The following is a 144,179-nucleotide window of genomic DNA, read 5'->3' on the forward strand; positions in this document are numbered from 1 at the left end:
TCTTCACGCACATGCAGAAAAGTAAAGGACTTTTAAAACCCAGATTAAGAAAATGCTGGTGTTATTGTGAAAAAACAAAATAAACAGAGATAAAATCTGGAAGCCACAACAAGAAAGATAAAAAACGGCTCAAGAAATAAAAAAAATAAAAAAAAAAAGAAAAAAACAAAGAAAAAGAACGCACTTCAGATCAACATTATAATCAAAACTGTTTGAAGATCATGAGGTTTGCTGCCTACTGGCACTGGCCCTTTTATGAATCATCAAATGCAAAAGTTGAGAATTATTTTAAAAATTAAACAGCAAACCTATTTTTTTTCCTCTACTTTCATGCTGGGACACTTGGTTGTTTTTCAACATGATACTGCAACCGTAACGGTAGGCTGAAAACCTCCCTTACAGAGTGACTGGTTTTGATATGTATTAGTTACCATAAAACTATTCTCCTGTCAGCTCAAGAATTGTGTGTGCAGGTTACAAAATGAAATTCATTCATGAAATGTCCCTGTCACTCACTGATTTGGAGTTTCTCAAAGACATTACCTATGAAAACAAAAAGAAAGTAGATCTGTGCCAAGTTACTGTTTATTTCCATAGCAACTATATGCCAAAAAAAAGGTACGTATTGTCAATGTGAAACACTTGTCTTCTTAAAAAGTTAGAGTCATCATAAAAGAAAAGTGGAAGCAGCAACAGTGTTTGTCAACATAGCCAAAGTCTCCTAATGAAAAGTCTCCTACTTCATAGTATTCATGTACTGATCATAAGAATAGTCATTCAAAACTGTAAAGGCATCTAGTGAAGAATCTGATGGTGAACAACAGCAAACACATAGGCAAGGTTATAAAAGCAGGACAAGCATATGAAGATACTCTCCCAGAATACTCCCCAGCCTCTGGCAATATGTGCTAGATAATCATTTCCCAAGCCAGAGGTCTGTGTTTCATCTCAGCATTAAATAGGTTTTGGTGTTTTGTTGCGTTTTTGTTGTGTGTTTTTTTTTTCTTTTGTTTTAAATTTTCATTAATTTATCCAATCATTTTTTGAATCAATGTAAATTTTGTTACATAGAATATCCCCAGGCCTGGGTTCTAGAACTGAGCTGGTTTATGGTGATTTCCTTGGATGCTCCCTCTGATTTTAGAAGAGCAAAATGATCCTTATTAATCTCCATCCCACACATGATTTTATAGCTCTCTTTCATGTCTCCTCTGAGTCAATTTTTTTCATAGCTAGAGTCCTTGTATATCTGATTTTTTTGTACTGAACCTATTTCATACATATGACTGTCCTTGTACTCGACTATGCTCCTTTTTTTTTTTTTTTTATATATAGATAGTGATATGAGGGCTAAAAATGTCCACAGCATTCAAGATATTGTAGCCTAATATCGTTTTATGGGTTGTTTTCCCTTCTTTCCCTAGTAATTTGCTTCATATTGATTGTCATTTAGCATTGTGCTGATGTTCCTACAGAACTTGCTATTATAACTTCGGAATCTTTGTACTAGTTGATAATAGCTTTTTCAGAGTCTGTAACTGCATATATTAAATTAGGATTTATGTTGTGAACTCTTTTTATATTTTCATACATTCTCTTCCCCCACCCTGCCCCATTACTCAGCATCACAAGATGTTATAGCAACTCTTCACACTTTGCTAGCTTTTGCTTTTTCCACCAGGAAGAGTTCAGGACAGTCACTGAACTTTGTCACTTTATTTTCCACCCCTTTTCCATTAATTTGTGAATGTGATGAAGAGCAGGGCTCCTCAGATAAGTCCCTGTGGGACCATAGTAGTAAGCTCCCTCTAGTGAGAAAATTAACTACTTGTTGTTTTAATTGGTTGCATATCCACATCAGCACTGTCTATCAAATCCCAGTCTTAATTTCTTTAAGACCTTTTGGTGAATGATTTTGTCAAATGCCTTTCAGGAACCCAAGGAGACCATATAGATTCATAGATTCATAGGTTGGTCCAGGCTGGAAGGGACCTCCAAAGGTCATCTAGTCTGACCTTCCCGCAGTCAGCAGGGACACCCCCAACTAGACCAGGTTGCCCAGGGCCTCGTCGAGCTTCACCTTGAATATCTCAAGGGAAGGGGCCTCAACCACCTCCCTGGGCAACCTGTTCCAGTGCTCCATCACCCTCATAGTAAAGAACTTTTTCCTAATATCCAATCTAAATCTCCCCTTCTCCAACTTAAAACCATTGCCCCTCGTCCTGTCACTGCAGGCCTTTGTAAACAGACCCTCCCCAGCCTTCCTGTAGGCCCCCCTCAGGTACTAGAAGGCCACTATTAGGTCTCCCCAGAGCCTCCTCTTCTCCAGGCTGAACAACCCCAGCTCCCTCAGCCTGTCCTCGTAGCAGAGGTGCTCCAACCCCCTGATCATTTTCGTGGCCCTCCTCTGGACCCTCTCTATCAGGTCCATGTCCTTCTTATATTGAGGGCTCCAGACCTGCACACAGTACTCCAGGTGAGGTCTCACCAGAGCAGCGTAAAGTGGCAGAATCACTTCTCTGGATCTGCTGGCAACACATCTCTTGATGCAGCCCAGGATATGATTGGCCTTCTGGGCTGCAAGTGCACACTGCCTGCTCATGTCCAGCTTCTCATCCATCAGCACCCCCAAGTCCCTTTCCTCAGGGCTGCTTTCTAATACCTCATCCCCCAGTCTGTATTTATACTGAGGATTGTTTCGGTGCAGATGCAGAACCCTGCACTTGCTTTTGTTGAACCTCATGAGGTTCATCTGGGCCCACCTCTCCAGCCTGTCCAGGTCCCTCTGAATGACATCACATCCCTCTGGTGTATCGACAAGACCACACAGCTTGGTGTCATCTGCAAACTTGCTGATGGTGCTCTCAATCCCTCTGTCTATGTCATTGATAAAAATGTTAAACAGTACCGGTCCCAGCATGGACCCTTGAGGGACACCACTTGTCACTGCTCTCCATCTGGACTTCAAGTCATTGAGTACCACCCTCTGGGTGCGACCATCCAGCCAATTCCTTATCCACTGAACAGTCCACCCATATCAGCTGTATCTCCCATATCAGCATGCTTGTTCTTTCCTTCAGAGAACTCTGACAGATTTATGAGGAATGAATTCCTTTTACAAAACCATGAAGAATCTTGCCCGACATAATACTTGTCTATATATCCAATAATTCTGCTATTAATGTCCAATGCTCGTCTGTAATCTTCTAAAACGCCTGCAACTCCTCTCAATAAGAGGCATCATCATTTGCTACATTTCCATTCCTCTGGTATCTAGGTTATTGGTTGTAGGTGAGAGATGAGTGGCTGTACACTACAACTAGTAGTTCAGCTATTTCATATTTGCATCTCTTTAGAGCTCTCAGGTGAAAAATGTGGTACTGCTGGTGACTCTCTGTTAACTCCATGGTGACACTCTGTTAACTCCATGCAGTGGCCACTTAGGGCAACCTGTCTTTTCATGGGTTTACCATTGCCAAGGCGCAGTCCTCCAAAACCGTTTGAGGTTCAGGACATTCTGAAGTCGTTCTTCATTCCTATGAAGGTAACTGAAATGAGAGTTATGAAAAGGCCAGGAGAAAAAAAAAACATAACAACCTGTCTCTGGACACCATGCTCCTTTCAAAGGCTGGACATTTAAAACCTTCTTATTTAACCTCCCAATGGCATTCCTTGAAAAGCTCTGTGGATTAGCAGAAGAGAAAAGCAACAGCCTGTGTTTACAACAGCCTCTTTTCCTGTTCACTTGTGTTTCTTTTTCTGTCTACGCTCTCCTGGTTCAAAAGGAATGAACAAACAAAAGATCATGGTGCATAGGCATGTTTTTTTTAAGTAGGATGAGCCTTCATGAAATAAAAGTTTCTGTAACAAAGGCTTTTAGACACTGGGGCTTTTTATATATTGCTCACATATAATTTAGTAATGAGTAGTTACCGATGTAGTTAGACAGTTGTGGACCCAATTATCCAATTACTGCAACTGACTGCACAAACAGAGTAATTGTACAGCGAATGTGCTCATGTACTTTGCATTCATGCTTTTGTAAGCCTGACATTACCCTTTCAGTGCTGTGCCAGAGTGGGAATGGTTCACCCTGTTTATTATCACCTTTGTCCTCAGAGAAGTTTTAGCACGTATTTTGGGGAGAAAATGTTCTGGGTTTTCACAAAAAGCAGCTAACGGTAGAACTATGGTGAGATATCGGGCAAGTAGGAGCATTAATTCTCTCAAATTCAGATGACGTTGAAGTTAAATTTGCTGGCTTCTCTGAGCTTCCTATTCTCAGTTGTCTTTTGTGATAAGATAATTCTATTCCTTATAGATGCTGAAAAGTCATAGCAGCCTCATCATCCAGAAATTTGCATGCAACTGAAATAAATCTACAGTGAAAACCGAATTTTCTCCTTTGTCTTAGTGGAAAATTAGAGTTTAGTGCATGCCACAAAACACAAACCCAGATCTAACTCACAGCAAATTTCAGCACTCTTCATGTTATTCCTCTTGACACTTGAGGTTGGCTTGAGAAGACAGAGGTGCATTTGTCAAGTCTGTGCCTGTGCAACAGCAGTATAAAGAATTAGGCACGTTCTTCTTCAAGACTCAAGTTCATGTGCAAAGCTAAATAATAAGAGTAGATCATATGGGCAGTTGCAAATGAATCCAATCAAAATTTCTTGCCAAGCAGGAGTGGGGTACATATTCTTCCCCAAACTGAAGCAATGTGTTTCCCTTTACGCTTATATTTCTGACTGAATTGTTGTGTAGGAAGTATAATGGCTTGGGACAATTACTGAGTAAAATGGCACTGCGGGAAAGAAGATATTCTTTGTGGGATGTAGCAAAGGTAAAATCACAGATTGTTCTAAATTGCTTGTATAGAACGCACCTTATAAGCATAAAATATTTAAGAGTATTTTTGCCTTGATACAGCAACATTCTTGTAGTGTTAATCTTTTCCCCGTTAATCTCCTGGAATACCACAGTGTATAGCTCTCTTCCATTTGTCCCTTATCCTAAAAAGTCGTTGATCAAACTCCAAGACCATGTTTATCTTGCTGGAGGCAATTAGTTAAGACCAGCTGTCAAAGCCACAGCCGGTTCCTAGCACACGTGTGTGTAGCTTGTCAGCATGTACAAGTAACAGCATATGCCTTCCAGAAGATAATGATACTGATCTTAAACTGGAATCGGGTTTTGTTTGGTAGAATAACACATGGAGAACCAGATTACACCACAACCAAATACTACAAAATTTCAATAAATGATTCAACTTCAGGCCTATTTTTGGTTTCGTAGACTGTTAGCACAGCAGCTGCTTTTAATATAAGCTCCAGTTTAACTACATCCTCCCAGTACTTAGAGGTTTGAATACTCCTTTTGAATTTAGTCCCATCTCTATTTTTAAAAGCCCATTTATCAGATAAGTGCAGCTGAAAGACCAAGAAACCTCTAGGCTTTGAATGGATGGATTAGATTAAAGTGTTGGGCATAAGAAATGAAGATTTTATTCAATTATACAACTTCCTCTGCACATCAGTGTTGTCAACACTTTGTCATATTTAGAATCTGTTTAGCTGCAATATTATTAGAAACACTAGTTAAGTGTTACTTATGAAAGAAAAACAAAATAATGTTACCAATTTATGAGCCAGAAATGCCTACCTCCTACTGAATGAGAACTGACAAATAATAAAGAGTTCTTTGAAATCTATAAAAAGACTTCTGTAGCTAAGTATGTTCTACATGAAATCTCTGTAATTCCCAAGAAATTTGAAATGTAAAATCAATAAAGAACAAATGAAGACTAAGCTCACATCAATTGCTAAGTACAGGTCAGGGATGGGAATATTCCGTTCCAGGAGTGGCTTATCAGGATTGAGAAACTATGTATTTGGGTCGCGATACATTCCTAAGGATGAGCTGCGTTTCCTGGCACTCCCAAACATGCTGCTTTCCCCCGAGAGGCTGCGATGGGCCCAGAAGGGAACCGCAAAGGCCAGAGGCTTTTCTATGCAAGTGCCTTTAGGAAGAGAAAGTGTTATCAGGCCTGACAAGGCTGAAGTAGCTTATTGGGAAACTGAGACAACCATCTGCTGAAAGGGAAGTTCAAACCCAATGTGGTGATCTCTTCTGAAACTGGGAAGTAGAAAAAAAGCAGCAACAAACTGCTGAAGCGTGAGCCATTGGTAACTGCACTTGCCTTGCAACAAACAGGGAGCTTATTAAGAGCAGACGAGTTAATGTCTTGGAAAGAAGCAAGGCAAGGAAGGCTTTCCCTTTTCTGAAGCGTAGGTGTCTCAAGCTGGATTTGGATGCGTGGATATGCTCTCTGCCTGTGCATAATTTTCACTTGTAACTTTGACGTTTAAGCCAATGCACAGCTCCTGAGCAGCAGCAGAGTTTGGATTTTTTTTAGTTGCTTTTGAATTGCTGAGTTCTAGACTATGGAGGTGATAGCCTCTCTAATAAAGGGTGACCCTTTCTTTAGAGACAGGAAATGGAGTTGGAAGCTGACAAGAGGGGCAATTTTGCAACTCACTATCTCCACACTAAATCTTCAAAACTATTGGAGGAAAAGATGGGAGATTGTAGCAATCCCTCTCCTTTTTGGATAGAACTCTGTGAAGTGCAAGCCAGAGGAGAATATGGACAAAAGAAGAAATGGGAGATGGGAAAGGAAAACGTTGAGCAGATTTTGAAAATTATCCAAGTAATCTCTTAAATGAAAGTAATCCTTGATTATGAATACAGGGGCTGCAAGTAGTGGGCCTTTTGGGTAGAAAATTCTTCTTACTAATCAGAAAGAGAAACTCTGTGCAAGCAATCTAAAGGGAGAATAATGGTATTAGTCACTCCTCATGCTCTGAGATTAACTCCTTTCAAAACACTGATTACAGCTCTAAGTACAGCCCCAAACTGGAATTTAGAATCAGATGAGAAAGTGGGATATTAGCAGTTCAGTTTCACTTCCTAGCCATTCTCTTTCTACATAACCAAGAGCAGCTTTTACAAGCTGCTTGTAAAGTTCCACTGTATATAGTTATTCATGCTATATAGTGAATTTTCCCTATAAATCATATTATGCTTCAACCAATTTCACAGCTTACTGCCTAGGACTGAAAGTTGTGCAGTGTATGGCAGCCCAACAAACAGCCCTGACTACTGCAGACCTCTGTAAAATGTCACTCTGTTTAGCTTTTAAATCTCATGAGGCACGTGCATGGAGAGTTCAGGCTGAAAACATCATTTTGAGTGTGGGTCTTTCTTGCCTTCTCTTCTGTGTTTGGTCTCTCAGTGTATACAGAACCAATGGAAGGAGACAAAGACAGTTCTTTCATCAAGGACAGGGTGCATGGGAATAACAAAGCTTGATCAGGCACTTTCATGTGTCACTCTCGGACACCCTTAGCTATTGTCCAGGGCACACCAGCTTTCAGCTGTGAATACCTGAGGTCAGTGATAACTGAGCAATAAATTAGGTTGTGAGAAGATGCTGATGCCCTGACAAAGACACTTGGAGAGAATAACACAGAAGACCCATTTGGGGAAGAAGACAGGAGGAAGAAAGCAGGAGCAAAGAAGATTTTCAGGCAGTAGACACCCTTTTGTCAGAGGATGCCTAGTCTGATGGGTTTTTTTAATTATAGTCCATGAATTTAAGCACAATAACCCTGAAGTAGAAAACTTCCATGGATCCTTATTTAACAGACCTGCATGTTCTCTAGCTCCTCAAGGAAGTAGGTTGAAGAGTTGATTCCTGCCTGGTTTTCACCTCCAAACAACTGGAGGTTGCACTTCACAGGTGCCTGGAGCTATTTTCAGGCTCCTAGGAAGATGACTTTGTCTCAGAAAAGCTTCTCCTCTTCTCTCTTTGCCTTTTCTCCTTTGTGCCTCAATATGCATGGTGAATCACGGCATCCCTAGGCACAACTCGGAGAAGGGACATGTTTGTCCAGCAGAATTCACATAACTTTAAGTATACACTTAATCTCTTGCCCAAATAAAAGCTTTAACCACTGCTTAGCTGATATCCTGCCAAATGGAGTCCATAAGAACAGATAACAGATTATGAAACTGTGTGGTCAGACTAACAAAGGAAGTGCTCACCCTGTGCTGAATCTGAAGGAAGCAGGTTGAAAGTTTGTTAACATGGATGATGCTGGTAGAAAAGATCCTAATATAATTTTAGGCTTAAAAAATTAGGAGACTAAAACTCTGTAGTCACTACAATTCATTATAGGTATTCAGAATGTACATCTGGTAACCCAGGTGAAAGGGAATTCATCTCAGTATATACATTGACACTGTATCACCTGTATGTTTATTAAAAGCACATATATTTAAAGAACATGTAAATTTCCAAAGCACAGCAAAACAGAAAATAGTAGTATAGTAGTATTGAGGTTATGCATTCAGTCTTCAATGAGTCCCTTTCACCATTTCTTAACTGGTAGTATAACATTTCTCTCTATTTCTCTATTTCTTCCAGTGTATCAAGACATTTATTTTATATCCTCACCTAGCCCAAAGCCAGTCATTTTTCCTTTAATTGTTCCTCAAAGCAGTTATTAGTGTGTCAATAGATGTCCAAATATTAATATCAAACAGAAAGTTAAAAAGGGAACAAGCATCATTGCTTCTTTTATAATGTCTCCTTTTTCCTCTTTTTAAATTATAACTTCACTATTCACCTCCTAAATTAAATGTATTTCTTTGAAATATATGTAGCTGAATTAGGGTCCAGTTCAGTTCCTGTTCAAACTAATTAGCAGAATTCCCAATGACGCAATGAAAGGGAAAATGAAACTTAGTTGTATTGCTCAGTCCCAGCCTTAGCTTCCTTTTTTCTCTTCCTTCTTAGATTCACTGAGATGGGGCTTATCTGACTGCACTGTCTGTCTGCCCACCTTCATTTTTGAGCCCACTGGCTAAATCTACCTTAACTTGAGTTACTGATCTCCAAGGGATTATATTTCTACGAATTCTGGGAAGATAGCAGAGAAGAGACAGCCAAATCAGTTGCCCCTCTAGGAGAAAGGTGACAGTGTGAGATGAGTAGTTACTCTCCCTGTTTTGCCAGTCTCCGCTCCCTCTTGCTAAGGCAGGGAAGCTTCTTGGGAAGCACGGGTAGAAAGTTGGTAGCCAGGTATTAAAGAACACAGAGAAAGATGAGCCAGGATGACTGTGATAGGAGTCTTAGACAGATCAGATGCCAGACTGTGGAAATTGAGATTCACAATTGACAACTCAAACTGAATGGTCCGTAGTTTTTTGTGTTTTTTTTTTTTCTTGGGGGGGGCGGGGAGGAGGAGGAGGAAGGGAGTAATTTTGATCATGACTCGCAGTCCTTGTGCATATCTAAGTTTTGAAGAGAAATCCAACTGAGTCAAATGAGCATTTGGCTGAGCTAAAATAGAGTAGAAACTTTGGGACTCGGCACACCGGTGTTAAGAGCTCACTTCCTCACAGCATTTCCTCCCCAGATGTCAAATGAGTATTTCACCAGAATACCAGCTTATCTCACCCAGAACAGCTGTAAAAGCTCATATGAAGTCCAGCTTCTAAAAGTACCATTTCACCTGATGTTGGATTTTCTCCTCTTTCCTCAGTGATAAGTTCAGCAAAACTTTCATTTCTGTTTCAGAAATAGGATACACCAAATCCCGGGTCTTAAAAATGAGGGCTGCTGTATGTAATGTCTTATAAACATAAAAGTAGGACAAGAAATATGAAAATCAAATCTCATGGCCCACACTCTGTTGTGGGACTTTCTTTCATTATAATAGCCAGTGCAGCTAATGTAGCTCAGCTACAGCTAAAATTGTTCACATGCATGTTCTGTTTTCTTTTCCCTTGCTATTTAAATAGCTCCCTTGCTATTTAAAAAACCTTGATTTAAAAATGTTTTCCCCATATACTGATCCCACAATCACATTGGCCAGGTTCTCCAGCAACTTCAGGTAAATCCTACCCAATCCGATGGTTTTGAATATATCCAACTTCTTTCAAGTCTTTAACTTGTTTGTCCCCTCGCCACTGAGCAAGAGCTGCCCTTCTCCATCCCAAATCAGGCCAGTACCAGAGCAGCCTTTGATTGTGAAGACTGAGGCAAAAACAGTCATCAAATACTTAAGCCTTTTTTGCTCCATTGTAACTAGGATTTCTTCCCCACCTGGAATAGGGCCCGTGCTTTTCCTGAACTTAGTTTCAAATTAGCATTCCCACAGACTCTGTCTGGTTCCTATCAGTGCACCTCGGCAGTCTCAGCTCCAGCTGGGCTTTGACCTTCCTGATTTTGACACTAAGTACCTAACACTGCTTTATACTGCCTGTCCTTGTTTCTACCTCTTCTCCACTCCCTTCTAGTGTGCTAGTTCAACGAGAAGCTCCCCATCTAGCCATGCAGACCTTCTTTTGAAATTCTCAGTTTTCCCACATCACAATATAGTTCATTGCTGAGCTCTCAGTAAGTTGCCTTTAGAAACCAGCCAGCTCACCTGAGCACCCTTCCCCTTCAAGGTAACTCCGCAGGGGATCATGCCAGGCAATCCTTCAACAAGCCTCTGTTTGCTCTCCAGAAGCCTAGGGCCCTTTGCTCACCTTCCAGCCTTCCTCCGGACCCCAACCTCCATCATCTTGTGGCTGCTGCAGCCAGGGCTGCCCTGTGTGATCAGAGCTTCCACCAGATCTTCCCTGCTTGTGAGCAGCAGGTTGAGTCAATCCTTGACCCTGTTCAGCTCATCTGGTATTTATTTCCACAAGGACCTGTCATCTATGCAGACCAGGAGCATCCCAGGTTTCCTGCCAGATCCTGTGTTGCCCTCCCAGCAGGCATGTGGGTGGTTGAACCCCCATCCCAAGGATGAGAGCCTGCAAGCAGGAGCCTACTGCTAGTTGGGAGCTTGTGCTAGCTCCCGAGGGGCAAGCACCTTTCTGCCATGGATAAGCATTACCTGTCCATACTGCCAGCAACGGCTGCTATTAAACTTCATAAGACTCTCCATGATAGTTTGCCATTGAAGAGGCTACCTGGTCTTCTATTTTTAGATCAGTGAGAGCCTTTCTATCATTACAGTGAGATTTAATACAATGAAAATGATACTTTTTAAAAACTCTGGACTTTCAACTATTTTCTGAAAATAACAGGAACATCAGCTCAAATTGCTCCTTATCAATTGCTGATATTGCTCCTTATCAGGCTGAGGCACTGGAACAGGTTGCCCAGGGAAGTTGTGGATGCCCTATCCCTGGAGGTGTTCAAGACCAGGCTGTACGGGGCTTTGAGCAACCTGCTCTAGTGGGACGTGTCCCTGCCCACGGCAGAGGGTTTGCAACTCGATGCTCTTTAAGATCCCTTCCAACCCGAACCATTCTATGATTCTATGTAACAGGAAGATGGTTTACATGCAACACAGCTTTCTAGTTTGTTTTCATTTCAAATTCTTTTCTGGCATGACACCCATATGTCTTACCCTACTCCAGTCAAATACTTCTTTTTTTTTAATTTTGATACATCATCTGGGTCTTGGGAGGGAATGCTGGCGGTTAAAAAAAAAGTTTTGTTTAGAATATTTTTTTTAGAGTTAAATAAGAAAATTACCATGTCTGCACTATGACACTTCTATTAAGCTTAGCTACACTGTGTTCAATCTGTGATTACAAAACCACTGTTTAGTAAATGTTGAGACTCATTTGAATGCATTTGTGGGGGCAGAGAAGAGTTTTCAGCATAGTGGTAATGGAGTCTTATGTCCCTGTCAACAATAGCATGTCTGAGAAATCTCACTCTGGGATAAAAATGGTATAATTATGGGGAAAAAAGATATATTGGCTTGGCACTGGCAGCAGTTTGTCAGGCTGGGTGGCTAAACCAGTACAGTCTGCATCAGTGAGACGTGGCCTTAACACTATGTTGCGCTCCATTAATGTTTCTGTAGCATCTGGAATCTTCAGTGCTGAAATTCAGGCCCAAAAATGAGGAACTTGATGAAAAAGTGGTTACCTTTTCGACTCTTCTAATCTGAAAGACTTCAAGACTACTTTTTCCACAGGGAAAAAAAAAAAAAAAAAAAAAGAAGACATCCTTGTACTAAGCCTGCAGAGCTGCTGAGTGCAGTACACACGTGTTTTGAGTAGTTTTAGTCTGGGGTCAAAAAATAAAGGCGGAGAGTGTTGGTTTTAATGTTAACATCTATATTCTTCCCTTTCTATACAATTCTTTTTGATCCCTGAGGATCACACTCCACAGATTTTTGCTATCAGAAATGCTAATTTTAGCATCAGAGATCCTAAAATGAGATCCCTCTTCCTGGGGATGAATAATACGCTGAAGTGAAGATGGTATGGAAGTGTCATTAGTTCTCAGAATTAACTATCATAGAAATTTAGAAATGGACAACTCCAATATATCCAGTTACAGTAATGGGGATTGGCCACCAGTAAGGTTTCAGAGCTCAGAAGTTGTGTGATACTTCGCTGTCTTGGTTGCAGTAGAGTGAAAGTCTCTAGTCTTTTGAGAATTTTGAGTTTTAAGGACCATGTAGAAATGAAAATACTTTTTCCCCAATGTCTTACTCCTTTGCTTTCAAGGCTCTAGGTGAACGGTATTTGCCATGCCTCCTCTGTAATGTAATCTCTGTTTACAAGGCGTTATTTTTTATTCCCTGCCTCACCCTAGCTGTCTTTATCTAATCAGGTTTGTACGTTGCCTAAATACATGAATGCTGCCAGTAGGAACTTGATTCTGGTATCTACAGGGTCGTATTATCTTCTAAATAATTACCCATCCTCTCAGAGCAAGCCACTAGTATTTCAATTTTAGTTTAGCTTTAGTTTCATCTGTTATCAGCACCAGCAATGTCTGTCCACATAGAAAGGTTAGAGACTGACCCAGGAGCAATGGACTGGATGGAATTTCCAGTGTATCGAGTTCTACCTATCTGCTAGTAGAGGCAAACAACCTGCATCTTCCTTTTTATAAACCAGCCCAATTCTATTTTGAAACTACATAGGTTCTGTCCTCTCTTATTTCCATTGCTTTAAACAACCAAAACTTTCTTGCTCTGATGGTTATAAACTATCCTAGCTTTCAATCCACATTTATTCATGGCCAATTTATTCTCATTCATTCCTGTGCCAGTATTGTTCTTTAGCCTAAGTGGCTCCCTCCCTTCCGGGTGTTTTACCTGTTTTGCATTCACTGAGAGTAACCATGACCTCTTTCAGCCTTTGCTTTTCTAAGTTGAGCAAGCTGTCTTCTCTAAAACGCTTTTCATTACCATCATCACTTCTCTGCACCTGTTCCTGTCTGAATTCCCTCTCCCTCAGTCACTGATGCTCAGAAGTGCATACAATACTCCAGATAAGGTTTTGGCAGAGTCACACACACCTGCATGAATATGTCTCATTTTTCCTAAAATTGCCTCAATTGACACATCTAAGCACTGCACTGCAATGAAGCTTCTCATTAGTGGCTCATAGACAGGTTCTGATCAGTTAATATACCCCAAAGCACTTTATGCCCTCCATCAGTCCCACCTGGTACTCCCACAACACTTTATCCAGGTTATTTCTTCAGGGAATGGTTTCATTCATATTTTAGCCACCTAAAGGACGGCCAGGGCCATCAACTTTAAAGTAGCTCTCTAAGGCAATTTAGGCAGATATGTTCCACTATGATTCATCCCATCTATCTCCAATAAATCTCTAGTACTAACGTGATGTCTAAAACCAAAGGTCACGCAGACTCTGGGGCACATGTGGGCCATATTCCCATGTAATTATCCAGCCCTTGCCTAGGACTTAGGGGCCATTTCTCTGTCTCATGTTAGCCACTTTAGTCCACTGCATCCCCAGTTCTCTCTGAGCTTACACCACCCCTGGCCAACCCAAACAACTGAAAACCAAAGCTCCCACACTGTCAATCAGACTCACTCACTCCATGTAAATACTGACCCCCTCAGCCTTGAATTACCCAACACTCAAGAGATACATGAGATAGGTTTTCACAGAAACTATTTAGACTAAGTTACTCCAGATATTAAGTTGTGATAGAAAAGGGTAACTGGAAGACAGCAATGGGGCTTGGAAGGGATATTAGGAAGAAAATAAGAATTAGACTACTGTTTACTTTCCTGGTCCTGGAACAAATGGATGGACAGACCTAGACCTGAGAGAGCTTAAAAGTTTGGTGAGCCACTCTGGGGAATCCCTGAGAGCACAGGCTATGGGACAGCTCAGGCTGTGGCTGCAGGTAGGGTAAGGGGAGCTGCTGAGGAGAACACTTTCTCTGAGATACCAACGAAGCAATAAATATACACTACCATGGCTTTTCTCACTTGGAAACTTTAGAGAGGAAAAGGTTTATAAGCATTTCTTTATGATCTGAGCACAGGCCTTTTCTTCCAGGATCATTTCTCAGACAGTTCCTTGAGTGTAGGCACAGGAAGGCCAAGCAGAGCTAGAGGAATGGTGGGGAAACGGCCTTTGATTACTCCTCTCTGCTCTTTCTCATTGTTTGAAATGAGCAAAGCCAGGACAGACATGGGACAAGCCCACGCTATCCATGGAAAATCTGTTGTCGCTATCTCGAAAGAAAATCACAGTTAGAAGTTAATTGACTGTTTTCCTGCATGAAAATCCCAGCCTTAGGAGCCCAGCAGTCATGTCTGATTTGACAAGGCAGGTGAACAAGATATCCATTCCAGGACCAGGAAGGCAGCCACTATGACTTTCTCTGAACCTACTTATCTGAGCAACTTTGTGGTTGTTGTAGTTTGCCCAGCTGGTGCTCCTCTGAGTTTTGCTCTCAGGCCCACTCACAGCTTCTGCCCTAACCACAACCCTCCTGCTCTTATCACTGCAAGTATTTGGGCACTCTGAAGCACTGAGAGTAATTTTTTAGTTTGTTTGGTTTGGAGGTTGGGGGTTTTTTTTAACATTTCAGCCCAAGGAGTGAAGGTTCACCATCACACGGCTAACTGCCCACCATTGTCAGCCAGCATACAGAGGCTTTCCATACAATACTCTGAAAGATGCACCATATTTAGGTGCAGCCACCTCTCTGCTTCTTCCTGTGAGGATCAGCTCTCACCTGATTTGGTGGGACCCTTCTTGCACCCCTCAGCTTTGAGGATGCAGTGAAGTCTGTCCAGACACCCAAGGCTGTCTCTAAGATGTGGTGGGCTGGAGGGCAGATGGGTATCTCCTGCCATGCCATCCAATGCCTGGCTGAGAGCAGAAAGGAGGGGCACTTTTGCTTTCTGGGAAAGAAGTGTTCAAAATCAGGGGCAGATTTGTGTGGCACCAAGCTGAAGGATTGCCACCAGGCCCTTAAAATGACTGGATAATTATTTCATACAACATTAACCTCATGCGAGAGAAGAGACTTCTGCCAGAAGAAGACTTCTCTCTTCCTCACATCTGCATTCCCCTAGTGACAGGGAATTTAGGATGGGGAGAAAGGTCTCTGTGTGTGTAAGTAGCAGCCCGAGTCACAGGCCCTGCTATTGGCTCCCCAGGGGTTTGGGAAGCTTGATAGGGGCTTGCCCACAAGTAACACAATCATTTGTTGTCCCACTTGAGAAAGTACTGTCTGAGTGCAGAAATCCTCCTCCAGATACAACGCTAATCTTGATTTCAAATGCCTAACGTCTTTCTTCACATTTTCAAGTTCATCTTCAGGCAGTGACCCAATATAAAACCACACATAAGCTACACGTATCCATCTTTCTATTGTTCACAGGCTTTAAAGACCATTGAAAATTAACAATTGTTGTGGTTTCGGCCGAATTTACCAAATCCGGACTGACAGATGGCCCTTTCCCCCCGCCCCCCCAAAAGAGAGAGAGAGGAGAGAAAGAGATAAGGAGATTCAGAAGTTTAGAATGAACTAAACTACTTTAACGAAGAATTAATATTAAAATAAAAATAAAGAAGAAAATAATGAAATAGATACAATATATACAAAACCATATCAAGCTCCCAGGATGACAGTCACGTCACCGGCAGGCACTGGGGAAGTCCCAGACTGGACTCAGTGATAGATGGGAACTGGATTCCAGCTCTGGAGTCAGGAACATACGGATCAGGATCAAAGGCAGATGGACAGACAGAGTCCTCTTCGGACGTCGGCCATCGCAGGAAGAGAGGCTGACCCTTTGATCCCTCAGCTTTTATACTGAGCATGGGGCAGATGGGATGGAATACCCCAGTTGGTCAGGTTTGGGTCACCTGTCCTGTCCGCTCCTCCCCACTGATGTGACCCCTCTACTTTTTTTCCGTTTCCGACCCTCTAACGGGACAAATAACGAAATGGGCTGACCTTGGTTGTTATAGCAATAAGTATAAGCAAGGGTATCTCTGCATACCATTCCTTGGCATGGAGCACAAACATTGGTCTTATCATTCTGAGAATGAGCAGTTTTCTCCACAATATGCCGTTAACTTCAGAGAGTTAGAAGAGGCCTAGCTAGGATGTAAAGTTACAGAACAGAAAATTGGTTCAGCTTTACTTCAAACCGGGACAACAGTGCATATCTCAATATAACAAAATTTTCAGTAATTGCCACATCCTACTTTACAATTTTCAGACATCAAAATGTGCTGCAGATGTGCTAGAAAAACAAATACTTCCAAACCTTAATAAACCCTACCTCTCCATCCTAGAGAAAGTTTTTTGAAAGTATGTTTTCTCGATGTCTCTGAAAAAAGGGTATTAGATATGTTTTACCAAACAATACAAACTCATAAAGCTGGGATAGCTCTGTATTTTTCATTCTGTCATAGTCCATGCATCCACCTGGCACTTATTACATCATAAGCGCTATAATAAGCATGTCGATGCATGCATCTATTTAATTTTGGCAAGTCCTTGATTGCAGCCTTTTGTACGGAGGCAGTTCCTGGTGCTTAAGAATCGCAGCTAGGAATTGTGATAGACAGTAAATCTAACTGATTTTGAATCGGGAACAATAGCTGTAATGAAGATTTGCATTTTTAAAGGCATGTAATTAACACCAGTGTCAGCTTCTTCCTCCAGCTAAAAAGTCAAGCTGAACTACCTTTTGCTGAACTTGGGTTGGGCTTTGTATTTCTTTTGCTTTGCTGACAAGTATAAAGCATGCAGATCAGCTGCTGCCCAGGTACTATTTTGAATATTGCTCATACAAATGGTTAACACATGAGAGAGAAGCAGGAGGACAAATCAGTAGACGTGCCAAGAAGCAATGGATGAAACAAATATATAGCTTATTTCAGAGCCTGATATGAGACATTACCACTAGAAAACTTGGGCTTTACTCTGTTTTGTAAGGCAAAATTACACAGTGCATAAGACAAAAATTTTCCTTCCATAGTTTCTTCTTTTTGGTGTGTTTTGTATGCACGTTTAGCTAATGCACACTGTATCAAATATAGAAATGGCTCAGGTGTCCTTTATGCTCCTCCAGCCTCTAGATGTAGAAATCATCCCTGTGAAGGCATGACACTCAATTCAGTTATTACAATTTTTTAAACATCACCAAATACAAAATAGAACAACATTATGGCAGACAAAGTACTAATGCCTGTGGTTTTGAACAACATAAAAACCATCTATCCATCAAGAAGGCTGAGTTCCTAATTCTTTTAATGTTGTTTACTTATTATTTCTATCATTTTTTCTTTTCCATATAGTGTTTCTTTAGCTGAAATCTCCTTCAACTTGTTTAGCAAGCTCAGTAACTGCCAGTAGTAACAGTGAAGAATGATTTACTTGAGCTTTCTCTGGGCCAGATCCTGAGGTTTCTATTTAAAGTTTATTTGGTTCTTCATCAGAAAAAACTTCCATGAGCTTTCAATTGCCTTTGCTTTTCGAAAGCCACAAGTATAAGCAGTTTTATAGGATGCAGAGCAGTTTATGTGAAGAGTTCACCAAACTGTATGCAGCATTAAAAAGCAAGGCTAATCATTAACCTTTTAGATGCCACTGTGGGATGGAAGATGAAGTCCCTCCTAGTCTTGTTTATGACACAGAGACCTTGAAGCATAGAAATTTTGGTCCTCTTATCTAAGATAGTCTTGCAAACTTTCCTCATCCTGCATTCATTCTATCCTGAATCTAGGAGGATTCCTAAAACAGGATTAAATTAGACTACCATAGTCTGCAGCATTAGGATGACAGTCTTCTCCACAGCAACCCAAAAAACCTACAGAGCCAGCACCTGATTCTGAGTACAGAGACAATGTCTTTTAAATGCAAGGTTTCATACCAGAAAGCTGTTTTGACAGCTCCCAAGTTGAAGGATGCTGTGCAGCAATCCTCTATGTCTAGTTGAACTTTGCCATTTTAAAATAAAAGTTTAAAAGTTAGATTGAGTTTTATTCCTGTAGGCATTTATTTGAGTTATGCCTATGGATTTGATGGGAAAAGAATTGCATTTGTTCTTTTAATGTACTAGTACATTATTTTCCCATGTACCTCCTATTTAAATGAAATGTTGCCATTAGTTTTCACAGTTTGTTTATAAGAAGATACATTCTCCAATTGAAATTAATCCCTGGGGGAAAAGTTAGAAAAGAGTATTATTGATGTTGCTGTGACATCAATTTCTAGAATTCCTTGGTTTTTCGCACAGAAACACACAGTTCTATCATTAAAATATGTGCACATGATTAAAAGTGTGACAAATAAAAAATGATTCATTGAGTCCATGAGAATTTAGAAATATGTCAGCATGTTTTTCTCCTGCATCCTAACAAAAGGGTAAAAAAACAGCAAGTAGCTCCAAACCTAAACTCTAGAAGTAGGAACTAAAAACAAACAAGCTAAAGGCAGAAGATAAGATTAGATCTGATATTAAATAACTTCTAAGGATTACAGAATAAATTGAAACTAAGGCAACGCTACTTAAACATCCTGAGGAAAACCACACGTCTGAAACAATCTGTATCTTTTTTCTTATTATTATTTCTTGTGAGTGTTCTTCCTTGATCTAAATATTTAGAGCCATTTGTTGCATTCAAATATGTTTTATCTTTTGATGATGGACACAACTCCACTTTGCTTAGGTGAGTCAGTGGCAGTCAAAGGTTTAAATCCCCAAAAGATGCAAAGTGGTTAAAAAAGCTAGAGCGCCTCTCATCTTCTGCCAGCAGAGGATCTGGCCCCTGGGTACTTAAACACAGAAGGAGAGCCCAAAAAAGTATGCTGTCACAAAAAGTATCTATTTGCTGCTACTTTGATGGTCCAAACTAAATGGCAACCTTTTTTTTTTATTATTATTATTATTATTATTTACAATTTTTTTTTAAAATATATCATGTAGACATCAAAAATATTCTTTGTGGGCAAGAGAAGTTCTGCCCAGCTTCACAGGCACACAGAAAACAAAGGTTAATGAAATGGACAAAAGTGGGTACATTTGCACAATGATTTTCCACAAGACTTCCTCACTTCAGCTTGCAGAGACATTAGGGGGCAGGCCAAGAAAGAAAAATAAAAGCATCTGAACAATGGATCTGCAGCCAAACCATCTTCTGCTGACACCACCAGTACTGCGTCAGCTGCTGAGGCTGAGGTTAAGGTGACAACTCAACCACCCCAGACAACCAACAGCTAGATGTATTTCAGACTCTTCATTTCCTTTTTTCTTCATGAATAGGAGTACCTGTACCAGCTATCAAGCAGGTGGATATTTAAAGCCCCAAAGTCACGGCCAAATAGATGAAATAAACATAAATACTTTACTTCAGACCTAACAAGTGAGTCAGCAGTCAGATTCTATTTCCCCTGCTGAAGTCAGAAAACAAATTAAGCTGACAGCGTGCCTCTAATGGTGATGACATCACTGAGAGTGGAATTATTTTCAGTCTCCACAGCACTGGTAAAGGAGAAGCATAAAAGAGAGAAAAGGAACCTTAACTTGTTCTCATGCCTACTCCTAATATATTTGCTTTGCACCCACTCACTCAAATTAGGTATTTTTTGTGATTGTCATTCCATGCTTAAAAGTATATATGCATTTTTCAAAGGCTTGTAACTGAATAAAACTTTTTCCTTTCTTTCTTTAGGGAGTACAAATATCTACGGTTTATAGTAATTTTAGCCTCGTATTAAGTGGGAACAAGTCCTCCAAATACTTTAGAATTGCATCTAAATAAAACAGGGAAGAGTTTAAACCATTTGCCAAAATGTTCAAAAGTGACCTTATATGGAGTCCATCAGTCCTTAGATGCACGACCTGTGAGCCCCAGAGGACAGTATAGAATGTGTCTCTACATCTGTAAAAATATCTCTCTCTCAAGTGCACTCCTTACTTTTAAAGTGGAGGTGGAAAAGCTTCTGCTTTTTGACGGTACAAAACCTGTGCTTTGAAGAGTTTTCTAACTTGGAAAAAATACACTTTCTGGGGCAGTGGCTGAGAGACACTATTAAGGTGGATACAAGAAGACTCAAGGGGATTTGGAGAAGAGGAGGGCTTTCTATGTGAGAAGCCTGAAGCACAAAGTGACATAAAATATGCATGAGTCTGAGAAGCAGCAGGAAAGGAGATGCAGAATGATACGGAACCATGAACAAGGTAAAGGATAAAATGGGAGAAGTGAAATAAGCCAGGACAGAGTTCTGCTGAGCCACGAAGCTAAACCTGAGTAAGAAGCAGAAAGAAGTGAAGGTGTAGAAATGTCAAGAGAGATGGGGGCAGTCTGGTTTTGTCGGTGAGTGACAAGACGCAAGGTGATGAGAACGTTGCAGCAACGGGACTGCAACTCCTGGCAGTGGCAACAGAGAGGAAATGCTGAATTGCAAATATGCAGCTCCTGAAGGCACATGATTTAATGAGAAGCTGATGACTTGACAAGGAGGATTAGAGAGGTTTCTTCTACAGCAAGCGGGAAGTTAGTAAGAGAAAGGGCTTAGGTGTGAAAAGGGGAAGCAAAGGTTTGGATGCACCACATGCAATGCGGAGGTAGTTAAAAATACAGATGACAGAGCAGGAAAGAGGAGATGTGGTAAGTGAGGAAATAGATGTACATGAGGTGGGTGAGCACCTCAGATCTGCTCAATGTATTGCAGGGAGAGCAGGTGACCTGCTTCTTCGGCCAAGTGCCAGCTTGGAGATGTGTAAGAAGGATGAAGAATACCCTGAAAGAAATACAAGAACAAAGTTAAGAGAACCACGTCTGTCTTCAGAAGATAAAACAGAGAAGAAACAACTTACAGAGGATTAAGAAGACTGAGAAAAGGCAGTCAAGAGCTGGCTGGAAGGAAATTAGTGACAGATTTCCTGCTTGTCTCCAAGGAAAAATAAACGCAGTGTGGAATGTAACCCTTTAAACAAGAGTATTGATGTGTCAGTAATGTAAAAGGGGTTTCTGTGGACTAAAGTGGACAAATTTTGTCATATAGATGGGTGGTGTTTTAGGGAGCTCATACAGGATCTCTTTGTCCTGAGAAACTATTAAACAAAAAAAAAAAAAAAAAAAATCTGTAGCAATGAAATTAATAATTAAAGAATCCTTGCAACAGACCAATTCAGCACTCTCTGGAGATGGCCATCTTATTGCAATTTACACTCTCTCTTAACCAACGTCATTAGTAGTGGTTCTAGAAAGCACAAAGGAATGAGACACTGAAATACTGCAGGAACACTGTCAACACTGATCAAAGCCCTCATCGTAGCTTTTGTTCAACTAGGGCAAGCAGCTCATTTGTGCGCAGCAGAGGAGCATTCATTCTGGTGAAGCAGGCAAAATAACGTCATTCCTTCCTGAAAATTGTGATTTTTAAAATAGCTCCTTTGAAGTCAGACAAAGTTTCAGTTTTGCTGAAAGTGAATCAGTAGAAGAGGACTATAATCCCGACAACTCATTTAATCCTTTCTACTGTCTGTGGTGATGTAATACCAAAGACTCTATTAACTTGTAGGCCCACTCATGAGCTGAAAATTTGCTTCTTACTGCAAACATTTAGCTGAAGCCATTGGAAATTTTATCTGGTTGTAATGGATTTAATGAGACAATGAATGGTTGGTTGTTTCCTCAATCTTGTATCAAGTGACTCTAAAAAAGAAAATATTGGCAGATTTCTACAATTGCTTAGAGCACCTCTATGGCTTATCACTGTTAACACATCAGCTTTTCCATTTTCCTGTGATTTACTAAATATTAACACAAAAATTCTTATATAGGATTAACTGGCTATTCATTTCCAAGATGTAACTGCTCCTTATATGCTCTTTAGAACTGTTTTGCTTTTTTCTCCTCCTTGCTTACGGAGCCATCTCCTATTCACAGCCTCCCCTTTCTGTTTCCTCCTCCATCTCATACTGCGTGGTGAAGAAACAAGGTGAGTCAACCATCAGTGCAAGTTCCTTTTTCACAGAAGTCACATATCAACAATATATAGGAGTGTGAATCCATCTGACATGAATTACAAGCGGTCCAGGGCTCATGGGAGGAATCCCCCAGCTGCACTGAACAGCAGACATCATACAGGGAGATGGGGAAAATACTACATACATGGAGCCCGTTGTACAACATGCACAATTATGGTCCCTTGTGATTTACATTTGATGATGCAACAAGCTTTACTGATCACTGGAGAACATCTATGGGAACGGTCACAAACCTGCCCCTCTCCCCTGAATGGCACTGCTTGGTTCTCAGCAAGGGAAAAGGCAAGGCACAAAAGTGAGATGCTGGTGGAAGAGCAAGTGAACTGCCTTCAGAGAACATACAGATCTTTCAAACCAGTAGAGGTAGCAAACTGTATTTTTAGGTCTCATCACTTCAACTGCAAGTATTTCAGAAAAGATCAGCAGACTGCTGGGAGTGAGGATCAGGTGTTGTCAAGCAGGATAAAGGACAGCTGTTAGCTCAGTCAGGAGAATCCTGTTGAGTGTAATTAAGGGTCAGGAAAGAGAAAGCAAAGCTTTCTAGATTTAAAAGGGATTCTTGGCTAAGACACACTTGATAATCTATAAAGTAAGATTGTTAGAGTGGGTGATTCAGTGGATAGCTTTCAAAGAGACCAAGGGATGGGGCAGGATATTGAAACTATTTAATTGGGAGAGCATAAAATCAGGAAATTGAGGTAGTAAGGCTAGACCCGCCCCCCAAACTAGATAAACTGGGCTTTGCTTGTCAGTAGACTCTTTAAATCTGACCTAATTTGATAACAATAATGGAAAGGCACATGACCCTTAAAATCCTAGGTCTGGGGGAGGAAACAGGTAGGGTACAATTGCTGTAGCCTCCTCTAGCTGTTTTATAGCAGTCACCTGTGAAGCTGACAAGTTTATTATTGCTATACTATCTTGTATAATGTAATATTCTACCTCTATCACCTTTATACCTTTTTTTTTCTTTTTTTTTTTTTTTTTTGTGAACTGCTAGCTTGTATCATATTTAACCCAGGAGAACCCCAACCCTTGGAAATGATCTTTGTTCATACTCTACTGTTTCCTTTTTGTCTCAAAATATCGCAATCTGAAATTCTGATCTGCTTCTCAATGTTCCACCGTAACAGGGTGACAACTTGTATTCAGTATTTGATAGCAGGTTTTCATGTAAGATTTCAAAGCTCAGAAAAAGGTTTCTTGTACTCTGCGGTGAACAGGATAAGCTTTGTCATTCAGAAGATAAATCTGAGCTATCTGTATGCACAGAAACACTAAAATGAGAACATATGTTGGAGACAGGTATGCTGTAATGAGACCATATTTTATTGAATTCCAGATTTCCACTCAGGATGTAGAAACCACAGGCACAATATTTCCTGCTAGTATAAGTGACCACAGATAAAACTCAGAGCAGTAATGCCATTGAGCCTGATCCATTATGCTTTACTCTTTAAGTGCAATTTTATGTAAACATACATCCATCCAGAAAGGCTAGTTTTAAGTGGCGAGTCAGACACCATATCTCTAATATACGTAGGATTTAGAAGTATTCTTATTGTCATTATCGTGTCTTCTACTACACTTGCAGGATCAGAACTTCAAAGAAGAGCCTGCCAGAGGAAATTGTAGGAAATGTTTGCATTCCTGTATGATTCCATCATCCAGGGGCCTGTAATGGTGAAAGCACCCTTCAGCAGATGTTTTTTGAAAGGTCAGGTTAAGTCTTAACACACAGTAGACATTCATTTCAGTTCTTCCCTTTTTAATTATTGATTATAACTCCCTTTAACCCTGGTTCATACAGCAAATCCTTCTGGTGTCTCTGCTATGACAACTCACACCAGCTGGAAACTTCTTGCAGCGCTTTGCCTCTCTCCCCCCTGGTCTTTGTCAACTTTCCAAACATCAATGAAACCATCCTTTCAATTTCCCAATGAGGTTAAGGAGATGTTCTTTATATTTGCAACTAAAGCACGGAGCAACCAGTTCTAATTAGCACTAAGGCTTTCTTAGCCTATTTTGGCAGGATGTATTTACACTTCTCCAATCAAGGCCTCTTCACACTTTTGAAAACATCATTAAGAAAGACTAAGTCTCCTTAGTTGAATCTCATCTATATTAAGTGACTTACTAAATTACACAATTGTCCTTTGTGATCTGCTAGGAATTGAATCCAGGTGTCTTGAGAATAAGAGACTCTCTGCAACTACTAGCTATACAAATAAGTTATATTGATTTTTTTTTAACTCCTTGGAGGTTTTTCCCATATAAATTTGGACAGTAACTTCTGTGTATTTTCCCGTGCATTAAATTCAAATTATACACCTCAGTGCTATGGCTGTACTACTTGAAACTGAATTTCACCCTTTTGGAATGCATTTACTTTTTCATATTCTATTCATTTTAATCCAGAAGATACTGCACTATAATTCACACCCAAAACACAACTATACCTTCTAGATGAATGTCGGACTGTGGTTTTTATTGCGATAAATAGTTAGCTTTGGTTTATTTCCCCCTTTTATTTGTATTTTAAAAATGCAAGTTCAAGTTCCCAAATATTATTCTGATAGTAACATTAGCAAACTAATCCTGTTTCATACTTGTTAATTCACTTTTTTACTAACTCTGCCACGAATTCTACCTTAATTGCAGAGTAAGTAGGTACTACTTCAAAGCTAGGCAAAGCATTAGATACCAATGACCACAACCAAGCTTCCCCAGTTTCTGCTACTCGCACATTAAGACACCTTCTGTGGGGAAAAATAGGTAAGTCCTATTAACTCATTGGCTCTCCTTCATTTTTGTGAGATTTGTTAGAAGTGAGGTCAAAAAATGGTGCAGCCTGTGAGGCCCATCTAATTCATATGATGACAGGTTAACAGGATTTTCCACAGCACTCGTTTCAGTGCCATATGCTACCCTTTTCCTAATGAATGTGATAAAATTTTCTGGTGCAATGCATGTAAAACATCTGTGTGGATGCAATACGATTGCAACCACTTCTGCAAAGGTGAGATCAACCGCCACAACCGAGTCTGGTGACACACAGTTATTAGTGGCGACTACAGTCAAGTAGCGATGGCTGTGCCTAGAGGCAAAGAGGTTAAAAGGAAAGGTCTGCTGCCACAGGTGAAAGCACGATCTTGCTTTGGCCCAAGACAAAAGGAATGAAAAACAGGAGCTGCTGTCTTGAGGCAAAATATGTTCAGCGTCTTACCTCTCACAGGGAGGACAATCCAACTCTGAGCTTAGCAGTCAGAATCCCCCGCATCTCCCAGAGATTAACTGATATGTTTCTCTTCCCCGTGGAGACAATTTCCAGATGATTTTCTTGCCCTGAAGTCTGTTCTTGCATAGTAGGTCTTATTAAAATCCTGATGCAGCTTTCTCCTTTATAAAATTTAAATGTGTAGCGCGATAATACTTAACCCCCTGAACAACGAAATGGAATATTTCTGCCTACCCCTACTTCAGTGCCTGAGAAAAGGTCAGATTCCTATTGTTTGCAGCCCTCTTGTATGCTAGTGCGTAAGATCTCTGCCCTTGTTTTTTCTGGATTTGTAGGACACATACAGAGATATACAAAAGATGACCAACATACAAAATTTAGAGACGCTAACTGAAATGTGACACCCACTCTCCTTCTAAAGAGAGGTTTTAATTCAAACAAGTAATTTAGAATAGGTATCTATGGCAGGAAAGGACTAGACAACTATGAGAGGAAAAGAGGAGATCATGGAATTTTGTATTTAGAGGAAAGAAGACTTATCATATAAAGATTGAACTATGTTAAATGCAAGCTTAGGTTTAGGGGGTTTTTCCTGTTGTGGCTGCCACCTTTCAGCTGCTCAGGTTCTTCTCCTTAATGGCACATCTTGGATGTACATACCTGACTGGGTAGTTGATGCAGGTACAAATGCATGAACTTTGATAATGTAAAGCGAATTAACCCTGTGAGGGAATAGAAACTGATGTTTCCAGAGGGATGGAAGGAAACATTCTTTTTATCATGGATTTCTACATGAACTCAAGGTTTTTTTAGAAGTCCTGATTCGTGTGTCAAACACATAAGTTACGACCACTGTGATTGTGAGTTTTCTATTCAACATTCCAGGAGCCAGTTTGAGACTGAAGTGACCTGGTGCTGATCAGACTACAAAAAAATTATTCCTTGCTATTAACATTATACTATTAAGCATAAAGGTTGACAAGGATTACTGAATTATCTTTTCTACTACCTTGTTCTAAATTTCATACCAATAACTGGCCAGAGTTTTGCAAATTGCCCCTGGTTGTGAGGAAGCAGTACCAACCTCTCCTCAACCTTTAACTCAAACTTTGATAGGATTGGTTGGTGGGGGTTTTTTTTGAGGACAACAGAAGACAAAAACAGTACAGTTAGTTGTGACATAGACCTATTCCCCAGTCTAACTCACCACGTGGCAGCACCAGCAATTGCACCACTTCAAAAGAGAGGCTGATGCAAGGGCCAGACTGAACAGCAGTGAGCAAGGGAGAGCTCAGCTGCTTCTCCTGGCAGTGGTGATGGCTTCAAGTGATCATTCAACTATGACCTTTTACTCCAGATATGGAAGTCTCTGAGGTACCAGCTGAAGTCTGATTCATTATGGATAACTGCCTATCCACTCCTTTATACCTCTTTGTAGATAGGGATTGATGCTTACATGAATATAAAGTGGGATCAAAAATACTACCAAGCAGAAGAAGTAGCCTGTGTTCATCACAGTACTGTGTGCATGCAAACACACACATTTTTAATTACTAGCACTCTTGCCATTCCTCCCACTCCCAAAAAAACTCCAAATATTTAAAGAATGTTAACTTTTACCAAGGACGGAACCAAGCATGTGACCTGTCTAAACCTAGAAACGCTTTGGGATAGCGGGGGCTGATGAAAATAAAATAGCCTTCTCAAACACAGTTCTGAAAAACTTGGCTTTGACAGCAAGATGTCTGACACCAGTACCCATCTTCAGTTGCTGGTCTAATGTTTCAAGGATTCTCCTGCATCAGCCAAGCCATCTGACGTTGCAAAAGGATGAGTGTTTATTACAGTGCTTAACATTTTAAGAGAACCACGTAAGACCGCATACATTTGTGGGTCTCAGTGTACGTTTAAATCAGGTGTTTGTGCACTACCTCACAGCTGAGGATAAAAAGTAAAATAAGGGCCATTCTCAAAACCTGTGGGGTTCTTTTGACAGCTTTATCTTCATGTCTCTTGGCCTGCAGAAGTATGACTTTCCTGCTTCGAGGCAACTCTTACTCACGCAGTCCAACCACTACTTAAATGGTATTGCTATAAAAACAAATTCCTGCATCTTAATTCCTTTCCCTCTTTGCCTAATGATATTCTGCGCAACACTCCGTCTTCCACCCCATCCTCACTCGCTCCCAACTTCTCCACCCGGTCTTCTGTTTATGTGAACAGACTTTTCCTCCTTCCCATTCCCCCCCAACCTCATCTGCCTGAGCAGCGGCAGCCCCAAGGTCTGGCCGACCTTCCCAACGTAATTTTAACAGCCCTCCCCGGTCCCTTAGGGCTGGCCGGACCGAACCCGAGCCCTCCCCGTCCCTTAGGGCTGGCCTGGCTGAACCCCGCAGCAGCAGCGCCGAGGGGGAACCCCCGCAACACACACACACACACACACACACGCACTTCGCGTAAAGAACCGCGCCTCGGCCGATTCAGCCCAGCCGGCCTGCCCGCCGCCGCCCTGCACAACACACCGAGGCCGGAAGGTACGAACAGGCCTCGCCCCCGGGAGCCCCCGCACCGGCCCGGCCGCACGCAATCACGGAGCGCTTCCCCCGCCCGCCGGCCAGGGGTGGTGGCATGGCCGCGCCTGCGACTGACCCGGTCCTGCCCGGGCTCCCGCCTCTCGCCCACAGCACAACTCGTCTGGCCCCGGCGGGCCGGCCCCTCCCGCCACCTGCGGGCGCCGAGGGCCGGGGCGGCGAAGGGCCCGCCCGGCGGTGGGGCGCGCAGGCGCCGTTGGCCAGGCAGGTAGGGGCCGAGCGCCATGTTGTGAGCGGAAGCCGGGCCCGAGCAGCGGGCCGGGGGGAGGGCGGAAGCGCGGCTCCGCCTGGCAGCGGGGAGGGGGCGGGACGGACGGACGGACGGACGGCGGCAGCAGCGGGCAGCAGTCGCCGCTGAAGCCGCCGCCGCTACTAGAGCCAGCCGGGGTATTCCGTGTTCTCCGGGAGGGCTCGTTACCTGCCTCGCCGCCCCCGCCTCGCCGCCGCCGGGGTGCGGGAAAGCGGAGCGCGGAGGCTGCGGGAGCCGGGCGGGGAAGATGCCCCTGGCGCAGCTGGCGGACCCTTGGCAGAAGATGGCTGTGGAGAGCACGGCCGAGAGCAGCACCGAGGTACGGGGAGGGCGGGGGGGGGGGGGTGGTGTGGAAAGTTGTGAGGAGGGGATGGAATCTGGGCTCCCGCCGCCGCTGCCGCTCAGGGGACGGACGGAGTTTCCCCTCGCGGGCGCTCTGGGCGGGCAGCGTCGCAACTGCGGGCGGGGGACCAGGGGACAGCGGCCCGGGCCGGGGGGGGACGGGGCGCTGCGGGGCGCGGAGCCCCCGGGCTGGTCGGTCGGGCAGCGGGGGGTGAGCCTTGGCGCTGCCGCTCGGCCGGCCCCTGCGCGCCGCTTCCTCTGCGGGGCAGTGACTCACGGCCGGGACCGGCCGGTGCTGCCCCGCACCGGGGCTTGGGGCGTGTTTCACGGGACCGGGCTGGCTCCCTCCCCTTCCGCCCCCCTTCTCCCCGGGAGGGAGTAACCTGCTTCTGCGGCGGCGGCCGACTCGGGCGCTTTTGTTCCAGCGCGGTGTCTGGTTACTGTCACGGAGAGTTTCCCTTCCCGGGGCGGCCCCGCCGCCTCCGCAAGCGCGGCCCAGGGCGGGGAGGTTGGGGGGGGGGGGGGGGGAGTTGGGGGGGCCGGGGCCTGCCCTCACCTTGCCCGGTGCCCTCGCCTTGCCGCTGCTCCCCCTGCGGCGGCCAAGGGCCGTCCCCGCCCGCCCGGGTGCCGCTGCCCCCTTATCTAAGCAGGATGGGGTTGTCTCCGCAGTTTCGCAAGCGTTTGGGAAACCGCAGGGACGTTTCGCATGGGTGAAGCTTTGTGCTTGGCGGCGCTGATGGGAACATCCCCGAGATGCCGCGCAGTGTGGTTTCCTGCTGTCGGTAGCGGGGAGTTCGCGTTGTGCTCCTGTCCTTGGTAGGCAGGACGCGTGTCAGCTCTCCTAGGCTGAGATAATGAGAGCAGCTGGAAATTGGATTCACCGAGGCCATAGATGGCTTCAGTTATTTTCTTCTTTTTTTTTTTTTTTTTTTTTTTTGTCCCCTACAGTGTACTACTTTGTTGGTTTGGATCTGTGTAAACACAACACCTACACAGTCAGTCGTGCTTGCTCCGTGAATCCCTAGTAGCCCACAATGCATGTGCTAGTTTGCGCCCAGGCTCCCATCTGAAAAGAAATAGCTTCCTCTGACAGTGCAGCTTCTACCTGAATCTGCTCCAGCTGATATGCAGCCAGGCTGCTTCAAGTGATGCTGATCTTGAACGGTATGGACTCGAGCCAGCTCACAACAATTAGTCGCAAGGTTAGGACTTAGTCCTCAGTGAGCGGACCAAAGAGAGAGAAACCAATGCAAAGTTTCTGCAGTATCAGAAGTATTTGTCCTTTTGATGTTTGCCTTGTCTTCCTTCTGCTTAAAGTGACTGCGTCTCTGGGGGTCAAAAGAATGTGCAGTTCTGATCTGACAGGCAGACCTGTCTTTTAAATTCTTGCCAGTTACTGTAGTTACTTTTAAATTCTTGCCAGTTATTCACTGACTTCTGAAGTGGTGCTCTTAGATGATTTATGTGTTTTTTTCTTAATGAGGAGTAACTACAATAGTAGTGTGATGCTTGGGGGCAGGGGAGAAGGTGGTAGGGGAGATGTTTCTGCAAGACCGCTTAGGCTAATGATTTAGAGAAAAGATCTTAACTGTTATTTTAGTCTTCTGTGCTCACTGCATGTAGTCTGTGTAACTTCAATAATGGTATATATGCTGGAAAAGCAGCAAAATAGGTTATTTGAAATGTGTGTATGTGCATAATCTTGCTACTTGTTTTAGTGTATTTCAGACATGACTTGTTTTTAAACTGCTGTCATGAACTTGTTGAAACAAGTGTATTTTGCCTCTTCTTAAAAAAATAGTTAAACACCTACATTGACACAAGTCTACAGCAGTTTATCACCAAACATTTTTCTAGGACCACTAACAAAACATGCAATGGCAATGAACTGACAGGCTTGCACTCTAAGGCCCCTAGTCTAGAATAAACACTCAGTTCTTGAAAAGACTAGACTGCATCTGTAAAAGCTTCTCAGATGGCCCTCAAAAGGAGAAAGGCAGACTTGGAAAGATTGCTTACCTGAAATGAGTCTTTAAGAAAAGATGTTTTAGTGAAAATAGATAAGTTTGGTCAAATACATAAACAAATGACCTAAATACATAACTTACGTTTTCAATTTGCATGAGTTGTGTTTATCTGTAGCATAGCAATATCTTAATTACGGACCCTATCCTGCGTGATTATCCTTGGGCAAAAATATTTTTTACATCCACCTGGAAATTCATTGTGATTTCAGTCATAGTTTGATAGCAATGATATTTTTAGCTGTAATACTGAGTGAGGTAGAGTTCCTGCTAACCTCTCAGATTTGTTGACACAGTTCTTGTAACACTGTGTTATCTGCATGGAATTATAAGTTATTGAGCTTTAGAACTCAGCTCGGACATTTTCCTTGTCCTAATAACTCTGTGAGGTTTTGTTGGTTTTTTGTTTTTTGTTTTTTTTTTTTTATTTCCCAGTGCAGTGCTGTATTTGGCTTTCTATTGGTACCACTGCAGAGGTGATTTGCTGTGATATGTGAGTAAATTCAGTAGGAAGAATAGAATTCCTTTAACTAGCTTTACTTTGGAAGACAGTATAGTTAACCATCAACAGCTGCTGTAACAGGACAGCAGATCTGTAGAACACGATACTTCTTAAGAAACAATGCAAACTTTTTTTTAAGGTAAAATAAGGATTTATAGTTTTTAGAGATCAGTTGCAGGACTTCTGTTTCTGCAGGTACAAATAGATCAGTGATCCACGTTGCATCTCTGACAGCTTTTTCAGTGTGTAAAGTTGTTACGCAAATTATATTAAAAATAGTGTATATAATACAGCGTGTGGGTTTTGTTTTATTTTTAAAGTTTCATGTTTTAAATTACAACACCTTTAAAGCCTGTGGAATGATGCTTTTATTGACTCAGGGTCTACTCCAGATTTATAACAAGCATAGGTTTGTTTTTCATGGCGAGAATGTGCCTGTTGAATTTCAAGTCATCTGCTTTCAAGCAAATGAAGTATTGATGATTTGAGTTTGTATTTGAATGCCTGATTAACTAGCCTGATTCTTTGATCTGTACGCCCAGCTATGCATATTAATATCGAATGAAGGAGAAGAAATACAGTTATGGCAGCCAAATTTTGGACACCAGTATGTTGAAAGAGCTGGCCATAAGAAGATCATAAGAAGATGCTTTTTGCTAGACTTTCTGGGAAGCATTTGTGCCATCTATCCTTAGGAGTTTTAATTTAGGTGCTGTAAATTGGCTGTGGATACAGTTCAGTTTTTTCTGCTGCTCTTCACAGGAGATTTATGATCACCTATTTAGGTATCTAAATGGATGGTGTGAATCCCCTTTCTCGGAATTCCTTTTTTTATGTTCTATATCCAGAATTATTTGAACCTCGCATGAGACAAGGGGTGCTAGCATTTAACAGTCATACTGATACTTTAAAGAATCTGGTATAATGTAATTTTTGCTTTGTAATTCCATTCTGATGTCAGTGTGACATTCTCTGTGTAAATGTATACTTCTGGTGTGGAATCTGAAATTTATCAGATGTCTTGCTGCCTGAAGCCAATAGCTGTGTCTCTTTACATTCTGTACTAGTCTGTGTAATCAGTGTTGTATTTATGCTCCACAGGAAAAAAGGCTATATGTATGGTCATTTATTGTATAGCCAACACAGGTAAGCAATTCAAAGCCAAAGCGGAATCACCTAAATGGACTTGTCTATGTGGATTTTGAAGACTAAGCATCATCTCTCCATTACAGGCAGAATTCTCTGTGGTGCTCTGCTATCCTTTCTAGTACATACCTGCAGTCAGTACAGTGCATTCTGAAGTCTGGGGTTTTTTGCAGATTTGTGGAGTGACATTTTCTTACACTTCAAAGTGGCAATTGGCAATTTAATTCTCATCTAAATAAGTAGTATACCCTGTATTCCCCAAACTACTGTGATAGATAGACAGATAGCAGATGTTATATATATGTAAATACCATCTTGAGAAACATATCATCTGCATGAAAGATGTTTAAGTGTGTGGAGTTTTTTTTCTTCACCTTTTTCAGATCCTTAATGGACAATTTTACCTGTACTGGTTTTTAGTTAACGCATTCCTACTACGTGACATAGTACTGATGTTCTGCTGTGAGCTGGGTGGGGTAGGAGGGGGCAGGTGCTTTACTCTGCTGAATTCAGTACCTTCCTGCAGTATTGTGTGTGCTCCACAGCTCTTGGTTTCCTCGTAGAAGGTGTTGAGTTTGGCTGTTCGAATTGTTCCATTAGGGGTTTTTATGTTATTGACAGGTCTTAGCTTGTAATTGTTTTGTTGTTATAGTGTATGTAATACTTCTCGCCCCAGCTGGGACATCTAACACAAAGTAGATGTAAGCAGACTGACATGTTTAAAGGCATGTCTGTTGCCTTTGAATTGATTGTGATCTGTCACAGTAACTGTAGTTGTTTGTCATTTGAAAGGCTCGACTTAGATTCACAATGATTACGTAGATTAAGGTGGGTGTTCAATTATTTCTGCACATCAAAAATACTAGCTTTATGAGTTGATTGATCTTGGCAGTTGGCAAATTTATCAACTTGAAGAACTCATTCAAGATATTAGTTTTGGGGTTGTGGTTTTTTGTGGCATTCGATTTTTGGGTTTGGTTTGGGGCTTGTTTTTTGGTGATGGCTTTTTTTTTTTTTTTTAAATCATAGCAGTGTTCCAATAATTAAAATTTTAACCAGCTTTTCGGGCAAGACTAAAACATTGCAATCTTTTTTTTAATCTTGGTGAATTCCAAGAGCGGAATAATTTAATCAGTAAAACTGGAGAAGTTTGAATCTCTTCAGAGAATTTTACTGCCAGTATTGTGCTATATGCTTACATACATGATACTGTACTATCCTCTCCTTATATTCTGAAATAAGATTAAATGCCTCGCCCATTAGAAACAAATCTGTGGGGGGAATCCTGTGTAACAGATGGGGAAATGAGGCTCAACACTTTAGTGACTCCATCTAGCATAATTCATGGGATCTGTTCTAGAGTTTAAGAGATGAACTCTGATTTCCCGGGGCCTACTACAGTGGCTCAACCACAAAGTTACTGCTAGCTCATTCTTATTAGTAACAGTTACCATATGTTGCCTTTGATGCAAGGAACCCCCTGTGGTATGCTTAATGCTCTACTTAAGTCTTTTTGGAGGAAATGTGCTGCTTTTTTAATTGTTGTTATTTATTTATTGAGTGAAGCAATTCAATTGTGTAAAAAGTAGCATGTGTCTTCTAAATACATTATTATTGTCTAGGTCTGTTTTCTGACACAATTTCTAAGGTTCCATTAATTACTTTCCATTTAACATTTAATTTCAATCATTAATTTATCGGAACAGTTCATGTTTAAGTATATACAGAAGATGTCAAAAAATGTGGGGGTTTTTGTGATTTTTAATGTCCAGCAAAACATAGCTTTGAAAAATAAAATCATCTTTGTCCTGCAGGCTCAAAAAGTGGTGGTTTCGGGATGTAAACAGACCGTGATGAATATTATTTGTATTATTCCCTATATAACATGAGTGCCAAAATTACTTACTGTTAGAACTTAGACTTGCATGTTAATCAATATTATTTTTTTCAATTAATGGGGAGTCTTTCTCCTCCTGTCTTGCAGCAGTTGACATTTGTTGTATAGTCACCTTGCAAATCCTTAATTTTAGGAAATAGTGAAGTTGCTCCATAGCTCAGTCTGTCTTCTTAGTAGAATTTATTAAAATAGCTAAATGACAAAATGAGCATAAGTGAGTAATGTTTTAGCTCAGTATTAAATTTGAACATTTGCCATTTATCATGGAAAGAGATTCTAAGAAACCTATGTCTGCTTTGTAAGGAATTGCAGCACGCAGCCTTGCTGTGCCCCTTGGCTGCCCCCTGACTCATGGGGTAAGGACCTGGCATGTGCTTCCATGTGTTTCCCAGGCCCCTTTGGAGGGAGCCCAGGCAGGCACAGGGCATTTCAGAGGGCTTGGGATTGCAGGAGGCAGTGAAGGTGAAGCATATCTGCCTTCTTGTGCAAATACAGTCCTGGTGATAAGATTTGTATACTGTCAGGTGCTAGAGTCACTCTTAGGATAATGTGTGTGAGCAGAGAAGGAATTTCTTTTATTTTGATATGCGCAGCAATGGTTGGATATATTGAAGTAAGTGACTTCTACATGTATATTTCTTCTTCCTCTTTGGAGCAGATGAACAGAGAATAGGTGGTCTGGTTTTTGTTCTGTTTGGTTTTGTGTTGTTGTTTTTTTAATAAGGCTGCTGAATTGATGTGTTAAGTGTAATAATTTACCACCCATACAGGTAGGGAACTAAATGAAAATTTCACTTTCCTGTTTGTTTTGGGTTTGTTTGTTTTTTCCCCTGAACAAATTAACATACATGATATGGAGCTTGTTTAGCTACAGAAAGTGGTTGGTGTGGACAAAGATTTTATAATGCTGTATGTCTGGCATCTTGGATAATGCCGTGGCACTTGCCTGACTTCAAGCTGAGTTAATTCAGAGAATTAAACTCACTGAGAGCTGTAAGCTTTTTTTTTTTCTTTTTTAGTCTTCTGTTCTCACCTGACATGGCACAGGGCTGGACAAATGCTAGTGCTAAGGAAGCATCACAGTGGAGGAAAGGGGACTGCTTTTCTGTATTGTTAAACTAGACTCTTGAGTCATAGTAGATAAGAAGAAGGTGGTAAAGTAGATAGGGTTTACAAAATCTCATAAAGTTGCCCAAGTATCCTAACTTAAGGAAGTTTGGCTTTATACCTAGATGATCTGCATGTTAATGGCTTGTATCTGAGGTTGATTGTCTACAAAGAGGCAAGTCTCAATGTCCTGCTGTTTCTTTTAATATTCAGCAAAGGAAGTAGTCAGTCACCTTAGTCGATACAGTTTAGAGTAAATTATGTGGAATTAATGGAACTTGAAGTAAGAAGTTTTATATAAAAGAAATACTTGAAGTAATTCTATGTTTCATAAAAATAAAAACTCATATCTTTAGGGGTTTTTTGATTATTTTTTTATAAAAAGGGAGTTTTTAAAACTTGCGTGTACTATTTTTAACATAATATATACAAAAATGTACTGAATATATGCTATGAGAGAACAGCTAAAGAGGTATAAGATGATAGCTCACTTCTGCTAATTACATATAATAAGTTTTAATCAATTCAGGATTTAGGTAAGTGCTTTGGGTCTGTGTGGCTTCACAGCTCAGGAGTTAGGGCACAAGTAATTAATTCAGATCCTATTAAAGCTTTATATTTTAGTTAAGCACTGGAATAGATTGTGAAAGCTCCATTACTGAAGATTTAAGAAGGGGTTAGACATAAATGTCTTGTGAGCGATGTTGTAGGAATAGCTGATCATGCGTTGGTGCGCTAAGATAGATTGGATGACCTCTCAAGGTCCTCTCAGTCTATTTTCAACTATTTTTCTGCGGACCTACAAATTTTTTCTCAGGGTAGCTCATTGCTGCTTAGAATAGCAAGTTTGAGCGTGTACTAGTTTGAAAGGCTCTTGCTGAACATAGTTCCACGAAGTGCCTTGAGTTGCTAACAGCAAATTTGTTGTGAATGTTTCAGTGGTAATACTGTATTCTGTGCTGCTTTGAAACAAGCCAGAAGCACTGTTACAGATTTACTCACTTCAAGGATCTCACAGTTCTTAAGCTTTATCTGTCATTTGAGAGTTTCTTGAGTGTAAGTGCTCAGATCTATATATGGCCAGTGTTTTAATGAATAAATAATAGAAAATATTGAAAGGTCTTATGTGTTTTGAAATATTTATTTTTGGTATGCTAAACTTTATTTTAGAAGATTTAGAGGGGGGAAAACAAGTTTTTTATTGAATGCTATAACTGTATTTAAAAGTTGTTGGGTAAGTCTGGAAGTTTTGGTAGCCAAAAACTAGGAATTACCTGGGAGAAACTTCAGACTTATCCAGGTAATTTATTTAAATTATCATTCCAAAGCATAGCTAAATCATCGCCTATGTTACTTATTGGCATGTTAAAACTTCTGGATAATGATTTTTAAATGGTGTGATTCAGATGTCTTATCTTGTATGCTTATTTGTGTACTCATTCTTCTGCACTGATATACAGTTCATAATTCTTGATTTCTCCAATTGTTAAGTCTAAGTATTTAATACTTTTTAAAATGGTATCTTAATTGGGGGGTATCGTTCTGCTAAAAGGCACCAATTACATGGAAAAGTCAATAGCTATATAATATACTGAACTCTGTTAATAGTATAAAGACTGGTTACTAACTTATATGCTCAAGCCCAATATTAATAATTAGGAAATCTGAAGGTTAATGGAGGAAGAATTGTTCCAAAAGATATAACTGGTATCAATTTCATAAGGGGTTTTAAAATAACTGACAAACATAGTTGGGTAAAAAAGTTAAAATATTTGGCAGAGAGGCTACTTAAACATCCCAAAATAGTCTAGCAATAGTCTAAATGCAAAGCAGAGATGTTTTGGGGGTGGAAGAAGATATTTGGTCATGTCTAATATTGAAGAAGCTTTGGGGACAAACTTATGTACTTCAGAAAAAAATCTGTTAAACTGTAGGAAAGCACATAAAGTTCAGCAAGGTATGTCTAAATTAGCACAACTTTGCAAACAGAATGTGAGAATGGAGAGACTAAACTAAATCTAAAAACTTCAGGTGTATACAATCTGTAATATTGATGAAACACAATCAGGTTGGATGGGGCTTTGAGCAACCTGCTCTAGTGGAGGTGTCCCTGTCTACGCCAAGGGGGTTGGAACTCGATGATCTTTAAGGTCCCTTCTAGCTCTAACCATTCTATGATTCTATACTTGTAAAAAAAAAAAAAATAAATCACTTTTCTGGATCTCTTGCAGTAAATATTCAACCCAAATTTAAAAAAGAAAATTTAAGTGACATTAAACTGTAGATCAATATGTAATTGTAGTGTGTAGAGTGCAGGATATTCCCTGCTTCACAAAAAGTGGTTAATTGATTGTGGGTGGGATGTAGGCTACATTGCTTGATGTACTACTTTCTTACAAAGGATTTAGTATGATTATATTTTCTCAGTACCAATACCCTGACATACACTACTACTCTACCACCTCATCATCCCTTCCAGTGCAGTTATTTAGGGGTGTGCATTACTGGTCAAGAAGTTAAATAATCTGCATTTTTTTATTTAAAAAAAAAAAAGAGCCTTCTTTAAACTGTATTTTTACCAGGAAAATCAGGTACTTGATCATATCCTAAGAGTTCAGTTGATTTAAACCTGTAATTTTTGATTGCTAGAAATATTGATGGTTGGTTTCCTGTTTTGTAGTTGATTGACTTTTGTGTCAGAGGTTCTGTCAGTTCATGTGAGGGTCATTCATGTATCGGATGCCTGATGCAGATTCCCTGATGTTTGTCTGCTTTATGCTTAGTTAGGGAACCTGTAGGATCTCTTTTTGTCTTCCTGTCCATGTGCCTTCAGGAAAACTGCTGAAACCCAACTGTGTTTAAGTATTAATTTCTACCAATTTGGTGAAATGTGGCAACAGGTTTAAAAGCTTTTGGTAGTGAAATTTGTAGCTAACTTGGCATGACTGCTTCCACTGGAAAACAGAATAGGAAATGGAATTTGAGTGGATTGGAAAAACATTTTGTAGGTTACCTTTATAAGAAACGTGTACCCTCCTTTCATGGTGTATATTGATTGCTGATGTTTTTAGGTGTAAATAGAACCTTTCTGTGGACCTTTTATGTTATTTTTCTTATAGTTCTTTTGTGCTCTCATGTGAAATATGTTCTACTCTTGGAGCCAGAGTACTGAAAATAACCAAATCTTTGGTCTATTCTGCTTGCTTAGTGTCCCATTACAGGAGGAGTGCAGAAGGAGAGTAATCAAAGTCTGTGTCTTTTGAATTAGACCAATCTGTACATGTGAAAATATTCAGCCTTCTCTTATTCTGTATTAATCAGAATATTATATCTAGTCCCAATCTGTTATGTCATTGAGACATGCCCTTAGTTCTAGTTAAATACTAGAGCGAGTCTACGCCTGGCAAAATGGAACCAATTTCATTTGTTCACCTCTTAAGCATGCTGCTGACCTCCTCGCTCCACAGTGGTTTAAATATTGCTACTTCCAATAGGAACCTGTTGGCTTTACATTTTTAACTTGTAAGGAAGGCAGTACGCTTTGTAGGCTTCCTGAATACACAGCTGCTTTCCATTTAATAGTATCATATACCAGCAAGACATAAATCATATATACATATTCTTCTTTACCTTACATGGTTCAGACTGTTCTGAGAAAAACTGGTTCTACCATCCAGTGATTCCTTTAGCATAATCATTGCTTGGGTAGACCTATTTAAAAAGATCCTGCTAATCCAGTGATCTGGCTCAGACATGACCGCATAGCACATGCTGATTTGGTGAGCTTGTTCCTAGTTCCAATAAGTGTGTTTGGAATGCAGTGCTTGAATTCAACTGAAAAGTAACTGAAAGCAATTCAGGATTAAACAGGAAAACCAGATTCTACAAAACAGTTCATTTGTGTTGCAAAAGTTTGCTGTGGTTTTTTTCTGGTAGACTGATAAAAATGTTAAAAAGTTATTGAGGAAAGACCAGATCCTTTTTAAAAACAGAGGTTGATCTTGCCTTTTGTCCTCAAAGAGAGGCTTCTGATGGTGTGTTCCCCCTTCAACAGTGTTTCAGTTGCCTTAAAATAGAAGGCATGAAATCTTAAAGCTTACTGTGTAGCAAAATCTTACTTAACCTGCAGTTAATGTGCATTATTATTCAGTGGGATGATTGTTGTAGCAGGAATCATTATTTCTGAAAATCTGCATGTGGGGTCAGTTTAGAGCACGTGGCTTTGATACACAAATTGCCCTTTTTTAGGCCCCAGAGTTTAGCCATCATTAGTTGTTAGGACATTATGGACTCCTCCTTTCCAGCTAAAGTCAATTTTCTTATTTGTTCCACTGTTTTTCATCTCACTTTTTTACTATTGATGAGATACTTTGGAAGCTATTTTGTAGCATGAACAGAATATAGAGATGTGTACCTAAAACACAAATGTTAATTTAAATATATGCCGTAGATTTGAGGAAACGGAAAGCATGTCACTTGTGGCCTTGATGGTAATGATATATGTATACACAATATGCTTCCTTGTAAACAGGCTTTATTAAAAACACTCATTTCTGTTACTTAGCTAAGCTGGTATTTTTATGGCCTTCTAATTGATAATTTCAACTTTTTGTGTATCATAAAGAAGGGTATTCCAATATTCACTGCTTGTACTATAAGTAAAAGATGGTACAGTGAGAGGAATTTAGGCTGTTTGGAGCATCATCTTATTGAATTACCAAAGGTATAATGCTGACTGCCCTTTGCTGAAATTGCTTATAAAGATTATATTCACCTTTGTAGTAACCTGTAACATTTGAAGCTGATCTCTTACTAGTCCTCCCTTGTGGAAAGATGGCTTCTAGAGTAGACTAGAGTCATATGAGAAGTCTGTGATATCATCCTGAAGCCAGCTAAGATGAGAAAAAGGCAGTGTTACCACGTGCCAGAACTCTGCACTGGAGCCACAATCAGAAGCCAAATCTTCTTCCCCTCCCTGTCTCCTTTAAAAAAAAAAAAAGACCCGTGTCATATTTGGGCAGTCCATAATTCTCATACTTGAGCTTTATTCAGCAGCATCTTTTAGCAAAAAAAAAAAATGCTCAGGACAAAGCTTGGTAGAGGGCTGGTAATCATCTGAGATTGAACATTCAATGTATTTGCGATATTTGAAAATTAGAGTTCATAAATTGTTAGATTTAATCTGTGACTTAATATAAAAGATTCTCCTCTGGTCATGTGCAAGCTGGAAGACTATATTCATCAGAAGTAGCTATAGAAAAATGCTAGGAAGTCCATTGAAAAACTGAACTGTTGGAAGGTGTAGGATGAAGCTAAAATCTCTGAGCAGCTTTTATTACCTTTCCAACACCTAGAAAATATGTATCCATACATGCATGTAACTTGAAGTAAATTAAATGCATAAAAAACAGATTAATTAGGCCTTGTGTTCTCTAGGGAAACAATGCACAAATGAACTTAAATTCTGCCTCCAGTGGTAATGGAAAATGTAACCCTTTTTAATAGTTTTTCATTTGTCTCTAAAATCATATTGAATTGCTGTTAAACTTTAGGAGCAAACTAAGAATTAATGCCTCGGGTGATATCTTGTACCATAACTTAGGAAATACTTATTTTTCCTTGCAACTCGCTAATATTCATGCTTGTTGTAAGTAAGGTCATTCTAAGTCTTTCTGGGAAAAACACCTCTCAAAGATTCTCCAAGTATAGTATCACTAATAAGAAAAAGAAAACATTTGTTGACCAACAAGACATTTAAGCTTTTTTCAATCTGTATAGCTACATTTCAAATCAAAAGCCTCTTCCTGTATGACTTTTTAGAATCATCCTTAGAAAAGTACGGAAAGAAGAAAATGTTGGATAATACTATCAGCATTGCATTTATAGTTTTTTATAAGGATATGCTGTGATAATAAATGTTCTTGAAGTAGTCATGGTAGAGTAAGGATTGATTGTTGCTACGTAAGGTCTTGCTCTTAAAAAGAACTTGTTTATCTGTTCTTTGTTGTGGCTTTTTGCTGTTCAGTCTTCATCAGGTTTAACTCTTCTGCAGAAGCTGCAGTTGTGGAGATAATATCTAGCTGTGTAGTAGTAAGGCTTCAAATGTCAGATTGTTTTATATATTTCTTACTGTGACTTCATCCAGTTTGATAATACATGAAGATCAAAGCGAGAGTGGCAATGCGTGCCAGCAATATGCAGTCTTCTGTGTTTACTTTCAATGATTTTTTTTTTTTAATAGAATATGGAGAACACGATCCTGTAGAGTAGCATTCTATAAAAGCACATCTGCAACACATTTATTTCTGTACTTGGATTCAGCATTTTTAGTAACTTACTGTGTATGTGTTTTTACAGAATGGACAGCAAATTGTGGATGAACCTATGGGAGAAGATGATATCAACCCACAAACTGTGAGTAAAAAATGGTTGTAATAAAGAGAGTACAATATTGTAGCACACTGATATACCTTAATTTACAGGCAGTTTGCCATCAGTGTTTTGTTGTTTATGTTTACTTTACGTGAAGCACAATCTAAGATCTTGATATTTTTGAGAATTTCTTGCTCACTGACTCTTGTCTGGTTTGGTATACAAAGCTGAATATAGTAGAAATTATAATTGGGTTGGGAAGTGAGAAGGTTTGATAGTAAGATGTGGCTAGTTAGAGCATTCCTGAATAGGAAGGGAGGTTGAGCTCCTTTCTTTCTTATCTTAGCAAACCTTAAAAACTTGTAGGTCTTTTTTACTGTCCACTTTTCCTAGTGCCAGCAAGCAAAGCACTTCCATTGGCTTCTGTTAGTCTCATTGGTGCATAGGTGAAAATATTTTACATCTATGTGTTCCAGATTATGCTTTATTAATAGTTAAGGTTGTGGTCATGTCACAGGAAAGGATTCTCTCATGGTTAAATTCCACACGAGTTCCACTGCAGACACGTGTACTTACTGTATGAAATACGATTCAGAGTGGCAGTGTACACCATAGCTTTTTCCCTTCTAGTTTGATATGCACGGTGTAACAGCAGCTGTATCACCTCTCTTTTTCCATACTGTTGTAAGATTTCGTGGCGCCCTTTTGTTGTTCGCATTATTTTCCTTATTGACCTGTGTAAAACTAGATTATTTGCATAATAAATCTTCATTAGCATGGAAGATTCTTTCTATTTCCTTTCTCCATAGAACCAAGAAACCAAGATACAAAGTTTTATGTCTTCTTCCTGGGCTTTCAGTTGAAAAGTTTGGAAGTGTCACATTGGAGTGCATTCAAGAATAGGAAAGCTAGGTCATTGAGGCCCAGGGGTTTCCTAAGTCTTCTCTCTGTTGGTGTGGATTCCAACTTTCCTCTTGTGCTGCTAATTTCGCTAAATTGGAGTGGAAGAGAACTTCCGTTTATTAGTTCAAAGCCAACAGAGCTAAGGGCTCCAGAAATGTTTGCATGGATATACTCGAAGATGATAGCTTTAGGTATCAATCTAGATGGCAAGACCCCTTCCCTGCCTCAGATAAGATGCTACATGCTGAAACATGCTTAGTGAAATTTTCATAGTGGTAGAATTGCCAAAGGCAGAGGCTGAACTATTAATGTAGATCTTGAGTGTTTGCTGTAAATCAGATCTGGACAGTAAGCATTAGAGAGCTCTGACTTAATGCACTGTAAAGCGCATACATGCGTAGAGTGGTCACTGTGAGCTTGAACTAACAAGTGAACACAAAAAAACAGGTATCTAACCCTTTTTTTTTTTTTTTTTTTTCTAAATTCTAAAAGCCCATACCTCGTATTTCTTTCTGCTTTCAGTAGTCTTTCAGGGGAAGATCAAGGGTGAGGCAGGACTGTGAAACTGTAGTTTCCATTGCTCTTGTAACTCTCTTGTAACTGAGAGGTATTAATCAAAGGAATTGTTAACCCAGGCTTCTTGAAAATAGAGTTTACTGCTAAAGAGAAGATCACACCCAGGAAGGTTCATTGATAATTTAAGTTCCTTATCTTCATGTCAGACTTGCAGTTTACAAAATTCTGTAATGTGAAGATGACCCCACCTGGAGTAGTGTCCCGCTTTGGAGTCCTCAGCACAGGAAGGACATGGACTTGTTGGAACGGGTCCAGTGGAGGGCCATGAAAATGATCAGAGGGCTGGAGCACCTCTCCTATGAGGACAGGCTGAGAGAGTTGGGGTTGTTCAGCCTGGAGAAGAGAAGGCTCTGGGGAGACCTTATAACGGCCTTCTGGTACCTGAAGGGGGCCTTGTAGAAGAGATGGGGAGGGACTCTTTATCAGGGAGTGTAGTGATAGGACAAGGGGTTTTAAATTGAAAGAGGGAAGATTTAGATTAGATACTAGAAAGAAATTCTTTAGTGTGAGGGTGGTGAGACACTGGAACAGGTTGCCCGGGGAAGTTGTGGATGTCTCATCCCTGGAAGTGTTCAAGGCCAGGCTGGATGGGCTTTGAGTAACCTGGTCTAGTGGGAGGTGACCCTGCCCCATGGCAGGGGATTGGAACTCGATGATCTTTAAGGTCCCTTCCAACTCTAACCATTCTATGATTCTATGAAGATATCAGTGAGTTCCAATTTCGTATTGCAAAGCCTGTGACTTTTTCTCAAACATGAAAGCGACTTAAGTTTTTACCTGTAGTTTTGTGTTAGAGAGTACTAGCTGACTGTTAAGCCTTACCAATAAATGATATATGGCCTTACCATATATCATTAAATGATAAATGGCCTTACCAATAAAACACGCAATTTTTATAACTCCACACTTGGTTGCACTTCAGGGTTCATAACGCTGGTGTTGTATATTGTGCAGACTTTAGCTTGTTATTACGTGGTCAAAGCTGTTTCCATCTATGCAGTGTGAATATAATTGCAATGCCGTAGCAGTTTCTCTCCCTGCTGAAGTTGTGAACAGAGTCAGTTTAGGTAATGAGTGGAGTTGCCTTTTCCATTCTTGTCTTCAAACATATTAGGAACAGATGTAGCTCTTAAACCAATATGAAAATTAGAAGATTAAAAGCCTGCGCTATATAACTGCTTTTGATTCCTCCTCGTACCATGCAAGGCTCTGCTGTCTTTAACATACAGCGAAGAAACAAGGCAAGTGCTCACAGATTGCTCTAAGTAGTGCAGTGTTAGGGTAAGAAAGGAACAGTATTTGTGTGGTTAGACGCCAATACCAGAAGGACGTCATTTGTTCTAGTATTCTGCATAATGTAGAGTACAGTGCTTAGTTGAACTCTTATTTGAACTAGAATGTTGGTTTTTGGGGAAAGTGTTTGGTTTTGGTTTGTTAATTTATTCTGACTAGTGCCATTGCTTGATGATAATTTCCTTGTTTTGAGTCTGTAGCTTCACCTTCTTCCTATGAGCTTTATTGTTTTGTGTTTATCTGCTAAAATTATAGTCTTTATCTACTGTCTTGGGCTTACATGACAAGGTTTTGGTAGCACGGTGGATGTTCTCTGTGAGAAGAGATCAGGGGCTGCCCTGCCATGTAGGACAGAGACAGTTCTTGCTGGCTCCAAAATGAACTCACCACTGGCCAAAGCAGAGCCATTCAACGAGCTGGGGCAATGAGAGAGTGGCTGGGTGGGTGTCTGGCAGCCAGCCAAGGTTAACTCACCACAACTATGAAATTTCTCTTTCAAGATTTGATGACTGCAGGATTACTTACAAGTGGTTTCCTGTACTTTCTTCAGATGTTTCCAAACTGCTGCTTTTTGGAGGAGCAATCCATTTTAACACACTATTATAGAATCATTAGGTTGGAAAAGACCCTTAAGTTCAAAGCCAACTGTAAACCTAGCACTGCCAACTCCACCACTAAAACATGTCCCTAAATGCCACATCTACAAGTCTTTCAAATATCTCCAGGTATGGTGACTTAACTGCTTCCCTGGGCAGCTGGTTCCAGTGCTTGACAACTCTTTTGGTGAAGAAATTTTTCCTAATATCCAACCTAAACCTCCCCTGGCACAACTTGAGGCTATTTCCTCTCATCCTATCTTGGGAAAAGAGACCGACCCCCACCTTGCTACAGCGTCCTTTCAGGTAGTTGTAGAGAGTGGTAAGGTCTCCCCTCAGCCTCCTTTTCCCCATGCCAAACCACCCCTGTTCCCTCAGCTGCTCCTCCTGTGCTCTAGATTCTTCACCAGCTTTGTTACACTTCTTTGGACGTGCTTCAGCACCTCAATATCTTTCTTGTAGTGAGGAGCCCAGAACTGGACACAGTACTCCAGGTGGGGCCTCACCAGTGCTGAGTACAGGGGGATGATCACTTCCCTAGTTCTGATGGCCACACTATTTCTGATACAGGCCAGGATTCTGTTGACCTTCTTGGCCATGACCAATGCTTTCTGGTCCTTTTCAACCGGGCAACTTTCCAGCTGCTCTTCACCAAGCTTATAGTGTTGCATGGGGTTGTTGTGATCCAAGTGCAGGACCTGACTTATTGGCCTTGTTGAACCTCATACAGTTGGCCTTGGCCCATTGATTCAGCCTGCCTGGATCCCTCTATAGAGCCTTCCTGCCCTCAAGCAGATCAACACTCCTGCCCAGCTTGGTGTCACCTGCAAACTTAATCGATCCCCTCGTCCAGATCGTTGAGAAAGATATTAAAGAGAACCGGCCCCAATACTGAGCCCTGGGGAACGCCACTCGTGACCGGCCACCAACTGGATTTAATTCCATTCACCACAGCTCTTTGGGCCTGGCCATCCAGCCCATATTTTACCTAGCAAAGAGCGTGCCCATCCAAGCCATGAACAGCCAGTTTCTCCAGGAGAATGCTGTGGGAAACGCTGTCAAAGGCCTTACTAAGGTCCAGATAAACAACATCCACAGCCTTCCCCATCTATTAAGTGGGTCATCTTGTCGTAGAAGGAGATAAGGTTAGTCAAGCAGGACCTACCTTTCATAAACCCGTGCTGACTGGGCCTGATGTGACCATCTAAAACACTTCTCTAATATTCTTTCTGTCATGCTCAAGTAGCTTGAGCTACTTGGTTAAGATTGTTTTAGCTTTTTAGTACCAGTATTTTAGGAATTCATTTTGCATTTTTTTTCTAGGTTGTGGTGAGTAAAAGGTTGCCAGTAGTGATGTAAAATAATCTGGGGGTTTTTACACAAAAAAAATTGCTCAGTCAGTTATAGCTGCAAGCTAGTCTTTGCTGTCTGTTAGCTAATAAAATGCTGCATCAGCTGGGCTGTGATCTTTCAGTGCTTCGTATCTGTTTCGGTGCAAGATAAACACTAATTTTAAATTACCACTGAAAGTCATTTAAATTCTACTCAACTTCACATTGAAATGGACTTGGAGCACTTACGTGGTCACTAACAATTTATGAGACTTCTCAGCTGTAACTGAGGACAGTAGAGTGAACAGGCCTAGCGTGTACCAGTGCATCAGGTAAGAAGACAAAATATTTTGGTATGTGTGTAGGGTATGCAAGTTCAAGATACAGAGTGAGTTGCCATAGTTCCATGTAGAACTATGAAGGTGAAAACTTGAAATACTGCATCCTTTTGCTGTCTTAAGTGTTTGGATAGTATGCTGATAATGTAAATCAGATTTTTAAAATAAATATTAAGGCCTAACACAGTTTTATCTACATAGGAAGTATCTCCAGTATTCTTTGTAGCAAAAGATAATAAATTTCTTTTTTTTTTTTACATCCTCATTCTTTTGGTCTAAAGTAAAGTTATTTTACAGAAGAGTGAGTTGTATAGCTTTGATTCAAATTTGGTAGTTGCTTTTAAGAAAAGCACAAGCTGTAATGGTACAGAGCTGTTTCTGAGGAGTCCAAGATGCTGTATGGTTCAAGGTCTTGCTCCTCTTAAAAAAGGAATCATTCAGTATTCCAGTTCTATTACAATGAACGTACTGGTTATATCTGGCTTTACAGCTTGCTGTCAACATTTTTTATCTGATGTATCTCATAAATGATCCGAGTCCAGCAGGAAATCATTGTAAGAACAAGTAAACAACTGGCTGAAGCTTGACCTAATGTGGAAGCTTAAGTGAATGTTACTGAAAAAGGGGAAGCTATTTAAAGCCTTTTATTTGCTACCTTTCTCACTCCTGCACTCACTAGCAATGGTTGTCTACCATTGCTTTCTGTATCTCTGTGTCCATAGAGACTGAGTCGATTAACTGAGCAAATTAATTGTTTTGAGCTCTTACAGTCATGATTCGTGCTTTCCTACTAGCTAAAGCTAACCAGAAGCTACAGCTGGTCCAGCAAGTACCTTCCAGTTTCGTATATATGTGAAGAGCATATCGTGTGTGTGCTGTGTTCTTTGTTCTGTTATCTGGATTCAATTTAGCTCTTAAAACACTTACTACAACTGATGTATTGCCATTGCATTCTACTAGCTTAAGCATAATTATTAAACAGACAAAAATATTAGGTTCCAAGTATTTGTGGAAAGTTGTTTTCTGTAACACTTTGTAAGTTGCAGAAAAACTCACGTATATTTCTTTTTGGTAACCTGCAAGGACTGAATATTACTTTTTTCAGTACTGGCAGGAGTGGAACCTATTCAGGCTCAAACAACTGAGGTGAAAAAGTAAAACTCTCTCCCCAGTGGAAGTGGTTAGGTAATATTAATACACTTGTGACCACTGTGTGATGCAGTGAAGGAAACAGTATGGGTTACAAATACTAAACTTGGACTTTAAGGTGGTCCATAATTCTTATATTCCTTCTAATGTATTTTACTAAATATATTTAAATAGATATACACATGTATTTAATTCTGTGTTAATTCTCAGATTTTCCTTTGTAAAAGGGAGAATACCTTTCTTTTTCTTCTTCTAATGTAATGAAATGGGAAGTTCTTTATCTTCCAAAGCGCTGTGCTGTGCTGCAATTCAGGTGAATTTTGGTAGAATCTTACACAGGTAAGACGTATGCACCTCACTGTAAGAATGGACTTAGTGGTATTTGTGTACAAAGTTACAGCATCCTTGTAGACAGTGCAAAGCTTTTAGTCTGAGATGTTAACTGTTAGATATCAAACCCATATAAAGAAGGCAAACCCTGAAATATTTGTTTCCCCCAATATGTCATCAGGTGTTCTGGAAAGGTTACAGCAAAACTCTTTCATTAATATCTTCTAATGGATTTTCTGAGTGGCTTATTTTGCACTTAGTGTCTTAGGTACAGCATACTTTCTGGATCTCAGTCAGAAAATTGAATAATTTGAGAGTGTAAGCAACATTGGAAGTCAAGCTGCTTACTTGTTACATGGAGAGAAAACAGATGGTAGCCCTGAAAAGCCTGTAAACTAGCAGATGGAAACTGCCACACCCCCTGAATAATAGAATATTGCTGCTTTGGCTATACAAACTTATTTATCATGAGGAAAAGTATGGTATTCGGCTTCTGAAAATTCCAAAAAGTAGCTCTCTGTTCCTCAACTGTCAACTTCATCAAATGAGGGCTTTTCATTCCTTATGTATACTCCATCTTTGGTTTTTTCAGATAATTGAAGGCAATCCATACCACAGAGCCTTGCTTGTCTAGCAGCATAAAGACTTAATTTGCATTTTTACACTTCACAGACTGAGGGTATAGGGAGATTGTCAGTCTACCTAATGGACTCCACTTAGATGAAATGCTCCAACTTTTTCTGGTTATGTGTAAAAGTGAGCATCCCACTGTGGCATGCATGTTTTATTCAGTAAAACTTGTAGATTCCCACATGTTCTGTACTACTACAAGAGTTCCTCCAGCATCTTTCAGTTCTGCTTTCTGTGGAGGCTGTGAGTCCCATTCTCTGGAACATCTGGACAGCAAGTCTGATCACATTTACTCTTAATTTTTTGTAAATTTAGAGCATCAAATTTAAAAGAAGAGGAGGGGAAGATGAGAGATGAGCTCTGTTTCTGTACTGGAGGCTGAAACGTATTGTGCAAGTGGAGTTCTGCAATTGGCAGAACTGTCACTGATGGGTATAGCAAATTCCTTTTGTTTTGGAGACAGTTGTGTTTCGTGATAAACATGTATAATACAAATCTTTCTCAAAGACTTCAAGGTAAGGGGAGCAATTTGCTGGAGCAATTTGTCCTTGTTATCACAGACTTCCCTGTTGGGGACTGCTGCCCTCTAACCTGTCTCCTTCTCATACGAAGGAATATTTAAAAGGGCAAGCTCTCTTCTCAGAGATTCTCAAAATGAATTATGTAGCGTATATCTTAATGTTTCTGGTTGGCTGGTAGTGCTCTTTGGGAACCATGCAGGCTTTATTCTCCCAGAACACAAGAAATTTCTTCCACCTGCTGCAGCCCCATGCCAGTTATAGGAGAACTATTGTTGTGAAGTAACCCTGCTGACCCCTGAGCCCTCTGCTTTGTGCTCTGCTGGGAGGTCACATAAAAGGTTTGGGAGAGCACTAGTCAGTAATTGTACCAATGCTGTGGTTGAAATGCCTTATTCCTGTCACCCTTAGCAGATACAGCTTATCTGCAGCAGAGTACACTCATACCCGTACAAGAAAAAGTGAAGAACATGAATATTTACCCACAGTATCTTTTCAGCTTTAAGGAACATTATAGTTAGTGTAGGTCTTACTTCGCATTTCTGCTTTTAGCTCTCCTTGCTACCATAGAGTTTAATTTAGTGATTTAGAGATTCCTGGTGATTCTGCTTTTAGCACATTCATACATGTTCTTGACAAGGTACGGCAGAGAGCTTGAGTGGTCTCCCATTTATTTAGTTAAAAAAAAAAATTGTCTTCAAAGTGTAAGCAACTGTATTTGTGCTAAACTGCAATTCTTGAGATATCTCAGTTTTGAGGAGAAAGTAGCTGGAAGTTTAAAACAATTGAAGAGAGGAAAGCTTCAAGTAACTTTTGTACCATTTATGAACTCCTTGAAATCTTCGTGTTGTAGTAACCTCCTTGTGTTCAAGAAGCTTTGTTTATCCCGAAACAAATACTGTATCATTTTTTATGCTGTGTTACTGATGTAGTAGAGCCTGTTTCTTCCAAAAAGGCTGTAACACAGGAGACTGTAAAGAGTACATTGTAACTGATGACTTAAGGTGGAGTGGTAGTTACTGAATGCCTGTGAAATCTATAATAATTGTATATATTCAGTACCTAGAATTTGAAAGATCCATCCCTGTGGATATGACATAAATAAAGACCTAGAGGAGTACAAGAGAACCCAAAATAGGCACACTTTTGCTTGTAGGGTCCTGATAAAGCCAGCAACAAGGGTTCTTTATTTCATCTCTGCATTTGGGCAAAAGGGTCTTCGCTCACGCTGGGGAGACATATAATCCAGATTTCAAAGACAAAGTTAGAAACTGTAGACAGCCAGGATGTGGTATAGAGATAGAAGCAGCATGTTCTGTCACTTAAAATAAATAAATGACTGGCTTTGTCTTCTGAAGAGGAATTAAAATCTAAAAAACCCTGCAGTAATCCAGATATTTTTTTAGAACCCAATCAAGGCAGGTAGTTTGGAGGGTTTGTTTGCATTAATGTCTTGTGCAGGAAGTAGTACGGTATTTTGCTGTACATTTCCTTTGATACAGGTCACTAAATGGAATCACCTCGATCTGTTTATAGCTGAGTACTTATATACCTTTGACTAAATGTTGGTACTTGCCTTTATTTATTTATTGCTTGCTTGAGGGAAAGCAGTCTTGCTCCATATTCTAATGGAGCATGCACTGTGTAATTCAGTGTTTTTAATAAATATCAGAAAAGCTAAAAGTATTGTCAGTATTCAGGATAATAACTTCTGTACTGAGTCTAGAGACAGATCAAATTAAAAACTTCATCTCTAGCTGTATGAAGTAATTAGATTGAATTCTAATTCTTAGAAACATTTGAAGTGGGTTTTTTAAATATTGAAAGAACGTTTAGTTATTTTTATTACTTTAAGAAATTTTTCACTCTCTACAGAGGAATATAATATTCGTGCATAAGTCAGACACTCGAGCTGGGTGATCCAATTCAAGTAATTTTTGCAGTCTGTTTTGGCCTAACCTCTATAACATCTGTGTAGCATTTTCTATGAGCAGGATTTCAAAGGGCTATGTGCAAGGTCTGTTTGGTCCTCTAACAACTCTAGTAAATAAAAATAGTCATTAAGCATACTGCATTCTCTGCATTCAAATCTAAAAAGTAGTGACATGATATCCTAAAATATTTTGTAAAATTAAGTTAAAATTCATAAAAATACAATTGTCACATGTAGGACTTAAAATAGTTGCTATTCTGCTTAACTAGTGAAATGTTGCATTATAGCATGATTTCTGAAATAATGTTAATTTTTTTTTTTGTTCTTTTCTGGGAACCAGGATTAAATAACATCTGCAACAGCATGTTGCTATCAGGAATCTAAGTTTCCTGTGCTGATCTCTATAGCATCAGCAACACAAGTACCGTTGCTATCTGGTTTTTCTTTACCAAGGGGTGGGGAAGGGGAATTAGAAAAAAAAAAATTGGGTTGGGTTTTTTTTTTTTTCCTTTTCCTTCCCTCCCCCCCTTCTCTTTCCCCACCCCCCAACTGTGTCTGACTTGCCTGACAGGAAATTTTCTAATTGCCGGAACAGCTGGTCACAGCAAAAACGCCAGGGTTGGTCTTCCCTGCTAGACTTATGATCGCTCAGTCAGAAAATCTAAACATCATGGTTTCTTAGTCATGTTTAAGTTTCTCGCTCTACGTGTTCGTTCTGTTCGGGTGAGCTTAGTTTCTTATTTAAAAGAATAAGAGAGAAAAGAGGAAATTTTATTTTAATTAAACTTTAATTTCAAAGCAATTTTAGTCTTTCACTACTTTGGGATAAATGCTGTTTGTATACAAAACCTTTTGTATTTTCTCTTTAAAAGAAAAAAGTTTGTGGTGTGCTCATACTTTATGGGAGTTTCTAAGGTACCTGTTGATCTGTATGTAAATACTGCAAAACTTCCTTTTTTTTTTTCTCCAGAAATGGATAAACTTAGCTGTATGTTAAGTTTTCTCACTGAGAGTCTAAAATGTTTGTATTTATAAAATTAATACGTAGTTTTTATTTTAATAGCTACATTTTCATGTAGTTCTTTAAACTATAAAATATGGTTATGTTTAGAGTAACAGTTAAAATAACTCAGGCTTATTAATATCTTAAATTTACTTCTGAAAATGGTCTTAAGAATAGTAACACTTTTGCATGCATTGTAGTTAATGTTATGGTTATTTCAACTTTTAAATGATAAACTAGTCATAGCAGACATATTTTTGTGTAGCTTGTATTCTTGTTGGGCATATATTGAGACAGAAAAGTTGGGGGCTTTTTAAGTTGAGAAAAATCTCTAGTGGAGAACTGTATTATCCTGAGCACTGTTTCCAAACTATTTAACAATACATGTAAACATGCAGTGTGACAGAGCATTTTATCATTGAAACTCAAATCGCTTTTCATGTTTCTCCTGTAAATTTGCAAATACTTTGCAGTGGTGGGGGGGGAACCCAACACCCTTCTTGTGTAGTGTCTTAACATCTTAAGTGAAGCAGATCTACTAATTTGTAAATAAAAGAGATAATATAACACCTACTAGCCTATGTACTGGTTTAAACTTTGCAAGGTGTGTTAGAAAATGAAATTGAATTTGCTTGCTGTAACTGAAACACTAAACAAGATGTGCAATAGTATATAGGCTGCATTATATACAGTTTTTTTAACTTAGACCTTGTAAAATAAACATTTATTAGCCCATAGTCCTGAATTATAGTTCTTTTCCACTGGCAGTGTGAGAGGTGTTTCTTAAATTGATTAAGAAAAAAACCAGACATTGTGATCTACTTATGGCAGCTTGATTAGATTGTCTTTAACATTCTGGTGATTTTAAAATGCTAGACAGCGCAGATGAAACTAAGGGTTTTCAGCCCATGTAAATTCTGGAGTATGTTTAGGATGTTATCTCAACAAAACAGGAATCATAGCTTTCATAGACTAGTTATGAATATGCTGGTGGATTTTTTTTTAAATCATTGATATCTTTTTTTTTTAAGCTTGAATTATTTTTTTTTAATTGCAATGCTTTGAAATGCTAGTGCTTACAAAGTAGGAACAAAACATCAAAGTTACTGGGAAATGAAAGTTCCACCCAGTGAGTATTTTTTCCAATGCTGCCATGCACAGTCTAGTTCATGAGATAATTTTGTGATGTTTGATCAAAAGAGAATTGCTTTTGGTGACCAACATTGATTTTTTTTAAAATGCTTACAGGAATTCCACAGCTTTACCTGTTAAACTAGTGCTCACAGTTCCTTTGGGAAGGAAGGAGTAGAGTCATACTTCTGTCCTGGCCTTTGTATTTTCATTCTGAACAGGGAAAGCATCTTCAGAATTACCCTTCCAGCCTGGCCAGTCATGTTTATCCAAAGGGCCTCATCTCTCCTTTGACTTGTTGCTCTGTGACAGGACTCATTCTTCAAACTCCTATCTTGCTTCATCTATAACACCAAAAGACTGGGAGGAGTTTGGACTCAGTAACCAGGTCTGCAGTCTTCCTTATATGAGTTGACTACCTGGAACAAATGTGAACATAGATGTCCTTCTACATCTCAAAACTATTGTAGTAGAAAGCCAAGAATGGAAGAGAATAGAAGGTATAGAGAGTAAGGAATACATGTATAAATACAGAGATTCTTCTTTATTATCTCTATGCATTGTTTTTCTCTTAGAGACTTAACAATTAAGGAATAATAAAAAAAAAAAAACAACCCTGAAACTAAATATTTGCAAAGAGATTTTTAGGAAATCTTATTTTCTCAGGTAGAACAATAAATGCCATCTGCAACGGGTAATTTGATGTCAGTTGAAAGTGTAAGTTTTTCCATCTTTTACAAAGAAACAGACATAAATTGTGAAAACCTGTATTTCTGACTTCAAATGTCCATGTTAATTAGAACAAACTTTTGCCCTCTTCATGTTTTTCTTTGGTACTAGTGTAAACCAGCCTACATACACAGAATATCCTTAAGTCAGCTTGACTTAATTTTATACATGGCAGTGCTTTGATTTTTTTTGTATTAGAATAATTACCACTTCAGAAGCAGCATTTTTAATCAGCTTTTTAGAACAGTTGTTTGTGTACAAGCATTTAAGTAATCATTAGTTCTATTAAGTGACTCAAACTGAATATTAATCACAATTATAAGGAATGGGGTTTTTTATTCCATGGTTTAGCTCATTAACATTGCTTACTGAAGTAATGTGAGATCATGAAATATGTGTGGAAATTGAATTTTTTTTTTTTAAAGGCAGTTTTGAATTTAAAGGTAGGAATACAATGAGTATAAAATGCGTTTGAGATTTTTTTTAAAAATACCTAGACTGGTGCACTCCTCACATTTTTAACTCCCGTTTTTAACTTAAAAAAGATTTTCATAAGCCCTAAAACAAAAAGTAAAAGTAATTTGTTTTCAGTTTTGTTGGCACTCTCTTGCTTCAAACAGCATAGCTCATATGGGTTTTATTTTTTCAGGTAATACTTAAAATTCGTCCTATATTCATAACAAGTTGGGAAAGTAAAAATGCATCTAGGAGACTTCCTGACTCAAGGGAGGGGAGGAAAAGGAAATCATGTATATGAGCTGGGGAGCTGTGCCAACATTGAGTCATCCTTTTAAAATCACTTGATATCCAATAAGCTTACTGTCCTTACAGAACATAACTGCTTTATGTAACTTTAGCACCAAGGTTTAATATCATAGTCAATATTTCAGAAATGGTTTCTATTTGATTACAGGAATCAACATTATTCTGCCTGTGAAAGGCGGAAAAAATATTGTGCCAAACACAGCAATGTCCAACTGAGCTCTGATAAGTACGATGAAGGCTAACAAAGTAGTAAAAGGAAACTTGCAGTTGTGGTTGGAGCAGTGTTAAGTAACTTGCTAGGGAATCCCATTTTTCTGTTTTCAGCCTTATCTTCACTTGTACTGAATGTACATGTGCCTCAAGAACATGCATTTGTCTAGGGGAAGCAAAACATTCCTGAAAGAGATTGAGAGGGATGAAAACAAAGCTGCTACTTCTGTAACAAAAATGGAAAAACATGTGTAGCTACATACCTAATACTAACAAATGAAACCTGATAAAAAGCAATATTTTTGCTGCTGTTCAAATTTCAAGTAGAAAAGAAGATTGCAATTAGCTTTTTTATTAATCGTATTTGCTTTTTTAAAAATTGTATGGTCCATAATATAAAAAGATACAGCAGTGAGTTTGTCAGATAAGTTAAAATTCATTAAGTGCAGCTGAACAGTAGTACAAGGAAGTACACTATGAACTGTCCTTTACACTGATAGAAATTACTATTATCCGTAATACAGAAAAACAGTTGCACTGTAATACTTTTGAAATATTTCTATCTTTATTTTAGAAACTTAATTCTAAAATTCTATTTTAGGGCTGTCACCTTATTTTGAAAGATGGCTAAGATGTTTGAGGGGGGTGTTCACCAGTACTGGCAATATAGATCTGACTTTGTTGTGATTGAAACTGGCAGAAACATTTAATTTTTTTTTTTTCATAGAATGGTTAGAGTTGGAAGGGACCTTAAAGGTCATCTAGTTCCAACACCCTTGCCATGGGCAGGGACACCTTGCACCTTCCTCTCATTCTGGTTCCTGACTGTGTAGAAGTTGAAATTCCAGAATTGTGAACTTTCCTAATGGTGATTCTGGCTGTTTCTCATGTGTAAATTGTAGCCATACAAAATGAATAAATAAAACCAATTTTAATCCATTTTAAAATGTTATTTTAAATGGAAAATATGCGTGCAACAGTTCCTGGAAGAGTTTCTGGTGGGATCCCACGGACATTTCTTAATGTGTTAATAGTGTCCGTTGAGAAGCAGTGTTAAAAATAACAATATTGCTAACTTCTGTATTAGGAACAAAGAATCTTGCACAATCTGGGGGAGTGACTTTCCTTTGGCAGGCAGTGACTCTGAAAGGACTACCAGCAATACCACTGGACGCTCAGCTGAACACAGCCTCATGGTTGATACCTTAACAACTGCAGTCTCTGCAGGTCGAGGCAGGAAGATTGTGGCTAGGAGTAGTATGGGGCTATTGCTCTATACACAGCATAAAAATCAGTCCGTTGTTACTGTCTATAGCAGGGATATAAGGGCTTCCAAAATAACATTAAAAATCAAATACTAAAAAATTATTCAGAGAAGACATTACAACACCATGAGCTGGAATGATGCTTTACAGCAAAAAATCTGAACAAACCCTTGCTTACCTTAACAGGCAAATTAAGTCATAACTAAGTCTGTAAGTAACTATATGTAGAAGATGCTTCTGACTGTACCTTCTTAACTCTGTTAATAGCAGTACAGAATTAACAGATAGAGGTGAAACTTGGGTAATGTTGGAATCAGGAATATCAGTATCTAAGTTAATTTCTCTAGTAGTTAACTTGTCTTAGATATTAGAACAGATTCTAATTATTCATTAGATTAAAATTTGTTAATCTGTTTGTCTATTGTTTACCTTAAGTCAAAGTCTTAAGCCCATTTGTACAGTTTTGTGATCAGCATGTCAGCAATGTTGCTGTCCAGGAAGAACTTTTTTTGGAATACTGGACCCATCTAAGGATTTTTTGAATATGCCAGGTTTCCTTCCCGCTGGATTTTGATGAACTCGAGTATGTATTGTCATGTCTGTCCTAGTCATCTGTGCTTCTTATTAGAAAAATACAGTTTATTTAAAAGCCTTACTGAGAGGCAAGTTTCTTCTCAATTGCAAAAGCAAACATGCTATGGTTTGTTGGGTTTTTTTGTCCAGAACTTGTGTTGTAAAATTCAGAGGTTTTAATTTATGTAAAACGAGTGTGAGGGTTAATGTTTTATGCTTGTTCCTATTTTATGTCAATTATCTCATAATTTCCATCTCTGTTAGAGGCACAAGGGATTGGTATGTGGCCTTTTACTTCTCTCGCTGTGAAAGCTTTTATTTGGTTATTATAGATTTGGAGTTGTATTTCTTGATCTATTTCATATAGCCAGCAATTGTGTAGAGGGAAAGCTCTTTGATCAGTGCTTAGTCGTCTGCTAGCTGAAATTCACTGCACTTCTGAGAAGATTTTCACCTACATCTAGGTAATATTTATTTTGTGGGAGAGTGAACATGAAACATTTTTTTGCAGTTACTTCTGTCCCTTTTATTAACGGAATACGGACGTTGTGTGTTATTTTTAATATCCCTTTCCTGATGCAAAGGACTCAAGATAGGATACAGTTATTTATCACATACCTCACACAGTGAGAACTTCTGGGGTTTTCTAAATCCATACGTGAACTATTTTATAAAGAAAACTTTCTCAGAAATCTGTTTCTGAATTTTAGAAGTCTCCTGGTGAAATTCGAGTATGGTGAAGGAGCCACTTACTTTGTTTAGCCTTTAACTGCTATTTCCTTATTTTGTCATCAATTAACAACACCCATATTCCACAATAACAGGCGTTGGTGTCATCAAATATGTAATGCCAATCCTTTTAGAGTGTTTTAGCATGTTAAAAAAAAAGAAGAAATATTCTTTCAAAAAGCCTTAATGTATAGGTACTAATAGCATGTACTGCACGTACTTATCTTTGTTCTTGATATTACTTAAAAAAAAAAAAAAGATCCAGCAGTTATTGTTATTCTGTGCATAGTTGACCACAAATATATATTTTTTTAAAAACACTGTTAAAACTAAATAAAACCTTCCCCCCACCTCCTGACCCCCAATCTTGTTGTGCTTGCATATTTTTGTTAGAGATCTTACCTTTGGATATCTGGGTTTTGGTTAACTTTCTGTATTTCATCTGATTTCAGTTTAGTTTCACTGAAGCTGACAGCTGAGCTAATGCAGTTGGTCTTTCTGGTCAGGATGGCTCTAGTTTACTTTCAGAGTCACATTCTATTTGACCTGAATGCTTTGGATGTCATAAACTGTAAATGTTTCCCTGTATTTTTTTTCTTACCTTTCTGGTTTTCTGTCACTTCATGACTTTATGCCCTTTAAATGTCACCTATGTGTAGGAAAAATTTTAATATACTATTCCATTATCATTATTGCTGTAAAAGTTTACATTTTTTTTAGATAGCTGCTGCTTTTTCTCTTTAGTGTAACCTATACACACCATAATTTTAACTTTCATACTTTCAGTATATTGAAGAGTATATACTCAGATCTTTGTCACTCATTGTGAAGCTGATGAACTAATTGCTCTTTTAATAACTGTTATCTAAAATATGCTATCATAAGGAGTTGTGTGTTTAAAAATTTTACTCGTTCATATAATTTTGAGTACCCAGAAAAGGAGAAACCTGTCTTCTGGCGACACCTTTCCTAAGTATGCATTCCATATGTGACATGCCTGCTTATTCTTTGATGTTCTGTTTAAGTTAATTCACATCTAATTCTTACACATCTTTGAGAGTAACGTAACTTTCTTGCTGAATTTCCCATTTCCATCCCAGTGTTTTGGAATTTCTTTGTCAAGCACTTGTCATTGTGCCTGTTCACACTGTGCTTATGCGTTTATTCAAGAACCTGAAACTGAGAAATTTAGGTGTAGCAGAACCCCTGAGGTGTTTGGATTTGCTAATGTTTCTTATTCCGGATAGCCTTCCTCTTCCTGATATGAGAAGGAGCATAAATCTGATCTGCCATCTATTTAGATGATTCAGAGCTTTAACCTTGTGGATTATTTTGTCGGTGTCAGAGCATACACTTAATATTTTGTTTTAATTATTTTATTATTTCGTTGGTTGTTGCTTTGTCCTTTTTTATAAAATTTGTGGAATAAGAATATTTCTATTCTTTTAGGTGCTAGTTAAATTCTAATGAGTGTTTATTGTATTCCCTAAAATTATCAGATTTAGGTTGTGTCATAAAAATATATCTCATATTGCACTCGCAATACTTAGTTGTTGTAAGTGCATGTCTGACCACCTTCTCTTAAAGTGTCTACAGATGGTTTAAGCTCAGACTCCAGAATTCTCTCATGGACCCCTTTTACTTGTTTTTCCTTTCATACCACTGTCATGTTATCGTCAGGAAATGGAAGTTAGAGGTAAAAGGGCTATTTACTATTTTTGCTACTGTGTTCATGATTAGAAAATAAAATCAATCTGTAAAAAAAGATTGGAATTATTAGGCATAATAAAAGAAGTGGAAATTACAAGCCTGGGAGAACAATAGGGATGGTATTGTGGATGATACTGGCAGCGTTCCTAGAGGTTCAGAGCCCAGTTTACTAGCCCTAGACCAGCTTTTCAGTTTTCCCTAGAACATACTGCTCGGACAAAGGTCTGCAGATCAACTCATCTGTGTAAAGCAAGCAGTGTGTTATGCCGTCCAGCTCTACATGGACCACTTCTTTTCAAACAGAACTGTTTTCAAATCTCCTACTGAAAATTCAGAAATCTGAAAGATAAGTTACGAAAGATTCTATACACAGATAAACTCACAATTTCCTCTTGCTTTTCTGGGCTTTTTCATTACTACTGAGCAATACTTGCCTAGTAAGGCTCTTCTGCTTCTACTTCCTTTAGGGTTTGAAGTCCAGTTTCCTTTTAATACATTATCTAATAGTTGTTCCTATTAATTGTATTTGTTTCTGAGATCTTATTATTTTATGCTACAGTAGAGTTAATTTAGTCTTGAATTAAAATATGAATATAAGAGAAATTAACCTAAATTCAATTAGTAGAACAAAAGTGAGTATTTAGTGTTCATTAAGTACCTAAATATGGAATTTTCCCAGCAACATGATTAGGCTGTTATTTTTATAATCTAATAATGGTTAAATGGCTAAATAGTTTTTCATACCACCTAGAAGGTGTGTATCTGTTTTTTATTTCCCCCCCCGCCCCCCCCTTCTCTCCTGATGAGCATGTTTCCTATTCTAATTTGCTGCCAATTCCTGTAAAGAAAAATGAGTCACCCTTGGTGCTGCTGAATCCCACCCCCCCACCCCCTCCCTTTTTTTTTTTTTTTAAACTTTTCTCGTTTAGATTTGGTTTGTCTGTGGAATACAGTCCATTCAGTGTTCTTTCCTATTTATATATATGTATATTGCTGTGCATAGACATACATTTTGAGGTACGTTACTAAGAGCTTACTTATGTGAGATATTTACTGACCAGAATAGTTCTGACTTGCAAACTATACCAATACAGGAAGTTATTCTGAAAAGGTAGTGTTTTAAATTCATACCCAAACTTGTTTGTCACTTACTTCCCTTCTAGGGCAGTGTTGATTTAACACTATTATATTGTTAAGGAAATGTTAAGGAAACTCAGAGTAATGTTACCTTCTGTTTGTTTCCTTGTGTTCTATATTTAGTTTCATGATAACAGAAGCCAGTAGCAACCACTTTAAGTTGACTAACACGGTATTTTTTAATGTGGCTTTCTGTGACAGTTTTACTTTCTAGTGTGAAGAAGCCCTTAAGAGAGCTGTGTGGCTAGAAAAAGAATTTTATATCTTGGGACTCTTGTTTAGACATTGCTGCAGTATAAGGCTTGAGAAAAAAGAGCTTTCCAAGCTTATAAGTAACAGGAATAAAATATAGGCAGTAGGGTGTAGTTATAACTGGAAAGGAGATTCCACCACTGCAACAGCCAAATCACTGGTGAGTGAGTGCCTGTAGTGGTGTGAAAGTTGTCAGGGAATGAAAGAAAGGAGAGGAGGACCAGAGTCTTTCAGCACCCTATACATCATCTCATTTAAATTGAAATAATCATATGGGACAATTTTTTTTTTTTCCAAATATCAGGGAATGATCAGAGGTGGAGCTTAAGACAAATTCAATACCAGACTGAACAGTTGGCTTCTCTTCCAGCTTACTGTAAGATGGCATCTATCAACTAGCATAATTAGTTGGCTGAGAAAGAGATTTCTTTTTAAACGTGAAAGGCTTTTATTTTAATTCAGGTAGATAGCAGGTACAGTGAGGGTTGATTACTTCAGCATATAATTTGCATTTCTATAAAAGGCTTAGCTTTTGTATTTTTAACTGCATTTGCAAAATACTGTTTAGGTTAAAATAACAGGTTCAGCAGTTATGTCAGAAAAGGAAACTGCAAATTTGTGGGTGACTATTTATCATAAATCTTGCTCCCAAATATATGTTATAGACAAGCTACTAAAGTAGGATATGATCTGAGATCTATTTCATTTTAAAACAGAGTGGTATTACATCTGCTGTATAAGGACTGAAGAGTATCTGAACCCTGAGAAACTGTGAAGACTGGAAATATTCTCTTAGAATTAGGAATGCAAAGTGATGGTTTGAGTTGTTTTGGTTTTTTTTAGAGTGCGCCCAAAATAACCACTGGGAAGTTGGTTGCATAACAATTACATTGCATTTAAAAAATTTTTTGCTTTTGTGTATAGGGAAAGAGTTAATATCTTTTCTTCTTCATTTCTTATTTTCGTAATATTTTGTGGTGCTTTTAAAGCAATGCGTCCACCTGATCGCTTTGTGTCCTTGAATCTGGGTAGATAATGGAAAGATTTGAGGAAGTTCCATTTCACACACTTTTATTTTATTTTTTTTTCTTTGCCAAGATTGCCAAGGAGCTAATAGATAAAACAGCTAAGCAGAAATGGATCAAAGTATCCAAAGTAATACGTACTTGGCAATCTGTTCTACTGTGCTGTTCCTCCTCTGGGATTCTCTAAGATTGCAGTGGGTGGTTTAAGTAGTATGTAATCAAGTTGATCATATACTAATTTAAAAGATGAAAATGCAAATGTCCACCAGCAGATAATTCCTTTGGCAAGTTGAAGGAATCAGTACTTCTTTCGAACTCTGTAAAGATTCAGCCTTGAGTCAACAATGGTAGAATTTTCTCTTGAAAGGAAAAAGAAGCCTAGGTTTATTAGGAGTAGTACACAGCATGCATATATGAGCACACATGCAAAATTTTGGCAGTCTTACAATGAAAACTGGCACCTCTCCTAATTGGCCATCTTAATTTTAGAACACCCAAGACAAATCCAAGTTCTTCATGTTAAAATATCTTTTTTTACTTTCTGATTTTAAAAGTTGCCAGGATGTTCTGTGCCTTACTTCAAAGTATACGTTGGATTATTTTTTTAATATATGTACACAGTGTCTCACACACACGTGCTCAGGATTTGTTACATGCAGTTTGTTTCCAACTTTGGTTGGAATCTTTTGAAAAAAGAACCTTTTGAAAGAGAAATGTTGATCTAGAAGAAGCATGTGTTTGAGCACAAAGATGTGTATGGACAGTTGCTGTGCACATATATGTAGCACAGAAATGACCAAGTACAAAAGGATACTTTCAGCAGTAACTAATGCACATAAATTTTGCTAACTATTTGAAAAATGCATAAATTAGTACTGCAGAAGCACAGCTTTACAATGCTGCCTCTACTCCATCGCTAGAATTAATTAGTGCACATTTTGGTGAATATAGATAAGGGGAAAGTCTGGAGCAAGGAAGACATACCCTTAGTGGAAAAGGGTCAGGTCAAGGAATACTTCGGACATAGGTAAGTTCAGGTGCCCCTATAGGATGCATATATGAGTGCTGAGGGACCTGGCAGACGTCATTGCAAGGTCACTCTTGGTTATCTTCCAATGATCATGGTGACTGGGAGAGGCGCTTGAGGACTGAAGGAAAGCAAATGTTATTCCTGTCTTCAAAAAGGACAAGAAGGAGGACCCAGGGAGCTATGGATGGTCATCCATACCTTGATCCCTGTCAAGGTGGTGGAACAACTAGTCCTGGAAACCATTTCTATGTACATGAAAGACAAAAAGTTAACTAGGGTTAGTCAGCATGAATTCACAAAGGTGAAATCGTATTTGACCAACCTGAAGGAAAGGGTGCAAAGAGGACAGAGCCAGTGCCTAGTGACAGGACCAGAGACAATGGGCACAAACTGAAACACAGAAGGTTCCCTCTGAACATCAGGAAACAGTTTTTCACTGTGAGGGTGACCAAGGCCTGGCACGGGTTGTGCAGGGAATTTGTGGAGTCTCCATCCTTGGACATATTCAAAAACTGCCTGGGCAACTGGCTGTAGGTGGCCCTTCTGAGCAGGGGGGTTGGACCAGATGATCTCCAGAGGTCCTTTCCAACCTCAACCTGCCTGTAATTCTGTGAAATAGATCTGAGACTTCCTCATTAAACAGAGGAAAAGTATTCTCAGATTTATTTTATTCACTATAGCCCATAGAAGGAATGGGAAGAGAATGCACAAAAAGTTGAAATTGTAGTTAGTATATTTGTGTTATGTAAGTTAACAGTCAGCACTGCTTAGTTTGGATTGCGTGTAATGCTTAGATAGTTCTTCAGATGACATTGATAAGGATGCAGTTTTTTACTTACTTTTGAACAGTTGCTGGTAAGTTCTGAAATTCTTTCCTTTTGTGGCAAGGAGTGTTGTTTTTCAGGGGATTTTCAAATTTTGTGCAGAAAATACTGAACTGAGTGCAGAGCACAAAAAGACTAGAAGATTCAGTGCCCTTTAAGAGCTTTCTCGTGACTAGTTTCTCACAGAAGGGGGAATGCTGGAGACTGGCAGCTTTTATAGAATAGACTGTCCTTGAGAAGAGAGGCAATGAGATTCTTTTCCTCACCATAATTTTGTCAGTGGCAGGTGGTGAGTGTATTGCTGCTAAAGTGGGGGTGGAGGGTGTGCTGCTTTGTGTGGAAATGTCTTGAGCCTTACACTGCCTTATGAAGGTGAGCATTAACATCACTGCAGCATAGCGGTTGTCATTCAAGTGTTAAAAAGGAAGGCTTTCCTAAGAGATATGGTCCATGTGATGCACTCTGGGTATGCTTTAAGAGGCCTAAATTCTTAAGAAGATTGGTTTCCATTATTGGGTTGTGAATCTGGGATGGAGATAACGAACCAAATAATATGGGTCTAAGAACAAAAGCTTGGGAATCGCTGACTTGTTATTGTCAACTGCGTTATTGTCTGGATTCTGATGCATCCCTAAAAGTTTAAGCCACATGGTTACTGAACTAATACTGGGGTTTTTTATGCACATTTGGGAGTGTGTAGTTTGTTTGATTCTATGGCACTGGTATTTTTCAACATATTGTGAGTTTATAAACATTTTAGGAAGATGCACCATTAACATAAATTTATTCCACTGTTTTCCTCTACCAGGAAGAAGGGAATATCAAAGAAATTGCAATAACTCACCATGTGAAGGAAGGACATGAGAAAGCAGACCCTTCACAGTTTGAACTTCTGAAAGTACTAGGACAAGGATCCTTTGGAAAGGTTAGTAACTGAACTCTTATGGAGCCAATTATTCAGGAATATAGCACTGAATAATATTAAAGGTGAAATATTTAGAACAGCCACAATCTTGCATTAAGGCAATGTTGCAAGAAAAAATTACTTTCTAAATTAGTGCTAACTAGCCACTGTAATTGTGGCAGATCTTTTTAAAGCAGTAATTTTTTTTTCGAGTTTGTATAATACGTAAATCTCAAAGATCAAAAATTGGTACTCGCTGTTAAAATGGATTGTCATTTTTCTATAACTACTCTTCTTCTATGTTTGAGGGGTGAGGGCTGAAAGTTTTTTTTGATAAATATTCCTAGTTGCTAGCTTGCCCATGATAGGTTATCACCAGTACAGAAGCTATAGGCAGAACTTACTTTTGTAGACAATGATAATTGTAAAGAACAAATTTTAGGCAATAATGGCTACTGAAGTAAACATGATGTACCCTAGTCATGTTCATGTTAGGCATTATCTGTCATACTTTGGTTAAGGCATAATGTACTTTGATATGTATTTGAAGCTCTGTTAAAGACTCAGTGTTTCTGGTATTTAGGGAGTACTGTCCACACTGAGATCTTGTTAGGTATACATGATCCATACTTTTAGTTGTCCAAATCCAACTTGGAAGCAAAACATTAACTTCAGGTGGCACGTCACTGAAACAGAATGGAATATGCAATGTAAGACAACAGAGCCTTTACATCCATTTTCAGCCTTAAATACAGTTCTGAATGTGATGTTAAGCTCTAGCATATAATGCCGAATCCATCTTGGACATGGCAGAAAATGAGAATAATTAGTCCAATTCATTTTGGTGGTAGAAAGTTACTGTTAGTCACATTATTGAAGTAGCAGTTCCAGTTAATATTGGAAAATCTAGATGTTTACAAACTAAAATTTTTGTACTCAAAATTCAGAGAAACCTGTTTCCAAAGGTGGTTTCCTATGTTGTTTGATTTTATCCAGAATCATAACCAAGTTTTTATTTGGAAATGTTCAAATCGGGAGAAGTAAATCATTCAGGGTCAAGGAAATGTAAGCTGATAAATTATCATTTCAACAATCTCTTTTATTTTATTGATATTACTAAATTCAGTGCTACAACTGTTGGGAGGGAGCAAGGTTTGAAAATGCAAAAATAACTAGCTGTCTCACTGACACAAAGTATTGCAAAAATGCCAATCTTGTCCTCAGTTGTTTTAGCCTTTTTGTAAAAAGTGTTAATAGTACAAACCCATAATCTTTTTTTTTTCTAATTATTTGGGAAGCTGTCACTCCTTCTCATTCAGTATAAAAACACTAATTTGTATGCTTTACAAGGTCTCTTGATGATGTTCTGACAATCTCTGGATAATGCAAAGGGATGTTAACACAAGTGGGAATTGGATACAAAACCAGACATAAAACTAATTTCATATAACGCGCTTAACATTCTCACGTACCACGACATGTCTCTAAGTTTTTTCATAAATAACCAGAAAACCTGTGGCAGGTCTATTTTTTCCTTCTTCATCTCTAAATCTAAAATTTGGCTCTGCTGGAATTAACTTTGAATTAAGAATGTTAAAAAGAAAAAAAAAAAACCAACCCACTCAGTAAATCCCCTTACACTGAAGACAGAAATGAAACACACTTTAGTTGAAGCTGGTTGTACTTTATCGGTACATGCAAAACTCAGTGTGTCATAAAAAAACATGTATTTGTGACACAAATAATTTTATAGGTTATTTTTACAAAGAAATACTTTGTTATGCATTGATTCATATAGTTTTCTGGATCAACTTTCTACACGCTTTTATTTTCACGTCAGACAATTCTTTTATTAGCACTTGTACTATGCCACCTTATGAATTTTAATAAGACAAAAACATTTAGAGGTTAATATTAAAAAGCTGAATTTTGTGTTTCGAATTTTTCTCAGCTTCTGAGAGTATCCAAAGTCATCCTTTATTTTGTTCACTGAAATCAATTAAGTTAAACCAAAATTAGTTTGGCAGACTGTTTGCCTTGAATGAACCTTTTAGATCATGAGATGAAGGAATAGTAGGAAAAACTGCAAGGAAATTTTTCTTTGACTTTGCAGAATCTAGTACTGTCAAAGAAGCTAATAATAGTATTGGGAGGAATAATAAGGTTGAAATAATACTGACTACTTAAATTTCATAGCAAAGTACATTGATCTGACTTGCCTTTATTTTCTTTTAAGAATTCTTTTTCATTTTCAATGCAGGTCTTTCTTGTCAAAAAAATATCAGGATCAGATGCTAGACAGCTTTATGCAATGAAGGTATTGAAAAAGGCCACCTTGAAAGGTAAGCTTTGTTTAGAGAGAAAAGAAAAAAAAAAAAAAGAGCAATAAGGGACACTTTTCCAAAAGTTAATCTTTACTCACACTCTGTTCTAGACATTGTATTTTAGAACTTTATCAAACAACTAATAGCAGAATACTCTGCCTTGTGTTGTAAACCCAGAAGAATTAAGTAAACAGCAGTACTATATTGACAGTTACAGGGGAAAGCAGGTTCCTTTCCGTGCTAAGTTCATTAGGTGGTGGTGGTTTAATAGAGTAGTTGTGTTACATCTGCCACCTGACTTGCTTCTGAGCTGTTATTTGAAACTTAATATCCTTCCTTTTTTCATTTGCTGTGTATCACCAAGGATACAGTTAATGCCTTTTGCTCGGTTTATATTTAGGTCATGGTATTTTAAAGTGCATTATATCAGCTGTTTTATTCTAAAAGTTCTAAGAACAGGAGTTTAAGTCTTTCTTTAAAACAGAAGTATACAGCACCTTTTCCCAAAACTTTTGGTGTTTGTTCTGGATGTAGGATATATTTGATAAAATTTTAAGTTAATTATCTAAGTTACTTGTGCAAAAAAAATGAGTTTTAAATTGTTTTGTTTCTTTGGATGGTTTTGGTCTGGAATGGTATCAGTAACAAAGTAAGTTCAAACCTGAACAATCTCAATTCTGTCCTGTAGAATTCCATAAGAAAAAAAAAAGAATAATATATTTTTTACTGTAGATTAAAATGAAAGTGATCTTTCACACTAATCCCTTAGCCAGAATGTATATTTGTTGCTTTATGCCATTGTTTATTGCTTAAGTCTATTTGTAGTTCTTCTAACTCATGACTGTACTGAAATTGCAATTATAATTTTGGGATAGTTCCAACAACTTGTAGTACTTCAGCTATGTTATTGATTGTTATATTGATTTGCAGTTTTAACATATGGTTTCATCTGAAAATATTCATAGAATGATGGAGGGAACAAACTCACATTGAATTGTGAACTTCTGCTAAAATGTTGAACCTGAATTTTTTTCTGCTTAAGATCTAGTGCCGAGTGTCTATCTCACAAATGTCATTATGTATCATTTTCAGTTAAAACGATTACAGAGAGTGTAAGTGCTTTTGAACAGTTTCCTATATTGTGATTCTTCTGTGTTTTGTGGCACGTGTTATTCTCATTATTTACTTCCTATTTTTCTGAAATTTATTTCCACTCATTTAAGATACTCTGATATCCTCAACAGCCTTTCATTCTCCAGCCTGTTAATAGCTCAGAACTGGAGTCAAAGGTCATTCAGCAGTTGCTTTTTTAAGGCCTTTGAGGGCTTCTCTCAATCACCTTTTGATTGTGGTTTAACCTTACGTGTAAAAATTGCAGTCCAAGCTGTGGATCTAGTTTTGCTGACAGATGGCAGGGACTGATAAATAGTGAAATTGGAAGCTTAACTTTTGGATGGAAAAGAAGACTCATGGGCACTAAGAGTTCGAGGATACAAAAGGCTTGAGCAGAAAGGTGACACTAGCAGGAGGATGCAGCGCTTTTCAACACTTTGCATCTGAATTTTCAGATGCTTTTGACTGTCTTTTTGGTTGCAATTAATGTTTTAGGAATAGTGGAGTTGCGAGCAAATTGAAGGTTACTGTTGAAAACTTAATGTGAAATTAACTGAAATGAATTCTTTTTTCCATAATTGCAACACTTTTTTGAGATCCAATATTGTAATTTTAAATAATACACTGTATTACTTCATTTGTCTAAGGTTCTTGAGCTCTTTCAAATCCATTTCATAAAGTTATTTTTGTGTTCTAAAATTAAAGATAGAAATGCCCTTTAAGACCAATTCTTAATCGAAAGCGGTGTGCATGATTCACAAATCAAATTTAGAGAGAGTATTTTCATAGGAATGCAACTACATTAGCCAGAACACATCGAGGTAACTACACAGTCCAGGCAAATCCAAGAATATACACATACAATTTGTTTAGCGCAGAGACTAGTTTATTAATACACTCTGATATAAGGTATCATCTTTCAGTGTCCCTTTATGATGGGGAGAGAGAGAAACGGGCCAAATCATTGCTAGAGAGTCTGCCATCAAATGTATTAGGAAAAATCAGTACTTCCAACAGTACGCATATGGAAACTATAGTCCACAAAAGTCAGATCTTTAATGGCTAATACTAATGTCTGAAATGAGCTCAGTTTCTTATACTTTTTTTTGGTTGAGATTTTGTAAATCTGGACTTTTCTAGCTTCTCAGAAATAAGGCTTGTTATCCATGTAACTGTTGCATAACTAGAGGCACTTAAAAGTCTTTTGAATTTTTTTCTCGACTGAATCTGCCTTAAAAAAAGACTATTCTGAATTTCAATTTTGTAATTCACATGAACTCTTGGAACAGTGAAATCGCATAACTATCTTGTGACATTTGCATTACTTTAGATGTAAAGGTCAAAATTCAAATGTGATGTTTGCTCTGTGTTTGGTGAGCACTTATTTCATGTGCTTCCATTTTTAGGAATCTGTTTTCCAGGGAGATGGAAACTTGATAGCTTTCATTCATGAAAATGTATCTATATAACTTTATTCCACAATTTACCTGTATTATTGTAAATGCCCGTTTCTGGGAAAAGATACCTAGATGTCTAAAAGGCCCTTTTGCTTCTTGACTTGTTTTTTTTCCCTGCTTTGTTATGTTTTAATCTGAGAACTCTAGTTTGTTAACTGTATAAGGAATGCCAGCAACTTAAGCTTTGGACTGGACTTCATTGCTCTGGGGCGCTTCCTTCAAGTAGTTGTAAGATTTAGAAAAGGGGCAGTAACAAAATGTAGAATAAGGGAAAAGGAGAGAAATGCAACATCCTAAACCACTGTAGTAAACTTTGCTAGCTCTCATCTGTAAGAGTTCTGAATTTTCTCCGTGTCCTGGTGGATTTGGAGCTTCGGATGGGAACAAGGCACTGGTTGGAGTAGCAGGGAAGTTGCTTAGAACAGCTGAAGCAGGTGCTTTACTCAGCTGACGGCCCTGCCGGTCTTCATGGATTGCCAGCCCCATATGCAGGGCATCTGCACGTGGTCCTCTGTTAGTTTAATCTATATAGGAACAGATACATGTTCCAGTCTGAGCCACCACGGTGGGACAGCACAGGCAGCTTGAGCAGTAACTGATTCTGATGTCTGATGTACTCCTCCACGCACACGTTTACTCTCAGTAAGCCTTTTTAAAATCAGTGAGATTGTCTGAAGTACACACTACATTGAATAGATATCCCTTATTCTAAGCTCATAATAAAGAAAGGAAATTTAAAAAAAAAACCCTTCCAAATTGTGAAGGTACTTAATATCTTAATACTTGGCGCAAGTTGTTTGAATGAATTAAACTAATATAAGCTTCTTTTTAATAGTATAATTGTATTTGTAAGTTTGTTTTGCTATAACTAATTCTCCCTACTTTTCAACAGTAGAGAAAATGGCTATGGTTTCTATACATAGCTGTGGCAGTTTTGCTCTAAAGTTTAAAAGTTTAATTATAGGGCAGACTGAAGGATGGTTGTTTTCCTTTGTGCTTTTTTTAAATTTATTTACCCAGTGTCAGATTTTGCCAGTAGCAGAAACTGAAGCAAATTGAAATGCATAGAGATTTATCAGAAAACTCTGCACTGTGAAATAAATTATCTTTCAACTCTCTTCTGTGTATAGTGACCTACAGACAATTATAATACTACAGGATACAATGTGAAGTACATCAGGAAATGTTGGAGAAATACTGATTCACAATGTAAATTTCTCTTTTTTATTATTATCTTGTTAAATCTTGCTCATGTTCTGTTGTAGTTCGAGATCGGGTTCGGACAAAAATGGAGCGTGATATCCTAGTAGAAGTTAACCACCCTTTCATTGTCAAGTTACATTATGGTGAGTTGCAGAAAAATTCATGTTTATATATCATAAAAACAGGTGCTTGTCAAGATAGTACCTAATATTTGCTTTGTGGTTCAGAGAATCATAGAAAATTAGTGTGCTATCTAAATCCTGATAGTGCAAAGACTTGCTGTGTAGTAATTCTTATGCAAAGTAAGCACATGGCTAACTTCATGCAGTGTTACATCTTTAATAGGACTGAGAGTCTTGTAACCTTCTGCTTTTCTTAAAAAGCAGTTATCTGTTTATATCTAGCCATTCTTTTCAAAAACATCTTATCTTTTGTATGTCATTCACTTTTTTTTGATTATCTCTTATTCTTGCTTTATTTACTCTATAGAAATCAAATGCAATGGCATTACTTCCAATTGCATGCAAATTGGTAGGAATATGCCTTTAAATTTTAATAGTATGGACAGCCATAAAAAAATTATTCATGTGGAGCTGGGGAGGAAATCAGTACTCTTAACATGTCATGCAGAAAGTTAACTTTAAAAAAAGAGATAGAGAATAGTCGTTCATTTTTTTCAGTTTGTTTTTCTTTCAGGATCCAGTTCTTCCTATAGTTCAAATCTCAGATCTCTATCACTCTCTGTAGTAGGCTTAAATAATGTAGCTTTTGCTATTTTACTTGTCACTCTTTTGCAAACTGGATGAGATCTCCCTGTTTTAGAACACATGTATTAGTTGCTAATTTGCCCTTTCAAATCTAGGCTTTTTACTTCCAAAATCTGGCTTGAAATGCTGACTAACCTAAGTGTAGTTTATTTTTTTAGAAATTCCGTTGATGACTTGCCTTGCTTTCACACGGCTGAGAGTTACTTGATCCATGATAGAGGAACAGTTATTTAATTTGTTTAAATTGTTTTTTGCACAAAGGAGAAAGGAGAATTAGCCATTTTGATAATGAAAATAAGGGTGAATTATTAGGTGTGTTATTCTTCTGATCATGAGTAAAATTAGATGATGTTTAATTTTTTTTTAATTGATCTTTTCAGCTTTTCAAACAGAAGGGAAGCTATATCTTATTTTGGATTTTCTCAGGGGAGGAGACTTGTTTACACGTTTATCCAAAGAGGTAAACTTTTAATTTGAAAATTTTCTGTTGACAAAATTTGACTATAAACTGCCTATATTAGGAGAGTTTACTTTTTAAATTCATTTTTCATTTAATAAAACTTTGAATGTCTCTTTTAACCAGCTAAGTTTTTTTGCTTGCTTGAGGTTTTTTTGCACAAAGTAGTCACTTCATGAAAATGCTGTTGGTAATTTACATTGTTTCTAAAAAAGACATATACAAGCAGTCTTTCTGTGCTGCTTTTTACACCTTGAAAAATTTTCTTCTCTTACTGCTATGATGTTTAAAGATGAGTCTCAGAGCATGTATTCATCTAAAGTAGTTGTATTCAAATTAACTGATTTGTGTCTGGTTTTAATATCCAGAATTTAGTGTCAGATTATTTTTTTTATGATTTATACATGAATACAAAATTATTTATAAATAGAAAACAAGCAAGAATCGTATTCCACTTATTTTAGTAATTTTCCTAACATCAACTCTTTGCCTTTGTCATGCTGGTGGTATCTCTGTGTAGATATGTGAAACAACAACTTCGAAAAGTTTGATTACCTCAAATCAATTTAATTATAACTCCTAAAACAAATGCCAATATTTCATATTTCATAAATCAGATTTTTTTAAAATACTTTTTTGGCATTACTCATGCAAAATCTTCCAACAAATATGTAGGAGGATAGAAATGTAAATATATCCAATGTATATCTGGTAGCCAGAACTTGTAATTGTAGCTGTCTTCCATTTTCCCTTGCTACAGAGTATTCTGGAACAGTCGGGTCACTGCTACAAAGCTGTATGGTTATCAAGAGGAGAGTAGAATGCGATGCTTTTTGTGTATTAATATGTCATCATTTCTGTGCTGACCACATAAATTATTAGATTTAATTAATTGAAGCCATCTGTTTCAAATTGCTTCTTTTATTTTGTTTTGCCACAGATAACTAGAAAGTTATTAGTACTCTAAAATTGAGATTCTTTTCTCTTCAAATCCATACTTCTTCCTTGATGCCCAAGAAAGACTGTATATCGCTTTCCTGCTGATGACTTTTTCATCTTGAGCAACTCAAATTTTAAAAGATTTAATATGGCTAGATAAGAAATATTCATTATAGGTACCTGAATCAGCTAATTGTTCAAAAGTGGAGTGAAATGGGCATGCAGGATGCAATTAATGTCATCCTCATATCAATTCATATGATTTTAAAATATATCAGATAAACTGTTGCCTAAAAGTTCCTGTTTTTTCCCTATCGACTACAAAGGAAAAAGTGATTAATTCAGAGCTAAATGCCTACACTGCAGATGTTTAAGGTTAGGAGAGATGAATTCCATGCAATGTTTTTAAAGAACATAGTGTGGGTGTATTATCATCCTCATGGGATCCTTCATTATTTGAGCTTTTAAATGTTTCTTATAGAAATTTCCCTTCTTGAATGTGCCTGTACTAAATATTGGCTCTTTTGTAGAAGTAACATCAGTAACAACCTTTTGTACAAGCTTTGCTATCGCTTTCTCCCTTTAAACTACTAAGGGGAAAATACATGGTATTCGCCATTCTTAACTCTTGCTTAAAATAATGTTCATCTGTGCTCCCCATTGCCTTTTTTTTTCCTCAGGTCCATACGCTGTATCTAAAGATGTTAGTCTTAAATTTTTTATTTTTCTTTTTTAAAAAGGAGAGAGACTCACAGTAATAACTGAGATAGAAATAAAAAAAACCTGCATGATTTGATTCTATCTTTTTCTAAATTCTCAGAAAAGCTCAATTGTAATGTTTTCTGTTAGTGGATCACAACAGTTGTTGATGTAATTGGGACAATATGTTCATTTCATTGAATCTAAACAGGTATTTGTTTATCTTTCTAACAGAAAATGTGGGATTGCTGTCTGAGATCTTACCAGTGCTCTTACATAGATTATTTCTGTAGTTTACTCTTTGATCTACCTTTTCTGCAGTTACATCTCAGACTGCATCTTGGGGTTTTCACTGTCACTGTAACTTTTTTCCCATAGTACTTAGAGACAGTCTTCTCAAAAATGAGATGCATATGCTTTTCTTGACTCTGGTTTTGTAGACAAAATTTGGACATTTGGACTTCTTTAGTCCATTTGTTGTCTGGAAATGAAATGGTCACATCTAATAAAGAAGTAGTCATATTCTTTCAATGCTTCCCAAAATTTTTCAGTCCCACTTCAAGGTGTCTGTTCTCTTGAACAATCAGAAGCACGTAACATCAGTTTTGCAGAACGAATAATACGATATTGGCTTCAGAAGTTCTTTTTCAAGTCTGTACTGTGAAAGGGTATTGATAATAAAATCCTAGTTTTCATCTAACCAGGAAATTGAAATTTCTAGGCTTTTCTGTATAAACAAATTCAAGTATTGCGAAGAATCATTCTGCAAAACCACTGTTACCATTGTTTACTGTATAGTTTACACCATTACCAACTAAACTATACTATTTTACATGTAAAATACATTGTTTTGCCTTTTTAGGTGATGTTCACAGAAGACGATGTTAAATTTTACCTGGCAGAATTAGCACTTGCTTTAGACCATCTACATAGTCTTGGAATAATATACCGGGATCTAAAACCAGAAAAGTAAGACTCCTTGGGCACAAATGCAGTGCATTCATTTGATTTGTATAGCACTTCTACTTATGCACTTCTCTTTCTAGCTGTTATACTTCAGTAATTTACTACATAAACTGAAAAAGGAGGGAGGTGGGGAAAGCTTGTGGGCTATTTTAATTAAAAAGCTTGGATTTCATTTCCACTTGAACACAAGCGTCTAGTTTCAAAATGATATGCCAAGTGCTATAATCCATGTTAATTTAAGTAAAGAGTATACTGAACTATTCCTACCTCTCATTTTCCAGGTGGTTTAGGGTGTACAATGGAGAAGATGTCTTATTGGCCTTTTGTTTTTTGTTGTTGTAGAATTTCTGCACTAGAGATAAACTTAAAACAAACCCACGATATAAAGTTACAGTTGAGTGTTGTATCTTTGCATTTGAAAGCCTAACACCAAACATCTTCTCCAAGGCTGATTTTTAAAATCCACTGCAGTAAGAGCAGAATGGAGTTTAAATGTTAAAGTAAAATATGAAAATAGTAAGTCACAGGCTTTATTTTATGTATTGAGGACCACATAATTACCCTCAAAACTTAAAGTAAGCTTGAAGTTACAATTCTGGTATGGTGTTGTGTCTCAGTATGTTAGTCATCCATGCTTCATTCAAATGACTGCATTCTGTCTCCTATTTATGTCTTTCCTCCAGTTATTTTCTTACTTTTAGAAGATGTAAAGAAGAAAATGTCAGTGCAATCATCTGGAACATTTGAACTTTTCAGATATAACTGTGTTCTGTAGCATTACTGTCTACATGGAGAGGAATCTAAGTGATGATATAATGCATTCATCTCCTCTGTTGTGCTTAATCAGATAGTTAACATACTCTGCCTCATTGCAAGGAGATTTGTAATAACTCTGAAGTCCTGATGTCCTTGGTGATCCCACTTCTCTGTTATGGCTGTATGGAGAATCTGAACAGTCCATGTGAGAGAACTGTCTCATGGTAGAGTATTAGTGGAAAAGAGATGAAATGAGTAGTAAATTTCACAGAACCTGGCTGTCACGTGGAAGTTCCATTAGGATAGCTTGTTCTTTTGTGCATCTCCTGGAAAAAAAGACACAAGTGAAAAAATGTTTAGCCCTCATTGACAGGAAGGGAAAGATTCATACTCAAATCAGAAATGTGGAGACTTTTGGCATGAAGTTGCACTTAAAAGCGAACAGGGAATGAATTATGTTTGGTATTAAGCCTTGAATGTATCTGATTAAAAAACCTATCGAAGGTTGAAATTACTTGCAAGTTATGAATGAGATAGTAGTAACTCTTACAGGCTGTATCTATACTGTGGGGCCATTTCCCACCGTGGAAACTGCAAGGAAGGAAAAGGAAGGGGCAAGGGAACCGCACAAGTAGTGTGCACCTGAGTCATGTCTCATCCCCAGGATGAAACACAACTCCCCACAGGAGAAGTTGGAAGAACTAAGTCTGTTGTGTAGGTGGTGTTACAGTGTCCAGTTCTTGAATATTTTGCATGCTTTGAATTGTGATTTTATTCAGTGGTGGTTAAGGACAGTTGGCATCTCAGAGAAGTGTGGCCTTTTTTGTGATTGAAATAAGCAGGCGGAAGCACAAGGCCTGCTCTAAGTATAGGGCCCATGGTCCTGTCCTTAACATGAAAATGTTTACTACTTGATGTTATTTGAAGTGGTCAACATCCTTTGAAATGGTAACTGCAAATGAATACCCATTTTGTATACATATGCGAGCATACATTGTTTAAGAGAAATAGAACCATATTTTTAACAATTGTGATAATGACACATGCTGCAGATGGGCAAAACCGAAAGTTCAAGATAAATGTTACTACACACCATGCTGAATTTAACCAAATAGTTAAAATTTTCATATGCTGATTATGTTTCATAATCATTAAAAAGAAAGAATTGAAGGAAAAGTAAATGTGTAGTTTCAAAATATCTCCTCCTAATGGTTCGCTTTCATGCATGTTCAATTCTGCTGGTATTTGTGTATGCTGTTCTGTTTATTCCTAAATGTTATCAGTGCGTTGTTTGAAGCAACAGTAAAAGATATTTTAGTTAGTTTATTTTATTCTTTTTATTGTTTTATAGCATCCTGCTCGATGAGGAAGGACATATCAAATTGACAGGTGAGTCAAGGGAAATTGCAACACCTGGATCTTTTTTGCTCATAGTAAAATCTTTGCGTGGTTTTTTTTTTTTTTTTGTACAGTAATATGGTAAAATAATGTGACAGGTAGGTAATTTTGCTCTGGAGCGAACTGCAATTATTTTGAAATAAATGAGATATATAAATATATTTTAAAAAAAATACCTGCTTTACAAATATATCTGACGTTACAGACCTGTGATAATGCAGGGAGGGGAGGAGAATTAGGTAATTTCCATATGTGTATTTGGGTATATATACGAATTTTAAAAGCACCACATTTCACATTACGGTGAAAGTATTAACGATGATTGATTGAAAAAAAGAAAAAATACATTTAGAACTATTCTTTTTTTCTTACAGATTTTGGCTTAAGTAAGGAGTCAATTGATCATGAAAAAAAAGCCTACTCTTTCTGTGGAACAGTGGAATATATGGCACCAGAAGTTGTTAATAGACGAGGCCATACACAGAGTGCAGACTGGTGGTCCTTTGGTGTTTTAATGGTAGGTTTCTGGTAAATAATAGCAAAACTGCAAGATTTGGTGCAACAAATCAAACATTGAACTGTATGGTGAGCTTTAAATGAATTTTAACTACTAAAAAAGTCTAAATTATATGAAAATAATAATGATACCACAGAGTCTGGATCAACGTGGACTAGATTTTATATCCACGCCAACAATATGCTCTATTTTTGTTACCGTTGAATTGAAATATTGTGCATCTATTGTAGTTTGAATGTTATGGGGACTAATAGGAATACTAAAGTATACAGGAAAAATACTCATCTTTTGAGGTGGGGAAGAAATTTAGATCCAAATCTTAAATTTGAATTTATTCTCAAGTGGGGAAAAAAATGAGGGATAACTTTCTAATTAGTCTCCAGTGTAATTACAACTTAGTGGAATAATGACAGCTGTTGTTCTCACTCATCAAATTCTAAATGACGCTGAGCTGATGTGGGGTATAGTTGCTCAGTTGCTTATGGTGTTTCTGCAAGTAGTTAACTTCACAGAAGTTGCAGGGTCAGGGAAAATATGTGTATCAAATATGGCTTTGGAAAAGAAAAATAGATCATGTTTGGTATTTTAGGAATGCTCAATGGCTTTTAATATTTATAATCTTTGTGTGCATTTTTGACATAAAGATTAAATACTTGTATTTTTTAAAGGAAATGTTTTGCTTCTTACTGTTTCTGCTACATATAACTGTAACAGTACAACTAATGTGTGCGCTTTGTAGTAAGAGAGAGACTCATGTCTGAAAATAAGTCATCCTATCACCTTATAATCATCTAGAATGCTGTTGTGATCTGAAAACTGGCTATGTAAAAGTAGCATGTGATAACTAAACTCTCTCCAGACAGACACCCTCACAACTGCACATTTTATCAGTAAGAACACAGTCAATTAAAAGTTAATTACAGTGTAGTTGCAGAATATTTGTTGTTGATAATGCAAACATAGTTAAACTTCATCTTTACTTTATAAAGCTGAAAAACATAATTTTGTGTTTATAAAAATGTGTATGTTAAAATTGAAAATTGCTGAAAGATGTTGGACATGACTGGTGTAGCTTTCAGAGTCTAAGTGCATTTTAGACACTCTGGCTTCTACTTTGAATACAAAAATACAACCTTAAAAAGCAAATTATCTAAATTAGTATATGGAATACAGTGCAAGTTTTCTCTATGACATATTTTTGTTGCTCGCATTTCTAGTTTGCATGGTAATTTTCCTAGACAATCTGTATGTATCCACTCTCATTCTTAATTAGAATCTGTGTTGATTGAGAATTCAAGTGGTTGTTGGTGTGGTATGAGCACACAGTATTTAGATGGAACAGAAGCTATAGCATAGAAACGGAGACTAGAAAGAAATCTCAACAAATCATTTGGCCTCTTTTCTTCTGCTGCTAGACACTAGGTATGTTTAAACCATCCTTGAGAAGTATATTCCAATTTGTCATTTAAAAGAGTGATTATTTGAAGGGATGCCAGGCATCTAAAAACAGTCATTTAAAGTTTTCAGAAGCATTATGTATTTGTTGAGGTACTTTTCTACTGAAATAAAAATGATAACTACAGAGGGCCAATCTTGACTTATTCTTAAAGTGCTATTGGCCTATTGATGTTGGAATACAGTAGTATAGTAGTTTTGAGAGGCACAAAGAACACATATGCTGAATTGTTAATACAAGTGTGTATGCTTGTGACAAATAGGAGCTGGCTAAAGAAACTTTTTATTTCAAGCAAGTGCAAGTGAAACATGCAGCATTACAAATTTACCTTTTAAAAAAGTTTTTTTGCAACTGCAGTTTGTGGTGATCATCTAAACTATAAACAGAAGGTGAATTTTTTTTCTGGTTTTGGCTTATGCCTCTCATATCTTCCTGACATTTATTTTAAGTGTTAAAGTTTAAAAGTAGGGTATTTTCATGTTGGCATTATATGAAATTTAAAATTTTAAATATAGGTATATATTTAAAAGATAATATTTAGAACAAAAAGTATCTAGCAGTAGTGAAGAGTTGGCAGCTTTTATTCTCTAAATACTTTATAGGATAGTAAAACATTTAAAAAATTATTTTAATAAAAAGGGGTTTTAAAGAATGCTGTTAGTGCAATTTCATGCTCTTGTTGTAGGTCTAAGAATATTACCATCACACATCATTCACTGAAGTTATCTGTGTACGTTTTTAATGTTTAGAAGTCTGACTGTTTGGATTATACCAGAAAAGAGAGGATACCAGAATGGTATCCAAAACCTTGTGTTCCGGATGACTTAGGTTTGCATAAGCTGTTCAGAGAGTTCATTTATAATTATTTTAATTGTGATGGCTTTAAGTGTATGCCATGAAATTTCATTAGACTACATTGTTTTGCAATTCTTAAAACAAAATTCAGAATTTTTGCTTTAGAGTGTTGGCTGCTGTGACTGCTGCCAGTACCTCACTTAGGTCCAATATCCCTGCAGTATACTGCAGCCCAACATAAGCGCCTTTTTATTTATATATTTTTACTCAGTCACTTTCAGAACAAATCAGTATTTTAATAGTGTCTGTTGCCTACTACCAGGCACTGTAGAATGTGCATGCACGTACTGTGTAGCTCTTATGTGTTCCTTCAGGCTTTATTTCCACTGTATGCATACAGTAACCACTCTTCATCATGCATGTCTTTGTCAATCAACTAACCTTTTTCCCCTTTCCAATTAAGGCTATGTACATGCCAATTTTAAAAATTTTGACCTTTTTAAATATCTCTGCATGAGGAGAAATCGTCACTAATTTTTGCAAGCTGAATCTTTTTCCCTACCCCTCCACCCTCTTGAAAACTAAGATACAGTTGTATAGATCAAGTCTTCCACGAGTAAACTTTTTAGGCGGAAATGGAACGCAGAATATTATAGTCTAAATTGCTCAGAAGCATGTAAAACAAGGTATCAATATAGGAAAAATAATTTGCAGCTTTAAAATGGCAAGGGCTGCTTGATGTTCATAGTAATTTAAATTGTACAATGAGAAGTTGTTTTGCACAGACTTGGTTGTTAACATGCATGAATTTTGGAAGGTTAAGATGCTAAGTAGTTTTGTCAAAAATTAGATTTTGTCCAGGTAATGTAATTGATGAAAGTTTTACTCTATACAGTTTGAAATGCTCACTGGTACTCTACCTTTCCAAGGGAAAGACAGAAAAGAAACCATGACTATGATTCTCAAGTGAGTACACTCTTATTTATATATCTCATCAGGTATTCTACAGGGATGCCCTCCGGGCTGCAATATCTAATTTCTACTCTTCCCTCATTTCCAAAGGTACTTGTAAATCCTCACTCCCTATTCCATACTATTAATTCCCTTTGCCGCCTATCTAATTTGCCTTTCTATTCCTCCCCCATACCAGGTACAAAGAATTTCATAGCAGCTCTTTAATCTGTAATAATAACTTCTCCAACCATATGATCTTTCCCATCCTATTTCCATAATATTTTTTAACTTTCTTATCCTTTTTTGATAACCTGTGCATTTTTTTCTTGTTGCTTTTTGTTTCAGTTTTTTTTGAGAAAGTATTTTCTCTCCTTATCCTCCTCTATCTTATCAGCTCCTTACCCCACTTCTTTATATTACTGGTGCTGCCAACAACTTGCCTCACTGATACTTCTCCTATTTGCTAAAGTGCACCCTCCCTTATGTACTCTCCTATGACTTGCCCAAGCTCCAGTTTTCCCCTTGGCTATTTCCAGTATAGGTTTTGCATTAGCTATATTGTGGAAATTGCTTTCCTTCATGCAGTTAACATACTTGTTTTTGCTAGTGAAGGCCTGCTTTTTTTTTTTTTTTCCCTTGCTGATCCCCTACATATTCTCTGAACTAATACAACCTGTGACGTAATCGTCCTGCTTTTGGGACTGTAGCCTAATGCTGTGCAAACAATTCTGTTTCCTGATGTCATAGCTTCACTTCTGTTTCCAGCTATTTTTTACTGATACCATTTTTTTTTCCATGGAAGCTCATAAGATTATTTTAGTTTTCTTATTTGGTTTCTGCTTCATTGTTTATCATTATTCTTAGTCCTGTTACCACTTGTCTACCTATATATCAAAGCCAGCATTTCTTTTGCACCAACAGCCTATTTTGAAAAGTAGATATATGAAATTCTTTCATATTTTTTCTAAGTAATTAGAATGTGAAAATCACTAAAAAACAAACTCATTCTTTTCCTTGCTTTTGCTTTCATAATGCATACATGCTATGTTATTCTTGGCCCTTGTTTTTCTTCCTCATCTTATATTTGCAAATGTATTTAGTGGTGCTAATATCTTCTGCTGCCTCAACACCATGCCAATTCAAATCTTCATGTGATTATTGAATGTCTTTAACTAAAAGGTTCTATCTATTCACAGCAAGCATAAACTCCTTCTGACCACCTCCTATTTACAAGAAGCTAGTCTGAGAGAGAGTTCTGCTACACTCTCACTTATTTCAGAATCCATGCATTTTTTCCATCCTTGTCTTGAGTCACATCTTTCTCTTCTTTACTCTGCCTGCATGTGACTCCACTCTGTTCCTCAACAGTCTTTCTGCTGTTGCTACAAAAATATTCTGTATTCAGTTGCCACGTAGGATATCCTCCTTGCCTCTCCACGGTTAATTGACATTCATAACTACTTTCAGATTTCATCTTAGCATGTATCTCTAATTCCCTTTCCAACTTGTTTCTGTTCTCACCTTCTAGTCTTTTTAATTGTTATTACTTGCAGAGAGCTGCACAAAAAATGTGGTATGAAGGGTATGAAGTAAAGAAATTTTACCTCTGTTTTAATGTTTTGTACACTTATTATTACATATGTATAAGTTTATTTTGCTGTTGGTAATATGAACAGCTGAAAAACAGAAGATATTTTAAAGTCTTTTCTGATAAGTTCACATTTTTTGTCTGGCCCTTAAGAATGGCAGAATGTTTTCTTTTTAATTTCTGTATACTAGGAAATGTATAATATTTCTCCTTAAATTTTCCATAAAACTGTTTAAATGGACAGGTGTGCGTACAAATTTATATTTTCATAGTGTATCGTTTAAGATATATTGCTTTTCTTACCTTCTGTTCCTGAAAATCCACAGAAAATGCATCCTTCTTACAACATATGTTTTCCTGGGCTCTTTATGTCTCACATTACCAAGACAAGTTTTTGTTTATCCTTATGTTTTACCTAAAACTGAGGAATCTCTGCCATTCGAAGAAATCTTAGTTTGCAGCAATAAAGTTAACTTTTTAAAGCATCTTTTCTCCTTTACTGAAGAGGTATGCCTTTGTCTTTGTCCATCAGGAATGTCAGAAAAAAATTGCTGTCACTCATGTAGCTGTTTAACCTAGGACCTCTGAGGACCTGGTGATCACCTTTTCTTCTGCTGTGTCACATGGCCAGTAAAGGATTTTGTGAAAGATGCTCCTTCGTGATGGAAAGGCAGCAATGACAGTCTTAATTTTTGTGGTTTGCACAAGGGCCTCCAATTCACTCCACTGTGGACTGCAGTACTCTAGAATTTCTTCTACATATTCTGTTTCTGTTCATTGAGTCACTTCTCCATAAGATTAATTGCAATTATGTTTTTGGCCTGGTTTTAGATTTTTCTGAGCAGTTGACCTCTCATGCTGAACCTCCAGGGCTGCATCCTACTGTTGGAGGTGGTTTGGATTACAATAGGACAAAGATTTCCACTCGCTCCAGCACAGTCTTACCATGTTTAGTTGTCTGTTCTCTGTGCTTCAATAACATTGTAAATGATACCATTGTGCTTCTGCAGACAATGTGTTCCTTGCTTCCTTCCTACAGTGTAGCGCTCTGATACTTTGCTGTGAGCAGAAATGACATCAAACGAACGTGCAATGAAATCATTGCATATGAAGTGCATGAGTTAGAATTCAGCTGCTAGTGGTGCATGGCAATCAGGGAAGCATCAAATGCCCCACTGCCCGTTCTTCTGCTCAATTCATGGTCTTGCCTGTAGCATGTTATTGAAGAGCCCAAAGAAGGCAAAGTTCTTCAGATTCCACCACCCCTAAGCCCCCTCCCCCCCAGCTTCTTTAATGCAGAAAGAAATGGAAAATGTAGTAAATTCAAATTTAAAGTAACGAATAGCAAATTATTGGTAACATGTATGCATTTGCCAAAGTGATGGGGGTGCATATCTACAAATAGCTGGAACACAAGGCAAAACATGTCTTCTGCTTGAAACGGAGAAGGCTTGTGTCATGGATTGTTATGGCAAAATACAAGCTACAGATTGAATAAAGGATATTATTATATACATTTGTACTATTATCATGGTCATAAGAAAAAGTGAGACCTTGTAACAGTGAGACGATAGATGCTCAACATTAAATGGGCAGGAGAAAAATATGGTGAGGATTACAAAACAAAATTAAATGACAGAACTACAAAAATTTGAATCTAAAAATTCAAGACCAGCAAGTTGGAAAGCAGTATTTGAAATGGACTGCGGGGGGCGGGGGGGAAGAAAGGAGGGAGTGATCTTTTTCTCTTTTATTTTACCTGCTAATCTTGCAAGATCTGTCCTACCTTAAATCAATTTCTGCTTTGTAGCTTAGGTTTCCTGTTGTTTTGCTTGATGTCATACTGAGGTAGTTTTCTTACCCCTTCTAAAATGTCTTTTACTATCAGAATGAATTTGGTTGTTTGATGTCATTTGGTAATAACTGAACTTAAAAGCGGATCAAAACGTATTACAAAAACTTACAAGTTTGTAAATTGTTGTCCTATAACTATTCATTTCTATGTTTTTACCACATCTTCCTCTACTTAAGTTTCTGAGCTGTTACTGAAAATATTACACTGCTCCAAACAGGAAAAAAAAAAAAGAAATTACAGGTTTACATGACTGACAGCATTTTTGCTCTGTTTCTGATGTTTGAAGGCAATTTCTCAGTGATGCTGTTCTGTTTGATATGGATTTATTGAATGACAAAGGACAGGGGGAATGCAGAGTTAATTTTTACCTAAACATGTTTGTGTGCTATTAATTATTTTTGTTCTATAGGGCCAAACTTGGAATGCCCCAGTTCTTGAGTCCTGAAGCACAGAGTCTTCTGCGAATGCTCTTCAAAAGAAACCCAGCAAACAGATTAGGTAAAGTGTTTAGCAGAATATTTTAAATTTGATCATAATATTGGTAACATCAGTGATCATTAAACTGACTAAATAAGTTTACAGTTTCTTGTGTAAAATAGGCTTTGAAGTTAGAACATAGTTTCCCTGTTTGCTGTTCTAATAATCAACAAAATATTATCATTTCTGCTATACATATGTCTAAAATTAGTGCAGAATAAATAAGAAATATAATTTTGCTAGTCATTCTTTTGACTAAGAAGAAAATAATCCACCAACTTTTTTCTTCTTTATAAAAGGAGCAGGTCCAGATGGAGTTGAAGAAATTAAGAGGCATGCATTCTTTTCAAAAATAGATTGGAATGTGAGTATCTAATTCAAAATTAATTCAGTAAATTTCTTAGTTAAATGTTTGGTGATGTCTTACAACTTGTTAATTCACTCTGGCTTATGCCTTCTCAGAAATTGTACAGGAGAGAAATTCATCCCCCTTTTAAACCTGCAACTGGCAGACCTGAAGATACGTTTTATTTTGACCCTGAATTTACAGCAAAAACTCCAAAAGGTAAAAAGAGAAGAATTCAACAAAAATTAGACACGTTGTTCCTGTTCAGCTTATGTAAAGCTAAATGAATGCTCACAGACAAGTATTCCATAGTTCATAAAAGTTTTTGTGGTCTTTGGCATAAATATATCATGAGAGACAACTGAGTTGTCCTATGTTAAAATAATCCTCAGCAACAAAATATACACGTAAGTTCAATATCTAAGTAATCTCATTTTTCTAATTCAAAAAGATTATCCGTATTTGTGAATCTTTAAAGGCTATATTCTATGGCTTCATTTAATTCATGATGGTGATTCTACATACTATGTATATATAGAAGCTTAGTCTTTTCACACTTTGGATGGCAAAGTTGCTGTTTCAGTACAGTCTGTCTCTGCATAGTTCTACTCTGATCCGTTCAAAATATAATAGAAATTTTTGTCTTTACAAATTTAGGGGGTTAACAAAATTTGAGTGCTTCTCCTCCATGAATATAAATAGGTATTTTCTGCAAAGTACTGTTTTTTTTGTATAATGAAATATTGCATGACAGTAATATGATCTTTGCAGTCATTGATTATCAGTTGTGTTTCTAGGTGGTATATGCAAAACAATTCAGTAATTATTTGTATTTTGGTCCTCAGAGAAACTGGAATTTGCAGAAAATGTTTGTGTGTTTTATAGAATGAAGCTGTAGTTTACTTTTCAGAGTAGACATAATCTCATTTCTACATTTAAAAAACTCTGCTTGTAAGTGGATGATGTGTTTTTCAGATTCGCCTGGTATCCCACCTAGTGCTAACGCACATCAGCTTTTTCGGGGATTTAGTTTTGTAGCTATTGCATCAGATGATGAAAGCCAGGCATTGCAGACAGTTGGAGTTCATTCAATTGTCCAGGTGAGTACATCAGCTTTAAAAAAAAAAAAAAGTCAATAAAGTAGTAATTGCTGTCTCTTGGTGGAGTGGTGACTTCCTTCATCACAGAATGAAGTGCCGTGACAAAATCATTATCAGCTTTATACAAGAAAAATAAAGGCCAGATTATTTTATCCAAACAAAACTTCTGAAGGTGCGGGACCTGTTTAATTACTGAGCAGCCACAGGTGTGAATATGCTTCAACCCTTGAATTACAACATCCTACCATCTATACTGTAATAATGTGGAAGGGAATAACAGACATGTTGATCTTTCCCCTATGCATGAAGATCGGTTGATTCCTACAGTGCAGTAAGAGGCACTTGCAGTACAATTGTGAATTGTACTGGATGTTTTGAGCTTCTGTGTGTTACAGAGCCCCTGACCCAGGATGTATACCATCCCTCCTCCTGAGCCACTTTAAGTTAATGTGCTAATCTGTGATATTTTGTGACTAATTTCAGTGTATCGTGCAAGTCAATGTTACAGTATGTACACAAGCTTTGGCTTCTTAGTGGTATTAGAATGTCTACAATACAGTCTCCCATATTAATAATCGTGAGATTGGCACTTTTGATAGCCTAATGCAGTTGCTATTCTTATATATTCTATTACTGCCAGGCCACTTATTTTTTGGACAACAAAGCTTTGCTTAGGTGCAAATTTTGTGTGAGACAAGAAAGGTGGACCTCATGCTAGAAGGGGGGAGAGGCATGCCCTGCCTCCTTAGGAGGCTGAGGTCATTCTAAAAGCATGCTTCAGCACTGGAGAGTTTGCAACCAGCAGGGAAAAAAGCAGATGCACATGCAGGAAAGAAAACTGGGAAACCTCTGCAAAAAATTATTTCTGCCTCCCCTTTCGGCTTTTAATAATTCTAATTGCCGAGGGAGACAAAGTCGTGAAAACCAAATGGTGATCTAAATTGTGCTGAAAACTTCTTACTGGTGTATAGGTAGGAATAAAAAGGTATGCTATGTGACTGGGTTTATTTATATTTTCACTGCAAGAATATTTTGCAAATGTCTGAGAGAATTTTTTAAAACCAGTTTATTCAGAACATAATAGCCATTTAATTTCTTTAATCCTCTTATGTCTAGAGTAGTCATAACATGTTTCAAGTGTAATAAACCATTAAATTTCGAGGGGGTTTAGATCCTTTTTTTTTTTTATTCTAAAGAAGCTGACTGATTTGATATATGGGTCAGAATGACTTCTGTTCCTGAAGTCTTGCTAAAAGTTTCCACAAGCTTTTCTGTGCTCCTTCTTTCCCATATAGTTTCGTGGATGAAATTCTTTCTCTTTGTATATGGTTTCCTTCTCCTGCAAAAGTCTGATTCTCTGCTGCCTTTCCTCTGTGCCCCTCAACCACTTCCTCACTCCTATTTCCTCTTTTCTGTGCTGCAGGATACCCAGATGGTTTCCTGCAAATGCTTTGCATCCTTTGCACAAAGTCCTTATACTAGAACACCGTTTCCTTCCTTTACAAGAGTGAACACTTGTCCTTCTTTCAGCTTTTTATTTCTGTGAGACAATTTTTGACTGCCATTCCATACAATTTCTAGTTAATCTGATTCTCTTCCGTATGTCTGAATTTTCCAGCTGGCATTCATCTATTCAGATAATAGAAACAGTGATTTATTTTTTTTTTTTACCATTATTTTATCATGTAGTCTTCTGATCTTCTTTGTTTTGGAGATTTTATCTTTAAATTAATAAATCAGTAATCAGAAACATCATGTTGTCAGTTTTTAAAATACAGTGTGCATTATTTACAATGAGTCTAATATATAATTTATCTACTATCAAACAGAAGGTAACGGCTATTTAGACAACTTTGTATAGTACAGGCATCAGTGAAAATTTGAAACAAATCACTAGGAATTCAAAGACTTATTCTTAATATAAAAGTCAGTTATGTGTTTAGAATATTCATTAATTGATAATGTTATTTTGGTAGCAGTTGCACAGGAACAGCATTCAGTTTACTGATGGATATGAAGTAAAGGAAGATATCGGAGTTGGGTCTTACTCTATCTGCAAGAGATGTATTCATAAAGCTTCAAACATGGAATATGCTGTAAAGGTAATTACTTGTTATAAAACACCAACTCTTTTCAGGTTTCAGCATCATAGGCATTGGGCATAATTAATATTTGCCATAAAGAACATAGCAAATTAAGATAATTTTTTAGTATAAAAATATTTTAGATGCAAATGTGAATTATACCAGTCAACCAAATGGAATATTTACTGGTAGGTATTTATATAGAATTGCTATGGGGTTTGTTATCTATATGCTGGTTTGGGTAGTGGATCTTTGAAGCACCTGTGTAATTACAGTAAAACTGATGAAAGTTACATGACTGCTTCTGGAAGGAAACGTACGATGAAAAGCTGACATGACTTTCTGTCATTTTTTAAAAATGCAATTGATTACTTTTATTTAAACGTAGTTACATATGGGGGTTTTTCTTCGAAAGTAAATTCATAAATTGTCAGATAGCTAGAAGTTCGTAACAGTGCTTAAGTCTGGTATACTTTCCAGAATAAAATTCAACTCTATGTCTTTGCTTGCTAGTCTTTAACAATGTTTCTAATGTTGTTTTTATGTTATTCTATTGGGCTTTCTAGCACTTGTTTGAAGACATTAAATTCTTGGTTGAAATCAGTAGAATTCCCAAAAGTGGAACGATAAGTTTATCTTTTTGTCTTTCTGTATAACACTGTGGAGCTGAATGGTTATTATGAAAGGAGGAGTATAGATTAGCAGGCTTTAAAAGCAAAAAAAAAAACCCACATAAAAAATATTTAAATCCTGTACCATGAGGCAGTTCTCTGTTTTAATTGCTCAACAGTTTACTACTCAAATATGTAAAATCCCAAGATAAATTATATTGTGCTGTATCCTTGTACATAGATTGTCTACTGGAAACCCTCCAATTTCAATTTGGTAGTTACATACTTGTCATTATTCTGGTTCTGGCCAGGAACAGATTTTACTTCTGTGCTTGCAATTGGAAATAATTTCTTGAAACTGGAAGAAAGTACTGGCATAGCTCTTAATTCTCTAAGCCATAACACTTTGAGGATTGCCTCACTTTTCTGCTGCCTCTGTTGAGGCTTTTTTTCCTCAAGGAATCATGAGAAAAAGAATAAGTTGATCAGTGTCCAATGTGTTAGGATGCTGCTGGTAGCAGTAAGGGCTTAGGATGTCAAGAGGAAGAAGGGACAAGACAGAGATGGAGAAGACATCAGAGGAAATTTTGCAGTTCAGAAGGAGAGGAAAAAAAGGAGAAGAATAAGAATACGTTTTAAGTAGGGCAAAATAATGTTTTGCTTCTTTGCACAACGAGAACTTCAGAGCCTGATAGCAAGCCTCCAGACATTCAAATGAACTTTCATTATAGAATGCTTGTTGTAGTTAACTCCGAGAAATTTTTCCTTTTTCTTATTTTTGATTCCCTTATTTGCCTCCTTTGTCTTTTGCTGCACTGAATATTTGTTTGAGATTAGCTTTGTGAAAATCTGTTCATTAGCATCGTCAAACCGGTATCTCATGTCAAATTAGGAACTTCCTATTTTATTAAATGTTGGGTGACTGAAGTCTTATCTACTAAATAGCCTGGCATTATTTATCACAACCTGAGGAATCAAATCACTTCTCCAATATTGTTTTCAAATGAGAAACTTTTCCATGTTTTTCCTACTTTTTTTGCTTTGCCTTGCTGTTCTAATTTAACAAACTTTGGTTATAATCCCTGCCCTTTACCAACAACATTAAATACTGCTTATCTGTTTATGCTAGTAAGCATAAACCAAAGTGTTACACTATATAATACTCGCAATAAAAAAATTATGCTTATGTATCTATTTGCTCTTACAGATCATTGACAAGAGTAAAAGAGATCCAACAGAGGAGATAGAAATTCTACTGCGCTATGGACAGCATCCAAATATTATTACCCTAAAAGATGTAAGTAGTGTGTCAGAGACATCCTTTACGGTATTATAATTGCATATCACTTTCTAATTTGAGTGGTGACAAAGTGCATGTTTTAGATTTATGTTACTGTTTTTCAGTATTTAAAAATAAAACAATATCCTAATGCCACTTATTCAACAATATCAATTTTTTTACTGAGGTGTCTCGTCTTTTAAAGATACTCATATTTTGGCACAACACAATCCGAAGCAGTCAAATAGTTCATCCTTCATAAATCTTACCACAGGAATAATTCATTTAATGTTGGCTGTATTTTTAAAGGAGCAAGCAAGTTTTTTGGTTGCTTAGTGAACTGGGAATCTACTTTTGTTTACATTAGTCAAAAGCAATTTTAAAATGCATTACTATGTAACTGAGGACTCACTGTTTGAGATAGCACAATACCCAAAGTAATTTTCATGGGCAGTAAGGAGTGTTTTTCAGTAGTGGATGAAATATTTTCATATCCCCAGTCATCCCTTTACCTATTAAAAGTCTTTGTACCTTACTTGGTCTTTGTAGGGAAGATTATCTAGCTTGTTTTGGGGCTTTTTTGGTATTGTTTGCTCTGACCATCAAAACACTTCGGCCATAAAAAGCAAAGAATAACATAAGTTGGGAGGTAGAGGTTTTTCATAGTGAACGGTAGATTCTGATGATCTAACAGAAAAAGAAAATTGGCTTTATTTCCTTGATTATGCATTAAAGAGGATTAAAAATTAAAAAGGCATATGCTTAATGACTTTCTTAGTCTGCAGGAAAGTATTCTGGTCCCCAAAACCAAACCTCAAGCAAAACAGCTAACCATTTACAGGAAGCTGAGCTCAGCTGAAGGGAGATTCTCTGACATTTTGAAGTCCTTAAAACAGTAGCTCGTAAATACTGTGGTGATGATTACTAGAGAACTCAGCCCTAAAGGTCTTCTCCTACAATAATCTGTCTTCACTTTATCTATATCATGTAGTTTGTCCCTTTCTTGGGAGAACAAAATAAGTCAGATATACAAGGGAGCCCACCATGGAGTTTACCTTATTGCAAGCTAGATACCATAATTACAATTCCACTTTCTGTTTGTTCTGTTTCATGTGGTTGGACAATAAAGCTACCTGAAAGCAACTGTGCTAACAGGGAACCTGCATCACTATTCAGGTTGCTTTTAGTGCTGCATGTCAGGTTTATATGTTACTTTAAATATCACAACCTCTATTGTGAATTAAGCAGGAAGACAAACATAAGGAATGTGAGTACTTCCCTGAACTGAAGCATTACGAGTATTTTTCACTGAGAGAAGAGAAATGCAGGCAGCCTTGAAAAGTTGCCATGTATGCTGGATCATTCTACTTTGTAATTAATTGTTCATCATCATCAGTCATCTTCCAGTAGGAGCCATCTTTCATTCACACCAACATTAATATTCATGTAACAAAAGGAGACAACAACAACAACAACAACAAAAAAAGCCTTAAATCCACAGAGGAAAAGAAGACAGTAGACTGTAATTCTCACCTATTTCTACTTCAAATCAATTCCTCAAGCCCAGTTTATGGAAGTATGTCCAGTGTAAGGAAAGAGGTACAGGATTCATATGTACTAGAAACTTGTATAATATCTGCTGCTGTAAAAAAATCAGCATTAAGTTTTCATTGTCCTAATATAGATGCATAGGTCAGATTGCTTGCATATTCTACAATATAGTGGTGTGCTATTACAGCTTTCAGAGGAAACAATAAGGAGTACTTGGCCTTCAGGCCTCAAACTCATCAAGAGCACCGTATATTATTACACAAATAAAACTCAATGTGGATTTGACTAAATTTTTCATTCAGTTCTACACCAAAATTTAAATGTTTGTTTTGAAATACCAAAATATTTCAACATTAAGTGAATGTCTTTTGAAAATTATTGTTCTGCAAGAAATAATTCTTTTCCTTTCATGAATTTCAAGAGTAAATGCAGTAATATTTGCATTTAGCTTATGATGGAAATTTTCATTCTTGTTCGACCTTTTTATGTACTTTAATTCTGAAGGTGTTTGGATTGAAACAATGCATATTCAAAACACCAAATTCTTTGTGCAGTGCACAGTCCTCTGGGTTTTTCCTTCTGATTGTTATCAGTGGTCTTTTTCAGTTACATAGTATATAAACAAAAGAAAGAGCTATATTGTGCTAAATCAGATGTCCTTCTTATCCAGTATCCTGCCGCTGGCAGTGGCCATTAGTGGATGCCTAGGAAACCATGTAAGAACGAAGGAAGCACACAGCTTCCAACAAACCATTACCTAGAAACTTCCTGTGCCAGACCATTATATGTATTTTACCCTTTTTTACCTATTAGCTACTGTTCTGTAACAGAGCTTTTGTCCTGATTTGAGTTATTTAAAGCATTGGCTAAAGAATCTTTTCAGAAGTATTTTAGAAACCTGAATACAGTATATACAGTCTCCTGGTCCAAGTGCTTACTTATGAGTTCAAAAAAAAACCTAATATGTATGTGAAAACTTATTTCACTTTGGGGAAAAAAAGTGTTCTCTTTTTCCATTACTGTATATTTTGTTCATTTGCCTACATCTATTTATCAATATAGTTCTTTTCAGTTTGCCTGGTAGAGAAAACATCCTGACTGATCTTTGGCATGTGCAGGAGTTAATTTTAAAAACTAGCATCACATTTATGATCTCAGCGTAATACTGTGCACCTAATTGGGTATTTATTCAGTGCAAACAATTAAATTGATAGTACCATTAGATAAACCAGGGTGAGGGGAATGATATGTTAAGGGTGTTGGTGTTTTGGTTTTTTTTTTTTTGGCTGGCAGACAGGACCAACAAGGGGTAGCAGATAAAATAGAACCAAATGCAAATTTAGCTTGAATGCCCCCTGCAGTAATGAGATGTGTGCTTTGTCATGTCAGATGAAATAAGCTTATTTCTTCATGTTATACCAGGATTAGAGGGAGCATACTTATTTAAAAAAAATAAATCTAAAATGCCAGTTTAGCTTTTTAATACTAATATTTAACACAGATAATCAGTCACTTATATTTCATGGGCAAAAAATTGCTGGTAAATGAGGATATGGAAACCCATCATGTCTTCCTCTCCTTAAGATCATAAGCTTGTAAAGCCTGCAGAATTATTTCTTTAACACTCTTCCTCGTTTTTTTTTTTTTAATTTGGCAAGAAAATAAATCCTTTTAGTATAGTTAAGAGCACAAAAATTTCAAAGCTTAGAACTTAAGTAGCCTGTATTTCCCAGGTAGCTTAAGACAAGGAAATTGAGATGAAAATTCTTTAATTTAGCTGATATCTATCCCTAAATTTATTTTACTACAACTTGGATAATTGTTTCTACTTAAATGCAAACTAGTTTTTATTTCGCATATATTACTGAAGAGAATGATTCCAACATCATCATAAAAAATAGGTTGAAATAGTAATAGGGAATACTAACAGGGGACAGAGTCTGTAAAAGTTTCACTAAAGCAGGAACCTTAATTCTGAATTACGTTAAAACCCCAAGAAAGTGCAACTGAAATGAAATGTCTAAGTATACCTTAAAACATGTTTTGGTATAGTTCAGTCTGTAGTGCCCCCTGGTGATAATGTAAATAATTCTCAGCTATTGTTTCCCTAGAAGTCAAAATCCATGCAAAAATTAAGCCATTTTCCAACTAGAAATAAGGGCTAAAATATACACATTTTATTAATTTTATACTTCGGTTTAGGCTTTATGCACGGAGTAATGTATAAGTTGTAGGCTTTTATCATAGCAGCTTTGTATGTATTAATTAAAGTGTTCATAGAGGCTATTTGAAAGGAACTTAGATGTTTATTTTTTTGTTTGACTGTTCAGTTGGAATAATCTCTGCTCATATTTGTAATTTGGTGCAGTAATTGCTTCTAGAATGAGTTTCTATTTATTACTACTTCTTAATTTCTCCCATGTCTAGTTTAATTTGTTTCAGTAAAACTATGTGGGAAAAACTACGTGTTATTCATCCTTTTTTGTCTTTAAGTGTTTACAGGCCAGTATTTTTATGTTCTTTCATTACTATACTACCTTTTTGTAGAAGGTTTTGTGTTCATTTCTGAAGATGAACGATGATGAACGATAGTGTGTGAGATGAGAAATATGGGAAAAATAATTGAAGAAAACAGCTTGTGAATGCACCTGAACTATCTCTGTGCATTTCACAGGAAGATAGCAGAGAATAAATATGTTGGAGTTTACATCTTTATGTACTTTTTTACAGGTGTATGATGATGGAAAATATGTATATGTAGTAACAGAACTTATGAAAGGAGGAGAACTGCTGGATAAAATTCTTAGGCAAAAATTTTTCTCAGAACGAGAAGCTAGTGCTGTTCTGTTCACGATAACAAAAACGGTTGAATATCTCCATGCGCAAGGGGTAAGTTTTCAGCTCACACAAAATGCTTATAAATGTTAATATTCTTTTCTCTCCGAATTATAAAATTCTATCTTGATATGTTCTTTTGTGCAGTAATTAAGTAATTTATGATAAATAATTACATTGCAACAGGAATTTGTGTTGAAATCAAAACATTCCTCATCAGCTGTGTAGATGTCTAGATAAAGGAGATGATGCAACTGTTTCTCTTGTCCTGCGTGCAGTCTGTCAGCAGTTCTGTGGAATAAGCAGATAATGACTAATAGATAGCATATGAAGGGAAGCAAGCCAGGAAGAAGAGCTAGGACCAGTGCTGTTGCTTAGCCATGGGACCTAATGTAATTTCAACCCCACCCTGTGATAGATCCTGAAAATTTATTTTCCACCTATCACACTTGTAATTTCTTCCACTGCTTGGTTTTGAAGAACTTAGTTTATGACTTCATGAACTCCTGCGCCATAGGGTCAGGAAGCTGTAGTGGACTGTTAGGAGATAGAAAATTAATGCTTCAGGAAATTAAGACAGGGGAAGTAGTTCAAACATAGAGAAGGCAAGTGTGACAATTGCATGGCAAGAAGGACAAGTGTTGCATTTTTACGTAAATAAGAAAAGGGGGATAGAGAAAAAGCAGAAAGTAAGGGTGTAATGAAAAAGTCAAGCTGCTAACACCTAAAGTTATTATCCAAGAAAAGCTGCTTCAGAATGAGTAGTACTCAAATTATTTAAGAAACAGATAATAATTCAGCACACACCATCATTTCTGGGAACTATTATTTCAGAAAACTTAGGATCAAAGTTACTTGGTATATCTTACTCTGTGATTCATCGCTTTCTTCAGTCACTTGAGCATCTGTGCACAGGACTAGAATCCTTGGCCAGCAGCATCTATGGGAATTATGAATAAACCTCGATACCTTCTGTATGGAAATAAAAATAATAGAATAACACATCTCATAACTTGGTTCCTTCTTACCACATATGGCCAAAAAAGGCCCAGTGTCCTTACGTCACGTAAGGAATTTTTGGGGCTTTTTATTTGTTTCTTTACTGTAGATATTTGTAAATATTGGCATTTTAACTTGCATTAGATCACATGCTCTTTGGAACTTTTACTTTTGTAAATTTTTGGGTCATCTTATCCTAAGTACATTTCCGCCTGCAAGGTGGCCATATATGTAAATAGCGAGCACTTCAGTAGTCTAATTTTTTGTCTGGTAGAATCCTCCTGTCTTCAGTGAATATTCCTTTGGTCACTAGAGGAGCTCATTTGAATATGGTATTAGGGAATATTAGGTTTGACAGATTCCAGATCTGTGTGCAGTCACCATCAATCCTCCCAGAAGGATTTTCCTCATGGACATTGATAGGATACTTTTGAACTGAAAAAATAGCTAAGCAAGGAATGAAATCCTCCCTTTCAGAGTAAGCAATGCTTCCAACTCTTGTCCAAACCATTCTAAAAGTATTAGGGCCAGCATACAGCAGTTAAGGGTTGGCACAATAGACATCATAAAGAATAAACAAGTAGTATCATGTAATCTTGGAGCAGAATACTTCTGCATGCTGGTAGATAATTGAGAATGCTAATCAAAAACATGATGCGAAGAAATAAGGAACTGAAACATCCTGCGTATTCTTTTGCTCTTTTTCTTTGCTTTAAAATAAAATGCATTTCTGTGCAAAATATTAATATAATCCAAATCTGGAATCTTTTTAAAATTCACCTTTGGGAAAACAGCTTAAAACAGGAAGGTATTGCATTTATTTGACATAAAAATGTCGATTGCTTAGGAATTAGCATTTGGATTTGAACTAGACTGTTACACTTACTCTTCCTCCCACTTAAAAATTGCTTCCCCTTCTTCCAAAAAAAAAAAAAAAGTACAATTCAAGCAGACTGGTTCTGGAAACAGTCTGCCAAATCCCTAGCTCTGTGCTGCTTCTGTTGCCAACCTCTTCCTTTCTACCCCTTTTAGGATCTATTTAAAAAAAAAAAAAAGCCCCACCAACTAGCATAAAACTGTTGGGATTTTTTCCTCTTCTACACTGACATCTAAAGCCAGGATGTTCCCCTTAACATCTACCATTGCAACTCAAATTCTTTAATACCGTTTTGTATATTTCATCTTACAAGGTGCTTATTTCCATAATTTTAAGTATTCATTGTGTTGAATCTCAGAATTGCAAAGTATTTGCATGCTGAAAAAGCCTCTACTAAATGGATTACTGTGTTAAATAGCTTTACAACTTGCAGACCCTCTGCAGTCTTTTACTTACTGGTCTTACATTTCTGAAATACTGCTGGCTTTCTGGAAGAGTGCATCAGAGCTTCTGATTCTGCACATCACTCGCAGCAGTTTTGGGGTATCTTCTCATTCTAATGTGATTACCTTCTGAAATGCTTCACCACAATCTTTTCCAAGAGGCCATGAGTTTTCCATTCAAATATAACTGTGCAGAGCTGTGTTTAATATTAATCAAAAACAAGAACAATCAGGAAGATAAATGCCTTCATAGCAGGTCTCTTTAAATATTTAAGAGGACGTTTAAATTCACTTTACTGTCTTACAGCAGTGCATACCCTTTTCTTTACAGAGAACAAAGTCTCTAAAGACTTTAGGCTAATTTGTCTTGTGAAGAAAATATAACAGGTCATCTGATTTCAAAGACCGTCCTTGCACATTCCAGGTTTTATTAAGGCTTGTTTATAACATAGCTTCAAATAAGATGAGATTAATTCTGCCAGAGCTTTGGCAGCCTCTATGGTTTTTGTCAAGCATTTTACATCTCCAGCCCCTACAAAACAGCCACTTGTGAACCAGTACAGGCTTTTTTTGACATGCTGATCCATTGGAATACCTCTTTGATATTTTGTGATTTTTTTTTTTTTTTTTTTTTTTGGCAGAACTGTATTAAAATTCCTTCTTAATCAGACCTTAAATGTTTGCTCTGAGATTAATTCAGTCTATCTGAACGAAGGGAATGGAATATAGAGAGTTACTCCAGCAGTGACTAGTGTGTGGTTATGTAGCACAGTGGCATATCAACAGCTACAGACATCTGCAGCTCTGAAAGATAATACTAGCCAAAGGTCCTGATTTAAAGAGACTTGTAGGTATGCGTGTTAAAATACAAAATACATATATTCACTCATTAGAACAAGACATCTGGAACTGTCCGTACAAATAAATTTGGGGGAATTGAGATGTCTGGAGGGGGCTTTATAGTTAGAGTCTCCAAGTTAGAATTATAGTGCTCTAGACACCACTGAGCATCAGAATACTGCATCTGATGTTAGAAGCTGAAAATCTGGAAACTGATTGCTGATAGGAGATTTGAAATTAAAAAGCAGAATTGATAATTATAATATAAAGCCTTTCCTATGTTTAGCTCATTGTATTTAGTGGTTTGTTTTATGTTTTTTAGGTGGTTCATAGAGACCTGAAGCCTAGCAATATTCTTTATGTTGATGAATCTGGTAATCCAGAATCAATTCGAATTTGTGATTTTGGCTTTGCAAAACAGCTACGAGCAGAAAATGGTCTTCTGATGACTCCATGTTACACAGCAAATTTTGTTGCACCAGAGGTAAATACCCAGGATAGCTTATATACCTTGATTTATTTTGATGGGATTTTTTTACTGGTTAGATATTTGTTTCTTTCTTGTGTAACAAGTGAAATCACTTTGTAAACACTAAAAATTTGAATTCTCACTATTTCTGTGGAATAATCAAAACATTTTTAAGTGCTTTTTTTTTTTCATTTCATAAAAAGTATTTGTTTCCCTCAGGTTTTAAAGAGGCAAGGTTATGATGCTGCATGTGATATATGGAGCCTTGGTGTTCTACTTTATACCATGCTTACTGGGTAAGGGTAATTTTAGGTTGCTTTGCTGTAGAATACCAAACCAATATCAACAAAGAGAGTAATAAATGTAGGCCCGCTGTTGAAGCTGTTTCTATTGAGGCACTGATTAATCTCAACTTTGATTTCAGTGGGGGTAGCATATGCTTTGCCGTTAGTAGAATCCAAGTTTGCAGGCACTGATATGAAAAATCCTTGATTTCTCACGTCTCATCTATTTTAGATGTTTAATTTCTGCTTTATGGTGACTTAGGAGTAAGAATTGATTGCTTCATGTGAAAATTAGCTCATTAAGCAGCATGTATGTTGAGGGAAATACATGTTGCAAATATAATTGCAATGCATTGAAGCATGATTGTGTGCAAAATTCAGTCTCTGGATAGTTTGAAGTTGATGCAGTTAGGATATAATAAATGCTATAGAAATGTATTTATGCAGCAGAAATGAATTGTATAAAAGCTAATGAATAATAAATTCAACTGTAGTTCCACAAGTTCAAAAGATTGTTGCTGTTGCACCTGCAAAATAGATTATTTTTTTATGCTGGATTATTCAGATTGCCACTCTGGTTAAGAGTTAACACCATCAGAGACATTATGGCACTTTAAAATAAATAAGTGACAAACATATTTGGTTTTAAATATATCTCCTTTTTGGTTGTGGATATTCTGGTAGCAAGAATGCTTAGAGTCAAGCAAGGAAAATTGCTGCACCTTCCTTCCTCTAGTATGAAAACAACATTTATTCTTTGTCAGACTCATCATAAAGTCTTCACATTTCACTTTATAATATTATTACTTCACTAAAGTATGACGGCTTAAGGAATACTTTCTGTAATTCAGGAACCACCAGTACTTAGACTGCTATAGGAGAAATCTGATTTTCAGACCCAGTAGAGAGGGAATACATCCAGTGCGAACAGATCCGTATTCAGTGCCATAAATTTTCATGTGTTGAGAATAATTTCTTTTTACAATTGTTTGACTGTCAGCCAATAATTATGTTGAACTCTCTGAATATTATGATGAGATTTATAATGACTATTGAGGTCCAGGTTATGGAAGTTATTAACACTGAATTTGTTTGGTTAAATAGCTACACTCCTTTTGCAAATGGTCCTGATGATACCCCAGAGGAGATTTTGGCCCGAATAGGTAGTGGAAAGTTCTCTCTCAGCGGTGGTTATTGGAATACAGTTTCAGATACAGCTAAGGCAAGTACATTTACTTTGTCCTTTGGGGGATGAAAAATGGATTGCAATGTAACATGTTGCTTATAATGTATATGTTTTATCATATATGATTGGGTAAGTTCCACATATAATTATTGTTATTTTACAATACTGGTCTGATCCTTTATGTGCCTAGAAGTTTGTTTCCTATTCGTGATCCTTTCGTGTTTCAACAGCCACTTGCATGTAGGAAGAAAACCAGGCATGCCTTATACTATACCATTAACAAGTTTCCTTAGAAATATAGTGTATTTTGTCAGTATTCACACATATGCACAATCATCCATGATGAGAAATGCTGTAATAAAACTTCATGTGGAAGCATGACATTAAAAAAAATATCATACAGATAGTCTAAATCAGGCTAATGAAAATATTATGATAATTGCCATATGCTCCACTGATTCAGGCTAGAAAAATAGTTTTTCACATTTTTCTGTTTGGGTCAGTTCTTCAGAGTTACCCGAGACAGTTTATCTCATACTCTTTCATTAGGATTTCAGCAGTTTATTCTTTTAAGTACTTTAAGAACTTTTGGTCCTTAAGGATGTCATATCTACTTAAAAAAAAAAAGTATACTTTCTTTTTACTGTTTGTCTAAAAATTTTACTTTGTACAACTTAATTGTTTTAGAAGTACTTTTTTTACAGCAAATAGATTCTACACTTAAGTGCAATATCCTTTATGCCCTTTCTGGGTAGTAAAATGCTATGTTTTTCAAAACAATCTTTTACATTATGTTGTACTCTTTCTTGCTAATTGATTTGTTGATGTGTTTTCTAATGTACTGTTCTCATAATTCAACCATTTTCCCACAAATCATGTCATTCATTTGATTGACAAATCAGCCTGTTAGATTAGTATAAACATGTTATTCTGGTAGCATCAGCTTTTTTTTCCTTCAGTGCCATTCTGTTCAGTTGTACTTGGGAGTCGAGAATGAACCAAAACCTGTCAGCTATGAAAAAAAATCTTAGATTCTTTTTTAATACTATCTTTATGTTCAAATTCTTAATTTGAATTACAAAACAAAGAATTTTTAATATGAAAATGTCCGGTACTGCTAATATAACTTCAATTATCTTAAATCCAGTTGTAGTCAACTAAATGGGTTTCTTTACAGGTAATTGCTTAATGTAGAAATGTTATTTATGCTTTACCCTTACTGATTGACATCTAAAGTCATCTGTAAAATACTGTGCTGCTGTATAAATTTGTTTTCAACATCTTGAGTGTTGTATGCAATTCTCACTAGCATAACTTGAAAAAGATAAAAAGTTGAAAAAGTGGTAGAAGAGGGTGTACCAAAGCGAAGCTGAAAATCTTTCCAGATGTCGAGAGCCACTTCCATGTAAAAAGAATACCTAGAATTCAGTGTTTCATCTCAGCAGAGTTGACTGACATGACAAACAAGAGAGATCATTTCGCTGATGATACAAAGAAGGAAAGACTAATTCCTTTTTTCCCTCATATGATGATTTTATTAGGTAAATCGGGAATCACTCAATTCATATACTGAAAAAAATAACAATACTGGTATGGTGGGGCCTCTACTCTAGCCCAATGTGCATACTTTTATGTTTGTGTATTTTGCCTAACTTAATTGGATACTTTCTTCTTACGTTACCAAACATCCATTAAGTCATATAATTAAACGATAAAGCGTTAGCATGGCAGGGCAGTTTTTCAGCTGTTTCACACTGATGTTACAAGCATATTTTTATACCACTAAAATCTTCAGGTTTGAACTGTAATCTGTTTTAAAGCTGAAGTTTTACTGTTACTTGCATTGACTCTTTGTATATTATTGACAGGACCTTGTTTCAAAAATGCTTCATGTTGACCCACATCAAAGATTGACTGCAGCCCAAGTTCTTAGTCACCCCTGGATAGTTCACTGTGACCAATTGCCTCAATACCAGCTGAACAGGCAGGATGCTCCCCATTTAGTGAAGGTAAGTAGATATTTGTTGAGCTTACTGTTTCGCCAAAATTAATGTAAACAGTAGGTTTTTTTTTTAAAAAAAAAAAGGTTACTGTGGCATGTGTTTCCTCTAAATACCATTTAAAAGTTATTACTGGGATCACTGGGAGTTGCACTAAGCCATAAAGTAATGGAGAATAAATCAAATACATTTGAAAAAGACTTTCATTTTCTTATGTTTGAAATTCATTTGACCGACTTACACTGGGAGGCTTAACTTCCTTAAGAAACCGGCATTGAAGAAATCATAGTGAAAATGTTGTCAGGTGACTATAGGGGAGCTGAAAATAGTTTAGCTAATTTTACAGTTTCAGAGGAGGTTAATCGTCAGTGACCAAAAGAAAACAGTATGCTACATGATCATAGTATAAGCTAAAAAGAAGTCAAAAAGGCAGCTTTTAATTAATATGGTAATTTTGCATTCCATCTAAAACAGTCTGGTTTTGCCCCGATAACTTTTTCACTTTGACCAAGCAGGGAGAAATCAAATATTCTACTTCTCTGTATTGCACCCTGGCTTCAATCCTACATCCAAGAATCTCTGCCGTGCAACATAAAAGGGATCTGAAGAATATAATGAATACTGTCTCTGAGTCAGCTGTTAGAAATGTCTAGCATCCAAAAACACAAGTGGAAAGAGGGGGGATTAGTTCTGATCCCACAGCTCGTAACTTTCTAACATTTTTTTAAAATAAATATTCATGTGCTGAATAACGTGGGTGATTTTTAAATATTTAGTTGAAAACTGAAATGGTTATATAAGTGATAAGCAGAGACAGCCCACTAATGGGGTTTCATTCCCCAACTATTTCACAAAGCATGGAGAAAGAACTTAATTTAGCAATCTGAGTTTGTTTTTTTAAGCAAGGTAAAAATGGTTCAGATTGATCTGAAAACTATTTATTACCCTAAAAAACACTCACTCCAAACACTGCTTGGTATTTGAGTAATGCAGTGGTATGTTTCTGTTTTGGAAGTGAAAGTAGGCTGGAAGTTAAAACTCGTTCAGAATCTCTGGCACTTAGCTCTGTGTGGTCTCTGGTGTGCGCCTCAGTCACAATGTCCTCTTCTTGGTTGTTTCTTTCCTCTCTGCCCCACAGGGTGCAATGGCAGCAACTTACTCTGCTTTGAATCGTAATCAGTCACCGGTTCTGGAGCCAGTCGGTCGTTCTACTCTTGCTCAGAGGAGAGGTATAAAAAAAATTACCTCAACAGCCCTGTGAAGTGACCTCAACCAGATATTTGGTACCATGGCATAAGATGATAGCACAAATCATGGCGACAGGTAGCACATATCTGACAGATACCTGCAAGCACACTCTGTCCCAGCTGGTACCTATAATGCTGCTGCTCCTGCTGCTGCTACTGCTTTCATCTATTCTCGCTTTAAACTGTTGATGGCAAGTTACTGATCTTACTGGAGCTTCAAATGGAGTGACAAGTGGAAACACAATGAAAACGATCATGTTCACGACTGAATAAACCAGAAGAATTATGAATGCCACCTCTGTCAAAAATACACTGAATAAAGCACTCTGCACCACATAGCATTATTTTTATAAGGAATGTTTTTTGTCCCCTAAAATATTCTTTGTTACAGGTAGAGATGGACAGTTTATGTTAAGCACTTAGCTTAAACAATCTGTTTATATTAGCACTATATACTTTGTGCCATCCAACATTTTGTATGTTTTTGTAAACAGTTCACAAGCAGTACATTTCCGTGCTGTTTTCTTTAATGTATACATGCCTTGTTTTACTTAGATATTATTAATCATTTTGACAATTAAGGCTGATTAAACAGTTCACCTGGATTAATCAGTATTGTTGGACAGCTCTAAAAGAAGCCTGACTGTTAAACAGCTATTGAATGTAATCCTATGAATATGTATTTCTCCTTGCCTATGTCTTTTCTACATTTCCATGTTTTTGACGCTGCATGTCATGTTATGAAAATCAGGATACTGTTTATAGTATTCAAAATGTAAACAGTGAATCTCTTACCATACTATATATACAATAGGTAATATAACCCAGAGAAAAGATAACTTTCTCCATATCTCACTCTTTCATTCCCCCTCCTCCCCCCTCCCTTTTATTCTCTCCCACCTAATCTCTGGACTCAGGAATCATTGCTAAATACTTTCTGATAGAGGACATTTCTATATTGTTTATTCTTATAATCCATTGTTAATATTTTATCTCTATTCTGTGACTTTTGTTTAAGCTGCAAAGGATTTGTTCAGTGAATGTTGGCATTACAAGAAAAAAGGCAGCATTGAAGATAAAGCAAAACATATTGTCCGCTAATAAGCAGAAGCCTGCAAAAAGTAGGTTTAAGCCGCATTCGTTGTGGTTGCAAAACTGATGGATCTAATGTTCTGTCAGTCATTTTCTGATAATTTTAATTGACAGCCAAAGCAAAATGTGAGGAGAGCCATCCAGATCTGTCTGGGGTTAAAAAAGGGTCGTTATAACTTACCACAAAAATAGCGTTGTCCCAGTCAGGTAAAACAAAGCTGTTCAGAGTAAGCGTTCTCACTTTTCCCGAGATGGAAGCAAGTTTGTAATATGGGTGAAAAACTCATTTTAAATACTCATATAAACTTTTAATACTCCTGGCCTCTCGGTGTCTGAAGTAATCAAAGGCACAATCTTGATGGCTAGTCTTGAAAGATCAAATTGCCCCCATGAGATGATGCACTGGAATGTGTTTGAATTCAGCGAGTGTCCCACTCCACCAAAATTGGTATGCTGCATCAACTCATTCCAGATACAAAAATGGCTATTGGGAATTCAAGCTTTAATAAATAGGAATCTGGGTGAACAGCTCTGTATGAACAATACAATTTAAAAACTAAAAGGTGCAATTTTGTATTTTGCTTAAGAAGGTATTTTCTTGATTTAGTGGTATTAAATTTCTTTTATGGTGATTAATTTGCTAGTTTCCCTGAAATCATCAGAGGTTTGTTGAAAGGGAGAATCATCTTTATGACACCACACATTTGCTCTAAATGAATTTGAGAGCGTTCCTTCTGCCAGAAGTATTTCCAAGTTCCTTGGGGAAGCCTCCTTTGTTAGACTTGCAAAGAATCCCACTTTTATTGCCCTTAAAAATCTGTTAAATATTTAATCCATCACATAATTGTTAAGGAATTGTTAAGGAATTACCATAGATCTCAGAAATCTGAATGCACAGCTCTTGCAAGCAATTACCATTTTTCCCTTTCATGGTGCTGTAGCATTGAAGTTCCCTGTAACTGTGCACATGCATCTACCCTTCCTTCAAGAAACATCTTTAACTTGAGGCAGACAAAGGCCATTTTAATTTTTCTTTGACACTGGCTGCAGTTCCAAGAGAAATTTAGTAAAACCTTACTTTTCAGAAAATGTATTTTTGGTTCTGTGAGCAATCCCAAGTTGGGGTCATTAAAATCTAGAAACCCATACCTCCTGGAGTGGATTTTAAATGTGTTAATCTGAAGATTGTTGCATCTAGTCAACAGACAAGATTTAAAACATACTGTTGAAATAAAGGGATGACAGTACTTGCTAGTGTGTCAATAATGGCATTTCAGGGAGGAATTTCTCACGTGTTCTCAGTGTGTGTATATATATATAGGTACATGGCAAAGAACACTGAAAGGAGGAAGCGTTAAGCTGCTTCACTATTGGCAATATCTATGTTAACATAATATAAAAGTACTTCCAGTAATTTTATTTTAGCCATATTTTGTGGCCCTCAAGCTCACTGGTCATTAGCCAAATAGTGAAGCAAAGTTAACTCCAACATTTTATGTATCTACATTCTCAAGTAAGCTGTTAATTTAGTCTAGACTTTACAGATGTTGCTACCATGTCATGTATATAGCAGCATAGGATGAACATTTTAAACGCTAATAAAACAGGTCAGTGCTAACTCAAATGTGTTGAAGTCTAGATCCACTCTATTTTTAAGTTTCTAAACCAAGGTATAAGGGGACCGTCTACACAGGGGGTATATTTTACAGGCTAGTTCTATATAGCGTACCTCCTCTTTTGAATCCACGGTCACAATTTTCACATTTATTTTTATGTTTTTGTAGCTGCAGTTGTTAGAAGCTATAAAGAAATCCAGGTAATGCTTCTTTGAATCCCAGCACCTTTTTATTGGAATGTGAGTATATACGACACACAGTGTAAATTCATTGCTGGACTGCTTCTTGGTCTGCAAAGCATAGCAAATGGCTCTAGGATACACAGTCATAGAGGATTAAAAAAGGAGAATTGTGGATACAGGTAAATTTTCTATATGTAGGCCACGGTTCGTTTGTTGTTTTTTTTTTTCTTAGTGTGAAATTACCACTTACCGTGCTTGAGAGCATGAGAGAAGAGAGGGAAGAACATAGTTGCAATACTTGTTAAATGCCATCTATATCCAGTAAGAGCAAAGTTCTTTATTCATAATCACCATAACATTGAAAGAAACTTATAAGGAATTTTTCAAGAGAATATTTAAAACTTTTTTTTCTAAAGAGACAAGGGCATAAGAAAATAGATTTATGTGTCTGGGATTTTTTTGTGTGTGTGTTTTGCTTTTGTAAATGTGGTGTACCAACTAAAGCTGTGCTTTTCTATTATTGGAAGGAAAGGATGCAAAGTATGCTGGTCCTTAGTAAGCAGCAATGGTTAATAGATGAATTTTCACTTATGAAAATGATGTAAATGATTAGCTTTATCTTGATACTCTTGACCTAATCAAAGGGAAGGTGTACTTATGAGGGATGTAATTATTTTGCAACCTAGTTGGGGGGAGGGGGAGTCTACTTAAAACGTTTTTAAAAAATGACAAAATCACAGATAAAATATTTTTCTACAATTCTATACAATCATACTTTATACTAGTTTTCTCAGCATGGCATGTAAGTGAGTCTAAGGTACTGTTCCAGGAAATCAGTGGTATTGTACCTTTTTTTTTTAGACCGTTACAATAGCATCTGTGAGATGCTTGGCACTGCTGTCATAGAACTGAAATGCTAGTAAAAAAAAAAAAAAATTGTACTGAATACTTTAAATGATTGTTTTATTCAGAGTCTGATCTAGGAAATGTTTCAATCACGCTATTAATGTGTAATTAGAACTGTTTGAGATGTAACTATGAACAGTTCTGGAAAGATATCATTGCTTGTACTCCTGTCTAATGGCAGGTTTTGTAGTCTTCAAAAGAAATTGAAATTTCTACTATGAATAAACTTTCAAACATCTTAAAAAAAAAAATGCTTTATTTGGTTTATCATTTGTTCTGCCTTGTTATAAAAGTTGTTTGTTCTTCACTAGCACTACATTTGCAGCATATCAACTGTGCACTTCCAACCAGAAAGTTTTTAATAAGTGTTTGTCAAGTTGAAATGTCACTATATTACAGCATATTTAGTCAGATTGCTATTAGTAAGGTACATAGGGAGCCAAAGGAAAACCATTTCTATTCCATAAATGCTATAGATCCAATATATGACACCAAATATATGAGACCAAAGTGCAACAATATTGTGTATTAATACCCTGTAAAGACTACAACTTAAAGAGAGGCTGCTAAATAATACTTGCAATGCCTGCATTGCTCTGGACACTGAAAATAGAGGCATATTTCATAATTAATGAACCTTTAAGCATTTGAAAAATGAGAATATATGCATAAGTACTCCATAAGCAACATGCCCACATCTTTCAACAGCTCACACAACTTGGAAGCATACAGTGATAGTTCTTTTCAGCCCTGCAACCTGGAAAAGATGGAAGATTCAGTGAAGTTGGCATAGTATACATCAATTTACAGTATTCGTGATAGTCCGATTATGTTCCTCATATATTTCCCTATGTTGCCAAGTGTACCAAAAGAGGGCTGTAAGAGGGCAGGAGGAGGAGCTTGGTGATGGGCAGACGAAAGCACAGCAGAAATCAAGGGCAGCGCTACCTCCCAGGAGAAATTCTCGCCTTTCCTTGGATGGCGCCTCTGACCAGCGCCGCCCTGTCCCCACCCACGGCTGTATCCCGCCTCCCTAAACACAAGCTTCAATGTATTTTCGGCTAAAGTGGATAATCTATAAGCCTGGAGGAGCTCTGGTAAGCAAGCAAAAGGGGGGCTGACATCACCTGGGCTCCCGATAATACCCTCTCGCCTTACTTCGTACCCTCCCGCCTGTAACCGTTTAACAGGCGCGTTTCTAACAACGGGTTTCCTCCCCAAGAGGTGCCAGCTTTGCCCCAGGCTCGGCCCTCCGGGCAGAGCCGCCACAACCTCCTCCTCCTCCTCAAAATCCACCACGAAAAGTCCTCGCAACCCACCCGAGCTGCCGTTCCCGGCGGGGAGCGGAGGGCAGAGCGGCGGCTGCAGCCGGGAGCGGGCCTGGGGGCGGCAGAGGGCTGTCGAGGCTGGGACAGGAAGGCGCCCGCCGCCACTATCGTCCTTTGGGGTCACCCCAAAACTCCGCGGCGACTCTTCGGTGCCACCGGCAGCTCCGTTGCGCGGCGCGTATCCGGCCCAGCCCGCCCACGCCCGACTGCCGCAGCCCCTGATTGGCCGCCGCTGCCCGCCCAGCGCGGAGACCCGGCCAATGGCGCGGCGCAGCAATATCCTTCCATGGGCGGCAGGCGCGGGAGCGGGCGGACGGCTTAAGAGGGTTGCCAGGCGCATGCGCAGAGGCGGCGCTGCCGGGTCGTGCCGTGCCGTGCCGAGACCGCCCGCGCGCTAGGGGGCGCTGCGGTTCGGAGCGGCGCCAGCAGCCGGAACGCACGAGTCAGCCGCAGCCCCGGCCCCGCCGCGCCAGGAGCCGCCGCCGATTCCGCCCGGAGCCGCCGCCCGCTCCCGCCTCACGGCAGCCGCCTGAAGCCCTAACTGCCACCCCTGCCCGCAGCCTCCCCGCGGCCGAGCGCCCGGCGCCATGCCCAAGAATAAAGGTGAGGCGCCTTCCCGTCCGCCGGGCCTTCCGCGGCGGCCCGACCCTTTGCCGTAGCGGCGAGGCCCGGCCCGGGCGCGGCCGTGCTGGGGAGGCCCGGGGACGCCCCCCCACTCCGCTCGCCGCCTCTCACGTGGGAGCCGCCGCGGCCTGGTGCCCGCGGGCGGGGCGGGGAGGGGAGGGGGCGGAGGAGCTCTCCCGCCCACCCCGCCGGACCGGGTCGGGCCGACGGTTCCCCCCCCCGGCACCGGTTCCCCCCTCCTCCAGCGTGGGTCCTGGCCTGGTCCCGCTCGTACGCGGCCCAGCGGCGTGTCGGAGGCCTCTGGGGCCTGGCCGGCCCGGAACGGGAAGGCCCTGGCGGGGTTTGGCTGTCAGGGGCGGCCGCCGGGGAAGCGGCCGGGTGTGCGTCCCCGTCCGTGCGCTTGCTGGGGACGGTGGCTTCTCCCCTTTTTCCCCAGCCCGCTGCTTGAAGGAAAAGAAGAAGGAATGAAAGGATGGGAATAGCGGCTTTTTAACAGCTCTTTTTAATTTTCAGTACTATGGTCTGCTTTTCTGCGTTTTCATGGAAGAGGGCTTGATCCTGCTGCCACGTGTGTGCCTTTTAAAAAGGGCATCTTCACTTAGAGTGTAAGCTTTCCCTTGAGTATTTCAGGGATTGCAACACTACAGTAACGCTTAAAGTTACTCTTATGTCCCTGGGTGGCTACGTGCATAAGGTTATCCCACCATTAGTTATGAGGTATTTGGGAGCAGCAGTCACGAAAACTGAAATGATGATCTTGTGCAAATCCATTTTGAAGGCTACTGTCACCCTAGAGCAACCAGGAGATCTTAAATAGTGGAGGCTTCAATCTTCTAATTACTATGTTACTACTCAATTAAAAATTTAGAGCTAAAAATGTTAAAAGCAAGCAAAAAAATCTAGATAGGGTACTTAAAACAGCCATATAGAGAACAAGCACAGAAATCCCCATGAGTCTGATTATTTCATTCACTGTATTCACAGGTAGTAACACATGTTTTTTCCCCCATCCCCTTTTAATTTAGGCAAAGGAGGTAAAAATAGGCGACGAGGTAAGAATGAGAATGAATCAGAAAAAAGAGAACTGGTGTTCAAGGAAGACGGGCAAGGTGAGTTTTTTACTATAGTATGGCAATGCCATTGTTTTCAGGCAAACATTTTAAGTGATGTATATTGGAAGTTGATACACAAAGAAAACATTTGGATGTCTGAGAAATACAAAGGTACTGGGGAATAAAAAGAGGTATTCTTATTGGGGTTGTATTTGAATTCTAAATGACACATTGAGTGTAGGAGGAAGACATTAGGAAAAAGGAATCTTTAAGTAGCTTCACCACTTAAGAATGAAGCTTGCCTCTCCTTGACCTTATTGTGATGCCATGTGTAATACAGTATGTATGTAAACATTCCCTCGAAGTCCCTTGAGCAGCTCCGTGTGAGGGTCTGTAAGCAGCTGGCTAGCTCATGTAGTTCAGTGTTGACAGTAGTTGATGGTTGTCTTTTGGATGCACAGTCCTGCTTTCTACCAACTGTTGACATCCCTTGGATACTTCAATGAGCACTCTGACCTGGCAGAATAGTACATCTCACTCTTCTTCCACTGTCCTCTGATGGTTTGGTTGAATTGGTTCCTGGGTTGAGGTGTCTAACAGTTATTAAAACAGGAGCGATAGGTAAGGTCCTTATTTGGATGTTGTCAGGTTAAGTAAGCCACAAGAGTGTTCAGCTGGAGGGTGATGACTAGGATTCCCCTCTCCCCTGCCTTTTGGTGACAGTGAGCTCACCTCCCTTTGGCTTGCCCTGTATTGTGTGTCACATTCTTGTGGTTGCTCACATGTATGCAAATACTGGCCTAGTGACCAATTAATCGGTTTGTTAGAAATACAGGAAAAGTACTGACTTAGTCACTGTAAAAGAAGTGACCGCTGAACTCATTTTTTAAGCCCTTTTTGATATTCTGTGACAGTTGTAAGAAAAAATGAGTTGATTTTGATGCACCTATAAAACTTAAAATCCTTTTCGACTCCCAAGCAAAATCTACTTAATGAAACATTCTCAGTTATTAATAGTCTCATGTGGTTTGTTAGACTATTTAGCTTGTACTAAGGAAGGATTTTAAAATATTGAAATACAGCTCCAGCTAATTGAGAAAATTTTTTTCCTGGGTTAGAATGGGCAGTCAGATAATGTTAGAATTCTGACAAGCTTTATAGTAGTAATGTTAGAATTCTTATAAGCTTTATTTTTTTTTTTTTAGTCAAATGGTAATACGTTATACTGCAAACTTTAATAGTGTGTGTGATGTACTTCAGTAGTGATTTCTGGAACTCAGTGAGGGGTGGAGATTAAATACAAGGTGAGAGATTGAGGGTGGGTGTTGGAGAGAAGCTTCGCAGTTTTCAGCAGAAGCCTGGTACTTATCTTGCAGACAGTTTGTGAGACCACTAGAATGTGTCCTTTCAAGAACAGCATTTTTTTTTCCACAGAACCTCTGCAGAAGGGATTCAGTGTCGGTATACAGGATGTGCTGCTTTCTCCTTTTCCCTCAATGGTAGCATGAGATTTTCGTCCATTAAGACAGGAGCTATGAGGCTGTCATAAACTTTCAAACTCTGAGTGTGACTTGATAGCTCTTAAAATTATCTGTAGTAAGGATTTCAGAGGGAACAAAAACATGAATACAACCAAGAATGAGCAGTGTTTGAAAATCAACAATGATGTTTTAACATCAACAATGATAACAAAAACTGTGATACATCAGCAGCCTGTGTGGCTGATCAGAGTTCCTCTCTGCTTTCACGTTTGATAAAATGTTTCAGCAAATTTTGGTTACAGTGGCAAAAGTTACTGGTTGTTTCATGAAGCTGCAGTTGTTTAGAAGTTTTGCTATGTGTTACTGTCTCTTCCAGAATATGCCCAGGTGATCAAGATGTTAGGCAATGGAAGACTGGAGGCATTATGTTTTGATGGTGTGAAGAGGTTATGTCATATTAGAGGGAAACTAAGGAAAAAGGTAATTCTGAAGCATTGCAATAGGAAACAGTGGCATTATGCATGATATGTATTTGTAAAACTTTACATGTGTAGCTCCTTATAAAAGTTAATATTTCTACTGTTCTTAATATCTTAAACTTCTTTTTTGATTGCAAACTAGTTTGTTCTTCTGTTTGTATTGCCAACACACAAAAAAAGGCAGTCTTTTGACACTTGAGTGAAACTCATAGTTGAAGGGCTGCATTTGAATATGTATGTTTCAGGGCTGCATCTGAAATAAGAATCTTTTTGTATTCTAGAATTTTATATGTATATGAAATACTAAGAAGGTCCCTAATTGTAGTTGGGGAACTTGATGACTATTTGGAAAATCAGCACATTATATCTGAGACTAGATCAGTGCTTAGCTTAGCAGGAGAACTTCTGTTAACATGAAGACTGACAACCAGCATAGGAAAATAAAGTCATAAAAGGGTTGTCCAAAGTCACCTCTTTTGTATGCTATTTCCCAAAACCAATAAGAATCAGGGTTTGATACCCCACTTAGTTTGATCTGTGAGGGAACTGGGTAATTATAGACATCTCACCAAGTGACTTATTTGAGAATAGTTCAATAAGGGTGGTTTGGGAAGGCTTCTTCGTAGCTTCCCACAGGCACCTCAATGCTGATGGTGCTGATGGTACCCATCATTTCATTGTGCGCTTCATCGGTTCACGAAATATTTTCACCCAAAGGTGTTCTGCAAAAGTTTGTATCTTCAGGGAAGCCAGGTGTACGTGTTTGCAGTCTTAACTTTGCCATCTTTGGATGGTGTCCCCTCTTGCCCTTATCAGATGTAACAGCTTTCTGTCTTCTGCTGGTGTATGATACGAAGGGGGTCCTCTCAGATAGATGGTCTGTTCTCAATAAAAACAGATGTGTGCTGTGTTCATTCTGGATTGTTCCATCTGTCCTTTTTTGGAGACCAGTGAATGAACTATCTTGGTATCGGTGTGAGCCCCGCTTAGCTGCCTGCAATACAGTGCAGTAAACTGCTGAAGGTCATGGAGAATGTGCATAGGTAAATGCTAGGTGCTACAGAATTCATTTCTTGCTACAGAAAGCATCACTTAGCTGTTCCTTGTGTCTAAAAGAAAGGAAATCTTAACTGAAATATATTTCATCTCCAAAAAAAATCAGCTGATGTAGGATAGAACTATCTTGTGCATTTAAATTAGCATGTCCTGTTTTGCAGGCTTCTGCCTTTGGTTTGACTGATTAGCATAGTCAGTTACCAGAAACAGCTCCATTCCTTTTCCTGTGCTCTTCACTGTGCTTGGCCATCGCTCACCTCATCGGAGTTTTCTTTCATTTTTGCCCATGTGGAGCTCAGCTCACAGGGTGGTGGCTTGATGCATTATTTCCGTTTTCTCAGAAGTTAATAATGACCTTGTTGGCTAGAAGCTCTTCAAAGAAGTTTGATTTGCCTTAGTAATAGCTCCGTAACATGTGAAACAACGTATCTATGAGTATTTTGACCTTGGTTTTGCTGTTAAAATATGAAATTGGATATTTCTGGTTTACTTGTTAGAAAGTGAAAATGGTGACTGTAGTGACATGTTTCACGTCTCTCAGTAAACCTGAATGTGTTGTTTGGCTCTTGTGTTATATAACAACAGTTGAATTCCTGCACCATAATATATGTTTTCTCTTTCAGGTTTGGATAAATACATCTGATATTATATTGGTTGGCTTAAGAGACTACCAGGTAAAAATTCAGTGTAATTTGCCAATGAAGAATATCTGACAAACAGTTTTATTTAATGTTAAGTTGTAGCAGGTATCATGAGGAAATTCCCATCTAACTTTGTTTGAATTTGTATTCAGTTATGCTAAATCATGACTTTCAGTTTCTGTGTATTACAGGAAGATCGTCATGAGTAGATGACAAATTCTGGTTCAACTTGTTCTAAACTGCACCCTGAGATTTTGTGAATGAAGGTGCTTACTGGCATCACACCTGACCTTTTTTTTCCAGGTGTAGCTGTCTGATGCTTGGATCCTATGATATAAGAGAGATTGAGCCAAGCAACAAACACTTTATTGTGATTATCTGAATTTTTGGTAATCAGAATTTTGGAGCCAAATTTGGAACAATTTGGAAATGTTCAGGCTTTTATGTTAAGAGGCCAATTGATCAGTGATTAGTTTCTACTTAAATTTCCAAAAGTGGAGTAGCATAATTTTCCCTAATATAAAGGCTAATGGAAAACAGTTGTCAAATTTTCATTGGGTAAATGCTTTTTCATGAATGTTTGTGTTGTCATCAGTTGAAGATAGATTCTGCTTCTGAAACATATGTTAGAGTTGTAAAACATTTAAGATACTATCATTTACTGTATATATTAAACTACTTAAAACTAGAAAGTTTTGACACTTTCTGATTGACCTTCAAACACCTCACTATGTGTGTTCTCTGAAGAAAGATTAATTTCAAAGGCATGAAACTACTCAAATAACTTAACTTTCTCCTATTATAAGTAATCGCCCATAAGAAATGAAGATATTCTACAAATGAGTGTTTTTAACTTCAGATATTCTTCTATAAATAATATAGGTGTTACTAGTTCTCCTGAGGTTAATAAGGAGCTTTTTTTTTTCATAGATGACTAATAAATTCTAATAAATTCTTATTTAGGATAACAAGGCTGATGTTATTCTAAAGTACAATGCAGATGAAGCCAGAAGTCTGAAAGCATATGGGGAGCTTCCAGAACATGGTAAGAATATTTTCACTTGAAATTGAAAGTTCATATTGGACAGGAATATTCAGTCTGTCTTGACTCGGTGTGAATGCACTCCTCAACTTCTCATAATTCCTTTTTAGCTAAAATCAATGAAACAGACACATTTGGTCCTGGAGATGATGATGAAATCCAGTTTGATGATATTGGAGATGACGATGAAGATATTGATGACGTAAGTAGTAAATATATATTTTGTATCATATGCTTGAAGCTGACATCTTTGGCAATAAGCTATTTTTCATTGTTTAAGAGCAAGGAAAATAATACATCGATGTTCAGAATAGCTCACCTTCTCAGAGACTGCTTCACAAAGTGGTGTGGATGTATGCATGCCAGCTTTCTGTTCTCTCTTCTGTCCTACGATCATCCTCCAGTCGACCTGTAAGCAAACAGCGTGCTTAGTGTCATACTATTAAAACGTACACAGAGAGCAGTCTTCTCATTACCCTTACGATGCTTAAAAGAAAATCAGTCGTTTGACTCCAAAGATCTAGAGTTACGTAGCAGCGTCCATTCAAATGATTGTGTGTGTGTACATCAATAGATATATATACATGTGTAAGAAGTTGCACTTACGCGAGTCAACGACTACATACATGGATATGTTCATACTGGAGGAAATGAATGTAGCTCTCAGGACAGCTCTCTGAAGTGTAAGCTCCTTATAACAAGCTCATGATGGAAAGCAACGTGGATGATATAGGAAGGTTTAGCAGACTAGTAGGATTTCCTTGCATCCCCTGCACAGTAGGCCGGAAAGACCTCTCCAGGAGCAAGCCCCAAGACTAGTGGGTCAGCTCCTGTGCCATGTAGGGCAGCTGTGGTTAGCTCAGTCGAGGCCGGATGAGCCATGAACTGCTGATGCAAACTACACTGGACACCAGTCACAGAATCACAGAATGATTTGGGGTTGAAAGGGACCTCTGGAGATCATCTAATCCAACTCCCCTGGCAGTGCAGATCCACCTAGAGCAGGTTGCACAGGAATGTGTCCAGGCAGGTTTTGAATGTCTCCAGAGATGGAAACTCCGCCACCTCTCGGGGCAGTCACAGGTTGACGTAGATGTTTTGGGGGTGGGTTTCACCTTTCTGATTCCTTTGTAGTCTTAACAACCTCAGTATCTAACAGTAACTACAGATGTAACTGAGGGATTTGTGGTTTTAAAAAAACAAAAACTTCGTCTCCTTTTTTTTTTACATAAAAATCATAAAAAGCTGCATCTTAATAGTTACTAAAGTTAACTGTAATCCTGAAATTACAGATTGTGACAATCAGTTGTGTTATTCCTTATCACTAAGCCATAGTAACTGACCATGCAGAGTCTTAAATTGCAGTAGTAAGATTGTTACAATTCAAATTATATAGTAAATTGCAGAAGTAGAATCTGCTGTGAAATGTTTTCTAAGACAATGGGCTTTATTTTGCAGTTGAGAGATGAACATGTGCAGGGTCAACTGGCTGAAAGGATAAGTAGTAACTTACTGAGCCAGTGAGTTAACTTAATTGGATAGACTGTTCTAAGTATACTATTATGTTTTAATTCTTCATCTTTTTAGTCTTCTCTCTCTGAGTTGGTAATACGACTAATCCCCTTTAAATGCTTACGTTATTGAGATGTTTTTGAGGTTCTCAGTATATGATACCCTAGATCAAATATGTTAAAAATATCAAAGTTTTGATTAATTTTTCTTCAGAGTTTTGAAAATCGCACTTTGCACCTGTCAGCGGTTGAGCTTACTGAAGATGTAGCTTACTGAAGCTAGAAACGCTTTCTAGTATTGCATGCTTTTAATAATGAAGCTACTGTAAGATGTCAAGGTGATAAGTAGCTGTAGGAATATTGAAATAATGAAATTTGCAAATTGATGGATCTTTGTGTGGGATAATGTATTTAAGCGAGCAGCTATGATTGTTTTTAAGCTTCTGTCAGCTATGCAATATAATATTAATATCATACTTTAAGAAAGGAAAAGACATAAGGAGATAAAATGTGAATAACCTCTCCGAGGATCATCTTAGTCTGCCTACAATGAAGTGCAGCTTCCAAGGTCATAGTTAACATGAAAGACTTAGTGGAGCCTTTCCTTTGTTGTTTATGTCTGAAGAATGGCTAGAAAGCCATTCATTTTGCCACTAGGTTAATTTGGATAGTCACTGCTTAGGGAAGTTACCCTTAAACTTGGTTTTGTTTTCATTTTTGAGAACTGTGGGCTAATTTATCTCTGTACTATTTATGCATAGTTACATTGGCAGAGTTGTTCACCTGCATAACTATAGCATCATAACGGTGGTGGGGACAGAAGAGGAGAGTAATTGTTCACGTGTGAAGAAAGTGGGATATGAGCTGAGGCAAAAAAAGTACTGTACTGAGTTCTGGAAGTCTCCAGTTGAATCGTAAAAATAGCTTAAAGACTGAGTTACTTGTTGAAAAATGCATGTGAATTAAATACATGATGTGATGTTTTTGCTTTTCAGATCTAATTTGGAACAGAGGTTTACATTCCGACTTTTTTCCTCCAAGGATTGTTCTACATTGATATTTCGATTATTTTTTGGGTGAAGTCCCTTTCTTTTAAGAAGACTGAAAATTCTCAGTAAAGAGTGTAGTTTGTTACATCAAAAGGATTTATTTTCAATGTTTGTTTTAAAGTATTTATATTTCTTTAGAAATGGATAATGCTGGATTATCACAAAGGTTCAATGAAACGCCACAAATATTTTGTCTCTTCACCAATTAGAGCTTTTACCTCTGGATGTAAGTGAGATACAGTGACATGGGCTGTAAAAGACTGCATTTTTCCCTCTTCTGCTTTCATCACTACAATTCCAGTTAAACTTGTATTTTGAAATAAAAATTGTTTACCCTGTAATTATCATGGATTTTGATTAAAGACAAGTACCCAGTTCAGACTAGTATCAAATCATACTATGCAGTGTCTGTCCTTATACCCCTTGCCTTGATGTTAACTTTAAAAAGATTTTGATAATATAAAAGGAAGGCAGAAATCTGCATTTAAAGTCATAATGCATGATGAATCTGCTTTTCATGTCTAGTAGCATGCTGCTATTTTTATACTGATTTTGATAATGAAAAACACTCATTATTTCAAAGATGTAAATTTGCCAGAGTGGAGGGGTAGGGGAGAAGTAAGGATAAAAAGTAAGCAGCATCTCAAATTTGCAGTTGTTAAAAACTGTCTTGAACGCATAGCTCTTCTGTCTTGTAAGTACAGGAGCGAAGCTGTAGTTGCAGAAGACGAACACTGGGTGGCGCCCAACTTAACAGGGATACGTTAATACAGAACATGAACAGTTGGGTTTGTACTGAAAAATCCGTAAAATAGTTTTTCCCCAAAGCGAATGCTTAACATTCTTGAAAAGTTAAACGTGTAGAATATTTTTTACACTATAGAAAAGGTTATGTTAAGAGTAGAGTTTTATTTTAATCTCGAATTCCATACATTGTAAGGTACAACATTAAAGCTTACGTGAACTTTGAATAACAATATAAATGAGAAAAGAAATTTGTGTCAAACGTAGGAAAAGAATCTTTTCATCCAGAATAAATCACTGAAACAAACTAATGGAAAGATTCTTCTCCACCTTCAGACTGGAGGAGTCAGTTAAGAAGCTGAATAAAAACTAACATCATCATGCAAATATTATTTTGTGATAGCCTTAGTTTCTTTGTCTTCAATTATGTATTTAACAACTCTGAAAGCAGGTTAATGGAAAACTTCCTTTTGTGCCATAAAAATCTGATTCTTGACACATGTATTCGTTATACAGTCTTTTTGGTATGATGTAAAGTGACTACCCCAATAGATAAAAACAAAATGGCTTTAAATATGGAGTGGCCTCATTGCTTTACATGATTTTTAAGGAGGAGTTCTGTGCTACATTTGAACTTCTAGAGCTTTTGGGAAAATGTCTTCTCTTTTTACTTTTTCCTTTAATTATAGTTTCTATTTTCCTTACATGGATCTGGTATCTTATTCTAGGGATAACATTTTCTTAGTATTAAGTAATTTTGCCAAATGTTTCATGGGGTGTAAATATTTGCTGCAAAAACTTGCAAAGTATTGGGAAAAGCTACTACCAATACAGCATTCCTACTCCACTGATGTTAAAGTAGATGAATTTCCTGTCTTTTTATGCCCGTAAGGTTCAGTTGTGAAGCAACATAACTGCTGTGTTGTTTCGGGATAAGGTTTATAAATCATTCCCTGGCTCATTCGTTTCCTCAGCATGTTAAGCTGACTATGAACAGCTCTGAAAACGGTTAAAAGCTCTCAAAACTGATCTTGAGGTCCAAGTGCAGAAGGTGTCTGCTTTTTCAGTTGTGCTAGCAGAAAGGTTAATGATTAAATTATGATGAATATTTACTGAAGATACAGATTTTGTGGAAGTTATACTTGCCAAACCCAGTGTTATACATGTGGGGAAAATGTCGAGTGCGTGGGGAGTGGCAGGGAGAAATACAAATGAATGCACTGCTCTTGAAAGGAACTTATTTCACCGTACTGGAGTTCTCCACTCTAACAGAGAGACTTCAGCTGTGGGACACAGGTGAAACTGTTCCTGGCAGAATTGGTTATGGTTTGTCCTGAGGTTCCTTCCAATCCATATTGCCCCCAGGCTTGCGTCTGGCTCAGCCTAAACTCTGCAGAGTTTTTAAGGAAATTTCCTATTTTAACCATGAATTTCTTACTAATGCTCTGGCTCAACGCCATCTGGTGTCTACTTCTATGCGAAGCTGTGTTGCCTTTCGTGAATACACTTCATTTTGTTTTCTCTGTCCACTGTTAAAGCTCCTTTCACAGACCAATTGAGGCAGCTTTTATGTCGTCCCTTCTTGCTTCTCTCTTCTCTGGAGGGGTGGGAAACCGCTTGCATGAGTAGCTCTCTTTTCAGTGTCTCCATGCAAAGAGCTGCGGTAGAGGAGCAGCTGCCAGGTGGAGGATGGCAAGATTACGGACTGTAAAGCTGTGAAAGGTGCTCCGTCTGTAAGAGTGTTTTCTAGATACATTTTTAATAATTCTTGTTTAAATTTGGGAGCTGCTGCTGGCTTTTTACCTATAGTATAAAATTGAAAGGAGGGATTCAGACGTTAATTTCCTGCAGCTAAACTGTGAACTTTGTGTTCGCTACATCGTTTCCCACTTTGAGGTCTTCTTTGTGATTAAAACTTTGAAACATTATTTTTGTTCATTGTTACAAATCTTCTTTGTCTCTTCACCTTATAACAGGGGCAGCTGTGCGTTTGGTTGGACAGCCCTAATGCTTTTCCACCCTAATCCTCAGCAGATACAGTCTAGACATGCTAATTGGAAAAAAAGTATATGATTTAAAAAAAAAATAAAAATAAAAATCTTTCCTCTCCTTATGCAAGAGGAGGAGGAGCCGGTAACACAAGATTGTTGAGCTCCATGCCGTTTGCTTGTTACTCTTGGGAGGTTGTATCATATGATTGTGCACTGTATGTGCTAGTATGCATATATTTGGTACTATGTGCTAGTGCCATACATATATATGATACATACCATACATCTATATGATACCATGTATATATACATACACTTAAACTGGTGTACAGTATACAAGCTGGTAGAGGTTAGTCTGGCACAATGATTACTCTGAGTGACCTGACATCTGAGTCATGATGTCCATGAATGAAAATGAGCCAATGACTGAGGGTGACAGTCTGCTCGGTGTGGTACCTGACTGTACTCCTGACCAGGGTCTTCAGGATGAACGAACAGGGCTCGTGGCATGTTGAGGCTGTGAACTAACGCTGGGACTGCTGCTCCTGGGGCCCTCTGGTGATGAGGTCTGGAGAAAAGGAGGCTGAGTAGAGGCCTTATTGCTCTCTACTACTACCTGAAAGGAGGTTGTAGTGAGGTGGGGGTCGGTCTCTTCTCCTAAGTAACAAGCGATCAGACAAGAGGAAACAGCCTCAAGTTGTGCCAGGGGAGGTTTAGGGTGGTTATCAGGAAAAATTTCTTCACAGAAAGGGTTATCAAACATTGGAACAGGCTTCCCAGGGAAGTGGTGGAATCACCATCCCTGGAGGCACTTAAAAGACGGATAGATGCAGTGCTTAGGGACATGGTTTAGCAATGTTTTTTGTCAGTGTTAGGTTGATGGTTGGACTCAATGATCTGAAAGGTCCCTTCCAACCTAGACGATTCTAAGGTAAGTCCTATTTTCAGGTGAGTTGGGGTGTTGACTTTTCCTGCGGTTGAATGTGCTTCAGTCAAAGCCATAATCATTTGCTGTTATTGGACATGAACATCATGGGACTTGACTCTCATATGGTTCCCTAGAGGACTGGAGCCTAGCTTTTCATCTGTGGACAACACTGTGCTATCCTATAGGTAGTTTGACCATTTTATAGAAGTGAGAACTTGAAAGTTAAAATTTAAGCACTGCCTTTTGGAAAATGTGTGGGAAGAGGGCAGTATTATCTGAAATAATCTTGGAGTGGTCTGAGTGCAGCTTTATTTGTCCCTTTAAACTTGAGGCCCATGCTGGCTGTTGTGAAGATAGCTGTTGACAATGCTTTCTCATTTTGATACAAACCCATGAATCTTCAGAATTTATTTCTAAGGCTGTGTACCCCCTTCCCTTTGGAGAAGGAGGGAGAAGAGGTGAGCAGGAAGGATGCCTTTATTATTTTTGTCATTACAGCAAGCATGAGTCAGAGTTCCTATTAATTAATTCAGGTCGCTTGTGCTATATCTTGCCCATCAAATTTAATGCCAAAGATCAACTTTGTGTTTATGAAATACGATCTCAACCAAAGAGAGAGGCAAGTGGAAAATAGCGAGTGCCTTCATGTAGTAATTCTATCTAGGAGGCAGGTACCAGCGGCAGGGTACCACTAAAAGCATCTAAAGACTTGTTTCTCCTTTCAAGTGCTTTTTTGCTCATGGGCCACACTTGTAATCTGGATGTTTTAACTATACCAATTATGTTTTCAGACTTTCTTTTAGATGCTTAGTGGGACAAAAACACTTTAAAAAAACCAATATAGATGAGACTGTGTTGTCTGTCCTATGAGTTAGTTTTTCTTCATGTTTTCAAGAGAAGTGTCTTCAAGAGAAGACACTTGCACAGCAGTTTTATTTATATCCAGGCTGTCAGCTCAAGAAAGGAGAGCTTAATCAGAAGCTGAAAGAGACTTGGTAACAGTTAAAGGGCCTTAACTTACTGCATCACTTGCCCACCAGTAAATTCTCTTTTGTAATACTCTTACGGTATTTTGCAAGCACTTGTTCTTCCCCCTGGTAAAGTGGGTAGCTTGTGTTTGTGTCTCTAGGCTGTGATGGCGTTGGAGTCTCTTCTGCAGTCACTAGCGTCTGTATTCCTTAATCAGCCCTACTCTTCTTTATGGTTAAATTAATTCATTTTATTCCCAGTTGAGGAAGGTCATCAGCAAAATGTCCTTGCCTGTTTGGCCTCTGGAGGGAGCAGACAAGCAACAAACAAACCGACCTTGGCAGATTAGAGCAAGCAGATTGCCTCGACTTCTCGGTAGGAGTCTCTATCACTGGGTTTCAGGGACTCTGAGGTGCCCGGTGTCTGCAATAATTATTGCCAGCAATGGAAACACTTAAGATATATTCTTTTAAAAGTTTTTGAAGTAGGTCGCCTTCTTCCTAAAGAACAAGCTGATTCAAGCATGTAAGGGCGGGCTGAGGTGTGAGCCTGCGGCTGGCAGTAACGTGATGGATACTGCTGTTTCTATCTCCAGTAAATATAGGAAAGAGCAGCAGATATCCTGGAGGATACACCCAGATCTGCATGGGTTATATACGTTCCACCGTCAGTGGTACCTGCTGTCAGGGAGGATTCAGCTTTGTGACAATCCTCGAGACAGTGACAGGACTCTCTGCAGTTCCTGTGTTTGGTCTCTGTGCTCAGAGAGGAAAGCCAAGTGCTGCAGAGTGCTTGAGGAAACAGCTTCTGACTTACAAGGCTTTAAAACTAATTGTAGTAGACAGTGGCGGCGGGTGGGGAAGGATGCATTAACGAGATTTCTGAGAAAATTTTTACTCTTTTGCTCCCTGATCCAGCAGAAAGATCTCCCCTGCTCATGGTTGAAACTGGAGATGCATACAGAAACTACAGTGGATAAAGCTGTAGTCCTGGAGACTCACTGAGTAGCCCAAGACCCTGAAAAGGTGTGGAAGACCTCGCCTTCTTCTGAACCTATGGACAGCGACTGTCCCAACCTGCCGTGTCAAATTGCTTTGGAATAGGTCTGGGATGTTAATTATCAACTGACCCAGCAGGTGGCTGACCAGAAGGAGCCTTGCTCTGACATAGGGACCCTTGTGTCTTGAGCAAATATGCAGCTAGATCCTAAGTTTTGCTGTAAATGGCAGAAGTAGCCAGAGCTAAGTAACCATGTAAAGTGTCACGGAATATATAGAGATGGATCTTCAGATTGGCGATACAACGTCACAGTTCCCTACCGCTGATTGACTGCAGTGTAGGAGCCTGAATAGAAATGAAAAGGAATAAGCCACAGATCAGTTGTTAGTGTGCGTATGAGGTAGGTTTCCCCTAGATTTGGGGGATAGCTTCTTAAGCTCTGGAGAGCTAGTGTTTAAGCTTCTGCAGCTGTTAGCCTAACCAGAAGGACCTGCAGTATCTTATTCTCCATGAACCTGTGGTTTACGAAATTTTTAATGGAACATTTGGTTCTTCGCACCTAAATGACACCAGCCGCTTTGGAAATGAAAAGGTATGGGTGCATTCATTGGTTTTAGTATTCATAAAGATGTTGGATGGTTCTTCCAGCCTTGTTAGCTGAAAACATCTTAAAAGATGCCCTAAAACCCATTGGTGTGGCTGTCCAGTCTTACTGTATTCCATTTGAGTGACTGGGTCGGAAGTAATGGGCACCCTGTATGCCACTGTGGTTGTCAGCACCATCCCCTTAATAGCAGCTTATGCCACTTGCAACCTAGTAATGTGGTTTTGGATCACTACTGTTAACCAGAGTATTGGCGAGTGGGCAGAAACCTCTTCCCAAAATAGGGCACCAGTTTCCAAAATTGTTGGAAATATGCAACAACATAGGGATTGCTTCACTAAAAATGCGAGTATGCCATCTGTAAGTGGAACAAATACTGTCACCAGTGTATTGTTATTCTACCACCAACTGATGAAACAAGTGTCGAAAAGTAAGCAGAAAAAGCTGAAATTAGCTCGTGCACCTCTGTATTTAATTATGCTGCAAACCTCAACAGCCGCCTCCTCTGTCCCTGCTCTCCCCAATTTGAATTAATGCTATATTGCTAGGTGTACATTTTGTCTATAAAGGTAGGAAGAGTGATCTCATGCTTCATGAAATGTTTTAAACTAAACTGCTCTAAAAGTTAGTGTTTAGGACTACAAAAGGTTAACTGTAGTATTTAATATAGGATAATACAGAAAATAGCATACATTAACTAAGAAAAAGAAAAGAATATAGCCAGTAGCTGAATACGTATGTGTTGTTACAGGCAGCTTAGGTTAATCTAGCAATAGTTATATGGGCAGATGTTAGAGAAACAAAAAATATTGAAGATATGTATTTGATTTAGGGCATGGGGAAGCATTTAGAAGAAACACCTTGAGTGCCAAGTAGCCAACAACTTTACATTGAGAAGATAGCACGACTGTTTTCGATTACTTCTATAGGTTGACATCTAAATCAATTAAAATAATAAAAAGGGGAAAGGAGGAGAGTATGGCACCCAATAGTTTCCTTCTATAATACCCAAGACCTCCTTAAAACAGGTAACTTCCTTATTACTGGTTTTCAAAATGATATTTACTCTTGATTGAATAGTTTTTTTCATTATTTTTTTTCTTTACTCACCTAATCATCATTTGCACATATGATTGTTGAAAATGTTAGTTTATGTTCTTATAGTCTTCATTCATATTGCACAGTAAGGGTAAGTAAATATCTCTTCATCTTCCTATGAAAACCTCATTCTTCTGGGACAAAGTCCTTGAACTCTTGATTTCTTAGTTAATGTCGGGTGGTCATGTGCATTTCTTTAGCTTCATTTTTTTGCCATCCACACGTTACACTGGTTCTCTCGTACTGCTCGTTATTGAGAATTCTCAAGAGACTGTCACGAGAAATATTGTTATCGTGGCACCACGGTGTTGTTCCTAATATTTTAATATGCTTTAATAATTATCCATTCTGTGTCATTCCTGTGAAAAAATAATATTCTTCTTATTTTACTTCAACATACCAAGTGGATGAACTTGGCGGGAGCAATCAGCTACTGTTTTTCCTAAGCACACAGTTCCGTAGGTGACACTCAGTGTTCCTTCCAATGGCTAACTAAGCATATACTATTTCTTCTCTCTCCCAAAACTATACTTTCCTCGAGGGGAGTGCATATACATGTATTAGAACTTAGACATACGGAAGTAAAGGTGTTTAGCTGAGCTTCTGGCTTATTCAAGGAATCTTTGGTAACTGTATGCCATAGCTAATTCTCTATCTTTCAAAATAACTTAAATGTGGACCTCAGAGTTAGAAAATGCTTTATCAAGCCATATATTAATATTTTTCAGAAATATTTTCAAAATTGGTTTGTATGGCAACTACTTCAAAGAACGTACATAACTCACTAACCATAATTCAGTTAAAGAGGTATCCTATCTCGACATTTAATGTACTAAAGCCTTTACTTCCTGTTCTGTTAGACTAAATTATTTCTTCCAGTCACAGTCTATTGCTTGCGATAAAAGATGGAGTGCCTAACGGGAATTACTAGTGCAGTAAGTAGATTTGAAATGTATTGGGCATGGATCTTCCACCCCCACCACTATACATCTTTTTCCAGTAAATTCTAACCTCTGGATTAAGAAATGCAGAGGTGGCAAACAAAGTAAGTTCTGTTTCTTGTTCCACCTCCTGTCTCCACCACACTCTATTGCACTTCCCCATTAGTCCTGTCTTAATTAATAGAGGTCTAAGTAAGCGCACTTCATCTCTTGCAATATCAACCGAGCACTTCATAAACGTGAAAATATCCAATCTCTGACAGATTGAAAGGACCGTCTGGACTGTCTCATCCTGCTTTTGAAATAGCCAAAAGCAGATAGAGAAAAATGTAGAAAACAGGTCATATACAATGACATTTCTCTGCTTATACGATCTCCCACTTCCAGTTCTTATCAGCTTGAGCATTTGCCAGCTGGAGCTCACTGTGTCACGATAAATGCCTCCCTTTTCAGTTAGGGAAAGGGGGAATGAGGAAGAGAGTCATTCAGAAAAAGTCAGAAAAGGGATTTTTGACTCTACAAATGTCCACTATGGGGCTGTATCAGGAATCTGGAGTGGGTGCTCAACCCCAATCACATATTTCAGTGGCATGGCTTGAAGACAGCAGCGCAAGATTTGTTCTTTTTTGTCAAAAAGCAGTTTCCTCTTGGAGTCTGTTCTTCTGTTAAAAAGCTGAGCTGTAAATCATTGAGAGCACTGTATATGCTAGCAGAATATTTGAGTCATTTTAGAATACTATGTTACAAAGGGGAAAATATGTTCCTCTTCTAGGACTGAGAAAACCTTGAGGTTAATTATTTTCATCACATACTAGAAAAGTGCTAGGCCTTCGGCTCCAAGTTGAGTCTCTCTCCAGGCTCCTGTTGGACATTCCCCACCCCATCTGAAAAGATTTCAAATCTTAATTCTCTCCATAGAGGTGTGATGGTGTCTGCCTTGCTTGCTAGCAGCCTGCTGAGATTTGCTATGGAGCAGAAACACCTGTGGTGGTAGGGCTGCACAGGGGTTCTCTGAACCCTTTAGTGTTCTCAAGAACTGCTTCTGTCACCAAGATGTGCAGAAATAGTGTCTCAAGCTCTGTTCAAACTTTTGCTCGGTATGCCAGCACAAAAGCATTTAAATTTGATGGTGCGGTTGGCTGTGTGATCCTCCAGCCTCTATTTTTAGCAGTTTGCAAGACCATCCTTCAGTTGGCTGCATGAGGTAAAGCTATAGGGGCTATATTGTTTGAGGCATCCACCTGGTGACAATCATTTGGAGCAAAAAGTGAATTCATTTCCCAAAAACTGAAAGTTATTTAAAATGTATGTTCTTCTTTTGTATTTACCTTTAAATTCCTCAACAAAACTTGGGTAAGAGATGCATGCAGAAGATGAGGCACATTCTCCCCCTTTTGTAGATTGCTTGTGCAGTTTGACAGAGGAAAGTCCTCCTAGATCTAAAAATGTTTCCAGCACAAATAATCACCTCTAGGCACAGCACAGTGAGAATATGCCTTTGGAGAGCAGGTTTTGAAGAAGTTCCTTTTTTGTGCTGGGAAGTAAAGGCTAAGTACACTTCAGTCCCTGTTCCAAGCCTTTTGGGTAGATAATGCATGTGTGCCAAAAGAGACCAGGTGTAAACCACTGACCAATCCCCAAGATAAAATATTCACAGTATTTGGGGAGTTAACACTGATTGCACAGTTAACAGTGAGCACACTGAAGAACATGTGATGAGAGAATGAAATCCGATGGAGACCAAAAGGACTATTACATCTTGCATATCAATCACACAATCAGATTAGGGGCTCCTGCCTGTTTACATAGTTTTCAATAATTTTTATGGTAACAATAATGAATGCTCCTAGTTTACATAGCTGAAGTACTATATCCATATGATTTCTTCAGCAGATATTATTATGTTGTACTATTACACAATAATATGAAATCAGAAGCTACAGAAACCTTGTTGGCCTGAATTGAATTAGCAGTAGCATGGGAGTCTTTTCAACTAAAGTTGTCCCACTGTAGTTATACTGTGAAATTAGTCCCTTGATGGTACTGAAGGTTAGTTTTATGTTTATTAGTATAGAGTTGAGTATTGATCGCTTCATGAAGTTAGTATTTGTGTTACTCTATTTCTGTATAGTTGTGTTGGCAGGACAATATTGCATTGGTATTATTGGCACAGAAAGGGACTGGAAACCAACATTTAGTAAAACATGAAAGTTTCTGAAAGAGCAAAAATTCTAACACTGGTCATTGGCAAGACAATGTTTTTGGACAAATGATCTTTTGTTACTTCCCTGGTCAATGCTCATTTTGAACCTCTGCCATAGTGTACCAATGCAATGGTTTGTGCAGCTCAAGTTGCACCAGGGGAGGTTCAGGTTGGATATTAGGAAGAATTTTTACACTGAAAGGGTTATCAAGCATTGGAATGGGCTGCCCAGGGAAGTGGTTGAGGCACCATCCCTGGAGGTGTTCAAAAGACGGGTTGACGTGGTGCTGGGGGGACATGGTTTAGTGATTTTTTTTTTGTCAGAGTTAGGTTGATGGTTGGACTAGATGATCTTGAAGGTCCCTTCCAACCTAGATGATTCTATGATTCTGAACCATCCCAGAGCAGTTAAGTTACTTTAAAAAAAAAGCTTCAGGTAGGGTGGGTTTTTTTGCTAACCTTTATTTTAAGCTGGGTCTTTCCCTGTTCAGTTTGTATTAGTGCCAGCCAAGCTGAAGGAGAAATGCATTGAAGGAGAAATGCACTGGGAGGCAAGAAGAGCAGTGGAGGTATGAAGGCTGTTGTAAGCTAGTGCAGTCTCTGAAGACTTTAAGGAAATCATGGCCTTAATCAGTTGTTAGACTCACAGAATTGCACCGGTTGGAAGGGCCCTCTGGGGGTTGCTAATCCAACTTTCTGTGCAAAGCGGGTCCAGTTAAAGCAGGTTGCTCAAGGCTTTTTCCTGTTGCTTTTTGAATATTTCCAAGGATGGAGGTTCCACAGCCTCTCTGGGAAACCTCTTCCAGGGTTTGACCACCCTCATGGTTAAAAAGAAATAACTTCCTTGTATCTCATTGAAATCTTCTGTGTTCTGAGTTGTGTCTTGCCTCTTCTTCATTCACAGTGTGCAATCAAGAAGAGTCTGGCTCTCTCTTCTCTTACCCTCCACCCCAATTACGTAGCTGCAGACAGGAGTAATATCTCCCCTCATCATTCTTTTCCACAAGCTGAGCAAACCCAGATCTCTCAGCCTCTCCTCAGTGTCATGTGCTCCAGTCCGTTCAGCGGTCTTGTTAGTCATCTGCTGGACTCGCTCATTTTTCTCATGCTGGGGAGCCCCAAAATGGATGTGGTACTTTGGATCCAGTGTCAACGTGACGATATTCTTATCTGCATCTGGAGTATGATTTTTTTGTCCACTACTGAGCCGTTGGAACATTTGATCTGAATCACAAGACTTGAACTTGATCCCAAGAATCTGAGAACTCCTGACTCGCTTCCCTGATGAAGGTAACTGAGTGACTCTGTCTCAGTGGAGGATCTGCATGAAGTGAAAAAATACAATTGCATAAAAAATTTAGAGGTTCCCTTTTCTTTTTTTTTTTTTTTTCAGACTAGCTTTTATTTTCAATGCAATCACCAGATGTGCCTGTATCTCTAGTGAAAAGTGCACCACGAACTATGGTACTGGTTACTGTCATAACCACAGGTATATAGATCTGAAAATCTCTGGGGGAAAAAAATAATTCTCATGTTTTATGCACTTCCTGTGAATTATTTTTGAAAATTTTTTCCAGCTGTGTGGGTTTTTTTGAAGATAGTTTTGTTAGTAGCCATTGAACTTAGTTGAGAGAGTAAGATTCAACTATCACTGCAGATCTCTGAACCACAGAAAGAATCTTCCACATGACAACAGATTTTATATGTGCTCATGTCTTGAGGTTAGATTGGGACTTCTGCTAAATTCAAGCTAAGGCTTAAGACTATCCTCCTAAGATTTCTTCAACATGCAGTTCGTTTTTTACAATGAGTGTGGTGAAACACTGGAACAGGTTGCCCAGAGAGGTGGTAGATGCCCCATCCCTGGAAACATTTAAGGTCAGGTTGGACGGGGCTCTGAGCAGCCTGATCTACTTGAAGATGTCCCTGCTCATTGCAGAGAGCTTGGACTAGATGACATTTAAAGGTGCTTCCAACCAAAACTATTCTATGATCCTATGATCTACTCAAAGACCCTATTCATTTGTCACTGCCTTGGTATCGGCAGCCCCTAAAGTCACAGTTTTCTGTCTGCAATATTTAAGATGGAAGAGTCTTCAGATTAGGCTTCCAAGTGTCAGAAGTTGAAGATCTCTTCCATGGCCAAATAGGCAACTATCACAGACACACAAATGGACACAACAGTCACTGGCTGTTCAAACAGCACCAGCTTTTACGGTACTACTGGATCTGCATAAGACAAATGCAAAAGGCAGGTAAAAGGAGATTTCTGTTGCTTGGGCATCCACAAAAGAAAAAGGAAGTCACATGAAGTGTTTTAGTACATCCTCAAGAACTTCTCTTTTTCTCCCCATTTGCAGGACTTGGCATTTCCCTTTATTGAACTTCATAAGGATTCTGTTGACCTATTTCTCCAGCCTGTTGAGGTCCCTTTGAATGGCAGCACACCCATCTGATGTATCACCTCCTCCTCCCAGTTTTGTGTCATCTGCAAACTTGCTAAGGGTGTACTCTGTCCCATCATCCAGGTCATTAACAAAGATGTTGAGGCGTATTAATTCCAGAGGTAGATCATGAGTGACTGGCCTCCAGCTTGATCTTGCACCACTGATCACAACCCTTTGAGCCTGGCAGTTCAGTTAGTTTTCAATCCACCCCACTGTCCATTTATCTAGTTCATATTTCATCAGTTTGTCTATGAGGATGTTATGAGAGATAGTGTTGAAAGCCTTGCTCAAGTCAACATAAATAACATCCACTGGTCTCCCTTCCTTCACCAAGCCATTCATAGAATTTCATCATAGGGGAGGCATGATCTTCGCTTTGTAAATCAATTCTGACTACCCCCCAACACCTTCTTCTCTTTAGTATGTTTGGAAATCATTTGCAACACCACCTTCCCTGAGGTGAGGCCACCTGCCCTGTAGATTCTTGGATCCTCCTTGTTGTCTTTTTTGAAGAGAGCAGTGACATTTGCTTTTTCCTAGTCCCCAGGAACCTCCCCTGATCACTGTCACCTTTAGGAGATCAGCGCGAGTGGCCTCACAATGACATCGGCCAGCTCCATAGTCTTATAACTTACATAATTCAAATCTAGAGGAAGCAGCATATTCTATGAATTGCAGGATTTGCAGGGAGGAAGAAAACTGATCTGTAATTATACATGAGAGTGATCTTTAACCTTTGAAATTAAGGTAAGTTAATGTTTGATTAACATCAGATGTTTGTTCAAGTTTTGAAATGTACAACTATCTAAATACATTTCTGTGAAACTTCTGAAAAGGTATGTTATTTTACCTTTTTAGCATAGATATTTCAGATTTCTTTGTTGAAGGTTTATACATTATAAACGAAAATATCTGATTTTTCTGCACTTGTAGGTGCATTATATGTATCCCACCAGGTATCTTCTGATTCTAGTTTCTCCAAGTATGGCTGCTCAACTCCTTTCCTTTAGATACATCATGTCCTATCATTTCTCCACTGAAACCTAGAATACTGGACCCAAGGTCAAACCAACAATACAAGAAAGAATTCAGATGTGTAGAAAATATGGATATATATTACCCTCTGAGGGTGGCTTCACCTCTTAATAGGAGACAAGCAGCTTACTGTTCCCCTGAATATGGTAAAGCAACTTTTATTGGTGGTGACGCTTGAAAATAATATTGACTATAAATGACCTTATTGTCATTTGCCTAAGATTATAGAAATCATGTGGGCTCTCATATGCACGGCAACTTGCTTCTTGCAAGTATTTCAAAAGTCCACTTTTTAGATCCAAAGTATGCGGGTCCAACTGATCCAGCCCCTTTTGAAAGAATTCTCCACTGTACGACCCAGAATTGCTAGAAGAGCCGTTTTAGCTGTGGCCAGCACAGAGGGTTAAAGAGGTAGGAGCGAACTTTGTTCATAGGAACATAGGAAATTTGTTCAATTCATAGGAAGTTTGTTCAATTTCCTCTGCTTCAGAGGATGCTCCGTAACTAAGTTCTACTGAGGACAGAATAATAAATTTAAAATTATCTTTGTATTGAGACTTTAGTATCATGTGGACTATTACAATTTGATTTGCTTCATCATGTCAAGCTATACAGAAAAACCTGGCAAATTTATTTTTTGTTCAGAAGCAATTGTCTTTCATGTGCAGCTTATTCCTAATTGATAAAGTCCACAGAGTTGGAGGAAAACTATGATCTTCAGTATTTCCTGATGGAGGAAAATAATTTAATAAAATTGAGAAAGAGACTCCTTTTTTTTTTTTTTTTCTGTATCATGCAGTGTGGGAAACTACTGGGCTGACATGTTATGGAATCAATATAGTTCACAGCAGAATATATCTATTTATGTCAAAGCATTACCCATAAACCAAAGAAGGTGGATAATGCTTTGATAACAGAAGGCCGGAGAAAGGCTACTTACTAATTTAGATCCTCTGTTTCAGATGTGGCAGAAGGAGCAATTGAATCTAAATTCACATTTTAATGTGGGAGAAAAATAAATCAAGTAAGTTGGAAAGGTGAATGGGCACCGGGGCAAAGGATGTGGAGCAGAAGTGTGACTTGAATGTCTTTCCTTAGCTGAAGTCTCTTGCTATACTTCTAACTCCATAAAGTGGGTTGATGAGAGGCGTTGCCTCAGTTATGAAACTTACCAAGGTGTTTCCCTTCTGTCAAATCTTCTCGCTTCAAACAGGCTAGGTGACAATCTTCTACCACCACTCATGAAACCAAACAAGTTAATAAATAGATTATTTTAATAATAGGGCTTTATTAATAAGGTGTTGTGAAGACCTGAGACCTGCTGCAAGATCATAAAAGTGTTGGTTGGAAGGCACCTCTGAAGGTTGTCTTTTAGTTGAACCAGCTCAGCACTAGATTATGTCACTCTTGGCTTTGCCCGAGTCTTAAAAAGCCCCAGTGACAGAGATTCCTCCACCTCCCTGGACAACCTGTTCTAACACCCAGCTACCCTCTTGTTGATTTTATTTTCTGATGCCCAGTCTGAACCTCCCAAGCTGTAAACTGTGGCAATTGTTCTTTGTTAGACCAGCTGGCAGTAGCAGGAAGGCTCTGTCACTTTTCTAATAATACCTCAAACTGTTGTAGGTTGATGTTATGTCACTTTTTAGGTTCCTTTGTACCAGACTAAATAAGTCCAGATCCTTCAGCCTCTCCTCAGTAGCCTTCTTAGTAGCCATTCACTGAACTCTTCCCAATTTCACCATGTGCCTCTTAATCAGAGGTATCCAAAACTAAACACTATTTCAGGTATGGCCTCACCAGTACCAAGTAGAAATTATCAGCAAATTTCCCTTTATGTGCTGGCCACAATTCTAATGTTAACCCAGTATGTAGCTTCCTTCAGAAGAGCACGTCACGGGTTCACATTCAACCCAGTGTGTGCTGTAACCCACAAGACTATGGCCTAGCCAGCCACTTCCCTGTGCATGGGGTTATTCCAGCTGTCCCAGGTGCAGAACTTCATACTTCTTAAAAGGATCATGAGGTCTCTGCCCAACCCTGAAGTTTTTCTGGGTCCTTCTGGGTTGAACCAGGAGCCACTTCCCCTAACTTAGTGTTATCTGCAGATCTGCTGAGAATGAGCTCTGTGCTGCAGCCAGGTTGTTAATGAAGGTGTTGGATGTGGGTGTCAGTATTGACCCCAAGGTGCTCTGCCGATTACCAGCCAAATATTGAGTTTTTGACTGCTACCCTTATAGTTTTCAATTCATCTAAACAGTCTGTCCAGTCCACGCTCCTGCTGTTTTCAGAGGCGAAGGCTGGGGAAGGTGGTGTTAAAAGCCATAATTCAAATCAAGGTATATTAATACCCACCACTCTGCCCTTGCCCACAGAGCCAGTCATTTTATGATAGCAGGCAATCAGGCAGATCAAACATGGTTTGCCTTCCTGGGCTGACTACTGTTGATTATGTGCTCCATGGTCTTTCCATTGACTGAGGTGAAGCTGACTGGCATATAGTTTCCCAAGTCTTCCTTCTTGCTTTTTTTAAAGATGAAGATTGATCATGGCCTCACACTCAGGTCCACCAGCTCTTCCAGTAGCTTGGGATGATTCCCATCCAGCCCAATGGACCTGAACACATCCAGTTTCTCCAAACTGTTGCTCCTCCATTGCTGGCTGCCTAATTCCTTCCCCAACTGTGCCCATACAGATAGGGGCCTGGGAGTTGGCTTTGGCTGTGATGAGAGGCAGAAAAAAGGCACTGAGTTCATCAGCTTTTTCATTGACACCTGTTGTCACTAGGAGCCTCATCAGCAAAAGCCCATTTTCTTTGAACTTGTTTTTCCAATTAGCATTCTCACATCTCATTGTTCCAAACAGTGCCTCTCAGCAGTCTCAGCTCCAGATGGGCTTTGGCCTTCTCGATTTTGACACTAAGTTCCTAAGACTGTTTTTTTTTATGTCTGTCACATGGTAGTGGTTACTTCAGACATTAGAATAATTTTATTTAGTTTGGCTAATCTAAACCACATAGGAAATGGTCTTTCTGACTTTTGCACACTTTTGCTCCAGCAGGTCAAGACTCATGGACGAATATGGAAAAATTGCTCCAACTGCAGAAGCAATTGTCTGCTAGTAAGAAGACATGGAAAAGATGTCTGAAATTACAACCGACTTAAAAGTGGTTAATACAAATATGAGTAAAAATGGAATGGAATGGAATTCTTCTGGTCTTTAAAGACTTAGAGGAGAGATGCAACTAGACAGTGAAGACCAATAGATCACCCTATAGGAAGGTTTAGGGTTGGTCTGCCAGTGCGAAACATTCTTGGAAGAGGATCATACACCAAATAGTTTGAGTTCTGGACTGGGATCAAGGTTAATTTGATTGCTAAGAGCTTAAATTTAAAAGTAGGGAACAAAGTGGGAAAGGCTCATTTAATCGGCATGATGATAATCTAGTGAGAAAGAAATACCAGAGGGTCAGAGGAATGAAAGTGCCAACACTGATAAGAGCACTTGCTGGCTAATACAGAGTGGGAAAGTACTAACTAAAAATTAGCCTCTTGTGGTGACAAGTTATTACATTGGCACAACAAAACAGATCCAGAACAACCAAGTCAGAATGTGTAGTACAGAAACCTGTGGAGGATTAGCGGTTGTGGCTGGAATATCAGGATGGAAGTATACACATCATTTAGGAAAGATAGAAGAGAAAAATAAAGATGGTGAAATAGCATTATACATTGATGACTTCAGAGAAAGAAAAGGGAAGGTATGTATAAGATGGATCATGTTTGAGTTAAAATCGTTTAGAGAAAGGTAGAAAAAATACTGTACAGAAGTATCACAGACCCTGCAGTATCCATGAGAGCCTGGGGGTTGGATTTAGACAGGGATGTAGATCGCTGTCATGTCATTTGGAAAAGAAAAGAAGTACCCTTAGTAACTCTATAAATATGGAAAACTTTAAGTCCTCAGATTGGAAGACCTACCTATTCACAGATGTGCTAATAGATCACTACACTGCAGTAACAGGAAGATATGCAAGAGTGCTATGAAAACTTTCAATCATATGGCTAGGAAGAAACATGCAGAATCCTTAAACAGTTTTTAACTACAAGTAAGTAATTTCCAATATTTTTAACTGATTTGGAATGAACAGAAATTCTTAAATGGCAGAATTCTTATTGAATAGAAACAGCAGGTTTTGCCATCCCAATTTCTTCTAACTAGTTGGGTTAGTTGCATCAGGTTGTTTCTTCAAATTGATCTTAAAGGCAGAATAAATAACTTCTCTCGTAATTATTACAACCTAATTAAAAAAAAAAACTTTGAACATTCTGATATGCAGTAGAAAAAAAAAAAAAGAAAATTCCAAGATACGTGCTAGACATAATTAGACCTGATTTTCAAGGGGTGGGTGGAAGACTAAATTGTCAAAGAGCTAGAATTCAGAAAATACACAAATGACTGCAAAACCAACATCATGCATTTAGTACTGTCCTTTACATTATTTCCACAGAATGTCATGCCTATTTTTATTAACCTACTAGCAATTACCAGATCTTTTTGTTTTGTATTTTGGTCTCTCTTACATTGGGTGCAGAGATTTGTAAAAATTTACAAATTGCGTTCACTATGTTTGCATAGCTATAATCCCTATAAAATTCAAATCTAGAGGAAGCAGCATGTTCTGTGAATTGCTGGGCTGGTAGGGAGGCAGAAAATTGATCCTTAATTGTATGTGGGAGTGATCTTTAACCTGTGAAATTAAGGTAAGTTAATGTTTGATTAACATCAGATGTTTACTCAAGTTTTGAAATGTATGACAAATATCTAAGTACATCTCTCTGAGACTTCTGTTTAGCTGTTATTTTATCTTTTTAGCATATAGATTTAAGGTTTCTTTGTTGAATGTTTATACATTATAAACTGAAATAACTGATTTTTCTGTTCTGAGGCAGATTGTGTAATTTGTGATCCATTTCTTTCTCGATGAACAAGTTTTGTCAATTGACCCTCCCCTTTTGTGTTAAAATGTTCAGTCCAATATTTTATATCCATTGATTTGAGGCTCAGCTCAACCATTTATCAAACACTGCTTGCTTCAAAATTATTGATCTCATTTTAATAACCAGAAGACTGTAAGCATCTACAGGCATAACCTGATTTATCTTGCTTTGAAGCAACCCCAGAATCACTGTGACCAGCGCCGCATTCTCTATGTTTGAGTGGTGGTCTGTGGAAGTTAAGGAAGAACGAAAATTGATTATGAAAGTGAATAAAATCCTCATCTTTTACGATGTTCTTTCTCTCTCTTTAAATAAAAGCAATCAGAATTCAACTTCTATTTTCCTATGCTGGGCAAGTATTATATATATTCTCAAGTCGCATCTGGGTCTGTTGTACATTCCTTAATAGGTAGTTATGAAAGCAGACCTAAACCATGCTAATTTCTCTCCTCCAATTATTATGTCTCTCTCAGAGTTCTCTTATGGACAGCACTCAGAAAGGCTGTGGCACTGGACTTACCAGTCATATGTGAAGGAGTGAGCACAGAGCATGCAAATGGTCTCACTGAGAGTGTGAAGCACAGTCTTCTGTGCACATGCAGTACTACTCATAAGTTTATATAGTCTCAAGACCACCTGGCTTCTTGGACCTACTTGGTCTATGTGTTCCAGAGGTTTTGTATTCCCATGGTAGCCATGACTTCCCTTCAAGGTGACTTAATTTCTTATACACAGGATGCTAGTTTGACCAAAAAAGTAATTCTCTACTGACTGCCATTTGATGCAGTATAATTATTATTCAATGATAACTAAACTTAATTAGTTTAATGCTATTTTAGGCTTTCAATCAGAGTAGAAGTATCTTAGGATTTGATATTCCATAACCTTGAGAACAGTTTATTATCAATCTATCTCATGTAGATATGTTCCTGTCCATGCTTCTATCATGTATGAATATGACATAATCTTCCCTGATATGAATAGATGTACTGCTGGGGAAGGAATGTTCTTCTTCCTGGCAAAGTACGCTGGTGCAGTTAAACAAAAATACTATAAATAATTGCAAATCCTTCAGGCAAATATCAATCACTTCAGCAGGTGGTGAAGAGAAGCGGAGAACCGTTTCTATGGCTGCAGGGCAGACATTCTTTCCTTCCTAAGCAAGACTTATCTTCTCCTGCCTCTCCCAGCAAATGCTAAGACTGTGTCACATCCTGTTAAAGCATGAAAAGCTAACAGAGCTTTTGCCTTTTCTTCACCTAATACTGCAGTAAAGAACGAAAGCAATCCAAAACTCATCAAAATCTGACTTGTTCAGATCCCCCAATGATACCTGGCCACAAATCTGCAGAGCAATTAATAACACAGCTCTTAAGATTCATGGCTCACAGGGTTTTGAACCTTGGAGAAGAGCAGGTATTTGGTGCTAAATAAGGAAGGCCTTATTTATGACAGAACTGGAGAAATAATATATATCACCCTTTCAATGAAGCATTAATGGAAAAAAAATATTCAATTCAAATCAGGTGTGAAATAGGTTTGTGCTGCATTCCACTACTGTTTATCCCATTACCGTGCTCAGTAAAGCAGGGTGTGTAGACAGGGCTATGTTTGTACATGACTTAAAATGCCTGTGCTGTCAGTAAATAATGAAGGACAAGGTGATGAGAGAGTTCCTCTCCTTCTCCGTTTTCATTTATTTTTGTGAAGATTGACACCGTTAGCGACACCAAGCCAAAAAGCTCCAGCTGAACTTCAAAAGATAACATCAATGCGTGAGGCAAGTGAGAATATGCCCCTTAGTTCAAGGCATTCTGGGAGTATAAAAAATCATATATGGCATAGAATATTGGAGTAGAAGATGTGTGATTTTACAATGTAGGGTTTTTTTTTTAATATATGTTTTCATGTGGAGGAGGACTAATACACTTTCTGCATGCCAAATGACAAATACAAAAGCAATCCATTATGATTCACCCTAAAAATGATTTTAATGTTAGGCTGATATTATTCACTGAATGACACTTCTTAGCTATGTAAGTACATAAAAATAAAGCAGATAGATGTAGTTTAAGCTTTGCCAGACTGAGCTGCATGTTGGTCCTGCTCTTCAATCACGGAAACTTAAAAAGCTTGTTTAATTTCTGCAGATATTCTGCCCATGGCTTCTTGAACAGTGAGAGACAAACAGAAATTGAAGCCATTTCACCAGGGCGAATTCAGCTATATTTTATAAAAACATTCATGACTAAAAGGTAGAAGTCCTTTAGAAATACCACTATGACTTTTGATTTCAAAATTGTGGTTTTGAAACAGAGCACCATTTTGCTGTTGATAGCTAGGTTCAAGACTGACACCACCAATGTGTTTTATAGAACAGTTCCAAGCAACTGGAAAAAAACATTTTCTCAATTATCATACTGCTTCTCAGTTTATTGACTCAATGCCCAAGAATTTTTCATGTAAGACTGATTCCTCAAGAGGAAGATTTCTTATTGGCCAATTAGTCCATGAGCATTTCTGCCATTTGTAAACCTGGTTTCACAGTAACTCTCTAAGTTCAATCATGATTTATAATCTATTTTAGGGAAATGCTAACGGTGGCAAATTAATAATTCAATGATCAGGAATAACTATGATCAGTTATACTTGCCACATTTCTTCAGTTTTTGAAATACGTGTTACAACTCTAACTTCGAGTCATCTTCCATTTCTCTTAGAGAAGGAGAGAATAGTTGTCTTTGGATGAATTTGTATTGTCTGTAAAAATACTTTGTTACGAGCACTCAATTTCATTCAGAAGTTATGAGAGATGGTAAACAGGGCACTGGACTTCCAGGAGTTTCAGAAAAGGAAGGGTGATTTTGAAGTTAAAGCAGGCAAGTAGTGCCGGGGAGAACTGGATTTCCCATCTTCGACACGCAGTGTTCACGTGACGCTGGGCCAATCGCTCCAACTGAAATACCATGGGCAGCCATTCTGTCTGCCTCGCTTTCTTGGGTTCTCAACTTGTCAGCTATTGATTCCTGGGTGTAAGTGCATGCCAAAGCTTTGTAGATTGTAAGTAATCCACTACGTCCAGTGCTTAAAGATCCATAAAGTATTCAAAGTCAAACCTGAGCAAGAACGATTACATTCTTGTTTCTTAGGTGCTGGTAGATGCACACTGTATTAAGTCCACTATTCCCTGCTTTAAAGCAACCTGGCAACCTCTACAACATAAAAGAATTAACAACCAACTACGGTCAACTCCAGATACATGACCTTCTGTTAGTTCTTCCCTGTGTGTAAAACATGATAATAGTACTACTTCAACTTAGACGGCTGTTATAAAGTTAAATTTATTAATGCTTGAAGGAGTTATGAGACTACCACAGGAAAGCAATCATGGAAATTAATTAACCTGCCTTCAAGGCAGGGTTTGAAGAATGTACAGTGAATATGACATGAAAGATTCCACTTTACATGATTAAAATGAAGAGAAACATTGAAGAACTATACATTAATTAAACACATCCTTTGCATTGAATGAGTCTTGCAGAAAAAACACTCTGCAAAGGTAATTTAAAAACTGACTCATATCACATACTACATACAATACCATGGGGGAGATTTTGGCTTTGGAGCTTTAATGTTTTCCATATAGTTTCCTTAAGTTTTCTTTAAAATCTTTTTTTTTTCACTGCATGATTCCCAGTCTGAATACATGTGATGCTGTGAGCCAGCTATCACAGGAGATTACCGTCGTAGGAGACTACTTATTTCTCTGTGTGACACGCTATGCTTACAGGCTTCATGGCCACCGGAGAGCCAGCACTAGTAGGTTCATGTTCCCTGGGGCAGATTCTCCTGTGGTCCTATCCATCCCTCTCCACCCAGCCTCCAGTTCCTGCCTGAATACCCTCCCTGCAGATACCCTCACATCTCCTTCTTCAGCTTCTGGCTCCTCCATTTTTTCCTGTCCCTTCATATCCCCTACATCCATTCCCTGCTTTCCCAATTTCCAGTCCTGGAAACTCATCCTCTCCATTTCCTTTCCCTGGGCACTAAGCCCATGTAACTAGCACTGAGACCAGCTGTTCCTTCCAGTGTGTTCGTCAGGCACCAATAGGCTAAAGATTAATTAAGATTACAGGACAGTCTTCCTTCGTTTGGGTTTGTTGCCAAAGGAGCCCCTGGAAATCAGGAGGCACAGCTACAGTAAGACAGGTAGAATTTTTCTTCTGTAACATAAACAAAAAAGTACAATTTCAGCTTTAGACAGGTAAAATGATTTTAAAAGTGGAGCCCCTTGACAGAAGTTTAGCCTGAGAAACAGCTGGCATGAAAACATCTCTTGAAGCTTTTAAAATGTGGCAGAGTTATAAACAATGAAAATGAAGTCTTTCACTGATAAGGCAACATTAGGGATAATGGTTACTATACACACCAACAAAAGCTAAATCTAGTTAAACTTTTATTGAGGTGTGTGAACCCAAACACCAGGACACCACTTGAACGTATAGATGGAAGACAAATTGCTGACCAGCGCCCCAACAAAATAATTTGCACGAAACAAGAAATAGCGATTTACTAGGAGACACCTCAGGAGTACCAGTGCAAAAAGCCAGGCAAAAAAAGAACAGAACAAAAGGACTAAGAATGGAAAGTGGAAGGATTAAGCCTGTCTCCAGTTTCAATTTTGGTAAACCAGCACTGAAGATGAGGCAGTAAGGTTTTTTTGGCATTTAGCACTGGTTCTGGCAATGTTTCGGGGCAGCGGAGTGTCCTCGCGTGGTCAAGAAGCAGCAAAAATTGGGAAGGCGGGAGTCAAACAAATCTGTAAACTGTGTGTTCAACTTCTTGGGGGTTTATCAACTGCTAACATATAAATGTTCAGGAGAAAAACAAAACAAAACAAAACAAACAAACAAAAAGAAAAAAGAAAAAAAGATGATGTTTCCCTTTCTCCCCTGCCACCGAAAGGCTGGCCCTAACTGAGGGGCCATCCACAGGCTGCGGGAATGACCTCGGGTGGGATCCGCCAGCCAGACAAGGAGGATGGACTGGTGCCTTTCTCCAGGCACAAATTCTGGAAGATCTGTGAAAAAAAACCAGCAGGACCTTGCGGAAAGCCGGGAGGGCGCGTCGTTTGGCTTTCCGAGATAAACCGATTAAACCCTGCCCGGTCACCAGGAACGCCTCGCCCGAGGGAGGGCAGGCCCCCGGCGCAAGCTGCCGGGCAGCCGGGGCGCAGGGCCAGTCCTCCCCTGCCGGCGGGACCCCGCTGCCCTCCGGCCAGGCCCGGCCCCTCTCCGTCCCGCCGGCTGAGGTGCCGCTTTCCCCGGGCTCAGCCGCGACGGGGGACAAGGTGGGGCGAGGCTCTACCAGCGGGGCTCCCCCCGCCCTCAGCGCCGCGGGGCGGGGCAGCGGCAGCACCTGGCGGCACCGGCCGAGGAGCCGCCGCCGAGCGGCACCAGGCTGCCGTCGGCCGCCGTGCCCGGCCCCGCTCCCGCTCCTCCCCGCGGCACCTGACACCGCGGGGCGGGCAGTGCGCCTGTGCGGCGGCCGCTGGGCGCCGCGGAGCGGAGCAGAGACCCGGCGGCGGCAGCAGGAGGAGGCGGCGGCGGCCACCGGCCGAGGAAGATGGCGGAGCCGGGGGCTGCGCGCAGCTACCCGCGGGCCACAGGTACGGGATGAGTCTGCGGCCCCGCAAGGTGCCGGAGGAACGGCGGCTCGCCTGCCCGTCCGCCTCCCTCGGCTGCCCCCGGCGCCGTCCCGTCCTTTCCCGCCCCTGGCCGCGGGGGCTGCCGGAGCACCATGGGGCGGGCGGGCGAGGGTCGCTCGCTCGCCTGCCCGGCAGGTGCCGGCCGGCGCGGCGCTGAGCAGGGGCGACGGTGGGAGGGTCCGGCCGCCATCTCGGGCCGGGCCGGGGCCGCCGTGGGGCGCGGAGAGGGGGGCGGCCCCGGTCCCGGTGAGGGATGAGGCGGGTTATCCTCGGCGGGAGCCGCGGGGATTCTGGCGCCGGGGGGAGCCGGTGGTTGGCGGCTGCTGGTGGGGGAGGCAGAGCGGGTCTCGCCAGGGGCCCCCGGCGAGCCCCTTCCCCCGCCGGCCGGTGCCGCCTTTGTGGTGCGGGAGGTGTTTGCCATGAGGTGGCTTTTGTGGGGCGGGTCGGGCTCGCCCGGCAGCCGCGTGTGGCCGCCCCGATTTCCCCGACCGGCGGCGGCGCCGCCGGGGAGGGTGGCAGCTTGGTTTTGCCCCGAAGCGGAGAGCGGGGAGGGAGCGATTTATAAACCTCGTTTCCAGCGGTGCCCGGGCCTGCCCGTGCTGGTTGGCCAACCCGGGCAGCAAACTGGTTGAGCTGGTATCGAGCGTGAACGCCTCGCTCCGAGCCCATGTATAGGCACATCTCCTGCTAAGGTCCCTCCTCGTTGCTGGGTGAAGGTAACTTTTAATTTCCGAGGGTGGGTGTGAGATGTGGTGGAGGCTGCAGCGGTGCTTGGAGTTGTGCTTGGCGTGGGATGAAGTCCCTCAGCACCAGGAGATGTTTGGGCCAAGGCTGGTGGTTGAGACCTTTGCTCTTGGCCTCGTATGTAGGTGTTGGGGTGGGTCTGGCTGCTCTTCCTTCGCATGACCTCTCCCCAGTTCGACACATGAGATGAGTGGTGATTAAGGAGCTAGACAGCTGCTCATTATACTTTTACCTTAATTATCTGATATGGGGCTTTGGCTTTGTGGATGGCAAACCATCTAAACCTGGGGCATAAAGAGGGTGTAATTTCCCTCCTGTCCTCAGCCACTGTAGTTTCTAAAAGTAGCTTTACAATTGCTTTGGGAGATAAGCAAGTGGTATTATCCCAAATTTATGGGGTGGGAAGATGAATCCATGTCTTTGACTCCTCTCAGGTAAGGCTGTGTGGGGAGCCAAGGAGGGAGCTGGGAACGCCTGTGTTTGCTGTTCCTTGCCCTCCTCCAGTGCTCAGTAGTCGCAGCTCCCACGGTAAGCTGTTGCGGTTGAGCAGTCAAGCACTTCTAGGTCTTGGGTCTCCATTTTTTCACATTTCACATGGAATAGAAGGGAGAAAAATAATTCATGCTGAGAATTTTTATTTGACTTTTTTTTTTTTCCCCCTTCCTCTCTAAAGCATAAGGAAGTCTGCCTAATATTCACTCACATTCTTCCTAAACTTCTTTTCTTCTTGTTCTTCTGCTTTATACTTTCTAACTTCAGAGGCAAATGTTGCAAAAGAGCTTCACTCGTTATGCAGACCAGGACTTCACCCTGTATGAGATTAGGAATCCAAAGAAAAGGCGGCATGTGGTGTAATTAAAGATGATATCAAATGGGTCATGTGTTGTAGAACACGGACAGGCATGGACCGATGTAATCACTTGTGGTCATGCATCAGCATTTGAACACTAATGCTCAAGCACGGCAGAATAGAGTGGTCTCAGCCAAATCTGTTATTTTATTTTCTGCTAGAAGGTAATATACAATGTGACGTAAAAGATTGTCTATGTGTTTGTGATGTGTTTTACAGACAGCAGTGTGGATGGGATTTGGATCTGTTGCAGCAGAGAATGAGACTTTTTTCTGGCACCCAACTTACCAATTTTGTAGCAGTCACAACAGCTATTAACACAGATTGTTAACAGGGATGTGGAACTGATGCTGTCTTAATTCATGTGTTTCTGTGTACATCTTGGTCCTGGAGTCCTCATCTTATTCAAAGGGATAGGAAGAATCTTACCTCCATGTACCAAAGTAAAATGTTCCTTCCCAGTGTGTTGCAACTAGAGAGGGTGCTGCCCCAGCTGCTGCCACCATCCTCCTTCCCAAACTTCTTAGTTCTCTGGCAGCATCTGAGTTTTGATCTCTAGGGTCCTCCAGTGCTGAGGGTATTGCTAGGATGGCAATGAAAGTGAGGCGCCAGATTTAGCGTGTCCATCACTTCAGACTGTCTGCCCAGATCAAGCTGTAACAAACAAGCCTGAAGTAAGGGAAGATATATGCATCTCTTTACTATTAGGGAAGAGGCTATTGTTCAATGGTTTATAATTCTGCAAAAAGGAGCAAAGTTCTGTGGCACAAGCAAATAATATTTGCAGAGCTCAAGTGTTTCCCTTTGCCAAAAATCAAAGGCATGTAGCAAACAATAGAGATGCTACAGCCTGAGAAGACGTCGCAGGAATCTTTTTGTCAGGGAGAGTGTTAGGTGACCCAAATGTAGGCGTTACTGCTGCTGCCATCTGTAGTAATGGTAATGACTAAATAGCATTTGAAGGACAAGCTGCTCAGTATTGCATCTCTCGTCTTTCCTATTGCTGCCTGGTGAAATTTGCTTAACGTATGTTCTGAGAGGTTGAAATACTGAACACTTCAGTTTTCAGAGAAAAATACGTTTTTTCTTCTTACAGGAAAGTTGGTCAGCCCTAAAATGATTTAAGAAAAAATTACACAGACTAAGCTGGCACAACACGTATCACAAAAACAGTTTGTGTGAAAAGAATTCACGTGTCTATTTCTTTAAAAATACTGTGTGGGTTTTTCTTCTTGATAGCAGTGCTTTTTCAGCTGATTTCT

At 38.6% G+C, this 144,179-nt stretch overlaps 2 protein-coding genes across 3 annotated transcripts; both read left to right on the forward strand.

Annotated features, from left to right (window-relative positions):
* Window positions 1-28,493: 28,493 nt before the first annotated feature.
* RPS6KA3 (ribosomal protein S6 kinase A3) lies at window positions 28,494-106,633 on the forward strand. 2 transcript variants are annotated; one of them, XM_074158087.1, is made up of 22 exons: window positions 28,494-28,771; window positions 41,828-41,884; window positions 64,631-64,747; window positions 66,987-67,068; window positions 70,886-70,966; window positions 71,971-72,050; window positions 74,548-74,654; window positions 76,759-76,796; window positions 77,180-77,322; window positions 80,469-80,539; window positions 84,380-84,468; window positions 84,747-84,811; window positions 84,910-85,012; window positions 85,769-85,893; window positions 87,870-87,995; window positions 89,796-89,885; window positions 94,149-94,307; window positions 97,735-97,896; window positions 98,101-98,177; window positions 99,270-99,387; window positions 101,220-101,360; window positions 102,490-106,633. In XM_074158087.1, exons 1-22 carry the CDS (start codon window positions 28,700-28,702, stop codon window positions 102,610-102,612), a joined length of 2,226 nt encoding a protein of 741 aa, XP_074014188.1. In that variant the 5' UTR covers window positions 28,494-28,699; the 3' UTR covers window positions 102,613-106,633. The 2 variants fall into 2 exon arrangements, with proteins under 2 accessions (XP_074014188.1, XP_074014196.1); XM_074158095.1 differs by lacking the exons at window positions 28,494-28,771; window positions 41,828-41,884 and adding an exon at window positions 63,625-63,648.
* A 1,486-nt stretch (window positions 106,634-108,119) lies between these two features.
* Window positions 108,120-119,328, forward strand: EIF1AX (eukaryotic translation initiation factor 1A X-linked). The gene is made up of 7 exons (XM_074166277.1): window positions 108,120-108,325; window positions 109,372-109,455; window positions 111,256-111,359; window positions 113,038-113,088; window positions 114,019-114,100; window positions 114,208-114,299; window positions 116,604-119,328. The coding sequence occupies exons 1-7, from the start codon at window positions 108,310-108,312 to the stop codon at window positions 116,607-116,609; spliced, it is 435 nt and encodes a 144-aa protein (XP_074022378.1). The 5' UTR covers window positions 108,120-108,309; the 3' UTR covers window positions 116,610-119,328.
* Window positions 119,329-144,179: the final 24,851 nt, after the last annotated feature.

Source organism: Numenius arquata, chromosome 1, assembly GCF_964106895.1.
Source record: "Numenius arquata chromosome 1, bNumArq3.hap1.1, whole genome shotgun sequence".
Taxonomy (NCBI): Eukaryota; Metazoa; Chordata; class Aves; order Charadriiformes; family Scolopacidae; genus Numenius; species Numenius arquata.

What these genes read in the sequence shown, in the direction of transcription:
- RPS6KA3 (XM_074158087.1), top strand. Translation starts at nt 28,700, where the DNA reads ATGCCCCTGGCGCAGCTGGCGGACCCTTGGCAGAAGATGGCTGTGGAG. An exon ending in GGTCCTTTGGTGTTTTAATG is followed by an intron (nt 77,323 to 80,468) that starts GTAGGTTTCTGG and finishes TACTCTATACAG; the next exon opens with TTTGAAATGCTCACTGGTAC. An exon ending in ATGCTCCCCATTTAGTGAAG is followed by an intron (nt 101,361 to 102,489) that starts GTAAGTAGATAT and finishes TCTGCCCCACAG; the next exon opens with GGTGCAATGGCAGCAACTTA.
- EIF1AX (XM_074166277.1), top strand. An exon ending in TTGGCTTAAGAGACTACCAG is followed by an intron (nt 113,089 to 114,018) that starts GTAAAAATTCAG and finishes ATTCTTATTTAG; the next exon opens with GATAACAAGGCTGATGTTAT. An exon ending in TGGGGAGCTTCCAGAACATG is followed by an intron (nt 114,101 to 114,207) that starts GTAAGAATATTT and finishes ATTCCTTTTTAG; the next exon opens with CTAAAATCAATGAAACAGAC.